The sequence below is a fragment of the Aquarana catesbeiana genome, linkage group LG06 (genome assembly GCF_042186555.1).
Source record: "Aquarana catesbeiana isolate 2022-GZ linkage group LG06, ASM4218655v1, whole genome shotgun sequence".
Taxonomy (NCBI): domain Eukaryota; kingdom Metazoa; phylum Chordata; class Amphibia; order Anura; family Ranidae; genus Aquarana; species Aquarana catesbeiana.
The window spans coordinates 73,856,316-74,000,494 of record NC_133329.1 but is presented as its reverse complement, the minus strand read 5'-3'; the positions used below and the strand labels follow the sequence as shown (position 1 = coordinate 74,000,494).

The 144,179-nt window shown below is 42.1% G+C and overlaps 1 protein-coding gene across 2 annotated transcripts; it reads right to left on the bottom strand.

Annotated features, from left to right (window-relative positions):
• Nucleotides 1-56,622: 56,622 nt before the first annotated feature.
• On the bottom strand, nucleotides 56,623-129,908 carry LOC141148601 (tyrosine-protein phosphatase non-receptor type substrate 1-like). Of its 2 annotated transcripts, XR_012245235.1 has the most exons (9): nucleotides 129,627-129,908; nucleotides 124,332-124,664; nucleotides 111,404-111,703; nucleotides 109,284-109,568; nucleotides 108,907-108,993; nucleotides 95,987-96,355; nucleotides 87,679-88,011; nucleotides 69,778-69,874; nucleotides 56,623-63,477 (listed from the first exon to the last, which is right to left on the bottom strand). XR_012245235.1 is itself a non-coding variant. In XM_073636199.1 (8 exons), exons 1-8 carry the CDS (start codon nucleotides 129,670-129,672, stop codon nucleotides 63,395-63,397), a joined length of 1,836 nt encoding a protein of 611 aa, XP_073492300.1. In that variant the 5' UTR covers nucleotides 129,673-129,907; the 3' UTR covers nucleotides 56,623-63,394. The 2 variants fall into 2 exon arrangements, 1 of the variants encoding a protein (XP_073492300.1); XM_073636199.1 differs by lacking the exon at nucleotides 69,778-69,874 and having other exon boundaries at nucleotides 129,627-129,907.
• Between the last annotated feature and the right edge of the window lie 14,271 nt (nucleotides 129,909-144,179).

Genomic DNA, 144,179 nt, shown 5'->3' with positions numbered 1-144,179 from the left:
ACTACGTCTACGGGCCTTCCTTTATCTAGATGGCAACTCACCTCCTCATAGTTAGTCAATAGATTGGTTTGGCAAGAATGATTCTTCATGAATCCATGCTGATTACTGCTAATGATACCATTTCATTTGAATTTTTGATATACATAGTTGGATTTAATTGAGTGATTAACTTTATAGGGGCCGCTTGACAAAGTTTGAATAACATTTTTTACAGTTGTATATTGACCAGTGGTGTTGGAAAGCATATACTTTTAGGCTCCATTCACATTTGTATGACTTGTTATGCGAATTTGGACACATAAAGTTGCATGACAAGTTGCAGCTCATTGTTTCCAATGGCACCCGTTTGGATCTGTGTGACTTAAAGTCACAGCGACTTTAAAAAGGTGCCTGCACTACTTTGATGGAAATTAGTGCCAGAGAGGATAAAGTCGTAAAAAAAGTCACACTTAAAGTCACATCAAAGTTGTACTGAAAATCCTGCAACTTGGGATCCGTACAAGTGTGAATAGAGCCTTAAAGTGTTTGTTAAGCCAATACAATATACAGTGCCTTGAAAAAGTATTCATACCCCTTGAAATTTTCCACATTTTGTCATGTTACAACCAATAACGTAAATGTATTTTATTGGGATTTTATGTGATAGACCAACACAAAGTGGCACATAATTGTGAAGTGGAAGGAAAATGATAAATTAATTTCACATTTTTTTACAAATAAATACGTGAAAAGTGTGGCGTGCATTTTGTATTCAGCTCCCCTGAGTCAGTACTTTGTAGAACCACCTTTCACTGCAATTACAGCTGCATGTCTTTTTGGGGATAAGTTCAGTGCTCGCAACCTTTCTTCATAACTAATACCCTCCAGTCCCTTTATTAGCTTTGTTGCTATTCTCTGTACTCACTCCATTTCCAGTACATCCTTCCTGAGGACTGGTGCCCAGAACTGGACAGCATACTCCAGGTGAGGCCGGAACAGAGTCTTTTACTGCAATTACAGCTGCATGTCTTTTTGGGGATGTCTCTACCAGCTTTGCACATCTAGAGAAAGAAATTTTTGCCCATTCTTCTTTGCAAAATAGTTCAAGCTCTGTCAGATTGGATGGAGAGTGTCTGTGAACAGCAATTTTCAAGTCTTGCCTCAGATTCTCAATTGGATTTAGGTCTGGACTTTGACTGGGCCATTCTAACACATGAATATGCTTTGATCTAAACCATTCCATTGTAGCTCTGGCTGTATGTTTAATGGTCATTGTCCTGCTGGAAAGTGAACCCCCGCCCCAGTCTCAAGTCTTCTGCAAACTCTAATGCCCTGTACACACGATAGGATTTTCCGATGGAAAATGTGTGATAGGACCTTGTTGTCGGAATTTCCGACCGTGTGTAGGTTCCATCACACATTTTCCATAGGAATTTCACAAAGTTTGAGAGCTTGCTATAAAATTTTCTGACAACAAAATCCGTTGTCGGAAATTCCGATCGTGTGTACACAAATCCGACGCACAAAGTGCCACGCATGCTCAGAATAAATTAAGAAAAGAAAGCTATTGGCTACTGCCCTGTTTATAGTCCCGACGTACGTGTTTTACGTCACCGCGTTCAGAACGATCGGATTTTCCGACAACTTTGTGTGACCGTGTGTATGCAAGACAAGTTTGAGCCAACATCCGTCGGAAAAAATCCATGGATTTTGTTGTCGGAATGTCCGATCAATGTCCGACTGTGTGTACGGGGCATTACAAGTTTTCTTCTAAGATTGCCCTATATTTGGCTCCAGCCATCTTCCCATCAACTCTGACCAGCTTCCCTGTCGCTGCTGAAGAAAAGCATCCTCACAGCATGATGCTGCTACCACCATTTTTCATGGTGGGGATGGTGTGTTCAGGGTGATGTGCAGTGTTAGTTTTCCGCCACATATAGTGTTTTGCTTTTAGGCCAAAAAGTTACATTTTGGTCTCATCTGACCAGAGCACCTTCTTCCACATGTTTGCTGTGTCCCCCACATGGCTTCTCACAAACTGCAAACTGGACATCTTATGGCTTTCTTTCAACAGTGGCTTTCTTCTTGCCATAAAGACTAGATTTGTGGAGTGCACGACTAATAGTTGTCCTGTGGACAGATTCTCCCACCTGAGCTGTGGATCTCTGCAGCTCTTCCAGAGTTACCATGGGCCTCTTGGCTGCTTCTCTGATTAAAGCTCTCCTTGCCTGGCCTGTCAGTTTAGGTGGACGGCCATGTCTTGGTAGGTTTGCAGTTGTGCCATACTCTTTCCATTTTCGAATGATGGATTGAACAGTGCTCTATGAGATGTTCAAAGCTTGGGATATTTTTTTTTAACCAAACCCTGCTTTAAACTTTTCCACAACTTTATCCCTGAACTGCCTGGTGTGTTCCTTGGCCTTCATGATGCTGTTTGTTCACTAAGGTTCTCTAACAAACCTCTGAGGGCTTTGAGGAACAGCTATATTGATACTGAGATTAAATTACACATAGATTGACTCTATTAATTAATTAGATGACTTCTGAAGGCAATTGGTTCGACTGGATTTTAGTTAGGGGTATCAGAGTAAAGGGGGCTGGATACAAATGCACGCCACACTTTTCAGATATTTATTTGTAAAAAATTTGGAAAACCATTTATCATTTTCCTTCCACTTCACAATTATGTGCCACTTTGTGTTGGTCTACCACATAAAATTCCCTTAAAATACATTTACGTTTTTGGTTGTAACATGACAAAATGTGGAAAATTTCAAGGGGTATGCATACTTTTTCAAGGCACTGTAAATATTCAGTCCCCTCTGTAAAATAACATTATGTGCCCCAGTGTCTGCTTTATATAACCTTATATCAGAGTGTCTCCTGACGCTCGCGTGACTCCTCGGAGCGAGCCGAGGAGTCACGTGAGCACCAGCAGACGCTCTGATATAAGGTACAGATCGGCATCTTTTTTATATAACACAGACACTGGGGCACATAATGTTATTTTTCAGAGGGGATTGTATATTTATATTGTAGTTATGATAGCAGCAGGAGGGAAGGGCTGGGGAGTGGACAGAGCTGACAGGCAGGGAGGGGAAGTGGGAGAGCAGAGTGCAGGGCTGTGGATGACGGAGGCACATAAACTGACCATGGTGTCAGGGCTCAGCACCCATGATAAACCGTGGTCAGTTTACAGGGGGAGGGCAGAACCAGGCAGGATCAGCCAGGTTTTTTAGGTGTTAGAAGGGGCCAAACTACACAGCACAAGCGCTGTGCTGTTATTTATGCTTTAAGGGAACAGGGTCTGTTTTTTTAAATTTTTTTTTATTGTAACAAACTCTTTAAGGTGTTAAGCCCTAACATTTACCTCTGCACTTACTTTGTCTGCTGCTTCTTCTTTAAAAGCTTGCCCTTCTTACATAAGCTGGCCCAAAGATCCTTGGCCCATGTTTTCTGTTTTTGGATGGCTCTGTTGCCTTGCATGGCCCCTATGGAGCCACCCTTTTGTGCGTGCTCCAGGAATTCAAGTCGATGTAGGGATGCTGCACTAGCAGCCAGAGAGGACAGGATATGGCACCCATGTAGAGTGGCACTTGTGATTACAGGCATTGTAGTCTCTAAGGATGGGGATCAGGAGATTTTCTGTGCAGTATGAGTACATGCTTCCCGACTGAAAGTTTGGGGAAGTGGCACAGTGCAAGCTTGAGGCTGGTGGGTCTAAGCACGCAAAGTTGTATGTTTTTCTAGACTTTCTGGAAGCAAACATTTTATTCCCTATGCTCAAATGGCCGATACAGCTGTAATTAGGATAAACCAGTGAGGCTTTAGTACTACTTAAGTAAATTAGTAGATTTGTTGATTTGATATGATTGCTTTACCGTTTAGCAGCTGCTTGACAAAGTGTGAATACAGTTTGTGCAATTAAAAATTGATCAGTGATGTTAGCAAGGATATACTTTAAAGGAAGTTTAAATTTCATTTTCCTGCAGAACAAGTAGCTTCCACATTCTATTTTGGTGACCCAGACCTCCCCGGTGTCATGTGATGCATTATGTAAGAGGGGTAAGAAGCTCTGGGCTATATTAATTATAGGAAGTTAATTATGGTTCATAACTCATCACTCCCACAACTCTCAGGGATATCGCTTTTAAACTCTGCACATTGGAAGGATAATGCTGGGAAAATATAACCAATTACAGCTATTGCGCTTATAGCTTGGTATATGGGACAAGTGATAGGAATATATTGCACAAAATGACATGCACTCGCATTTTTAGTTCTGCGAAGCAACACATTGGACCATAATACAAATTTCAGTGTTGTCACAAGTGTTACTCTGATATAGAATGTTTGTGTGTGCTGGGAACCTGTGAATGTTATATGTCAGTGGTCTGGGAGGCCAGTTTTACCGATCCCAGTAATGCAAGTAACAGCTGCGGACACGGGGGACTCCAGTTACCTCCTCGCCCTTTCTACTTTGGCAGAGTCAGCACAGAGGGAGGAGGAGGTGCTGAAAGAAGGAGAGAATGGGATAAGGAAGAAAGGAATGATGAGTACAAAGGAGAGAAAAGGAGGAAAGTGAGGAGCTTTGAGTATAAAGACAAGGGAAAATAAGGACATATATAAATATAGGAGCTGAGGAGTGTTGTACAGGTAGATGTTCATCCTATTGGTGGTGTCCTTCTGTTGGATTTATGTGCAATTGAAATTAACAGTACATCCCTAAATAATTTTTTTTTAAGGTGCAAGAGACTGGTATATTGACTGGGTTCAGGCTCTTGTTACGTAGGATAGTAAAGAACTTCAGCCGAACAATGATAGAAAAATGTTTTACCTGCCAAAGCAATTGTCGTACAATGATAGAAAAATGTTTTACCCGCCAAAGCAATTGTAGTTAGTAACTCTCAACTCCCATACCCCAGCCGTACTGGATAGTCAAGTTGGCGACACAGTGTTGCTGCTAGATTAATTAGCTGCTGTCTGAGTTGGCCCTAGTGTGTATGTGAAACAGGGACCCCAGATTTTAAGCTCCTAGGGGGCAGAGACTGGTGTGAATATGCAGTATGCACAGTATATTCAATGTACAAAATATTGTGTAAAATTGTCAACGCTATATAAATACCTGCAATACATACACTAAACAGACAAAATAAACTAGACTTGAAAAGTTCCCAGTGCATATAGCCAAACACATGTTGCTATACAGGACTCTTCATGGTTGACCACATTGACTCAGTTTCTTAGGCCCCTTTTTACACTTGTACAACTTGTCCTACGATTTGGGACTGTAAAGTCGCATGACAAGTCGTTCCCCATGATTTCCAATGACTACCATTCATATTAGTACCACTTCAAATCGTGCCGACTTCAAAGTAGTCCCTGCACTACTTTGGTCCAACTTTGATCCTACTTCAGCCCATTGAATATCGCTGAAGTCGGATCAAAGTCGGATCGCTGTATTAATTGATCCGACTTTGGAATGCGATTTGTGCTCTGATGATCTTGAAGGGGAACTCCACGCCAAATTAAAAAAAAACGGCATGGGTTCCCCCTCCAAGAGCATACCAGGCCCTTCAGGCTGGTATTGATTTTACGTGGAATCCCCACGCCGCAAAAAACGGCTTGGGGGTCCCCCCCAAATCCATACTAGACCCTTATCCGAGCACACAGCCTGGTAGGTCAGGAAAGGGGTTGGGGACGAGCGAGCGCCCCCCCTCTCCTGAACCGTACCAGGCCACATGCCCTAAACATGGGTGGGGTGGATGCTTTGAGGCAGGGTGGGCCCTGTGCCCCCCCACTCCAAAGAAACTTGTCCACATGTTGATGAGGGCAGGTGCCTCTTCCCGACAACCCTGGCCGTTGATTGTCGGGGTCTGCGGGCAGGGAGCTTATCGGAATCCAGTAGCCCCCTTTAACAAGGGGGCTCCTAGATCCTGGCCCCCCACCCTATGTGAATGAGTATGGGGTACATTGCTGGGTCTTCTCTGCTGTCTTCTCCCTCGGTTCTCCTTCCAATGTTGACTCAACGCTCTCTCCCACTCTAATGCTGGGTGCGCGGTGTGCCACTGCTTATATTGGCATGGGTGAGGGTCACCGGAGGCCCGCCCCTTATAACGTCACTGCCCATCATGCCCCAGGCAGTGACATCATGAGGGGCAGGGTCTTGCGGATGACGTCACACGGTGACCCCGCCCCATGCCAATATAAGTAGTGGCACACCGCGAACCCAGCATTAGAGCGGGAGAGAGCGTTGAGTCAACATCGGAAGAAGAACAGAGGGAGAAGACAGTGGAGAAGACTCAGCAAAAGAGCGAGAAAATAGCGGAGAAGACCCAGCAGAGGGAGAAGAACCAGGGAGAGTTAGAAGACATCAGCGGAGAGCGGAGAAGACCCAGAAAGGGGAGAAGAACCAGCAGAGGCAGAAGACATTAGCTGAGGAGGCAGAAGACGTCGCCAGAAGAGCTGGAGAAGAAGTCGGAAGAGACCCGGAGCTGCCTAAAAAATTACTTTAAAAACCTCTGTACTGTGTTTTATTTTTGACACTTTTTTTTAAGTGAATGGGTAGGGGTACAATCTACCCCATACTCATTCACGTAGGGTGGGGGGCCTGGGATCTGGGAGCCTCCTTGTTAAGAGGGGCTTTCGGATTCTGATAAGCTCCCCGCCCGCAGACCCCGACAACCAACGGCCAGGGTTGTCGGGAAGAGGCCCTTGTCCTCATCAACATGGGGACAAGGTACTTTGGTGTGGGGGGGGCGAAGGGCCCCCCTGCCTCAAAGCACCCACCCCCCATGTTGAGGGCATGCGGCCTGGTACGGTTCAGAAGGAGGGCTCTTCCCCGTCCCCTTTTCTGACCTGCCGAGCTGTGTGCTCGGATAAGGGTCTGGTATGGATTTTGGTTCCCCTTAAAATCCATGCAAGACCGAGGGGCCTGGTATGCTCTTGGAGGGGGAACCAATGCTGTTATTTTTTACATTGCGTGTGGAGTTCCCCCTAAAGATTCATACCAGACACAGTGCCTGGTATTGTCGATGATCAAAGTCGGATCCCTGTTCATTGAAGTCGGACTTCGAATCGCAGGGCAAAGTCGGATCCACAGTCGTACGACTGTTTTTTCAAAATCGTGGCCGCGAAACTGCCCGACCTTGAAGTCGCACAAGTGTGAAAGGGGCCTTATACTTACTGATGGACTTTTCATGGGTTCCTGGTTGAACCCCTTATCCTTTAACCTCCCTTGCAGTATTCCTGAGTTTGGCTCTGGGTTAATTTTCATTACTATTGATGGTAACCCCGAGCCACACTCAGGATTGCATTGCAGAATCCTGGTCTAGGTAACTTACCTTGTCCCCAGGATCCTGCGATGTCCCCCGCTGTGTCCTCCGCCCGATGCTCGGTGTTCCGGGCTCTGTTCCCTGCAAGCGCCGCAACGCATTGGGCCGGAGCCCGGCGGCAAATTCAGAAAGTACAAAAAAACATAACACATACAGTACACTGTAATCTGTAAGATTACATTACTGTATCAAATCATTTCACCTCCCTTTTGTCCCTAGTGCTTTGTCCAGTGCCCTGCCTGTACTTTTATATTATATATACTGTTCTTTTTGCCTGGAAACTTGAGAATTTCCATGGCATCCAAAAAGTGTCCCTTTATGTCAAAAGCAGTTTTAGACCAGCTAGAAAACAGCGATAGTAAATTAGAACACTTGCAGAATTGAGCGATAGTGAATAGTAGGGAATTTCATTTTATTATTATTATATTATTATTTGTTATAATTATTCTTAGTTATTTATTATATTATAATTTATGGTTTTGTGTTTCAAACTTTTCATACCCGGGATGTCTATGGACTCTTGTTTGGACAGATTTAAGTGTGTTATTACTAAGAATTACAGGCCTACAATACAAAACAGTGTACAGCTTTGAGATTCAAAAATCTGACATAATCATACCGCAAGGGAGGTTAAATATGTTATCATTGCCATCTTGTTGTTGACTGAATATGATGACAGTGCCATTACGCATTCGTTCTTATAACATTATAATGTCTTTTTATTATTATTTAAAAACTGAATAAAAAGATTTAAACAGAAAAGTTCCCAACGTTTTGTTGATCCTCTTATATCACTGCAAGCATCCCGAAGTCTGTTCAACTAAACACCAAGCTCTCAGTGTTTTAATAAAAAAAAAAAATAAATAAAACACGGTAGTCTTTGGCTTATAGAGTCCATGTGACTTGAACTACATACGTATAAAATGTATGTATGACCCAAACCTTTTTTTGAGGGGGAGGGGGCTGGTTCAGCAGGGATGGCTGAATTTCTTAGAAACATTTCTCAATCAGTGGCTGATCAGTAAATTTGACAGCGGAGAGTACCCACTGTCAGAATACAGTGTCTCAGCATCAGGGCCGTCTTTAATTTTGATTGGGCCCTGGGCAAACATTTTCTTGGGGCCCCCCCTCCATTCTGAGACATACAAAAAATAGCAGGTAGACTCAAAATCAGTTTACTGCAGCAGATCACGCAGCGATTGCAATTGTTTGCCAGAGGTTACAGCCTATCATTGCTCAATGGCTGGTTTCTAGAGGTTACAACACATAATTTCTGCTTGCCGATTGGTTGTTAGAGGTAATGTACATTATTAGCGCTCACTAATTGGTTGCTAGGGGTTACAGCACATCATTAGCACTTACTGATTGGTTGCTAGAGATTAAAGCAGATCACTACTGTTTGCTGATTGGTTGCTAGAGGTTCATGCACATCATTACCTCTCACTGAGCAGTGGAGCAATCCCAAATAATTGAGCAAGTAAAGGGGCACAATAATACATATACTACAGGAGAGGTTCAGAGACTGCAAACATACTGCAGGAGCCAATCAGAGACTGCGGACATACTGCAGGAGATTACCAGAGACTGCGGACATACTGCAGGAGACAATCAGAGACTGTGTACATACTGCAGGAGACAATCAGAGACTGCGGACATACTGCAGGAGACAATCAGAGACTGCGGACATACTGCAGGAGACAATCAGAGACTGCGGACATACTGCAGGAGACAATCAGAGACTGCGGAAATACTGCAGGAGACAATCAGAAACTGCGGACATACTGCAGGAGACAATCAGAAACTGTGGACATACTGCAGGAGACACTCAGAGACTGCGGACATACTGCAGGAGACAATCAGAGGCTGCGGACATACTGCAGGAGACAATCAGAGGCTGCGGACATACTGCAGGAGACAATCAGAGACTGCGGACATACTGCAGGAGACAATCAGAGACTGCGGACATACTGCAGGAGACAGTCAGAGACTGCAGACATACTGCAGGAGACAATCAGAGACTGCGGACATACTGCAGGAGATTACCAGAGACTGTGGACATACTGCAGGAGACAATCAGAGGCTGCGGACATACTGCAGGAGACAATCAGAGGCTGCGGACATACTGCAGGAGACAATCAGAGACTGCGGACATACTGCAGGAGACAATGAGAGACTGCGGACATACTGCAGCAGACAATCAGAGGCTGCGGACATACTGCAGGAGACAATCAGAGGCTGCGGACATACTGCAGGAGACAATCAGAGACTGCGGACATACTGCAGGAGATTACCAGAGACTGCGGACATACTGCAGGAGACAATCAGAGACTGCGGACATACTGCAGGAGATTACCAGAGACTGCGGACATACTGCAGGAGACAATCAGAGACTGCGGACATACTGCAGGAGACAATCAGAGACTGCGGACATACTGCAGGAGACAATCAGTGACTGCGGACATACTGCAGGAGACAATCAGAGACTGCGGAAATACTGCAGGTGACAATCAGAGACTGCGGACATACTGCAGGAGATTACCAGAGACTGCATACATTATACAGGGGATGGTCAGAGAACTTTCAGCAATGCACAGCTTTACAGTTAAATAACACAGCTCAGGGTTTAAACAGTCAGGCATTTTATGGTTGTAAGGACATACCTGGCCAGCCAAACTTACTACATACATTCAGGACTGTGGGCGGGGCTTCCACTCTCTGCTCTCACTAAAGCAGCTGGGAGCTCCACTGATGCTTTGTTGGGGGGCCTACATCACCCGTGAATTGTCGCCCCGATGACAGCTTTGCAGAGCGCACAGAGGACATGGGATGATGTATTCCGCGCTAGCCAGCTAAGAGGGGCGGGGCCGGGAGCTCCACTGACGCTCTGACCCCGCCCACGTGCAGCCTGTGTACTGGGGATAGAGCGCCTGTAAGTGAGAGCCAGTGATCAGAGTGGGAGTGTCATTGGAGCTCCCGGCCCCGCCCCCGGACCTCTGTATTCACCAGCCAGTATAGAGGGGGCGGGGCCGGAAGCTCCACTGACACTCCCACTCCGATCACTGGCTCTCACTACAGAAGCTCTTTTCCCAGTACACAGGCTGCACGTGGGCGGGGTCAGAGCGTCAGTGGAGCTCCCGGCCCCGCCCCCTCTCAGCTGGCTAGCGAGGAATACATCCTCCCGTGTCCTCTGTGCGCTCTGCAAAGCTGTCATCGGGGCCCCAATTCACCGCTAGCGCGGGCCCCCCAACAAAGATTGGGCCCAGGGCAAGTGCCCCGTTTGCCCTGCGCTAAAGACGGCCCTGCTCAGCATGGAGGATTCCTCTATCCACCATGATTGTGTGGATGGAGGAATCTGTTCTCTTTTTCTTTCAGCCCGTGTGTAAGTCCAGCATAACACTAAAATCCCTGTATCTATAGACATCCACGATCTAACACTAAACTGTTTATCCCTGTAAAGAAGAAATCAGTATACATACCTTTTTTCAAGCTGATCTGGTCCGGTCTCCAATGGCGGAAGCTCTGCAGAGGACACAGCCGACAACGACTGTGAAATAAATGGGGAGTGATGTCACCCATAGACTTATTATGGGGCTTCCGTTGTTGGCTGCCATCTCTGCACTCCATAGCGAAGCCGCAGCTGACAGCTCAACATGAAATCCTGTCGGTTCAGCTTCAAAAAAGGGTATGTATACTGATTTCATATTTACAGGGTTAGATAGGTTAGTGTTAGATCGTGGATGTCCGTAGATGCAGGGATTTTAGTGTTAGGGTGGATCAATCTCTGGCAAGCCTTATGTCGCGTACACACGATCGGACATTCCGACAACAAATGTTCGATGGGAGCTTGTTGTCGGAAATTCCAACTGCGTGTAAGCTCCATCGGACATTTTTTGTCAGAATTTCCAACAACAAAAATTTGAGAGCTGGTTCTCAAATTTTCCGACAAAATCCGTTGTCGGAAATTCTGATCGTGTGTACACAAATCCGATGCACAAAATTCCACGCATGCTCGGATTCAAGCAGAAGAGCCGCACTGGCTATTGAACTAAATTTTTCTCGGCTCGTCGTACGTGTTGTATGTCATTGCGTTCTTGACGTTGGGAATTTCCGACAACATTTGTGTGACCGTGTGTATGCAAGACAAGTTTGGGCCAACAGCCGTCGGAAATAAATCCAGGATTTTGTTGTCGGAATGTCCGATCGTGTGTACGCGGCATTACTGTACTGAAGAGACAACAGAAAGCAAGAGGAAATTTCAATGAAATGAGGGGATAGCCCCTGTTAAATAGTAGTTACTGAAACAGGTGTTCCCATTGGAAAATATACTATAGCCCCGCCTCAGTCTGGTGGCAACTGTATGGGATCTATGTATAAAGATTTTCACACAATGGTCACATAGCTTTCACCCAAGATTCACATATTTTTCTAAATAAATTCAATTTCCCATTCGATTTTAAATTTAATTTCCCATCACTTTCTGTCTCTGTGACAAAAGTCACCAGGGAGAACCAAGAGGGTGCATTTACCTAGCAGGTACACAAACATTAGCCTGTGTTTTAGAAACTCTGTTTCTGTCTATTTTTAGTTTCTATATTGCACCCATTCCCTATTTGATATACATTATAATAACAGAAATAATATTAAATAGTTATTTATTATAAACAAACAAAATAATCCAATAAAAAAAACTGTAAACAGTATTGGACCAACTGGCTGTATCTGTGTCTTAGAAAACTTAAAAACATAAAAAACTTAAAAACATAAGTTCTAACTCTTCTCTACACTGTGCAAAACAAAGGCTATAGCCTACCCCAAACTGTCAGACTATCTCCAAATCTATCCACTTTAGGCGATCCCTGAAAACTTTTCTTTTCAAAGAAGCCTATCCTGCCTCCACATAACAACTGTACTTTCATTTTCTTCATTGGATCATCTCCCACAGTTTTTTACCTTTTTGTATCACTTTACCCTCCCTCCTAGATTGTAAGCTCTAACGAGAAGGACAATCTGATTCCTCCTGTATTGAATTGAAGTGCAATTGTACTGTCTGTTCTAACATTGTAAAGCTCTGCGCAAACTATTGGCGTTATATAAACCCTGTATAATAATAATACATAAACATTATGGCAATGCCATGTAAGTGAGCATGCTGCAGTGATAAACGTTTTATTTTATATATATACTAATGATATTTGAATGGGCTTTAGTTGCACTCCCATGAATAGTAAAAATGGCTCAATGTCATGTTCCCGAAAAAAAAAAGCTAAAATTAACTGTAGGCTGTGCTAAATATTTGCCAATAATTTGTCCTTATAACCCCCTACTGCTATCCAGATCTTTTGCTGGGCATCCCCTTATTTTCTTTCCCATTCTGTTTTTAGCTTTATAAAGGCTATTCATATCCGTGAGAATTAATGCCACAGTAATTATGCCTGAGTAATAATTGGCTTGAGAAATAGTAGGCTGATAGTAGTTTGGCGAAGGCAGTAACAGTTTTACTGTTCGTTCATATGCTGAAATGCCCACCGGCTGGTGTCCTTTGTATGGTGAGATGCACTTACTTGAGGTGAGGCGCAGTGGGGAAAAAATCGCAGCATGTCTGCAGTTTACACAATGCACCACAACTCACCAAAATGCAGCATTGTGGAGTGAACAGGGCACATATGAAACAATAGTTTTCTTTGTGCACTTGCAGGTCTCTTTTTACCAGGAGGAACTATACAGAATAGATGTTGGACAAAGTATTAAGCTTTAGGGTTAGAACTTCAGTGTTTGACTCCACATGAAATATTTACCCTCATATATGTGACACCAATTGATAGAATTGAGTATGGGTGTCACTAGGACAGAAAGGTGAAGATAGCAATAAAAACCTTGCAGAGTTCAGATCTTTCTCACCAAACACAAGTTTAGCAAATTCACCACAGTTTAGCAAATTCAGCACAACAGAAGACTATTTGCTTTTCAGCCCCAAGACAAATCACTGCATACAGCCTTAAAGGGATGGTAATCAAAGTGCATCATCGTACAGAGTGGGCCTTGCCGTTAGCCGGTTGAAGCTTACAAGTTAGATGTCAGATACTTTACAATTGCCTCCTAGGGGTACCCCTTCAGAAAAATATACATATACTGATACTAGTTAGATTTTGCTTAGTACTACTGTGATCTAGATTTTCTGCCATATTATAGCCCAGTATTCACATCAGTTAGTTTATTGAGGAGGCGGGTTCTTGCTGTGCTGGGATCAGAACTGGGGAGACCTGTGCTGGGGTGCAGAGCCCAGAGGCAAGATGCTGAGGACTGGAGTGCTGGAAACAAATCAATGAGGACCAGATTTCCTGTGGACTGAGCCATCAAGGATTGGGTCCCTAAAGACTGCAGCCTTACAATTGTCCAGGACTTCACTGCTTACCAGGATTGGTGAGCGGTTGCAACTGTGCTTATTTCACCACTTTTTTAGTAAATTCAGTACAACAGAAGACTGCCTATTAGCAGCATCAAGACAAATGACCACATACAGCCTTAAAGAGATGGTAATCAAAGTGCATCATCGTACAGATTGGGCCCTGCCATTAGCCGGCTAAAGCTTACAAGTTAGATGCCAGGGATACCCCTTCAGGAAAATATGCATATACTAATACTAGTTAGATTTTTCTTTTTCTGTGAACAAGATTTACTGCCATATTATAGCTCAACATTCACATCAGTTCGTTTATTGTATTAAAACGGACACATTACCTGTTACATACCTGTTTATTGCTTTTGTGCATTGCCATTTATTTGCCTTACAATATTAAAGTTGTAGTAGTAGTAGTAGTATACTAGTACTTAAGCTCATACAGGTGTTCGCAGTATTACATTGTATAACTAATACAAACAGGGCCATGGATAAATCCATGGAAAAAAAACAAGCTTAACTTACCACCAGCCCGCAGACAACCAAATAACCTGTCTAGCAGTATGCGTTAAAATCAGGGGTGAGCATAGTCTGCATACATTTGCAAATGCATGCGCAAGCCGCAGAGCCTCGTCAAGGCACCCCGGTATCTGTGGTACCTAACACTAACTTACGAGTGTCCCCACAATGGAGGCACATGCATTCTAATGGATAGGTGAGAGCAGGTGGACTGAAGGGGAGCCACCCCTTCTTAAAGGTGCAGGGGCACACTGAACACCCAGAATGTAGCACAATAGCAGCAAAGGTGTCAGTGCGTTGCCTGACCAAAAAGTTGTATAACTAGGTGTGTCAGACGGGACAAAGTGGTTTTGAGTCATGGAAGAACAGAGAAACCGTCATGCCAAGCTGCTTCTCTGGAGATAAGTGCTACATATACATAATATCAGATTGTTTGCTCTTGCTGTTTCTGCTTCCAATCGTTAGCTGAATCATGGTCTTATTGGTGAATATGGTATGCCCTTTTCCATCTTTAGAAAGCAAGCTGATGGGGAAAAATTGAGTGTTTAATCAAAGTACATTGTGATTAATGAGTAATATGTTGTCCAAAATTAAGGACATCTCATAGAATATGCATAGCGGAATCTTATTTTAGCTTGATATAGGTACATTCCTCAGTGGTCTCATTTTGCAGTTGTGCAGTCTGCCAATTTGCATTGCTATAAAGATCAATGATGGCAGCTTTAAAAATTGCACCATGTTGATACATAAGCAGTTTGATTGGCCCAGCAAGTGACTGGAAAATATTCAGATAGCTTGGGGAGGAATGCTGACCTTCCTGCCCTGCGGTGGTGAAAGGGTTTGGTCACAAGGAATATTATACCTCCTTAGCAATGTTAATTGATCATTTTTCTCGACTGATTGAGTTACACAGCATTTCAGACCTGATTCTCTCTGTAAAGAAATAACATTGTTGAACAGACAGCAATAAGGGGCTGATGACAGGTGACCGGTAACCCTTTGCTTGCTCCATTTTCATTCATAACTGCACGGTGAGCGCATAGACTTTGAAAATACATAACCCTGACTGTCCGTCTACTGTAGGTAGAGAGATGACTGCCGTATTAAGAGGGAGGCATTACTGTGTCATGTCAGTATGATAGGAAATCCATCTAACAGAGCTCACCTATACATCGGATTTCATATCTGAAACGCTGGATATGTCTGACAGCACCGGCAGGTGTTTACCAATGATGCGTGTGCTTCAGATTCATTTTTATACATTCTTTATGAGTTATGCCAATAGTGTTTTTTTTTTTCCACAGCTTGCATGGATGTTTAATACTTCTGTCATCGCTTTCTTAAGCAAGGCATGGATTTAAAATGACCAAGAATCTAGATTTAGTTTACTTAGGCCTACAAGCAGTAGTCATGATAATACTCCTGCCGATAAAGGTGATCCCTTCATAAACAACAAAGTATATTACATTTACTGTTTCTCGTATTGATTTAGATTTTTTTCAAAGTTTTCACTCTCTCAGTAGTTGAAAAGTTGAGCTTCCTGTATGTGATCCTTGTAATTCTGTCAGGCAGTACATCACTGACAGACAATACATTTAGGTCTAGGACCTCTTTGAAATTTCTTTGCAGACTTCACTGGAGCTTAAAAAAATTTACATACTAGGGCTCAACAATAAAGGAACAGCAGGACACCAATGAGATCTCCTCCTGTCAGAAGGATCCTGATTGGTTTACGGTGCTGCCAGTGCCTTCCATCTTCTCTCAGTACGAGTTCTGCTGTGCAGAAGATTTGAGAGACTGTGGTACTTTTTCTAGCTATATATAACAAAAAAAATTACATAAAAAATAATAAATAGTAATCTGACTTTCTGTATTTGTATATGAAATATACAGTATGGGGTTGATTGATTAACTAAAAGCAAATAAGTGTGCACTGCAAGTGCATTTGCTCCAGAGCTTAGTAAATGAGCTAACGCTTCACTTTGCAAAGAATACTCAATCACATGCAAGAAAAATAAAAAAACAGCATTTTTTCTTGAATATGATTGGATGATAGAAATCAGCAGCGCTTCCCCTCATTTCAGAGCTTCCCTCAGATCTAGAACAAATGCACTTGAAGTACACTTGGGGGGTTATTTACGAAAGGCAAATCCACTTTGCACTACAAGTAACTTGGAAGTGCAGTCGCTGTAAATCTGAGGGGAAGATCTGAACTGAGGGGAAGCTCTGCTGATTTTATCATCCAATCATGTGCAAGCTAAAATGCTGTTTTTTATTTACCTTGCATGTCCCCCTCAGATCTACAGCGACTGCAGTGCACTTGCAGTGCAAAGTGGATTTGCCTTTTGTAAATAACCCCCTTGTAGTGCACAGTATATGTGCCTTTAGTAAATCAACCTCCCCGTGTTGATTACTTTTTTTTTTTTGTAACCCAACAATATGCCTGAATCTTGATTATTGCTTATTGTTTTAAAATTAAGCCAATTATTACAAGTTTTATTAATGAGGATAAAGCACACAGGCGCTACTCTAAGTGCAGTATAACAGTAAATTTAATACACAAGATGGATATACATTCTCAGAAGAGTAGGGTAAAAACAGGCAATTTTGGCATAGATTGCCTAGCGTCAGCAGCAGCGGCACCAGTGCTTATAAGCCCTCATCCAACATGGCCCTGTTAGGCCTGAAGAAGGAGCGCATGCTCCGTAAACGCGCCGCCTATTGGTTCATCACAAATCCGGAAGTGACGTCATCCCTTGGCTCCCTTTGTGTTCCAGATCCAGGAAGCGTCGGTGACAACCGGCGCAACCCGCTCTGAGTCACCAGCCAGCAGCTCCATGGATGCACCCCATTCTCTGAAGCTAGGCAATCTATGCCAAAAATGCCTGTCTTTACCCTACTCTTGTGAGTATGTATATCCGTCTTGTGCATTAAATTTACTGTTATACTGCACTTAGAATGGCGCCTGTGTGCTTTATCCTCAGCTGTTCCAAGATTTGCTTCTCATCTTCCACTGAGCTGCCTTCAAGATGTTATCATACAGACTATATGGATTTTTTATCAGTCATTTTTAAAAATTTCTCTTAATCATCCCCCATTTCCTGTGTCCTTATCAGACTGGTAGACTAACACTGAGTCTGGTGCAAGCGACAACTTTTCTCTATGTTTATCTTTGTTTTTTTAAGAAAGGATTAATTAACTACTTGCCAGCCACTGCACACAGATGTACGTTGGTAGAATGGCACAGGCAGGCAAACGGATGTACAGGTACGTCCCTTTAAATTTTCCGCCTTTGCCCGCGGGTCCTGGGAACTTGATGTTTGCGATTGTGGTGTGGAGAGGTAGAATGGGGAGAGGCCTATGTAAACAAGGCATTTCCCCATTCTGCCTTGTGTCATAACAGAGATCTACTGCTCCCTGTCATCGGGAGCAGTGATCGCTGTCATGTCCTAGGTATCCCCTACCCCCCCACATTAGACTCACTCTCTAGGACACACTTAACCCCTTGATCGTCCCCTAGTGTTTAACCCCTTCCCTGCCAGTTTCATTTACACAAGTAATCAGTGCATTTTTATAGCACCGATCGCTGTATAAATGACACTGGTCCCAAAATAGTGTCAAAATAATATAAATGCCATAAAACTATCCCCTATTTTGTAGACGCTATAACTTTTGCGCAAACCAATCAATATACGCTTATTGCGATTTTTTTTTTACCAAAAATATGTAGAAAAATACATATCGGTCTAAACTGAGGAAAAAATTTGTTTTTTTATATATTTTTGGGGGATATTTATTATAACAAAAAGTAAAAAATATTGCTTTTTTTCAAAATTGTTGATCTTTTTTTGTTTATAGCGCAAAAAATAAAAACGGCAGAGGTGATCAAATACCACCAAAAGAAAGCTCTATTTGTGGGAAAAAAAGACGTTAATTTTGTTTGGGTACAGCGTCGCGCGACCGCGCAATTGTCAGTTAAAGCGACGCAGTGCCGAATCGCAAAAAGTGCTGCTCTGATCGGGAAGGGGGTAAAATCTTCCAGGGCTGAAGTGGTTAATAAGGATGAAATATAAACCACTGTGATTGATTCAGGACAGCCGAGGTGGAAAAATCCCTTCTATTTTATAGGTGTTCGTTAGAAGCAGAGGGGAATACAGCCATCATCACATCTGTATGCTACAACGTCTAACATCTAAAGATACACATTGATGCCTGTTATTTACTGGTCTAAGGTGAGAGTTTAGAGAGCCTGTTTGGGCTGACAGTAGTTTTATGAAGAAGAACATCATTATCATCAACATCTGTATCTCTTTATCCATATTATCCCAGCGGTGGATATCCACTTCCTATGAACTTTTTATTACCATATTTATTCACTTGAACTATTCTTGCTGTTTGCATTTTTGCACACTTATTGCACTAATTTTGCAACTTTGCACATTTACTGTAGCTCCCTTCTTTTATGCACTATTGGGATTTATTTATATATTTTTTGTGCATTTTGTCTGATCGATTTATTTTTATTTCTTTAAGTTGGATTTTAGGTTCTTTGTGTTGCACACCCACATATTATTTTCTATTCTATGTGATTTTTTGAGTTTTTATGATAGATTTTATGCGCAAAATCTTTTTACTTTCATTTCATTTTTTGAGTGCAATGTGTACACTTGTCGATTTTGCTGCAGTCTTTAAAGATATCACCATAATTATCACTCACTACAAGTTTTTATGATATTATGTTATTTATTTGAATATTTTTGTGATTGTCATCACATTCACTTTTTATCTCATTATACGCGCGAAGGATCACATTATTTATATTTTAAGTTAACAAGACTTATGCCGCATACACCCGATCGGAAATGCCACCCTCACTCCGATGACAGCTTTTTGTTGGAAAATGCGACTGTGTGTATGCTCCATCAGTCTTTTGCTGGCGGAATACCAGCCAGCAAAAGATTGAGAGCATATGCTCTATTTTTCGGACGGGAAAAGTTCCTATCTGAAAATGCGATCGTCTGTATGCAATTCAAACGCGCAAAAAACGACGCATGCTCGGAAACAATTCGACGCATGCTCGGAAGCATTGAACTTAATTTTCTCGGCTCGTCGTAGTGTTGTACGTCACCGCGTTCTTGACGGTCGAAAGTTCAGAGAGCTTTTGTGTGACCGTGTGTATGCAAGGCAAGCTTGAGCGTAATTCTGTCACACTCCGATCGTGTGTACGCGACATTGCAATTGAACACTGCCACAAATTTGTGGCAAGTTGTCCTTGTTATCTGGGGATTTGCTCTTTATAACACAACATACAATTTGTAAATGTTTTTGTTTTAACAATTGATATTATTTTAATAAATTTTAACAATCCTATTAAATTAGTTGGAGGTGAAATTTGTAAACAGTTATTTTCAAAATACTGATATTCAGTTGCTGTATGTTGTAGCGTGATCTACAATAACAATTCTTCCTGCACAACATTAGGGAATAAAAAATACGTTTGCGAAGTTACATATATCATTTGTTTTTATGTGTAATACTTAGTACATTACTGAATACAAGAACAGAGGGGCTCAATTAATGCATAGGGGGATTAAAAGGAATCATCTTCAATTCCTGGGAGTACCTTCGCCATAAATATGGGTGAGATAAAAACAAGCCACGTCCCTACAAAAAGTATTTTTCAACAGAGCAGGTGGCAGATTTTCCAGTGAGTGAGATTTTATTCTCCGCAGACAGGTGGCAAAATTCTGAGGATGCCACTCGTCCACAAAGGCCACTTATAGACTTGGAAGTATGAAGCCAAAAATAAGTCTTACACAAACTCAAAGGAGCAAAAATTCCAACAACTACAAAGAAAGACATGAATTCTACATGCATGATACAAGGCCTCTCAGCATTTGATGACAGTGTCCTAACGCCAACAGGAGTACAGCATGGAGACACGATCAGTGCCCAAGTGTTGTCGTATTATTCACATTCTTCTGTACCTTTGTATATTTTGTAAGACTACGTTGCATCCCCATCGACTGGGAACTCACATATTACAAAAGGTACAGTACACTAACAAGCAAATAATGTAAATCGATTGCCTAAATCTGCAGGTAAGTGCAAGATGGGTTAACTCTCCCCAGTAACTTCTGTGATTTATTTTTGGATTGCGGACACTGGGCAGAGGTCTGTGAGTTTATTTCAGACTTTTGCAGGCGCTTTGGGCTCTTGACCTGATTCACTGTAATGCTTATAAACCCAGGGCCATGGGAGCGATTAACGTAATATGATGCCACGCATGTCCCAAATATAACCAGATGGATCAGGCTTATTAGACAACACTCTCTACACACTTACACTTCCTGCAGCCACAGTCCATGCAGGGAGGAAAAATACTGAACAAGCCGTGTTCCCCTTCCTGTAAGCCATGTCTGCTATATAAACCCTCAACAGGACATATATTATCCATAAGTTCAGGGGAAGCCACAGAAACCTTTTAATGCCTCTTATTAGTTTAATTAAAAATTATACCAAACAAGACCCCTAAGTGAACTGAACACCATAACGTGGACATTGCTAAAATATTAATATTGTGACAAACACACGCTTACCACTTCAACAATACCTATGTATACTAAAGTGCAAATATGGTGAATTTAAATACAGCAAACAAATAAACAGGTGGCTGAAAACATGTAACGTGTGTTCCCACAAAGTACCGGTGAATAAAATTAGTTATGTGTGTGTCCCATTCAGACATAAATATGTTGCGCCAACCTCCCTGAGGGTGTAGTGTCCACCTGCACTCTTCTAATAAATATATATATATATATATATATATATATATATATATATATATATATATATATATATATATATATAAACACACCAAATGTAACAATACTCCTCAACTCAATTACCATAAAACATTAAGTGCACAAGATAAATTCTGTAAATACCTGTAAATATATCAAACTACATACATAGTGTAGTTCAGATCAATGTGTTATGACTATGTTATATATAACAGTCTATGATTGAGGTTTTCTACAAAAATTTCCTTGCACCTTGTGATACTTTTTACTTTCACTCTTCTCATCGTGATTCCCACCACCACTCTATTTATGTTTTCACCTTAGCCCATAGACTTTAAGCGGACCTTAAGTCATTTTTTCAACTTTACATCTATTAAATCTTCTGCCCTTGTTGTTTTAACTTTGGATAGTAAAACATTTTTTTTTCTGCCAGTAAATACCTTATACAGCCCACTTCCCCTTTCTTGTCTGTTCATTAGCTTACCTAGGCTTATGATAGCATGCACAGCTCTCTCACTCACTCTCACGAGAGTTTGCCAGGAAGGGAGGGGGGATGAGTCATAAGAGGGCCAATGAGAGCTGCAGGCTCTTATGCAATACCAAAAATAATTTTATTAAAGGTAAAAACGGTAATAGTTATACTCACATAAAAATGTGGTATATAACCATTCAAGGCAACAGCAGTAGCGAACGGTTCCTCTTAGGTCAATAGTGGGAACCAAAGATGCCGGAGGACCAGACAGTATTGCAGGGTGGCTAACACGTTTCAAGGGAGTACCCTCTTCCTCAGAGTCTAAAGTGCACTTTTGCCCCTCTGGGGGGGGGGGGGGGGTGTACATTTTAAAACTTGTGAGTTTTTTTTTATTGTAGGAAAGATTTAAAGTACAGTTGTAGTTCTGATGCTTCAAGCACTTTTACCCCCTTCCTACCCAGGCCAATTTTCTAAATAAATGAAAAAAGACTGAAAAGGCTGGGAAAAAAATACGCTTGTCTTTGTTTCTGTTTTAAAGATTTGCAAATAAATAATTGTTTGTCATAAGTTTCGGCCAAAATGTATTCTGCTACATTTCTTTAGTGAAAATAAATAACCCAAATCATTGTATATTATTTAGTCTGTAGGAAAGTAAAGCCTCGTACACACGATCCGATTGTTGGCAGGGGATTGTCTGTTGATAGACTGTTGTCCTAAAATCAGAACGTTAGTTCGCTCCTTCGGACAATTGTTGCCCAACTTTCGGCCAACAAATGTTGGATGGCAGGCTAGTAATTTTTCGGCGGACAACGGTCTGTTGTCTGATTTTCGTATCGTCTGTACACAAGTCCGTCACACAAAAGTCGAAAGTACAAACACGCATGCTCGGAATCAATGCTCACCCAACATGAAATTAGCAGAAGGGGCCCAAGGGTGGCGCTTAAGAGCTGAAATTCCTCGTTGTACATCACTACGTTCGTGTTTGTTGGCTGACAATTGTGTACCCTTAGTATGCAAGACAAGTTCTTGGCACAAGCCCTTTGGACAAAAATCAGACGCTCGGTTGGCCAACAATCTGTGATCGTATGTACGAGGCTTTAGAGTCCAAAAACGATGGTATATATCTGAAAGTCTATCAATCCTGATGTACTGACACCCTATCATATTTCTTGAGGCCCAAGATGGTCAGGATATCCCCCAATTGACCCCTTTTTGGAAAGTAGACAGTCCAAGGTACAGTATCTCACAAAAGTGAGTACACCCCTCACATTTTTGTAAATATTTTATTATATCTTTTCATGTGACAACACTGAAGTAATGACAATTCGCTACAATGTAAAGTAGTGAGTGTTCTGCTTGTATAACAGTGTAAATTTGCTGTCTCCTCAAAATAACTCAACACACAGCCATTAATGTCTAAATCGCTGGCAACAAAGGTGAGTACACCCCTAAGTGAAAATGTCCACATTGGGCCCAAAGTGTCAATATTTTTTGGCCGCCATTATTTTCCAGCACTGACTTAACCCTCTTGGGCATGGAGTTCACCAGAGCTTCACAGGTTGCTACTGGATTCCTCTTCCACTCCTCCATGATGACATCATGAAGGTTAGAGACCTTGCACTCCTCCACCTTCCTTTTGAGGATGCCCCACAGATGCTCAATAGGGTTTAGGTCTGGAGACATGCTTGGCCAGTCCATCACCTTTACCCTCAGCTTCTTTAGCAAGGCAGTGGTCGTCTTGGAGGTGTATTTGGGGTCGTTATCATGTTGGAATACTACCCTGCCGAAAGGAGGGGATCATGCTCTGCTTCAGTATGTCACAGTACATGTTGCCATTCATGGTTCCCTCAATGAACTGTAGCTCCCCAGTGCCAGCAGCACTCATGCAGCCCCAAACTATGACATTCCCACCACCATGCTTAACTGAAGGAAGACACACTTGCCTTTGCACTCCTCACCTGGTTGCCGCCGCACACTCTTGACACCATCTAAACCAAATACGTTTGTCTTGGTCTCTTTAGACAACAGGACATGGTTCCAGTAATCCATGTCCTTAGTCTGCTTGTCTTCAGCAAACTGTTTGCGGGCTTTCTTGTGCATCATCTTTAGAAGAGTCTTCCTTCTGGGACGACAGCAATGCAGACCAATTTGATGCAGTGTGCGGCGTATGGTCTGAGCACTGACAGGCTGACCCCCCTACCTCTTCATCCTCTGCAGCAATGCTTCCAGCACTCATACATCTATTTCCCAAAGACAACCTCTGGATATTGGTTGACCATGGCGAGGCCTGTTCTGAGTGGAACCTGTCCTGGTCAACGGCTGTATGGTCTTGTCCACTGTGCTGCAGCTCAGTTTCAGGGTCTTGGCAATCTTCTTATAGCCTAGGCCATCTTTATGTAGAGCAACAATTCATTTTTTCAGATACTAAGAGAGTTCTTTGCCATGAGGTGCCATGTTGAACTTCCAGTGACCAGTATGAGAGAGTGAGAGCGATAACACCAAATTTAACACACCTTCTCCCCATTCACACCTGAGACCTTGTAACACTAACGAGTCACATGACATCGGGGAGAGAAAATGGCTAATTGGGCCCAACTTGGACATTTTCAATTAGGGGTGTACTCACTTTTGTTGCCAGCAGTTTAGACATTAATGGCTGTGTGTTGAGTTATTTTGAGGGGACAGCAAATTTACACTGTTATACAAGTTGTACACTCACTACTTTATATTGTAGCAAAGTGTAATTTCTTCAGTGTTGTCACATGAAAAGATAGAAAATATTTACAAAATGTGAGGGGTGTACTCACTTTTGTGAGATACTATATTTAGTAAGAGGCATGGCGAGTTTTTTGAAGTTGTAATTTCTTGTAATAATTTTTGGAAAATGAAGAAATTCAAAAAATGTTTTCACATAGTGTCACCATTGCAGTACAGTGTTATCGTATAACTGGTGTGGCAGTGATCAGGCATACTGTTTTTTTTGTTAAATTTTTTACAATTTTCTTTTTAACACCTTGTGACCAGAACAATATAATTAATATAGTAACATTGTACTACTCCGGGGAAGTGATCAGGCTGTTTTTTTACACATTATGATTGCTTATAGCAATTAATTTCACTGCTATAAGCAAGCATTTTACTGAATTAAATCGATCCATTCAGTTTGTTTTGTTGTGATTAGCTGTGATTCGCCACAGCTAATCACAGGGTACAGATGGGCTATAATTGGCCCCGTCTGTACCATGTGATCACTGTGACCAATCACAGCTAACAACACAATTGTAACAATGTATGGCATGAAAGAAAGTCATTCGTTGGTTACAACTGTCATGTGATCTGCTGTGATTGGTTACAGTGATCACGTGGTACCGGCAAAACGGACCGGTACACTGATCATTCATCGGCTGTCTGGTATACACAGCCACTCACGAGGCTCATTCCGGGATGACGTTATATGACGTCCACCCAGAATGACAAAAGTCGTTCGGCCGTCAAATAGCAATAGGCTGGGCGGGAACTGGTTAACGTTTTCTTCCATTCACTGTTATCTTCCTACCATCCCCACTTGTTAAGGCTCCTTTCATACTTAGCGATTCTGCCCACGATTCCAAATCGGGCGGTGATTTCTGCACAACACACGCTTGGATAGCGGAAAAATTGCGGCAAACCGTGTCTTTCAAAATCCCGTGAAGCTTGTTGTCAGAAAAGGAGTGAATGGGCTGGCCCTATGCGAAAGGCAAAAATTGCGTGCAAATCGCTCCACAAAATCGTTCCCTCTACACAATAATGTGGATGGGGCCTTAACCATTTCACCCCCGAAGGATTTACCCCCTTCCTGACCAAGCTCTTTTTTGCGATACAGCACTGCGTCGCTTTAACTGACAATTGCGCGGTCGTGCAACGGTGTACCCAAACAAAATTGGCGTCCTTTTTTTCCCACAAATAGAGCTTTCTTTTTGGTGGTATTTGATCACGTCTACGGTTTTTATTTTTTACGCTATAAACAAAAAAAAGAGCGACAATTTTGTTAAAAAAAGCAACATTTTTTTACTTTTTGCTATAATAAATATCTCCAAAAAATATATAAAAAAACACATTTCTTCCACAGTTTAGGCCACTATGTATTCTTCTTCATATTTTTGGTAAAAAACAATCGCAGTAAGCGTATATTGATTGGATCACGCAAAAGTTATCGCGTCTACACAATAGGGGATAGATTTATAGCACTTTAATTATATATATTTTTTTTTATTAGTAATGGTGGCGATCTGCGTTTTTTTATCGTGACTATGACCTTGCCGCGGACAGATCAGACACTTTTGAGACTATTTTGGGACCATTGGCATTTATACAGCCATCAGTGCTATAAAAATGCACTGATTACTGTGTAAAATGTCACTGGCAGGGAAGGGGTTAAACACTAGGGGGCGATCAAGGGGTTAACTCTGTTCCCTCAGTGTGTTCTAACTGTAGGGGGGGGTGGGCTCATTAGAACATGACAGAGATCACTGCTCCCGATCACTGGGAGCAGTAGATCCCTGTCATGTTGCTAGGCATAACAGGGAAATGCCTTGTTTACATAGGCATCTCCCCGTTCTGCCTTTCCGTGCCACGATCGCGAGACGCCGGCGGACATCGAGCTCGCAGGACCCGCAGGCATGCTCTTGTGGCGGGCGTGCGCCTGCTAGCTGCGGATGACGCAGTGACGTACGGGTACGTCGTTTTGCACCCCCCGTGACACTTTGCCGACGTATATCGGTGTGAGCTGGTTGGCAAGTGGTTAAAGTGATTGTAAAGGTTCGTGTTTTTTTTGTTTTTTTTAAAACAAACATGTCATACTTACCTGCTCCTGGCTCCTCTTCTTTGGTGAGTGCCCCGTTGTAAAGCCGATTTCCATGGGGGCACCAGTGCAGGAGCGCTTCAGAGTCCTGCTGCTGCGTCCATTAACACAGACAGCAGGACTTGGCCTCACCCCTGACTCCCCTGTCACTGGATTTGATTGACAATGGCTCCTGCTGCTATCAATCTATTCAATGAGGACCCGAGACAGCGGCTGAAGCTGCTGGGCTCCTGCTCATTGCTGGAGCGATCGGGTTCAGGTAAGAAAAAGGGGGGCTCTGGGAGGCAGCTGCAGCACAAAAGGTTTTTCACCTTAATGCATAGAATGCATTAAGGTGAAAAACCATGACACTTTACAATTCCTTTAAAGCTGAACTTTGGCCAGGCAGCTAAATAGGCAGCTAAAATATGGTGTATAATAAATATAAGGGACAGGAAATGATGGGGAATATTTCCAGTGCAGACACAGACAGCAATTCAAACTTGACAATGGTTTTAACCCTTCTTGTATCTATTCAAAAAAAAAAAATAGATTTGGGCAGTGGTTAGGATTTACATCTTGTAACTATAATATACTGATCTCAGTGATATATGGGTAATATAATATAGAATTATGTGAAGGGATGGCTGCTACTCTACAGCAGAAATATATGCCACTTGAGGCTAGCAGTTTTCACGTGTTCAGGTGTAAGTTGGACAGTGCAGGACTGACAAAAGTCCATAAAGAATTATTCAGTATTTTACAACCCATCAGGTTAAAGTTTCACTCTAAGCAAACATTGAAAAATTACTTTTGAGCCCAGTTATCTATTCCCCTGACGATTCATTTCAACTGAAGCCTTGCCATTAGATTTTATGCATTTTTTAACTGTAGAAGCCTCCAAAAGCCCTGAGACTGCTGCAGAGTACACACGATCGGAATTTCTGACGGGAAATGTTGGATGTGAGCTTGTTGGCGGTAAATCCGACTGTTTGTATGCTTCATCGGACAATTGTCTGACTTTCCACCAACAAATGTTGGCTAGCATGTTCTCAAATTTTCCGCCAACAAATGGAAAATTAACATTCGTGACGTGGCAAATTATGAAATCTCCAAATGCAGTGCACAATTCTCTTCTTCTTTAATGGGATAATAATGAAGCTGCTTTGCTGGTGATACTGATGGAGTTATTGCAAACAAAATTTCAAAGGCTTTTTTTTTTCTAGTGATATCAAGGATAATATTATTATGCTTTTTTTTTATTTTTTGGGGGCAAGTTACCACAACACCCTTATCCCGTAGTTTTTAAGATCAAAGATACAACTATGTTGTCCCTTGTTAACACATTATTCTCCTCAATTTTTTTTTGTGTATTAAAAAAAAAAAAAATTAGACATGCTATCTGCCAATAGAACTTAACCAAAAAGTGCATTCTATGCATCCAAAAATATAGAAAATATACCAAATCAAATCATTATTCAACCAAAAAATAATGCAATAACCAAAGCAATAACTCCAAGGCCAATAATAAATAACACATTATCTCCTCCGATTCCGCAACATGTCTGGTTGACGTACGGCCATTCAGAAACGAACTGAAACGCGCAAACTAAAAAGCACAAAATGAAAAGCGCTAAATAAAAAGCGCGAAAAGAAAAGCACGAATCAACACTCAACAAACTTCAACTAACACGAAATTAGCAGAAGGAGCCTAAAGGGTGGCGCTAAAGAGCTGAGAAAACACGTAGTACGTCTAGTACGTCACTACGTTCGTAATTGTTGGCCAACATTTGTGTGAACGCATGTATACAATACAAGTTTGAGCCAACGCCCTTCGGACAAAATTTCACAGTTTTGTTGGCCAACAATCCGATCGTGTGTACGAGGCTTTAGGAGAGACGTTAGCAGCCCCAGCAGACTCTTTTCCCCTGGCTGCTACATAAGAGGCCAAGTAGGAAAGCAGGGAGAAGTAGCTTGGCCAGCACAGACAGTTGTTAGACACTAATCAAATATTGGGGCACTAAATCAATAGCTTCTGATAAAAAATCCACAAAACTGAATGTGCATAAAACTAAAATTCTCAATTCATAAAGTGAAAAGGTGGAAATAGATAAAAATTCATGATTCATATGTAATCTCCAACATGATGAAATCATATAATCACATATCCAGTGTAATAAAATCCTTACAAACCATATGAAGCACAATAAATACAAACTAAAAATAAAATAAAAATCCCAATTCATAAAGTAAAACTTTCATGATTCATCTGCAATGTCCATCATAATGTAAAGTGTATAATCCCACATCCAAGTGCAAAAGTTCTTATCCAAATATAGGAATCATAAGAAGCTTGATAGGTGTCAATAATGCAAAAGAAGGGCCATCCAGTGCTGATCACTACTGTGCCATCACTCCATGCAAAAAATTAAAGCAGACCGTGGGGACCATAACAAAATGGGCTATAGCGCATTGGAATAACCAGGATATCCTCCAGTCACTAGCCATCCTTTTGCTACAAGCTCGCCCAGCAACAGAATATAAAGCAATGAAACAGCATCTCATAGTGCAATATATTAAAAAAATCAATGTCTTTAATAACAGGAGTATACTGACATATTCTGTATGACAAAATCGCATTGAACGTCATACAGAGCGGTTTTCAAAGCAGGCGGCCTCCTAACACCGATGTTCTGGCAAGCCAACAAGCTACGTAGGCCACAACCGACGCATACCTCAACAAGAGAACTGTGTACACCTTCAGGGGGTATTGGTTTATGTACAAATTTGGTATCACAGATTTGAGTGTAGGCTGCTTTTGTGTGTTATAATTCTCCCCAGCGCAGAATTATTCTTGTTTTTATAGTTGTATAGGAGGGAGGGGTGTGTGGTAGGCAATTGACTCTTCCTAGGTAAGTCAGATTTTAGAGCATGTTCAAAAGCACAATACAAGTGAATTAAAAAATAATTTATGGAAAGGAAAAAAAAATTCACATCATCATTTGAAATACTTAATTTTTTTGTTTTTACCTTCATGTTTTTAAGTTAGTTTATTTGCCATAATGTGCATAGGTTACCTAGTCTTATGTATCAAAAGCAAGTGCTCTCAGGCGTCTGCACATAACTCTGATCTGAGTATTAAGCTCCCTTGAAGCCACAAATCCCAGGTTGCTCTTACAAGCCAATCTTGACTTGCAGCAAATGTCAAGGGTTTGCTTGCTCTTCTTACCTCCTGCATCTCTGTATATGACATCAAGTCCATTTCCTTAACCACTTAACAACCGGCCCATAGCCGAATGACGGCTGCAGGGCGGTTGCTTAACTCTGGGAGGACGTCATATGACGTCCTCTCAGAATTCCCCTCTCGCGCGCCCCCTGGGGCGCGCACCCGAACACATCCGTGACCGCCGGGTCCTCAGGACCCGGCGCATCACCGATCCCGGTAAATGGCCGCTGATCGCGGCTATTTACCATGTGATCGCGCCGTCAAATGACGGCGCGATCACATGTAAACAGACCGGCGGCGTCTGATGACGCCGGTTCCTCTCCTCCCCTCCTGTGTACCGATCGGTACACTGTGGAGGAGAGGGGGATGGATGGATGGCTGCAGCGCTGTGGGCTGGTTGTGTAGTGCCCACAGCGCTGCATAGAGACATCCAACCATCCATCCATCCATGCTCAGCCATCCCCACTACTCTGCAATACTCTGCTATGCCCCACCTTACTCTGCAATACCCCAATATTACTCTGCAATACCCCCACATTACTCTGCAATACCCCCACATTGCTCTGCAATACCCCCACATTACTCTGCAATACCCCACAATACTCTGCAATACCCCACAATACTCTGCAATACCCCACAGTACTCTGCAATACCCCGCAATACTCTGCAATACTCTGCAATACCCCGCAATACTCTGCAATACCCCGCAGTACTCTGCAATACCCCGCAGTACTCTGCAATACTCTGCAATACCCCGCAATACTCTGCAATACCCCGCAATACCTTGCAGTACTCTGCAATACTCTGCAATACCCCGCAGTACTCTGCAATACCCCGCAGTACTCTGCAATACCCCGCAGTACTCTGCAATACTCTGCAATACCCCGCAATACTCTGCAATACCCTGCAATACTCTGCAATACCCCGCAATACCTTGCAGTACTCTGCAATACTCTGCAATACCCCGCAGTACTCTGCAATACCCCGCAGTACTCTGCAATACCCCGCAATACTCTGCAATACCCCGCAATACTCTGCAATACCCCGCAATACCTTGCAGTACTCTGCAATACTCTGCAATACCCCGCAGTACTCTGCAATACCCCGCAGTACTCTGCAATACCCCGCAGTACACTGCAATACCCCGCAATACTCTGCAATACCCCGCAGTACACTGCAATACCCCGCAATACTCCGCAATACTCCGCAATACCCCGCAATACTCTGCAATACCCCGCAATACTCCGCAATACCCCGCAATACTCTGCAATCCCCTGCAGTACTCTGCAATACCCCGTCGTACTCTGCAATACCCCCCATACTCTGCAATACCCCGCCATACCCAGCCATACCCTGCCATGCTGAGCCACGCTCGGCTGTACTCGCCCTCTGTATGTGGCCAGGCTGTGGAAGTCTCACACATGTGGTATCGCCGTACTCAGGAGGAGCAGGAGAATCTATTTCGGGGTGTCATTTTTGGTATGTACATGCTATGTGGTAGAAATATTGTATAAATGGACAACTTTGTGTTAAAAAAAAAAAAATACGTTTTAACCACTTCCCGCCCGCCGACTGTCATACAACGTCCTTGACTTTGTGCGGGGATATCTGAATAAAGCCTGCAGCTACAGGCATCATTCAGATATCAGCTTTTTCAGCCGGCGATTCCCTACACCATAAGAACAATCATAGCGGCTGTTCCACTGCTTGATCGTTCTTACGGGAGGCGAGAGGGGATGTCCCCCCTCCCGCCGCACTCCGCTGCTTCTACCGACTCACCGCTACGATCGAAGCCAGGATCGTTTTTTTTTTTTTTTTTTTTTTATTTCAGGCTTCCCAGCCTAGAGGTGAGATGTGGGGTCTTATTGACCCCATATCTCATTGTAAAGAGGACCTGTCATGCCATATTCCAATTACAAGGGATGTTTACATTCCTTGTAATAGGAATAAAAGTGGTCAAAATTTTTTTTTTGTAAAAAAGCATCAAACAAAAATAAATAAAGTAAAATGAACAATAAAAAAAAAAAAAAAATTTAAAGCGCCCCTGTCCCTGTGTGCTTGCATGCAGAAGCGAACGCATATGTAAGTCCCGCCCACATATGAAAACGGTGTTCAAACCACACATGTGAGGTATCACTGCGATCGGTAGAGCGAGCGCAAAAATTTTGGCCCTAGACCTCTTCTGTAACTCAAAACATGTAACCAGTAAAAAATTTTAAAGCGTCGCCTATGGGGATTTTTGAGTAGCAAAGTTTGGCGCCATTCCACAAGCGTGTGCAATTTTGAAAGGTGACATGTTGGGTATCTATTTACTCGGCGTAACTTCATCTTTCATATTATGCAAAAACATTGGGCTAAATTTACTGTTTTGGTTTTTGTAAAGCACAAAACAGTTTTTTTTTCCAAAAAAAAGCGTTAAAAAAATTGCTGCGCAAATACCGTGTGAGATAAAAAGTTGCAACGACCGCCATTGTATTCTCTAGGATCTTTGCTAAAAAAAACATTATATAATGTTTTGGGGTTCTATGTAATTTTCTAGCTAATAAATGATGATTTTTACATGTAGGAGAGAAATGTCAGAATTGGCCTGGGCACTCCAGAATGCCTGAAGGTGCTCCCCTGCATGTTGGGCCTCTGTATGTGGCCACGCTGTGTAAAAGTCTCACACATGTGGTATCGTCGTACTCGGGAGTAATAGCAGAATGTGTTTTGGGGTGTAATTTGTGGTATGCATATGTGGAGTGTAAGAAATAACCTGCTAATATGACAATTTTGTGAAAAAAAAAAAAGTAAAAAAAAAAAAACTTGATTTGCAAAGAATTGTGGGAAAAAATGACAACTTCAAAAAACTCACCATGCATCTTTCTAAATACCTTGGAATGTCTTCTTTCCAAAAAGGGTTCATTTGGGGGTATTTGTACTTTTCTGGCATGTTAGGGTCTCAAGAAATTAGATAGGCCGTCAGTACTTCAGGTGTGATCAATTTTCAGATATTCGCACCATAGCTTGTGGACGCTATAACTTTCACAAAGACCAAATAATATCCACCGATTTGGGTTATTTTTACCAAAGATATGTAGCGGTATAAATTTTGGCCAAAATATATGAAGAAAAATTACTAATTTGCAAAATTTTATAACAGAAATGAAGAAAAATTTATTTTTTTACAGAATTTTCGGTCTTTTTTCTTTTATAGCGCAAAAAATAAAGAACCCAGTGGTGATTAAATACCACCAAAATAAAGCTCTATTTGTGTGAAAAAAAGGACAAAAATTTCATATGGGTACAGTGTTGCATGACTGAGTAGTTGTCATTCAAAATGTGAGAGCACCAAAAGCTGAAAATTGGTCTGGTTAGGAAGGGGGTTTAAGTGCCCAGTGGTCAAGTGGTTAAACAACAGATAGAGAATTATGGGGAAGGGCCGACCAGCCCCTGACTATCGCTTAGAAAGTTCAGATTTGCAATGAACCCTTTTACCGCCGAGTCCATGCGTTGAACGGACTGGACAGTGGGGGGTCTTACAGCAGCCAGCAGGAGTGAGTGCATGTCTGACAAGCCGACTGCCTGTCAGATAGAATCAATCCAGCAGCTGGGCAACTACCCGTTCGCTTCTAAATCCTCCGGTAACGGACACATCTCCACCAGCCATGTATTCCTGGCTCCTTTTGCCTACCGTCAGGCCCAGGACTGGTATGGTGGGTGGCGTCGGTGGAGGGGAAGGGAGCCAAGTAGACAAGGGTCTGCTCTCCTTCTTATTGCTGACCTGTATGACATAATTTCTGGGTCCCCCTTTCACTTTCCCAAGCCATACTGGCTGGGGAAGAATTGAATGCATGTGATCTGCACTGCTTTAGATTCACTGGAGGGCAGGTGAGCCTTTTGGACCCTGGATGTCTCATTAAAGAGAACCTGTCAACAAAAAAATCATCATATAGGGGACTTTTTCTCCCCTATGTTATGAAAAAAAAAGGTTTAGAAAAAAAAAAAAAAATTTTCAAATTGTAAGAAATGTAAGTTACATCCATAAAATCCACCCCCCCCCCCCAATTTTTTTTTGAGACCCCCACATACACGCACATACGAGCAGAAGTGCCTATGCATCAAATCATCAATCGCAATACACATCATCACTGCACAGGCCACAGTGAGAACAATCATTTTAGTACCAGAGGTCCTCCATGGCTCTAAACTGATGACCTGTGAGGGACTTTTAAAGCGTTGCCTATGAAAAATATAGGGTACTAAAGTTTGTTTCCATTTCACGGACGCACACAATTTTAAGGTTTGACATGTTGGACACAACCTCATCTTTTATATGTTACAAAAGAATTGGGTAATAATTTATTGTATTTGTGTGCCCTCAAAAAAACGTTAGGGTATTTTGTACTTTGTGCACAAACTTTGCTTTTCCTAGAGCTTTGCAGTAAAATGATGTAACATAAAAAATGGGATCTACCAACATTTTATTTGTATCTGCATTCAGAAAATATTTGATGTTTTTAAGTGGGAGGGGGGGTTATGCAAATTTTGCAATTTTTAAAACACATGCAAAACGGCTCTGGCAGCAAAAGTGTTAAAAGAACCATTGTATTGTTGGTTCCCAGGGGGGCTGAAGATGATGTTCAGGGGTTTATACAGGCACCTAAAGGGAATGTCTTTGGATGCATGGCCAGCTTAGCTTCTTCCACTTGATGACAGGTAAAATAAAACACTGATGTTAGTTTATATAATATTCACTGCATATATTAATTATAAGTAAAGGAATCAAGGTAGGCTTGCCTGCATAGATTCGCTTTCTGCTTTCGACAGCTATTGGTTCTGCACATTCAAGGAGAAGATCAACTTGCCTGGCAGTGAGAATAGGAGGTGAATGCACAGAAGGATTTTAAATGTAAAAACCTTATTTACAGGGCATTTGAAGTGCACTAGACGGGCCTGACTTTGAGGGCGTGGAGCTAGTGCCGCCCGTCCTCCATAGGCAGCAATGCGTGAATCACTGATAAAAGAATTGTTTGGCCCTCTCCAAGCAGCCTATGTGCAAAATAGAACGAGGCAGTTGTAACATACACCATTCTATAAATAAAAAGAATGTTACTTACTTTATACATATGTTCTTAGGTTATGCATTATGTACAACTGCATAGCTTTTAAAAGTATATGCAAGTACACAGAGACTGTTGCATGTCTGTAAATATTCCTCACTTTCCCAGTATCATTCTATTGCATTAGATTCCTTTTCATTGTGCAATCCTCTGACTCCATAGGGGTGTTACTTAAAACATGCCAAAATAAACAGTACACGGTCCTCTTTTACCTATACAGTTTCTAAATAGCATTCCACCAAGAGATAGTAAAATTTATTATAGACAGCTGCTGGCATCCCCAGTGGCATCAACAACCCAGACATTCTTCTATCTTTTTTCTACTAGAATAATTTACAGGTGGCAATAAACTATACAGTTTTGTGTTATTATTATATATTTCTTCTTGTAAACAATCAAATACAGGAAATAGATTGTCTCCTGCCCAAATAGAATTGTTGAAATCTTACTCCAGACAGCCATAAAAAAATTGTATTGCACCCCCCCACCCCAAGCCCTCTCATATAGCAAAGGTTTAAAAATATGTGTAGCCTGGGGGAGAGTTAAATAAATACTTATCTTATTCCTCACTTCTCTAGTAGCCTGTGCAGTTCTCCACTTTCACAATGGGGGGGGGGGGGGGGTCCTCACGTACAATATGGAGCCATTGGTTCTGCATTGTACATGATCATGTTCGCATGGCGTGGCTGCATGACTGCTGATGAGGACCAGAACTGGATGTAAGACTGCCAGAAGGATGAATTTCGGTGTTTCTTTGCTTTAAACCTCCCCAACACTAAATCTTGCATACTGCCTATTTTATGACTGAACTTCAGCTATTCATTACTGTAGTATGACGCCCCTGAAGACGCATGTTGATGACGAAACGTTGGGCGATGATAGAGACTGGCGATGCAGGACGTGGTGGGACGGTGACACGGCGGCCATCTTTGTGGTTAGAAGCGCTGGACGCTTCACACTGCTGTATACCTTCTTACTAAATGTGAGTGGTTTTTATCTTTGCAATAAATCATCCTTGTTTATGGAGATTGCGCAATGAGCGTTTTCTTTTTATTCCCTACGTACCACGATCTTAAGGTGCATATACATACTGGAGTATACTTGGTTTAATATCCAGATACCAAAAGGAGATCTACAGCGTTCCATTTAGTTCAGAGGGGAATATGTTGGTGCTACTCCATTAGAAGATAGAAGATACTGTAGTATGCCACAGAAAATATTTTTTTTTCTATTAATGGATGCTGGTTGGATGCTGGTTCTCCAGCATACAGACAGCTATACACAGAGACTGAAAGTCGGTCAGTACCTGTTGAATCAACCTGATTTTTGGCACTTACCTGTCCTGGACTCCAGCGATGTCGGCACCCCAGCCAATGTTTCCATCGGCTGTCTGATGCGCAAAGCGCGCTGCACTCTCTTACTGGCCCGGCAGCAGAGGGGGCCAGACATCTGACGTATCTCACCGCGGGGAGGTCCGACAGAAGTGGGGACAGGGTTCCTATCAAAAACAGGTACCCGCCCCCCCCCCCCAAATGTGGCACCGGAGGGGGGAGAAATCAGATAAGCGGAAGTTCCACTTTTGGGTGGAATTCCGCTTTAAGTGTCCACTTGCTCTGCCTGCAGGCCACTTAAAAAGTTACTGTATGAGGCAAAAAAAGTAAGGAAAGTAAATTGTCATTTTTTTAAATTGTGAAAAACACTTTTTTTTAATCTTGTGTATATTGGAGTTGATTTATTGCCTTGAATTGGCAAAACACAGATTTACTTTAACCGCTTGTTGACCAGCCGCCACATTTATACTGCGGCAGGTCGGCTCTCCTACACGAGCCGCTAAGAGCCTGAGATGGCCGCTCCCCGCCCCTCCACAGCTCAGCGCTCCAGTAAGCGTGGAAAAGCAGAGCTGCTGATTGACAGGATCTGTGAGAACCGAGCCATTGGCGATGTTCGATCGCTCGCTTCTCAGTGCAGAGGCGCCGGGGGACAGATGCAGCATCGGACCGATGCTGCATCCACCTAGGTAGGTATAAATGTGCAAAAACAAAAAATATTCTTCTCTTTTAAATAGCTTGTATTAATAAACTTTTTCATATTCTTGATTAACTGTGTCTATATTGGTGCTTTTAAAGTCCCTTCCCTATTCTGTCCTTTGCGGCTCAGGAGTGAGCAAGCAGGAGTGCCCCCAGAGCAAGCAGCTTGTTATTGGGGCACTTGGTGGGGGGAGTAGCCATGAGTACCAGCTGGGGACCCAAGAAGAGGAAGGCCGGGGCTGCTCTGTGGAAAACAACTGCAACAGAGCAGGTAAGTATAACATGTTTGTTATGTTAGCCACTAACCGACCAGCCACCGTCATTATACTGCGGCAGGTCGGCACAATCCCGCAAACCGTCATAGCTGTATGTCGTCCCTTTAAGCGGGATAGCAGGCGGGGGTGCCGATGCTCGTGACTCGCGGTCATAATGACCGCCGGCCACTAGCAATCATGGGCACGAGAGGCAGAACAGGGACCTGTGTGTGTAAACGAGTTCTGTGAGAAGAGAGAGAGATTGTGAGTTCCTACGAGCTGGGAACCACAATCTCTCATCTCCTATAGTCAGTCCCATCCCCCACAGTTAGAACACACAAACACAAAAATGTATCAAAAGATTTGTCTGCCATAATATCGCAGTCTCGATAAAAATCGCTGATCGCCAACATTACTAGTAAAAAAAAAATAAAATAATAAAAATGCCATAAATCTATCCCCTATTTTGCATACGCTATAACTATTGCGCAAACCAATCAATATACTTTTTTTATGATTTTTTATTACCAAAAATATGTGGAAGAATACATATCGACCTAAACAGGAAAAAAATAGCTTCTTTTTTAAAAGAAATTGGGACTATTTATTACAGCAAAAAGTACAAAATATTGTGTTTTTTCCAAAATTTTCGCTCTTTTTTGTTTTTAGCGCAAAAAAAAAAAACACAGAGGTGATCAAATACCACCAAAAGAAAGCTCTATTTGCGGGAAAAAAAAAAGGACGTCAATTTTGTTTGGGTGCAACGTCACTTTTGTCAGTTAAAGCGGCGCAGTGCCGTATCGCAAAAAAATGGCCTGGTCATTGAGCAGCCAATTCTTCCGGAGCTGAAGTTGTTAATATAAAATAAAAAATAACCTATACAAACACTTTAATGAACAAGGTGAAGACGTATTCACCTTCAATATCCAATTATATGCAAAGGAAATAAATAAAAAAAACAGGTTCCCTTTTTTTCCACAAAGCTAAGTGAACACTCTTTACTTTAGTGTGTTATTCTAAAATGAATCTCAGTATTTTTAATTTTATTTAATTTTTAATTTAATGATCTATTGTTCAGTAACTATGTAATAAGAAGGGCAGGCAGGGCGTTATAATATTTGCTGCCTTTGTACAAAATCAACTTTCTGTAACCCTTCCTATTGTGTCATTTTTTTTCTTTAATAATCCTGTAACTCTTTTTAACTCTTCTTTTTTTTTTTTTTGCTACTATTGATATCATATTTGCATATAGATTTTCATAGCGGCATGTAGCCCCTTTCATTTCATAGTACATCCCTTTCTCCCTGTAACACTTATTAGCAGCTCCTTCCAAAGGCTCATGGTGTTGCCTTCATTGCTTCCAGAGTACAAGTGATGAGATAACAAGGTGGCATTTATCTCGATGATCAGGGGACATCAGAGTTAGCAGCAGTTTGTCTTTGTACAGAGCCCTGTTCTATGAGCAGAGTGTGAAGGCAGCATGTTGTAGTGACACCAGGCCTGTCCTCCCCCTCTTGTGTTGCCCCTGACCCCTTCCCTGTGAATGATTCTGAGACAGATGGAGCTGTCTCAGCACCAGCCTCCTGTCTCAAGGAGCCGCTGTCAATCACAGCCCTCTGTCTTTTACCAAATTTGGCGAGATGTCCCCTGCTCCTTGGGCTCAAAATAAATGTTCAGCGGAGAGGAGTGGAGAAGTGACGGGGAGGGCAGAGAGAGGAGGATGAGGGAGGAGAGTGCTGAGGGTGAGCAGCAGTTGCTTCTGAATCCTGATGAAGGATTAAAACTCTCTGATTGAGACCTTCAGAACGTCACCCCTGTATTAACCCTTACCGGGACAGATTAACCCGTCATGCGGTTCAGCGCCGAGTCTGCACATGTACAGCATGTCAAACAGCGTGTATGTGTCTTATATAAGTTAGTTACACCTTAGAGATTTCTCTCACTGCGTCACAAGTAAAAATAAGTTTTTTTTGCAGTCATTGATCTTTCTTTGTTAAAAACAAAAACTCAATCTTTTTTTTTATTTAAAAGTAGACTGTGCTACCCTATTAGCTAACGCCTAACATCTGTATCCAGTGCAAAATATTTCAGTATCTTGACTGATGTAAGATTATAAGGCAGACAACAGCTGAGAATGAATGGGCCCTGGCTAAAATTGGCCATTATAATATAGGTGTCAAGTAATTGTTTTACTAGAGATTTCTGCTGCTCTATATATAATCACTTCATGAAACTCCTCCCAGTGCAATTGTAGCCCCTCCCAAAAAAAAATGATGTTACATCAGGTTAGGATGACTTGGAGCTTCTCATCTATTGTGGAACTGCAAGACTCAGCATACCCCATCAAACCTTACAGTGTTGGCACTGGAGTGCTGGAGTTTTCCCCAAAAAAGAATTACACAACCCTATAGATACTGTAGATTGATAGATCGATCAATCAATAGATAGATAGAGAGAGAGAGAGAGAGAGAGAGAGAGAGAGATAGATAGATAGATAGATAGATAGATAGATAGATAGATAGATAGATAGATAGATAGATAGATAGATCCTATTACGGAATTATATGGTGGATTATTAAATCTGCCTAAAGTTAGATAGATAGATAGAGAGAGAGAGAGAGAGAGAGAGAGAGAGAGAGATAAATAGATAGAGCCTATTACGGAATTAAATGGTGGATTGTTAAATCTGCCTAAAGTTTAGCGTTAATGTGATTTGGTAGCAATAAGTACTTACCTTTTTTGCTCCTTATAAAATTCCAGCTAAATAAATTGATAGGTAGGTAGATAGATTGATTTAATAATTCAGTGCATAGTATCAAGTAGTTATTCCGCATATAAAAATGTCAGCACTCTCCTAATAATAATAGATTGCCTTTAGCCAGCAGCTGTCACCCCCGTCTATGGTCCAAATGTATTACTTTACAGCGGCAGCACCCCATGTTGTGTTAGCTGATATGCATTTTTAAACACTATATAGCTTTTATTTTTAGCAGTCATCATAGAGGAGGGAACAGGATCAGATCCTTGTTGGTGGATAATATAGCTGCATAGGACACTGAAAACAAAAAAACGCTTTTTAAAGTTGTATTGTTTCCATTACACAATACAGAGAACAGATGTGACGAGTGGTATTTTGATTCCTTACTATGACATCTTTAGTTCTAGGGAGTGACCAAAAAAATGAACAATCTGAGCAAGAAGTACATTTAAAAATATGCTGTAAATTAAAAATAATACTGTAATAAAAAAGAATAACTTGGCTTAAAATAATATGGTTTTAACAGCGCGATTGGGGGTGACATAAAGTGACAATGTATTAATAAAAGATTAATAAAAGACATGGTGCAATGCACTAATTAGACAATGTAATATTTTTCTTGAGTCCATCAGTACATGGTTAACCACTGCAGACTTTTTAAATATTTGTTATCAAGTTTCAGAGCTCCTGTCCCAATGCATAACTTTAAATAAAATGCATCAAAATCACTGCTGATTAGCTTACAGTAGCAGCACCAATATAAAAAAATAAAAGTGTTTTCTACGTTGTTTTTAGTCTACATTGTTTTTAGTTTGCTTTCTGGAGCCTTTATCTCACGTTACATGTGATGTGGGTAAGATTTTGAACTTTAACATTTTTAGCACTCTCAGTCTATACACTTGTTGTGGCTGACACATATAGGCTGCTGATATATGGTGTAGGTGATCGGAGATTGGGTAATACAGTCAAGGTCATAGCGAGGTCAGACCTGCATGCTGGGATTCCCTGCCTTGTATACATGGTGGGGGAAGCTGCCAGATCATACTACATGAAATCATTTGCTGGAGCAGTTATGTCATGAATGTGTGAGCAGGGTAACCTGAGCCCGCTAAGATGAACTGATCTTTTTCTGGGTGAAGTGGTCGTTGTTACATTGCAAACTCTACCAACAGGGGTAGACAGCTAAAGTCCTATTTATAAAAAGTTGAAATCGATACATATTGCCATTTTCCATGAGAAGTATAATTTCCAACAGCTGCCCGGGGCAATACTTAGTTTAGTTTTAGCCACATTTTGAAAAAAGGTAAAAATAACCCAATGTAACCCGTTTATTCAACAACTTTTAAGAACATACCTGCCGTCTCCTTTTTTTAAATTTTATATGCTGAGGAATCCTTTATTTAGTACTGTGAGTGATGTAGGGGTGATGTAGAAGAAACTTTCAGCTAAGATTGCTGTTTTTGTAGCATATTACCAATTTTTCAGTGTGTTTTTCGGCTTTCCTCCTACATGTTACCATTTTTCTACACTTCAGTTTGACATTGCATTATTGCATTGCATTATTTTATGTTAAATCTCTAACATTGAAACTAGTGAAACCTTAAAGCCCAGCTCGAGCATCATAATTTCCATAGATTAAAAGGGTGTAGAATATGTTTGCCTCTGCTGAGTAGTTCTGTAATGTCATTACTCTTCGAAAAGCATTAGACTGGGAGGGGATATGTTCAGTAAATAACACAAAACTGAAATGAAAATGCTTTAAATCAATGTATGCTAGACCACAAAATATATTCCCATGGGCAATAAATCTAAAAGGATAAAAATAAAACCCATGCAGCTTATGTCCAAAGTTAAAAAAATATAAATAAAAATAATAGAGCATTTAAGAAATTATAAAAATGAAGGAACATTATCATCATTTAAAAGTTGCAAAGAATATAACAGAATATGTAAATAGGTAATGGAGGACGCAAAAAATTCAAAACGTGTAACAGAGAGTAGGACAAACCCCCAAAAGTTCTTCAAATATATTAAAAGATAAGTTTACCTTTGTTAAAGATAAAATAATAAATGCATATCTTGCAGGTAAAAAATGTATAATTATTTATTTAATTAAATTTTTTTACTAGAAGCCTGGAAAGCATTGCACCTCCGATCAGCAGATTGCGGACTCCTGCAGACTGTCTGTGTAAGCTTTCTGCTTGTACCTCGTACGAGAAAGCAGTTAAAGAGGAAGTAAACCCTGATGGGGTTTACTTCCTCTTTATTCCCCTGCAACGTAAAAGCGTAATGGGCAAGTATGCATCACATACTAACCCATTATGTGGCACTTAACTGCATACGAAGCCCGGGATGTCTGCAATGCCCCCGCTGGTGGAAGCATCCATCTTTGCCCCTCTTCCTTCTGGGGCAGCGGACTCCGGCTCTGTGACTGGCCGGAGCCACGTGACGTCATGGCACATGCTGGGAAAGAAATGGCCCTGAGGGCCATTTCTTCACTCCCAAACCCCTGATGACCTCATTGGCACACTACAAGGTAAATATCTCCTAAACGGTGCCCGTTTAGGAGCTATTTTCAGTACATATAGGTAAGCCTTATTATAGGCTTAAAATGTCTCAGGGGGTTTTACAACCACTTTAAACACTGACAGAAAGAGACAATGAAATACCTAGAGTGCTCAACAGAGCCCTGGTACAGTAGTTCACTGAGAACTACAAGCCAGCAGCCACAAAGGCTGTCGGTAGTGATAGTTCTCCCATTCACAGAACTCTGGAAGCAAGTCCGAGGAAGAGATCCCTGGCTCGCAGTGACCAGAGGCAGCGGATCTGGGAGCTGTTGCAGGAGTAGGAATGTTACACGTTCCACCCTAAAAATGTGTGGAACATGTTCCCAAAGGTGAACTTGTCAGGTCTGAGCAATAAGGATTTGATTACAAATATATATTTGTATGACAATTCAAAACCGTATATTGATATTAATTATTTATTTTTACTTTGTATCCCAAAAGCAGTTTTTGTTTTTGTTGTTGCTCCTCCTGTCACTGTTTCCCTACAGACAGCCTGGGAAAGAGCTGGGTCATGTGACAGCTGTATATTGATTAGGGAAAAAAGTATTTATTTTTATGAGTACCATTTCAGTCTTTGCAGATGGCACCAAACTACAGTGGATATAAAAAGTCTACACACGCCTGTTAAAATTTCATGTTTCTGTGATGTAACAAAATGAGACAAAGATAAATCATTTCAGAACTTTTTCCACCTTTAATGTGACCTATAAACTGTATAACTCAGTTGGACAACAAACTGAAATCTTTTAGGGGGAGAAGTAAAACTAAAAAACTAAACTAATATGGTTGAATAAGTGTGCACACCCTTAAACTAATACTTTGTTGAAGTACCTTTTGATTTTATTACAGCACTCAGTCTTTTTGGGTATGAGTCTATCAGCATGGCACATCTTGACTTGGTAATATTTGCCCACTCTTCTTTGCAAAAACACTCCAAATCTGTCAGATTGCAAGGGAATCTCCTGTGCACAGCCCTCTTCCGATCACCCCACAGATTTTCAATCAGATTTAGGTCTGGGCTCTGGCTGGGCCATTCCAAAACTTTCATCTTCTTCTGGTGAAGCCATTCCTTTGTTGGTTTGGATGTATGCTTTGGGTCGTTGTCATGCTGAAAGATGAAGTCCCTCTTCATGTTCAGTTTTCCAGCAGAAGCCTGAAGGTTTCATGCCAATATTGACTGATATTTGAAACTGTTTATAATTCCCTCTACCTTGGCTAAGGCCCCTGTTCCAGCTGAAGAAAAACAGCCCCAAAGCATGATGCTGCCACCACCATGCTTCACGGTGGGTATGGTGTTCTTTTGGTGATGTGCAGTGTTGTTTTTGCCCCAAACATATCTTTTGGAACTATGGCCAAAAAAGTTAAATCTTGGTTTCATCAGACACAGACACATTTTCCCACATGCTTTTGGGAGACTTCAGGTGTGTTTTTGCAAAATTTAGCCGGGCTTGGATGTTTTTCTTTGTACGAAAGGGCTTCCGTCTTGCCAATCTACACCATAGCTCAGACATATGAAGAAAACAGCAGATTGTTGTCACATGCACCATACAGCTAGTACTTGCCAGATATTGCTGCATCTCCTTTAATGTTGCTGTAGGCCTCTTGGCAGCCCCCCTGACCAGTTTTGTTCTCGTCTTTTCATCAATTTTGGAGAGACGTCCAGTTCTTGGTAATGTCACTGTTGTGCCATATTTTCTCCACTTGAAGATGACTGTCTTCACTGTGTTCCATGATATATCTAATGGCTTGGAAATTCTTTTGTACCCTTCTCCTGACTGATACCTTTTAACAATGAGATCCCTCTGATGCTTTTGGAAGCTCTCTGCGGACCATGACTTTTGCTGTAGGATGCGACTAAGAAAATGTCAGGAAAGACCTACTAGAACAGCTGAACTGTATTTGGGGTTAATCAGAGGCACTTTAAATGATTTTAACTGATTCCTATTTAACATGTGATTGCTTGATTCTGAACACAGCTACATCCCCAGTTAGAGCCCTTGCACACTGGGGCGGTTTGCAGGCGCTATTGCGCTAATAATAGCGCCTGCAAACCGCCCCGAAAGTGCCGCTTCTGTCATCCCAGTGTGCAAGCCCCGAGGGCTTGCACACTGGAGCGATGCGCTGGCAGGACGGTAAAAAAAGTCCTGCCAGCAGCATCTTCAGAGCGGTGAAGGAGCGGTGTGTATACTGCTCCTTTACCGCTCCTGCCCATTGAAATCAATGGGACGGCGCGGCTATACCGCCGGCAAAGCGCCTCTGCAGAGGCGCTTTGCGGTGGTATTTAACCCTTTCTCGGCCGCTAGCGGGGGGTAAAACCGCCCTGCTAGCGGCCGCATACCGACGGTAAAACGCCGCTAATAATAGCGGCGTTTTACCGCCGACGCCGCCCCCGCCCCAGTGTGCAAGGGCTCTTACTGTATAAGAGGGTGTGCACACGTATGCAACCACATTATTTTTTTATTTTTTTCTCCCCTCTAAAAGATTTCAGTTTTTTTTCTCAACCAAGTTGTACAGTTTATTGGTCACATTAAAGGTGGAAAACGTTCTAAAAAAATGTATCCTTGTCTCATTTTTTTTACATCACAGAAACCTAATATTTTAACAAAGGTGTTTAGACTTTTTATATCCACTGTATGTAGTAGAATGATGTCCTTACAGGATGTCTCTAACTTACAAGCCAACGTCAATGCACTATTTACAGGTAATTGAGCAACTATGTGGCAAATCAGGTTTAATATTGATAAATGTAAAGTTATGCACTTGGGGAAACATACGTGCATCATACATTCTAGGAAGGCAACAGCTGGATGAATCAGTGGTAGGGGAGGATTTGGGTGTTTTGGTAGATCATAGACTTAATAGCATTTAATGTCAAGCTGAAGCTTCTAAAGCAAGCTAAAAACTTTCTTGTGTAAAAGAGAAACAGATTTCAGAGAGAGAGATCATTTTTCCCCTGTACAAATCATTAGTAAGACTTCACCTGGAATAAGCAGTTGAGTTTTGGGCAATGGTTCACTAAAAGGATATCAGAAAGCTGAAGAAAGTGGAGGAAGGGCAACCAAACTGTTAAGAGGCATGGAGGAGCTCAGCTATGAGGAAAAAATATAGGAAATGAATTTATTTTTTATTGAGAAGAGGAGAGTAAGGGGGGATATATCATACTGTATAACTACAAAGGGAAGGCAGCGCCGAGCGGCCATCTTGCTGCTCACCGCATGTTGCCACCTACTGTCCGACAGACCTGTCGGCAATCCCACATCACTGCATGGCCAGTTAACCCTTCCCTAGCTATTCAAAACCTAAAAATATTTTTTTGGCCTGAGTTACTCTTAAAACATTTACCTGTTCCAACTTACATACAAATTCAACTTAACCACTTCCCACCCGGCCACTGCACATAAACGGCCGGGTGGGCGCTCTCTCCTTCTGAGTGGACGTTCAGGAACGTCCCTCAGAAGGAGTGGGATCGCGCGCCCGTGCCTGCGCAGCGGGGCGATCCCGATGCGCTCTTGTCACCCGGACACGGTGCATCTCCGATCGGCAGGAGGGCTCTGCGATTGGCCCTCCTGATCACATGACGGCCGTGTTGAATCACAGCCGTCATGTGATGTAAACACAGAGCCGGTTGCTAGGCAATCGGCTCTCCTCTCCTCACACGGAAGTTGTCAGTGAGGAGAGGAGAGCGGATCGCTGCAGCCGGCTGGTGATCAGTGAGTATGAGATGTTTTTTACAGCTTTTTACTCACTGATCACCAGTTTGGTGACCCCACACAATGTAAAAACACAAAACAAACACTAAGTAAACACACAATGTCCCCAAAACACATGTCCCCAAAACACATGTCCCCACATAGTAAAAACACATGTCCCCCACATATGTCCCAGTAAAATCACATGTCCCAGTGATTATCTGCACACATGTCACCTGCGCACATCTGTACATGATCATTTGCGCACATGTGTCCGTGATCACACGAACCAAATATTATACACTTAACGGGATTTTTTTTACCACAAACGTGAGGCAGAATACAATTTGGCTTAAATTTATGACAAAATTTGATTTTATTGGATTTGTTTTAAAATAGAATGAAGAAAATATAGTTTTTTTTCCCAAATTTCCGCTCTTTTTTCGCTTATATCGCAAAAAATAAAAAACGGAGTCGTGAATAAATACCACCAAAAGAAAGTTCTATTTGTGTGAACAAAATTATAAAAATTTAATTTGGGTACAGCGTAGCATGACCGTGCAATTGTCATTGAAAATGTGAGAGCGCTGAAAGCTGAAAATTGGTCTGGGAAGGAGGGGGGCGAAAGTGCCCAGTATTGAGGTGGTTAAAACCAAACTGGCAGAACTTGTTCGTAACCCGGAGACTGCCTGTAGTGAACATGGTGTGGATTTATTCACTTTCAGGTCATTACAGAGGACAAGGGGGCTCTCTTTTTGCCTGGAGGAAAAGAGATCCTCCAGACAAGGAAAATCTTTTTCCCAGTAAGAGCTGTGAAAATGTCCAATGAACTTCCTCAAGAACTAGTTATGGCCACCTCAGTAGATTGTTTTAGAAAAGAGATGGTTCCAGACCTGAAAGCACAAAATATAACTGGATACTGAAATTCATCATAGGTAATAACAGCAGGGGTAGTTGATCCAGGGAATAGCCTTTGCTATCAGCAAGAATTTTTTACATTACATCACACCTAGCTTCACATTCTGGTCAGTCGGGCTCAATTTATTGAATGGCTCAGTATGGCCAAGCACTTAACAAAGTCTTTACTATGGTATTAAAATGAACCAAGCTCCTCTTGGTCAGGAGATCTGAGAAGCAAGGTGCAAAATGTATGCATAAGTCCCAGGTATGGTGTAACTCATTTATGCAAACTTTGAGTGTACCTTAATTCTTTGGACTGCAATTCTTCCATCCCATACAGATCTGGGATAAACCTATCAAGTAAAATGCCATAATACTTATAAGCATGAATAATTTCTTCAGAACATTTTAGTTCAGAACGCATACATGCATGAATGTGTATTTGTATCAATGACACTTTTATTTACATGCATTAACAAGAAAAAAAGTTATTTTTAGATGTCCGTGTGCATGAGCTGTTACTCAAGTTAACTTTAGACCCAATAAAATCCGATTGCTCAGCCCAAGTGCCAAACACATGATCTGTCAAACTTCACCATTCACATTTGTTCCTGATTTGAAAACGAATCTGTTCACTGATCAAAATAAGTAGCTGGAATTCTACCCAAGGAGGCCCTACAAAGGCAACGTGTTTGATGTTCATTACGTACTATTTACATACTGCTCTACCTTGGAACATACAGTATCCCACAAAAGGGAGTACACCCTCACATTTTTGTAAATTTTTTTATTATATCCTTTCATGTGACAACACTGAAAAAATGACACTTTGCTACAATGTAAAGTAGTGAGTGTACAGCTTGTATACCAGTGTAAATTTGCTGTCCCCTCAAAATAACTCAACACACAGCCATTAATATCTAAACTGCTGGCAACAAAAGTGAGTGCACCCCTAAGTGAAAATGTCCAAATTGGGCCCATTTTCCCTCCCCGGTGTCATGTGACTCATTAGTGTTACAAGGTCTCAGGTGTGAATGGGGAGAAGGTGTGTTAAATTTGGTGTTATCGCTCTCACTCTCTCATACTGGTCACTGGAAGTTCAACATGGCATCTCATGGCCATAAAACTCTCTGAGGATCTGAAAAAAGAATTGTTGCTCTACTTAAAGATGGCCTAGGCTGTAAGAAGATTGCCAAGACCCTGAAACTGAGCTGGAGCATGGTGGCCAAGACCATACAGCGGTTTAATAGGACAGGTCCCACTCAGGACAGGCCTCGCTATGGTCGACCAAAGAAGTTGAGTGCACGTGCTCAGCGTCATATCCAGAGGTTGTCTTTGGGAAATAGATGTATGAGTTCTGCAGAGCATTGCTGCAGAGGTTGAAGGGGTGGGGGGTCAGCCTGTCAGTGCTCAGGCCATACGCCGCACACTGCATCAAATTGGTCTGCATGGCTGTAGTCCCAGAAGGAAGACTCTTCTAAAGATGATGCACAAGAAAGCCTGCAAACAGTTTGCTGAAGACAAGCAGACTAAGGGCATGGATTACTGAAACCATGTCCTGTGGTCTGATGAGACCAAGATAAACTTATTTGGTTCAGATGGCGTCAAGCGAGGTGACGGCAACCAGGTGAGGAGTACAAAGACGAGTGTGTCTTATCTACAGTCAAGCGTGATGGTGGAAGTGTCATGGTCTAGAGCTGCATAAGTGCTGCCAGCACTGGGGAGCTACAGTTCATTGAGGGAACCATGAATGCCAACATGTACTGACATACTGAAGCAGAGCATGATCCCCTCCCTTCGGAGACTGGGCCACAGGGCAGTATTCCAACATGATAATGACTAAACACACTTTCAAGACAACCACTGCCTTACTAAAGAAGCTGAAGGTTAAGGTGATGGACTGGCCAAGCATGTCTCCAGACCTTAACCCTATTGAACATCTTTGGGGCATCCTCAAATGGAAGGTGAAAGAGCGCAAGGTCTCTAATATCCACCAGCTCCGTGATGTCGTCATGGAGGAGTGGAAGAGGACTCCAGTGGCAACCTGTGAAGCTCTGGTGAACTCCATGTCCAAGAGGGTTAAGGCAGTGCTGGAAAATAATGGTGGCCACACAAAATATTGACACTTTGGGCCCAATTTGGACATTTTCACTTAGGGGTGTACTGACTTTTGTTACCTGCGGCTTAGACATTAATGGCTGTGTGTTGAGTTATTTTGAGGGGACAGCAAATTTACACTGTTATACAAGCTGTACACTCACTACTTTACATTGTAGCAAAGTGTCATTTCTTCAGTGTCACATGAAAAGATGTAATAAAATATTTGCAAAAATGTGAGGGGTGTACTCACTTTTGTGAGATACTGTATATAGGTTGTTTCACTTTATGTTCAGACTAATAACTCCTCTGTCACATAAAACAAATACCAATTCTTTCACGACACTATATACAGTAGTAAGGTGCAAAAGAACATTTAGTGTGAACAGATCATTTCCCATTACTTTTTTTTCTCCTTTGCACCTGTTTTAGGTGAATTGCATTGAATGCCTGGATTAAAAATTGTATCTGTTAATGCTCAAAAACAAATCAAACTATGCCATTTTGTGACCATCGTTGGTATTCAGTGTTAAAGTACAGTCAAAGCTCGTTTGGCGGTACTGCTTCTGTGGATCACAGGAGTGCAGTTCCGTTATGCACTCCTGTGACCTGTTTTCAACAGACTGAAGCTGTTGGCTGACGTCACAGAGCCGGTCCAGGCGGGAGAATGATCGTGACAATATGGTGAGGATGGTGAGGATTGGTGAATAACCTTGACAATATGGTGAGGATTCGCCCATAACCTTGGACCGGCACCTGGCTCAGCCTCTCAGCATTCACCAGCCCTCTGCTCACGGAGCTCTGAGAACCGAGCGATCAGCGGTCTCGGTTCTCAGTCTTAGAGCTGGTGGGGGACAGATGTAGCATTGGACCAATGCTGAATCTACCTAGGCAAGTATGATTCTTAAAAAAAAAGAAAATCGTGAACTTCTCTTTTAAGATACAAGTTTTTACATTAATGATGCTGTTTCCTTCTTTCTCAAGTTCCTGTTGGCAGGGGGTTAATTAGCTTGCTGTCTTGATTTATTAATGTGTTTTTATATTTGATTTGCTGTATTATTGAAGCATTGAAAGAAAACAGAATTTTTCAAAAGGCCAGTAATGCAGCCCCTGTATTTCTCATAGGTGTACTTTAAAGCTAAACTCCAGGGAAATGAACCCTTGAAGTAAGGCCCTTTTGCACTGCAAGGTTTTAATGTTCGTTTTTGCTTTGTATAACAGTAAAAAACACATTTACTTAGCGTATCCCTTGATTCCACAGGCTCTTCCTCCCATTACAACCAGTCTTTCCTAGCCTCTTCTCTTCGTTGCTCCAGCCAGTTTCTATGGGTATGATGTCACCACATACCATGCAGGACCCTCTGGTGCCCCGAGGGCCTGCCCACACGCTGGAGCGTCTGAGAGAATAGGAGATACCAGATGCCAGGTAGATGAGGAAGGTAAGTAAAAGTGTTTTTTTATTAGTAGCCTAGGAAAACAACAAACATTTAACTCTTGCAGTGCAGAGGGAGCCCCACTTCAAAGGTAGTTTTTTCATATACCTGTAGCTTAGCTTTAACTATCCATGTAGTTTATTTGCCATAGGTAACCTCTATGATGGAAATGTGGTGTTGGTGTTTTAAACGTAGAATCACCTGGTGATGCTCTTTATAGACAGCTGACTTTGGAACTGTTAACACTTCAGATAACAGTCACTGAATGTCATGATGCTGACAAAGCTTTTCTATGCCATGAAATGTGCTGACTAGTTGCCAATAAATGATTTCCCCTGGTCATGCCATTCTTATTGATGATCTCTGTTCCCTCTGTAGGCATTTAATGTGTCAGTGCTTGAACAACCAGTTCAGCCAAAAAGCCTTGCTAGAAATTGAAGGCTGTCTGTAATCGTATTTATTTATTTATTACAGGTACTTATATAGCCTCATCAATTTATTTCATGCTTTACATGTATACGGTATTGTACATTCCAATCAGTCCCTGCCTTCAAGATGCTTACAATCTAAGGTCCCTAACTCACAGTCATACATACACATACTAGGGCCAATTTTAGACAGGATTCAATTAACCTACCAGCATGTCTTCGAAGTGTGGAAAGAAACCAGAGTACCTGGAGGAAATCCACACAGACACAGGGAGAACATGGAAACTCCAGGCAGGTAGTGTTGTAGTTACCTTTGCCACTGAACCACAGATTATTACAAATTAATTTAAATGTCACCTTTTTTGAAATAAGCTGCATGCACATTTTCCCAAATGTGTAAGTTTGCCTTTATCCCCCTTGAAGCTTGCATGCCTAGTTCCCAACTTTACTGACTAAACCAGGGCTAGATCAAGGGGAAGGGGTGGGGGCAGGAGGGGCCACTGCCCCAGGAACACCGTTTACCTGCCTGACTGACTGGAGTGATGGTAGTGTCATGTCTGTTAGGCAGAGCAGAGGCCCCGATAGCTGCTTGAGGCAGAATTCTGTCCTCTCCTCCTTCCAGTAGCAGCCAAATGTGGGCAGAATTTAGCAGGGAGAGGAGGATGCCCACTAAGAAAAGACCTCCCTCTCGGTACAGGTACCTGCTGGGAAAATAATGTGGATGGATATACCTGTTTACTATTGTCATGCAATATATCATGTGAGCAGAGATGGGGAAGAAGGAGACGCTGCTTTCATTCTCAGGGGTAAGTAGTGCTGAGGAGGGGGTGTGTGAGAAATGTGACCACACAGATGGTGGGGGGGAGCAACTCAGCCCCCAGAGCTGCCCTCTCTCCTGAAAGCCTCAAAAAGCCAGATAACCAACCTACCTCCCTCTGAGCCCTTCAGCTCCCCTCCCCACATGGAGCCACCAAGGACCTCTTAGGCCTGATTCACACCTATGCATTTTTGTGCTTTTTGCATTTTGCAGATTTGCCCTACATGGAATCCTATGGAACACATTCTGTAGTGCAAATCTGCAAAATGCAAAAAGCACTAAAAATGCATAGGTGTGAATCAGGCCTTAGTGCAGTGCACTCCACAGAGTTCTTGACAGAGACTGCAGCACTGAAATGGAGTGAAGCTGAAGACATGGTCGATTATAATAACTCTTCTAAAGTGAGGAAAGTATCAGAGTGCCTTTTCTTTATACCTGTTAGGTTCAGTGACTCAGACAGCATAGAAGCCACAGCATCAGCATGACAGATAGGGAACTAGCATCCTTAAATGATGAGATTAGCAAAGGAAGCGTTCTAATCTTTTGTCATAGTACTTTTTTTTTTTTGAAGAAAGAATTTTCAGACTTAAAAGAGATGTATGGGGTTTTTTTTTTAATGCAACATTGGTCCGATGCTGCATTTGTCCCCCGGTTCCCCTAACACTGAGAACCGAGCGATCTAACATCGCTCGGTTCTCACAGCTCCCTGTCAGTCAGCAGCTCTCTGCTCTTCCACCCCCCCCCCCCCTTCGCTCACTGGAGCGCTGGGCTGTGGAGGGGGCGAGAGCAGCTGGCTCAGGCTCTCAGCTGCTCGCTGAGAGCCTGAGCCCAGTGCCAGTCCAGGCACGTGGGCGGATCCTGACTCCATTGTCACAATCTTGCCTGAACCTGGACAGGCTTTGTGACGGCAGCCGACAGTGGGCTTCAGCTGTACTTCTCCTTTAAGATGTCCATACACGGTTAGAATTTTGTTAGTTTTCTAATGGTTAATAGGGACAAATCAACAACTGTTTTTGACCATAGTGATAAGAAAAATTTAAGGTGAAGGATGGAAAGGGTTTCTTGTTTATTATTTTAACCACTTTCTAGCTGGGCACTTATACCCCTTTTCTGCCCAGGCCAATTTTCAGCTTTTAGCTCTATAGCACTTTGAATGACAATTGTACGGTCATGCAACACTGTACCCATATGACATTTTTATCATTTCTTGAGACAGATAGAGCTTTTTTTGGTAGTATTTAATCACCACTGGGTTTTTATTTATTTGCTAAACAAACAAAACTTTTTTTTTTGTTAATTTCTGTCATAAAATAAGTTATTTTTCTCCTTCACTGATGTGCGCTGAAGAGGCTGCACTGATGGGCACTGATATGCGGCATTGATGGGCACCGATGAGCACTGATATGCAGCACTGATGGGCACTGATGAGCAGCACTGATGGGAACGGATTGGCACTGATGGAGCTGCACTCATAATCAGGGCACTGACGATCAGACCCCTGATTGTGTACATGTCTCCTGTCAGGATAACCGGCAACTCTGTTTACACTGTGATCAGCTGTGATTGAACACAAATGATCAAGTGATAAAGTGGAGGTTTTTTTTTGGGACTTTCAATGAAGCCATGGCCTGGTAGGGTCATATATTTCCATCCCTGGGGACTTAAAATGAAGCCATGGCCTGGTAAGGTCATGTATTTCCATCCCTGTTGAAGTCAAAAATAAGGAGGAGAGCAAGAGAGTGGGACTTTACATGAAGCACGTGGTTGCAATAGAGTAAATTGGTAAACATATAGTAAATTTATTGATTATTATATAGTATATACATACATATAGTGCTGGTATCAATTATAAACAATGAGCATGGTAATAACAATAAACATGGTAGTGACATTGGTATCTCATGATATAACCACAATAATATTCAAAAGTTCACCAATAGCAAGATTGTATAAAAACCATAAATTGCAAAATAGTGCCTGCAAGACCTATGGCCTCACTAGTCCTGTAAAGGTGGGTATTGCATAATGACTTAAAGTTCTGGTATTACTAGAAACACGGCGTCTGGTAGCTCTACGCATTTTTCGTGGCTTTTGAGCCACTCGTCAGGAGCAAACGCATGATGTATCTAAAATAGAATTATTATATATGAATAGTCTGATATATATATATATATATATATAAACATGAACAGGGGTAGGGTAAAGAAGACCCCACACCCGGTGCATGCTTACTTACTGTAGTTCATGTATTGGTGGTATTGTGCCAGGCACCGCAAGCCATCTGAGGGCAACACCAACCGGGAGCTGTGGCGGACAACTCGGCGGGGATGACCCACACAGGCATCAACTAGGGCAGGCATGGAACTACGAGGCACTCCTGTGAAGGAAGTGAAAATATGAAGTGAATCTGGGAAGTCTCTTAAGAGATATGAGTGAGGGTGAGAAAGTGGGCAGGGGACCTGTGCTAGTAAAATGGAAATAGTGTGCACTCTCTTGCTCTCCTTATTTTTGACAGATGATGATGTGATAAAGGGCCGCTGTGATTGGCCCTTTACCTTGATCTGTGACCGGCTGTGTCCAAAGGACACAGTGATCACAGAGCGCCCTGGATGCACGCCCCAGGGGGCGCGCAAGGTGCGTAGTTCCGGGAGAACGTCAATGGGCACCCTCCTGGAACAACAGAGCTGAGCTGTAGCCATCTCCCTGCTATAACGCTGTAAAGGAATTGGTTAAGGAACAACATTTTAACTGGTAATGTGGACTTCAGTTAGGAAAACTCATACATTTTTTAATGCGCATGTGTTAGGAAAAAATCGCATCCGGAATAAGAGCGCACGTGTCTGTGTAACTTATCCATTGCAACCCCATGGGCTGATCAGCATGCAGTGGGGGGTGGGGGTTTATCAAAACTGAAAGAGACAGAATCTGGAGCAGTTCTGTGTGGTAACCAATCAGTTTCTATCTTCAGCTTGTTCTGCTAAGCTTTGGAAATGAAAGACAGAAGCAGACTGGTTTCAATGAACAGCTGCTCCCAATTCTGGCTGGTTCAGTTTTGATAAATTCTCGATGTATATATGAATATAACTCTAAATCAATTTTCTAAATTTAAATAAACTTTTACTTTGCAATATTTTTTCCTTGATTTCATAAGCAATAAAGAAAAACTATTTATTACATCTGGGAATCCGTTCAAGTAGCAGGTCTGAACAAAATTTTTGAGGGCCTTCCAATTGAATTAGTTGGCGATGAAATCATTGAATGCTGCAATTTATTATTTTTCAGAATTTCATAAAAAAAAGATTGAACGGAAATTTTAACTATGTGGCCAGCTTTAGATTAGGTATATAAGAAAGAAGCTGAATACATATTTGAGCATTTTGCACAGAGAACCTGAAAAGTGTATTATCTTTCCCATGTACCAACAGCAGTAAAGCAACCAGAATACACAAAAAATTCCTCTATCAGATCAATAATCAAAAATGCATCATGGATAAAAGTTGTTCTCAGAAACTGATCTGCAAGTCAACAAATATTCCAAACTGATTCAGCTGATAGGCCAATATTTCACCCTGGTTTGGGTTTTTCGAATAAAAAAAGTTCTGTTGAATCCCAGTATATTTGCATACATATAATTGCTTGGGGTATCTTTTTTTAACACTCACTAACCTATTTAAAAAATGAATGCCAAAGGATAACTGAAGAGATGTAGGGAAATGGCATGTGCTATTCTTTACCTTTGTTATCCAAGTGTGAGTATTTATCTCCTCTCTTCTACTTTTTAAAGTCTGAATTGACATAGGAAATACTGCAAAGAAAATAGGCCAAAATCAGCTGTTCAGACGTTGGACTGGGAAACTGCATTGTGCTGACCTCTAGTGGTACAAGTGTGTCCCTGTGAAAATGATGTCAATCCAACACTCAGGCCTCATCCACATGGGTGCTGTGGCCCATACAGCGTCAATGGGCCTTTTGTTTATGTGACTGGAACTAATTTGACAGGGGTGCAGAGGAAGGTGAGCGGCCCCCAACTGAAGACAGTGTGTGCATTCACCCCTTCTCACATGCCATGGCATCCCTAGAAACAGTTCGGAACATCCAGGGGTTGGGAAGGATCAGCAATCACGTGTAAGCTGGTCCCGCTGGCTCCTAATCTGTAGCCTGGACCGAGAGCTGTCTGCTCAATCTTTGTGTTGAGAGCACGCATTGAGCGCATTCTCAGCACGTAAACGACAATGCATATCGCGGCCTGTGGACGTTAAAGCCGTTGGGTGTTTGTAAAGGGGTTAAGGAGCGCTCATCCTTCCCTGCACACTTGCCTAGGTAGGATGAGCTGTTGTGTCCATACAGTCCCTGCGTCCCCATAGAGTAACATAGGCTGCAGCTGCATAAACAAATAGCTCATTCATGCTGTATGAGCCACAGGGGTTGATTTACTAAAGGCAAATAAACTGTGCACTTTGCAAAGTGCAGTTTCACTCTGCAAGAGCAGTTGCTCCAGTGCTTAGTAAATGAGCAGAAGCACTTCTGACTTCCATCATCCAATAATGTGTAAGCAAAAATTGTGTTTTTTTATTTTTCTTGCATGTGATTGGGTATTTTTTGCAAAGTGAAGCTTCACCTCATTTATTAAGCTCTAGAGCAACTACACTTGTAGAGCACAACTGCACTTTGCAAAATGTACAGTCTATTTGCCTTTAGTAAATCAACCCCACAGTGTTAGTGAGAAAGAGACCTTAAAGTGTATCTAAAAACGTTTTCAGTGTTTGATATAGTAGGGAAGAGTTAGAAATGCTGTCTGTTTTTTTATTGCTGCCTGTCTCCCCTCTGGGGAGATTCTCTCTTTCTATTTGTCCTAGTCATCTTTGTCACTGAGATAAAAGAAATGATGGGAAATCCAAAAATTTGAACAGGAATAGAGGAGAAATCAACCAATTAAAACACTTGTTTGGGTGACAAGTGTATAAAAGGGGATTTTCAAGTCAAGGCAGCATTGTTTTGCTGGGAAAAAAGTCAATATTCAGTATACGAGGTCTGTCTATTAAATAAGGAGACTGTGATCCCACCTAGTAAACAAAGCAGTCAGAACCGGTTATAACTGCATGCGTGGTGACCTTGAACTTGTTTGAACCTGCATGACAAGCAGCAACACTCTGACGTTCAGTTGATTGTGAGTCGCCATTTAGTTTGGTTGCGTTTTCTGCATTGTGCTGAAAAAATTCTAAGTTTGAAAGTTAAACAACGTGTCAATTTGACATTTTTAGTAAAATTGCACAAAAAACCAACAGAATGTTTCTCAAATGCTTACCACAGCTTATGGTAATGACTGCCTGTCTGGGTGGCACAAAAGATTCAGAGAGGGACGTGAGAATGAATTCCCAAAAGTTAAATCTGTGCTTAAAGGGGCACGTTTTGAGTCAGTTGATGCTGTAAAGAAGAAAACGGCGGATGTGTTAAAACAGCTGACAGAAATTGATTTTCTCCATGCCTTTGACCAGTGGAAAACAAGATTGCAGCAATGTATTAGTGCAAATGGGGAATATATTGAAGGGGACAAGCATTAAATTTGTAATACATGTAAATGAAGGTGAGTTATTTAATCAGTCTCGTTATTTAATAGACACACCTCGTATACGATGAGAGTGGCGGAGAATCAGCAGAGTTCTGTAGGAGAGCTCAGGCAGGCCTGACAACACTGCATAGGACTTCAGTGTAGCAAATGCAGCATTGTTAACCAACAACAGAAGTTGGAAGCTCAGTGAATTTCTGACAGGTTCCATTTTCAAAGGAATAAACATAGGGAAAAGTGCATGTATTGCATTTGTTTTTGTTTGTTTTTTTATTTCTCCTTTGACATAACATTTATCAACAAACAAACAAACAGGATTGGGCTTTAGATTAACCCTCCTGGCGGTAATCTTGAGTGTTGCTCAGGGTTAAATTTCAGTACCATTAGCGGTAACCCCGAGCCACACTCGGGATTGCATTGCAGAATCCTGGTCCAGGTAACTTACCTTGTCACCAGGATCCTGTGATGTCCCCCCGCTGTGTCCCCCGCCAGATCATCCGCTTGATGCTCTGTGTGCTGGGCTCCGTTCCCTGCAAGTGTCGCGATGCATGGGGGCGGAGCCCGGTGGCAAATTCAAAAAGTACAAAATTCATAACACATACAGTACACTGTAATCTGTAAGATTACATTACTGTATCAAATCATTTCACCTCCCTTTTGTCTCTAGTGCTTTGTCCAGTGCCCTGCATGCAGTTTTATATTATATATACAGTTCTTTCTGCCTGGAAACTTGAGATTGTCCATAGCAACCAAAAAGTGTCTCTTTACGTCAAAAGTGGTTTTAGACCAGCTAGAAAACAGTGATAGTAAATTAGAATCACTTGCAGAATCGAGCGATAGTGAATCGTGGGAAATTAATTTTATTATTATTATATTATTATTTTTTATAATTATTTATAGTTATTTGCTATATTATAAGTTATGATTTCGTGTGTCAAACTTTATCATACCCGGGATGTCTACTAGGAGTTTGGACAGATTTAAGTGTGTTATTACTAAAAATTACAGGCCTAAAATATAAAACGCCAAATTTCTATGCAAAACAGTGTACCGCTTTGAGATTCAAAAATCTGACATAATCATACCGCCAGGGAGGTTATGGCCTCTTGCACACGGAAGTAAAAAATGGTGAGGTTTTTACTGATCTGAAAGGAGATGCATTGTTATCTATGGGACATTACAAACAGCCGAGTGAAAACCAGTAATGCAGCATGGCCAGCTCAGTAGATTGCTTTAAGAAAGGCCTGAATTCTTTCCTAAATGCACACAATATAACTGGGTACTATTATTTATAAGTAAAGTTGATCTATGTAAAATCTCATTGCCTCTTGGGGGTCAGGAAGGAAATTTTTCCCCTGCTGTAGCAAATTGGATCATGTTTTGCTGGGGTTTTTCGCCTTCCTCTGAATCAACTGTGGGTATAGAATTGTGTATATGGGATTGTTTGATATTATTTTTTATTTATTTATTTATTTTTATGGTTGAACTAGATGGACTTTTTGAACTAGAATGTCTTTTTTCAACCTGACTAACTATGCAGCTTTGTAACTATGCAGCATTGAGTACAGAGCAGTAAAACAAAAATAGAACATTTTTCATTTGAGTGGAGTGATTTACTCACATACGTGTGTTTACTCATCTATAAGCATGGTTACTCAAGTATAAATGAGCATATTACAATACTGGCAATGAAGAAGATTTTACTTGTTTACACTCATCTATACGCTTTACATACGGTTATTGGCCCCTTGCACATGGGTCACAAGTTCCTGAGTAAACATCAGTAAGTTATGATGCCCAAGAGCAAGGGGCCTAAAAGAGAAGTATGGGTTTAAAAAAGAAAAAAACAGAAACACTTATACTCACCTAGGTGGATGTAGCATTGTTCTGATGCTGCATCTGTTCCCTGCAGCTTCTGAGTCTTAGTGATCGCTCAGTTGTCAGTCGTCAGTGAGCAGAGAGGCGGTAACTATCAGTCACCGGCTCTCTGCTCTGCCCCCCCAGAGCTCACTGGAGTGCTGAGCTGTGCAAGGCGTGGGTCACGGAGAGGCGGGTCCAGGCATCTGTGTGGATCCCAACTCTAAAGTCGGGATCAAGCCAGCGCCTGGACCAGCTGAGTGACTGTCAGAACTAACTGCACTCCTGTGATGCCCAGAAGTATAGCCAAAATAGCTTTGGCTATACTTCTCCTTTAGGCTGGGTTCACACTGGAGAACACAGCGGCTCCCAGCAGGAGTCCGGTGCATCTCCATTCACTGCTTCAGGACCGATTTCAGCCTGAATTTTGGGCTTAATTCGGACCTAAAACTGACCGAAAAGACGCACAGGACTCCTGTGCAATTTGTACTGGAGCCGCTGCGGAGATGTGTGAACTGGCTCCATAGAGAGCCAGTCACAATCTCCTGCTATGCGAATTGGATGCGGGAAAACCCACATCCAATTCGCAATAGTGAGAACCCAACCTTAATTTAACAGTATCCAAAAGAACTGAGTTTAATTAGAGTTGCTAGGAAGTATATATGCTGTCCTATAACAGACACGTTCTAATTATAAAAATTTTAAAGCTACCAAAGAAACGATTGGCCATGCATGGAAATCTCAATCTCATAATTTCAAGGAGGTAAAGGCTTAGATTTAGGATACATTGGTTAGCTAAAAATGTGCTTCTATCCTGGTGGACACAATTTTCTTTCAATCAGGCAACCATGTCTTGAATATTCCCCTCTTTCACAACACACCTCTCACCTCATGCAACTTTGAACACAGGGGAAGGCCCTTTTTACCAAGCATAATTTTTTTGTGTCCCCTCTAAGCGACTTCCGTGACTCCTCTTTCTTCTTTTCTCACCCTTTTTTTCCCCCCCTCCCTCTTTTATTTTCTTCTTCTGCTCTTACTTACCTTCTGTCCATTCCTTCATCCATATTGGGGATTTTTCTTTTCTCAACACTTAGCTTTTGCCAATATTCTGTAATTTCCTTGCTCCTTCCCTCATTTTTTTTCTTCCTTTGCAATCCTCTGCATTATTCTCCATTCGTAGGGCACTTACACATGTCATACTAGAGGGAACCTTTCCCCCTTTCCTCTTATTCTTTATTATATACAGCAGTGGTTCTCAACCTCAGTCCTCAAGTACCCACAACAGGCCATGTTTTAAGGTTTTCCTTTGCTTTGTACAGCTGCTCTAACCGCTTACCGACCAGTGCACGATGATATACGTTGGCACAATGGCACGGCTGCACAAATGGATGGAAACCTGTATGTCCCCTTTAACCTCCCTGGCGGTATGATTATTTCTGATTTTAGGTGCTGAAAGCGGTACAATTATTTTGCATGGAAATTTGGTGTTTTATATTGTAGGTCTGTAATTCTTAACAATAACACACTTAAATCTGTCCAAACAAGAGTCTAGTAGATATCCCGGGTATGATAAAGTTTGAAACACAAAAACATAAATTAAAATATAATAAATAAAAATAAATAATTAAAAAAATAAATAATAACAATAAAATACATTTCCCCACGATTCACTATCGCTCAATTCTGCAAGTGTTCTAATTTACTATCGCTGTTTTCTAGCTGGTCTAAAGCCACTTTTGATGTAAAGGGACACTTTTTGGTTGCTATGGACAATCTCCAGTTTCCAGGCAGAAAGAACAGTATATATAACATAAAACTGCATGCAGGGCATAGGACAAAGCACTGGGGACAAAAGGGATGTGAAATAATTTCATACAGTACTGTAATCTGCATGCAGGGCATAGGACAAAGCACTGGGGATAAAAGGGATGTGAAATAATTTCATACAGTACTGTAATCTGTCAGTACTGTAATCTGTAAGATTACAGTACTGTATGTGTTATGATTTTTACAATTTTTTGAATTTGCCGCCAGGCTCCGCCCCCGTGCGTCGCGACGCTCGCAGGGAACGGAGCCTGGCACGGAGAGGCTTCGGAGGAGGACGGAGCCCGCAGACAAGGTAAGTAAAGCCACACCAGGATCCTGCGATGTAATCCCGAGTGTGGCTTGGGGTTACCGCTAATGGTCCTGAATTTTAACCCCAAGCCACACTCGGGAAAACCGCCAGGGAGGCTACGATGCGGCATTGTGGGCGCGCGCATGACAGTGATCACTGACATGACAGTAATCACTGTCATGTCAGTGGTAGCCCATCCCCCCACAGTTAGAATCACTCCCTAGGACACACTTATCCCCTTGATCGCCCCCTAGTGTTTAACCCCTTCCCTGCCAGTGTCATTTATACAGTAATCAGTGCATTTTTATAGCAGTGATAGCTGTATAAATGACAATGGTCCCAAAATAGTGTCAAAAGTGTCCGATGTGTCTGCCATAATGTCGCAGTCACGATAAAAATTGCAGATCGCCGCCATTACTAAGAAGAACACAAATCAGCCTAAACTGAGGAAAAAATAAATAGGCGAAACCAGGAAGTGACAGAAACATACGAGCTCAGCGCTCGTGGAGCACTATCTGTATTTTTTAACCAAAAGTGAGTGTATCTACGTTTTTACTCTGATAAATTGTCTTATTTTAAACGGGATTATGCTATTTGGATTTCTCTTCCATTTTTTCACCCCCCCCATACTGAGTTAGCGAAAGACATACTACAATCCATCTCTGGAACCATCAAAGAGGGACCCTCTGTCTGTGGATTGCTGCATTTGATTTATTCATGCTGTAACCTTACAGCAGTAAGTAGTCAAAATGGCGCTGTAGGTATATATACAGCTCCGTAGTGATGACACATCCATTCGGCCAATCCCCAGAAGACGTCTGTTCGTGATGAAACGCGTAGGGTGGAGCCTCGGACGGTGACGTCATCACACCAGTCTTCCACGACGGTGGTGAGACTAACGCTTTGTTGTGTTGTTTATTCTGAGGAAAAAAAATGTTTTTTATATAATTTTGGGGGATATTAATTATGGCAAAAAGTAAAAAATATTGCGTTTTTTTCAAAATTGTTGCTCTTTTTTTGTTTATAGCGCAAAGAATAAAAACCGCAGAGGTGATCAAATACCACCAAAATAAAGCTCTATTTGTGGGGAAAAAAGGACATCAATTTTGTTTGGGTGCAACGTCGCACAACTGCGCAATTGTCAGCTAAAGCGACGCAGTTCCGTTTTGCAAAAAGTGCTCTGGTCAGGAAGGTGGTAAAATCTTCCAGGGCTGAAGCGGTTTAATGAATATCAATATTGTTAAGAGCTATTTTATCTAAGGGAAGTTCCCAAAACATGGCCCGTTGGGGGTACTCGAGGACTGAGGTTGAGAACCACTGATATACAGTACACAGATATAAACAGGCTCATGAGATAATGTAATGCGACCAACAACAAAAATAACAAATGTCCTTTTATGTACATTATATGCACTTTTCTGTAATGACTTTAGATCCCGGCTACTTCTAAGTTTGCTCATAATAGTGATGCACTTCTCAGATGTAAACCTGAGGTCATGTCTGGATAATTTTCTCTACGTGTTCATATACACTTTGTACAAAGTGTGGTATTTTATGCTTCATACTGAGCATTGAGCCACTTATGTATGGAACCATCTTCATTTATCAATCAAATCCTTGGTACCAGAAGTATATGTACTGTATCTTTACCATGGCAACAGCTTAGCTACATTTAAATTAAATCTCATTTGGTGAGGCTAGAGGTTTAGCGAGCTTTATTGAGCATATTCACACATTTTGTTTAACCGAAGTTCCATAGACACTTTAAATACCCACAATAGCCAGAGTATTGGCACGGACTGTATTGCAGAAGAACAAGACCAAAATATCTTTCACATTACAAATGGAGACTATACAGAGTCAAAGTCAGCTCCCCTCAGGTTGTCTGTGCAAGATTTCTGCAAGATTTTGTATGAATTCTCCAACGTGTGTGCATTTAATATTATTATATTGTGACAGGAAAGTCAGTAACTTCATATCGATGATTGTATTTGGTAACACAGAAAGACGCAACGGTGACAGATTCCACTCAGCCCACCAATTGTGCTTTTGTATGTGTCCCTTAGGCTTTTCAGTTTGAAACCAGCTGGGCCCAAGGATATCCAAAGTGCTGAGAAACAGATTATTTATATTGTGTTGCCACCTCTTGGAGCTCTGGGCTGAGGACCAGAAGTAGATGAGAAAGTGGTGAAGTGCTTGATTGAACTGGAAGCCAAAGGAGCCACAAATCACTCTCACATCTCGGAGGTCACAGACTCATCAAATGCCCGAAAACCCCAGTCCCGGTAAGTCCGGCTCCAGCTAGTCTTCTTTGGTTCTGAAAAGAAAAAAGGGAATGACAAAAATAAAAAATAAAATAAAACCATCTACAGGCAACATTTTAATCACAGTATGGGTCTCTAAAAGGTAAGTAAGTAGAATTATTTAGTTTTGTCTGTTTAAAAACAGCCAGTGTCACCTTAATTATTCCTTCCTTCATGGGTGGCCCAATATCAGCAAGCAATGCAACCAAGTTGTGCATGTTGGTAATAATTGTCTAACAAAGCTCTTTGCATTTGTCAGTAGTGTTTATTTTTTCACAGAGGACTTGTTTGGCTGCCTCAACTTTAGTAGAAAAGTTGGATCTTTTTTCAGGAAAATTTGACCATTTTAAAGGGTTACCATCTCCTGCTCCCATAAAATCCCATTAGTTAATTTTTTTTCCCAACAGTTTCTAGTCTGCAGAGCTTTTATCAGTAGGAACCAGTATTTTGGTTTGGTGGATAAGTATTCATGTTGATTACCGCATGCATCGATTGTGAAAAAATGGCCCTTTGATTGACATGTGTCATGTTCACAGACTGCTAATGCCATTTTTTCTCCCTCATCTGTTTTTCTGTGGGATGAGGATGTGATGAGCATTAAAACAGCCTTATAAATCTTTGCAGACGAAGCAGACCTGTGTATATGTAAAGAGAACCAGTCATGAAACAAATAGGGGGGGCTGACATTCGTCTTAAAATGCTAGTTGATTGGCTGTCATGTTGATTCTCTGGCCCTAAAATGGTTGTAAAGCGAGAAGGTTTTTTTTTTTTTATCTTGATGCATTTTATGCATTAGGATAAATAAACTTCTGTGTGTAGCAGCCCCCCCTCAGCCCCCTTAATACTTACCTGAGCCCCATCCCTATCCAGCCATGTGCACGAGTGCCTTCAGCCATCCAGAACTTTCCCTCTTGATTGCCTTAGACACAGTCAATCAAAGTCAGTTAGCCAATGAGGAGAGAGAGTGGGCGGGGCCGAACTACGGCTCCATGTCTGAATGGACACACGGAGCTGCGGCTCGGCTCAGGGGCTCCCATAGCAAACCGCTTGCTGCGGGGGGCACCTGACATGAGGGAGGGGCCAGGAGCACCAAAGAAGGACCCGAGAAGAGGAGGATCCGAGCTGCTCTGTGCAAAACCACTGCACAGAGCAGGTAAGTATAACATGCTTGTTATTTTTAAAGAAAAAAAAAAACGAGACTTTAGTATCACTTTAATATTTTCTGATCCAGAAGAAGTATGTGGGTTCTGTGGGAGCTGAAAAGCCTGGCATACTCTCTTATGTAAACAAGGGCTAAATTGCAATAGTTATAACCATTGGCCTCTTCTGCCTCCCATGCCTCACTATTTGCCCATCCCTGTAATGGAAGGCTTCGCTGACCAGTAGTGAGGAGGAGGGGAGGCCAAGATAACATGGCATGTTTGCATGCTGATTCTGATATGTTTATCAGCAAAAGCTTCAAAGCAACTGCTCAGAGCTGATAGAGATGATTATGAAACTAGAACACAGGAAAACGGACCTCCTGTCTATTACAACCCACTTATTTCCATGTTTAATTTCCCTTCTCAGCTGACAGCTGTTCCTGTTTTATGTGCACCAGTGTTAAAATGAGCAACAGAAATGGAATATAAATGAGAAACTAAGATGAATGGATCATTTCGATTTGCATTTTGTCATATCTGAACTCATTGAATAACCTCTGGTTTTATTATAGGGCATAACTGTGGCAACCGGTTCTGGGGCCATGAGGTTGGAGGGCCTAGTCATGGTTTACTGGAGCCATGAATTGAGTAATTGAGCTATATAGCCTGGGGTAATTTTTATGCAAATGAGAACCAAGCTGTTATGCAATAGCCCATCCTCTCCTACCTTCAGTGCCTAATTTTGGCTCATCATTGTAATGGAAGAATTTGCAACCAGTAGTGAAGAGCAGTAGTCAGGCTGGCCAAGAGAGATGTCATGATCAGCATATCTCCATTATTTACATATTCTGAAAAGCCAGCGAAAGCACTTTTAAAACAAGCCCTCAATCACCTCTCTATCTATAGGCATTTTAGTGCAATTTGCCTTTAAAATGCACAACAGCAGATAGAGAGGTCACTGGTGGTTTGTTGTAAAGATCTTTTACAGCTTGTTAAAGTGTAACTAAACTCACAACAGCAAAATCAGTCAAAATCTGTATATGCAGTAAAGCATGCTGGTTATACTCACTGTAAGGGGTTAATCCTCTGTGTAAAAAGGATGTTTGATCCTGTCGTCTCTGATCCTCCCCTTCCTCCACTGTCTCCAAACAATCTCCTGATAGAACAGAGCCTTGGGGGCAAGCTGCACATGCTCAGTTTGGTGTGTATTGCTAGAGAGGTTTTTTTTTTCTTGGGTGGGTGCATGTGATCAGCGCAGGGCCAATCAGCACTGTCCAGACAGAGGGTTGGGGGTCCTGCAGCCTCATAGTCAGGGGAGAATGAAAACTCCCCCTACAAGCTTTAACCAGACACTGACAGAAGTCACAAGACTGCTATATACTGCTGATGAGAAAAGGTATTTAGCAGTTTATATTTACTAAAATAATTGCGTTTCCATGTTCTGTGTACTGTGGCAGACCAGATATAGTGAATTCAGGCTCCTGGGTTTAGTAACACCTTAAGAATATGTAAATGAATATCCATGGCCTAGGCACAGGTGCACACTAAGAATGATTAACAGCTGTACAAAATGGTTTTTACCTTAATGCATTCTCTGCATTGTGATAAAAAATGCCCCACTACCTGTCCTACCCCCCTTTCCCTAAATTGCCTAAAGCGGAGTTCCAGTCATTTGTTTGTTTATTAAAAGTCAGCAGCTACAAAAACTGTATCTGCTGACTTTTAATAAACACACACTCACCTGTCCCACGATGCAGCGGTGCCCTCACCTCTGCCGTGTTCTCTCCGTGTCCTCCCTTGGCAGCACCGGCATCTCTAGTATGGGCACCCAGCTGTGACAACTTGCGGCTTCACAGCTGGGTGCGCATGCGCGAGCGACTCTGCGCTCTGTGACTGGTCCCGAAGTCTTCTAGGACCTGTCATGTGACCCAGAAAACTTCAGGAAGGAGAACTTCCACTTCCGATCACCTAAGGCGACCGGAACGTAAGTGGGAGCAGGTACCTGTCAAAATCGGGTACCTGCTCCCCACTTCCTCCCCAAAAGCTCCGGTTCACAAATAGGAGCCGGGGAGGAGACCTTAAATTGGAAGTTCGCTTTCACAAGAGAAACTGAGGCAAGCGGACCCTTAGGCTCTTGCTTCTGTCAAACTCCTGTGAGAAGGAAGCAGGGGAATGGCTTAATGGCATTGTGTGAATTGTGGATGCACACAGCCTGGCTTGGGAACGTGCATGCACGGGCACCTCCTTACCACCCAGTTTGCTACAGGAGGCACCAGGAGGAGGAAGAAGCTGAAAGGGCTGGCAGGGGACTGCCAGAAGAGGAGAAAATTGACCTTTCTGAGCAATATCGTTGCACAAAGCAGGAAAATATTATCCCTTTTTTATTAAAAAAAAAAAAAATCATAGCTTTTAGCATCACTAGCCCACACAGGCATAGATTTCTCTCATTTAGCCCATGGGCTAAATGGAAGATATCTAGTAGATTTCTCCACCCCTGCTGTTTAGGAATCCCTGCTGCTGGCTGTTGTATTTAGACAGCCACAGGAGCCACAGCTGATTGAACACCCAAACAGTGACTGCATCTGATAGGAAGCAATCGCTGTTGGGCTGCCAGTTTTTCTTATGGAAAGTTTTTCTTTAGGCTTTATGAGAATAAAATTAAAATGACTAAAAGGTCAATGCAAGCTTATAACAGTACATTTAAAAGAATTATCCTAAATAACACTTTGCATCGGTGGGATAACAGCAGTGATAATTACAGTGGTGTAAATGCAGAGAAGGGGGGGGAGGGTGTACTGGTGGTGAAGGCAATGACTGTTCATGTCACTGCAGACACCTCTTTTATGTGTGTTTACATGAAGTACACAGTCTCATTACAGCTGAAGAGGCAGCAACTCATGTTCAATTGCAGGATAATTATAGAGGCACTTGTTTACTCTAAAACCTTGTGAGGTCATCTGCTACTGGCACTTACTATTGGCAAATGGATGTTTGGGGAACCCACACTCCATAAATGCTATGAAGTTTTTCCAAGAATGAATAGAGCACATGTTTATTGGATGAATGACTGCCCATTGCCCTGGGGGAAAGGTCTTCGTTTGTGCCAATTTCTTTTCAATTACACACACAGGATCATCTCCACTCAATAAAGGATCGGTACAGTTATCCTTTAAATATCCCCCCCCCCCAAGTCTCACACTTACCTGTCCCTACTTCTATGAGATCTTCACTGGGTGCTGAACAGTGTCTTCTCTAAATGTCTTCTCACTGGGCTCTGCTTTTTCAGTGCATAGGGGGAAGAATCTCCATTTATTCCTATTCATCCCAAAAGTAGATAGTCTTTCCAAAGGGATGAATGGAGATATACTGAAGAAGCAGATATTAGTACCAGTTATCTTTAAATGCCCCCCTCCCCTTACCAAGTCTTAGGCCCCTTTCACACTCCAGCTGCGATCCGCTTGTTCACCGGGGGATCTGTCCATAAAGAAAGGGCTCCCTGAAGCCGCTCATTGGTGTTGTCCCAATACTGAGTGTATGAATGGCAACCTCAGCCTGGACTCCAAGGTTACGCCCCCCCCAACATGTTTCGTTCTGCCCCTTGGGCATGACTGAGCTCTGAGGGGTGGAGTAAAACACGTTGGAGGTGTGGCCTGGTCGGAGTCCAGGCTGAGGTTGCCATTCATACACGCAGTATAGGGTCAACATGGATGTGTGGCTTCAGGGAGTCCTGTCTTTACTGCCAGTGATTGTAGGAGCTGGGATGAGCTCCCTCCTGTGCCGGCACTCCCAGTGGCGGATGCTTGAGATCCATACCCCATTTCAGTGAGTTGAGCGGCACACAAAGCAGTCGCAGGGGATCTGTCCGCTTAAGCAGAGTGGACACAGCCCGCTCTCCTCTATGGGCGGTCACATACAAACAAACTGGCTGTCCATTTACTCCGACTGCCATCCGATCCTACCAGATGGAGGGGAATGGATTCTGTTTGTTTTTGCAGAATCGGATTGGAGGTAGCTGGGTGTAAACATACACAAGTCCATTTACATTTGGCTAACAATGGATAATGGAGGGTCCGGTCGGGTCTATCTAAAAAAATGGACAGGCGGACCCGACCTGACCGCTTGTGTAAAAGGGGCCTTACAAGTTGCCTGCCCCATTCCTTGAATATCCTCACTGAATAGTACACAGACTCTTCTCCAAAAGTCTGCTAGAAGGTTTCTCTGCTTCTTTGATGTATATGTGGAAGAATCTCCATTTCCTATGGAAAGACTGTATATTGTTCGTCCTAATGATGGCCAGTCCTTCTATAGGAACGAATAGAAATGCACAAAAAAAAGTAGTGGAGCCTAAATAGGAGACTTCCTAAAATTATCGTATACGCTATGAGAAAATCAGGTGAACGTTTTCGTACAAAGAATTTTTGTACGATTTTCGTATAGTGTGTACACAACTTTCGACAGCCGATTCCGAATCTTCGTACGAAAATTCCCGAAGGGACAAACTCCAACATTTTTCTCGTACGGAAACAGAACGAACAATTTTTGTTTAACGAGTACCGTTTTCATACGAATTCCGTACAATAAAAAATCTGAAAAGAAAGACTGCGCATGATCAGAAACAATAAACAACAAAAAAGCCTTTGTCGTAGGAGAATATTCGTAAGAATTTTCGTAAGAATTTTCTTTCATCGGTTCCAATTTGCTGTGAAACATCGAGAAAAAAATCGGACGTTCGCCCTATTTTCTTATAGTGTGTACCCCACTTTAGAGGAAACTGTGCCATTCAATGGGCTACATAGAGAAGATCTCGGAGGAGTGGGAACAGGTACATATAAACACGAGTAATGGGGGGGGGGGTTGCTGGAGGTATATAAAGGATAGGTTTGCTGGAAGTACGGTTATCCTGTATGGTTTAGTATCTAATGAGACTGGTACAGTTTATAATGCTATAAATACAAAGCATCAGAATAAAACATGTTATTGAAAATACATGCTTATGCAACCATGCTGGCAAGGAGCAAATAAAAGAAGAAGCAGGGTGTAGCGAGAGGATGGTCAGAAATTGGAGATGGTGAAATGAAGAATGAACTGAAATCGAAATGAAGAAGTTCTAAAAAAGAAAGCAGAAAGCGGAGTGTGGTGAGCAATGCTAGGTGTTGTATCTTCCTGTCTCACCAACATTCCTCTATGATGCTGTACGCTGAAATGCGCCTCATATAGGAGTGTCTTTTCCTTCAAGCAACCAGCAAACCAGCTTCTACCCTTCCTGTTGCTTGAGGAGGATTAAACATGTAAGGAAAACACTGATTAGTTGCTGGGAAAGAAAAACACTTTTTTTTCAGTCACACACTTCACACACATACCTCCCAACATTTTGAGATGGGAATGAAGGACACCTACTAACAAACATATGTAGACATAGGACACGCCCCCTGCCACACCCCCTTAAAGGAGAATTAACCAAAAAAAAGGTTAATTAAATCCACAAGGACTTTTTTTACCACTACTATTCCTTTATATTGGCTTTTAAAATGTACAAATGCAGCAATTTAGAATTTGGATGAAAGGTTTAGCACTGGGAAACACTTTTTGAAAGATAAAAGTGCATTTTATATACAACTATATAGATCAGACCAAAATGAGGGACAAATGAGGTGGAAAGAGGGACAGAGGGACATTGCTCCAAATCAGGGACAGTCCCTCGGAATCAGGGACAGTTGGGAGCTATGCACACATGAGGACTAATGTGATTTTAATAAAAGGCTGAATTTCATTCCATTTTCCTTAAAATCCCATTTATATCTTGAAAAAAAGCCATATGTTGGCTTGACTTGTAAAAAATCGAATACCAATTAGTCATATGGATCTTATGTGTGCATGTATGCATTCTTCTTCACGTGTTTTGTGTCTTCCTGAACATATCTTGAAAAATAATTGCTGTCTATTGTGGATGCAACGCCAATACTTATGGTTGCGCTGTGGATATTCTGTTTTTGGAATTTCCCGATTTGCATCTGTTTACTTCTGCACATTGACACCCATATTTACCATACAGTACAGACCTTTATGTGACAGACTCCTTTACACACACATCCCGCAAAGTTACACTCCCATGTACTATGGTTATGCAGTTCTTAACTATGGAACAGATCCAGATTCGTGTTATTTTTGTCCTTATTTTTTTTAATGATTCTGCGCACCTAGTGGTCTTACTACTGAATCAATCGTTAAAGCGGAACTGAACCAATTGATTTAACAGTTTCAAAAAACAGTTACAAGTGCCGGGAATGCAACTGTCACATTGGTTGTGCTCTCAACCATACTGTAAAATCATCAAATAGTGGAGTCTTAACTGATCATATTTGCAGCACCATGGCAGTTGAAGATCAAACAGAGAGTGATAGTAAACGATCACCTTGTAAAACAACCCACTCAGTTTGAAATAGAAATGAAAGGCAAAACATCTGTGTATAGATTAAAAAAATAAAAAATAAGTGATCACATTCCCTCTGTTCTCAGCTGCATAAGAGTTGGGGGGAGGAGAAGCATCAGCACACTGAGCTTGCCAGTGAATGACTGTGCAGCATAGGTGTGTCAGGACAAGTCTGATCATTGGAGGGGAGCACACTGAGTTCCCAGCATAGCTAGAGAACTAACTACAGTGTGCTCTTCTGCTTAGTGTGGTCAGTTTTTATTAGGAAAGCAGAGGGACTGACAGAAACACCGGGGATTTCACACAGAGGTAACAATACAAAGAGAACAGGATACTTTTTCATACAAGTACATGGTACAGCAGCCACATATCAGGAATTTGAAATGTTGGGGTAACAAACACTTTAATATGGCAGCTTCCATTGATGGGAGGGTTTAGTTCCGCTTTAATGAGTATGCATATTACCACAATATGTATGTAGCCAGAGTATATTTTTTTATACAATTTATTTATAAATGGTTTTGTAATTCACTTTGTAGATTTGGGAGTCTTTTTTTTTAGAAAACATTCATTGCATGCATTTTGGAATTATTCATGCAAACTGAGCAAAACATTACATACGTTTTCTAAGAGAATAATTCCTGTATCGCCATCTCCATCTAGTGGCCAAAGTGCGCTATAGTTTTCTCACTGGGGTATTTTTTTTTTTATTTTATGGTTGAACTGGATGGACTTGTGTCTTTTTTCAACCTGACTAACTATGTAACTATACTGCATTTTGGCCACTAGATGGAGCCGATGATACAGGAATGAATCTCTTAGAAACTTATGGTGACATTTTGTTCAGTTTGCATGAATGCTTCTGACATTAGTGCAGTGAGTGTCTTTAAATAGACCCCTTAGTGTTGTTTTTTTTTGGCTCACCTGATTTAGGGGTATATTTATAAAGCAATAAATGAGGCGTTCACTACACATTCAGTGCGGGTGCATGTGATTTAAATTAGAGTGCTTGATTTACTTGCAGTGAATGTTTGATGAATATCACATTTAATACTTTACTAGATATGCCCCTTAGTATCTACTTTGCATTTGAGCAGTCAATAAAGGATTGCTCATTCTGATAGCTCTGGTAACATGACATGAGAAGTTTGGGATGCTGATCCTGGCTGGCTGTCCAAGATGTTGATCAGTAAATGCTGTAAGGCCATCAGTCAGAGCTGATGAGAATGACTATGGAACCAAAACACTGAAAAATGGAGGTAAGCAGTCTTATATTTCACACAGCAACAGACAGTTAGCCCATTTTACAGTGCCTTGAAAAAGTATTCATACCCCTTAAAAATTGTCCATCTCATGTTACATCCAAAAACGTAAATGTATTTTAGTGGGATTTTATGTGATAGACCAACACAAAGTGGCACATAATTGTGAAGTGGAAGGAAAATGATAAATGGTTTTCAAAATTGTTTACAAATAAATATGTGTAAAGTGTGGCGTGCATTTGTATTCAGCCCTCTTTACTCTAATACCCCTAACTAAAATCAAGTGGAACTGATTGCCTTCAGAAGTCACCTGATTAGTCCACCTGTGTGTAATTTAATCTCAGTATAAATACATTTTTTAAATATATTTTCTATGAATCCCTCAGAGGTTTGTTAGAGAACCTTAGTGAACAAACAGCATCATGAAGGCCAAGGAACACACCAGACAGGTCAGAGATAAAGTTGTGGAGAAGTTTAAAGCAGGGTTAGGTTATAAAAAAATATCCCAAACTTTGAACAATTTACGAAGCACTGTTCAATACATCATCCGAATATGGAAAGAGTATGGCACAACTGCAAACCTACCAAGACGTGTCCGTCCACCTAAACTGACAGGCCGGGCAAGGAGAGCATTAATCAGAGGAGCAGCCAAGAAGTCCATGGTAACTCTGGAGGAGCTGCAAAGATCCACAGCTCAGGTGGGAGAAACTGCCCACAGGACAACTATTAGTTGTGCACTCCACAAATCTGGCCTTTATGGAAGAGTGGTAAGAAAGCCATCATTGAAAGAAAGCCATAAGAAGTCCTGTTTGCAGTTTGCGAGAAGCCATGTGGGGGACACAGAAAACATGTGGAAGAAAGTGCTCTGGTCAGATGAGACCAAAATTGAAATTTTCGGCCTAAAAGCAAAACGCTATGTGTGGCGGAAAACCAACACTGCACGTCAGACTTGCAGCTGTAATTGCAGAAAAAGGTGGTTCTACAAAGTATTGACTTGGGGTCTGAATACAAATGCACCCCACACTTTTCACATATTTATTTGTAAAAAAAAAAAATGAAAACCATTTATAATTTTCCTTCCACTTCACAATTATGTGCCACTTTGTGTTGGTCTATCACATAAAATCCTATTAAAATCCATTCACGTTTTTGGTTGTAACATGTGGAAAATTTCAAGGGGTATGAATACTTTTTCAAAGCATTGTATGTGCTGCAATTGTACATGAGCAGAATCATGTATATAATTGGGGATTTGGATTAATACATAAAGATTTGTTTTAACTTGTCATATCTGGACCTGTTAGATAATTTCTGCTTGTATAATAGGACATAACTTTGCCATTACTGTAGGACCCCGGTACCCAACCTGTGCCCTGGGGGCCACATGCGGCCCTTTGGCACTTTTTGCACAGCCTTGGGGCTCCTGCAGACACTACTCTGTGTTTTCCTTTTGCTCTGTTTTTGCAGTCATATCAGTAGTCTTATGTAATATGTCTCCAGTCTATGACTGTCTCCTGGAGCATGTCCCCAGTTTCCAACTCCCAAAGCATGTTCATGGTCTCTGACAGTCTCCTAGTCCATGTCTGCAGTCTGACCATCTCTTGTATCATATCTGGAGTCTGACGATCTCTTGTATCATGTCTGCAGTCTGACCATCTCTCCTATCTTGTCTGCAGTCTGACCATCTCTTGTATCATGTCTGCAGTCTTAACATCTCTTGTATCATGTCTGCAACCTGACCACCTCTTGTATCATGTCTGCAGTCTAACCATCTCTTGTATCATGTCTGCAGTCTGACCATCTCTTGTATCATGTCTGCAGTCTGACCATCTCTTGTATCATGTCTGCAGTCTGACCATCTCTTGTATCATGTCTGCAGTCTGACCATCTCTTCTATCTTATCTGCAGTCTGACCATCTCTTCTATCTTATCTGCAGTCTGACCATCTCTTGTATCCTATCTGCAGTCTGACCATCTCTTATATCATGTCTGCAGTCTGACCATCTCTTGTATCATGTCTGCATTCTGACCATCTCTTATATCCTGCCTGCAGTCTGACCATCTCTTGTATCCTCTCTGCAGTCTGACCATCTCTGGTATCATGTCTGCAGTCTGACCATCTCTTGTATCATGTCTGCAGTCTGACCATCTCTTGTATCATGTCTGCAGTCTCTGACCTTTTCGTGTATGATTCCCATAGTCTTTGACTATATCCTGCTTTGCGTCTGCTGTTTCTGACACTGAATATATACTTAATTTTATGTGCAGCCCTTTCACAATGTCAAGGGCTGCACTTGAAGACCCCCATATCAAGAAAGTTGACCACCAGTGTTGTAGGAAGTGGTTTGGGCGGAAGGAGATATTGAATCCTGGGCTCATAAGATCAGGGTTCCCACCATCACTGTCTTTCCCAATTATTCATCAGTTATGTGCTCGGATTATATTTAATATTCCCTTCGCCCTATTCCCTTCTCATTTTTTATTTTAGACCTTTAAAAATTATACCCAAGTTTATTGCAAATACCGAACCAACAGTTGAAAATAATAATAAAAGTTTACCAGGAGATACAAGGGGGCGTGGCTGACTTTTGCTCTGGGCCTGTGGATTTTAGTTACAGTTTTACTTAAATGTATTCTTTTACCAATACAAAGAAGAAAAAGTTCTGAGCCGCATATCACTACAAAAATCCTTGTGTGCTTAGTAAAAACAGTCTCACTCTGGACTTCAACCAAGTCATCCCCAACGCGTTTCACCCCACCCGTTGGGCTGCAGGAGCTTTCTACTGTGTATTGGTATCTACGGAGCTGGGACGAGCTCCATCATCGCCTGCACTCCCAGCGGTCTACTTTGAAGAGAACCCATTGGAGTCCCAAGCAGCACCCCACAGTTTAATATTGGTTCACAGTAAATGTATTCTGTGTTTCTATATACTGTATTTGTATTTTGAATGCGTGTTATTGGCAGGATACACCTACATTCTTAGTAAAGATATTTATTTAATGCACACGGACACATAATATGTAGATATATGAATGAACACAAATAATGGATGCAATGATTTTAATGACGTTGGCTCATGCATACATTTACAGTAATCAAACATCATGACATGATTCTTGCATATGTTTGTTAACAAATAGCACCAGCACATAATTTATATTTTACAGACTATTGTATAAGGACGCAGTATCACCATTACACTTACCAAAGACATGCTCATGTAAGAGAAGCTGCACATGCATTTTTTTTGGACAGTTGCAGAAAACTACAATTAAATTGCAGCACACAGGAATATTTTTTTAAAAAATCCATTGCATGAAAACTCATCAGTGAGAACAGCAAACAGCAGTACAGGCTCTTCAAGTACTTTGGAAAAAGGTGGTTTTAACAAGGCCTAGCAATTACTGAGGCACCATATATCTACATTACAATTTCAGATGGAGGTAGAATGTTTTATAATCCTGGCATTAAATATAGCATAACATGTACATAAAAACAGTACATTAGATAATAAATACCCTAATAAAAAAAGAAACCCTGTAATACCATTTATGGCCACCAAGTGGCAGTGATAGTAATTGCTGGATTCTTATAGAAAACCAGAAAACACTGAGCTTGCATTTAACATATAGGCAGTGAGGTATAATAATATAAAATATTTTCCTGTGTAAAATGTAGATATTACCTTCTACTATTACCTTCTCTATATTGCATTTTCCTATAGGGACTCTGTTTCTAAAATGAATACATAAAAAATGTGCCCTCTTCAAAGAAAGACTTAGAGACTTTGACAGGGTTCACACTGATGCGGTATGGGAACCACAGTGATTCCTATGCTTTCCCTGCACCACATCAGAATCGCAGGCAGTTCACACTGCGCTCTGCGAACCACTGCAGGTGTTAATATGAAGTTAAGGACACCCCCAAATCGGTTCGCAGAACACAGTGTGAACTGTGGAATCGGATTGCATCAGTCTGAACACCCACGCGATCCTATTCCAGTGCGGACAAAAAAAAGGGTCCTGCACATTTTTGGTGTGGGTCCAGTGCAAATTGAGCCATACATAATGTATGGCTCAATTCGCACTGTACTGAATTCGCATGTCATTTGTACAGGAATCCGGTGCGATTCCTGTACAAATTACATGCAGTGTGGTAGACCGCATCAGTGTGAACCCAGCCTTAGATACTCACCTCCGCTGCTACTTGCATCTCTGCAGAAATTAAGAGAAATTGACTTCAGAAACCGAGAGAGTGTTGATCTCCCCTGGTCCTCTTTTAGTAACAGAGCCTCTTTAAACTTTAGTCTTAGTCTTTTATACTTATGCGGGGGGGGGTCGTCCGCATACATATAAAAAGATGTATGCTTTATTGAGGTATTGGACTAATTTACTAAAGAAGTTGAGAATTCCTAACTAAAAACTATTTACACCAAGCCACAAGCAAAGCTTAAAGTGGTTGCAAACACTTACATATACCAATGAAGTGACTGGCCTCCGGTGATAAACAGAAATAAAACAAATCCTCCTACATAAGTTGTACCTGTTTATTTGTAGCCATTTGTCCTGTACATTCTTGTAAAACTCTTGGTGTCAGGAAAACTTGTCAGAAGTGACTCATGCTGAAAACAGAGAAACTAGACAGCAGAGAGAAATCACACTAATGGCCTGTACGCACGATTCTAAAATCGTACGAAAAGACCTCTTTTGAAGCGATCGTAGGATAATACGATCATTAGTACAGCGCTTTCGAGAGCCGATTACAACAGTTCATCCGATATTATCCGATGAGACAAGCACAAAAATTATTCTCGTATGATACCAGACTGTACGATTTTCGTTTAATCAGTACAGTTGTCGTTTGAAAATACAATACAAATACACTACAACACATGACATCACTTCCGATTTTTTAATTCTGCCATACGAGAATCTCCTTAACTTTAGAAAACCCTTCATGTTCGACTAGCATGCAAAAAAAATGGACGATTTTCAGGTCGCGTGTATGGGGCTTTGGGCAAGTAAAAACAAAATCTGTGCTTTGTTCAGATTCCATGTCTGAGGTTTACACCACTTTAAATTGGAACTAAACCGATTTAAAAGTTTCAAAAACAGTTACAGTCCAGGCATGCTGGAAATGCTAACTGTCACATTTGCTCCCTACCAAACTGTCAAACCATCAAATAACTGGTGTCATAACTAATCACAGCAGCATCATGGCCGTTGCAGATCAAACAGAGGCTAAGATAGGATAGCAGCTTCTTTGGCTGAAAAGGATAGGATGATATATTTCCACTTTAAAATCTCTCAGTTGCCTATCTGTTGAGCCCCCCCCCCCCCCCCCCCCCCAACCATCTTATTCATACTGACTCTAGAACCATTGGCCACACACATTAGGCAGAATTTGAATATCAAGGGCATAGAAATAGCAAGCTCTGTCCATAAGCTTACCTTGTTTGACAATGATGTCCTAGAGTAACTTGACCACCCCTTATAATATCACTGCCAACCCTTTTCCAAACACTTGGCAAATTCTTCATAATGTCAGAGCTTGGGGTAGATCCAAACAACTCCCAAGTAATATAAATTACCTAACGTGTCCACACTAAATAAATTCTACAACATATCCATTTACAGGGACTTGTACTCTGAAATTCTTGGGGATCACCCTCATCCAAACATATAAATCCCTAAAACTGGCCAACATACCCGCACTATTAAAGGAGAAGAACAAACTCGTAAATACCAGGCACCATTAACATATTTTGTGGATTGGTAAAAATTATGCTATAAAATTGACATATGTAAACTGCTGTGTATTTTTCAAATTCTTTGGATCCCTGTTTGAAGGAACATAGTACTCTGTTCAAAAGCACTCTGTACAAGGCAAAACTTTACACAATATCTAGTGTAAGTCCAGACCTAGACTTAACCAAATCATTTTATAGGGCTCTCAACTTTCAGGAGATCTTGCTGTCCCAAAACATCACTCCTATTATACAACCACCAACATAGCTCCCTTAAGACTTTTACATTCTCCTTGGGAACTTCCCTTCTATTTGACCTTAGACCTAACTGAATGATACACGTTTCTTTATAGCTACCTTACTCTGGCTGGCTGTGTCGAAATATGCCCGCTAAAGTGCAACCCTGTCCTAGACCACTCTTAATCGGTGTAGGAAACCATTGAATAATCAGAGAAACTGTCTTACCCTCATTTATGTTTTCTGTGCAAAATACATTGACTCTTATTTCTCCCAGGATTTGAGAACCCAGTCCAATTCAGCTGAAGCAGTCACAAATTCAACAATATCAACTTTCTATTGACAATCACTAGAGTAAAATATTTTGAACAATTATGTGACGCTCATGTAACTGAGATTATTTGCACTATCTTTAAATACAACACTACATCTACATCTTCTCTTTACCACATGCAAACAACGTTGTTGAAATGACCTATAACCTGTGTTACTCATATCTTTATATATTACAAAGCCTAGTAGCCTACCAAACTAAATGGAAACCTGAATTGATATTGGTAGCCAAAACACATTCCTACATTCATGGAACTTTAAAGGTGCCTAATGACGCCATACATATAAAGTATCATACTGTTAAAATTAAATTATTTATTGTAAAATTATTCAAACATATGGCGTATTTCACCCAACAATGTCTTTGTTGCGTACGTAAACAGTAGATTTTCCCATCAATACAACCATGTGATACAAAAGAATTATCCAAGTGTTTCACAGTATATCCCTATTAATCCACCCTCCTTAATGTAATTTGACTCCTTGATGTACAGGCAGATGTGATCAGGGGGGTAAAACAATATGTCACGATGTGTCTGTCATGTGGGACTCCAAACTCACTTCTTCAGGTTCTGCAAAACTTTTCATGAATAAACATCGGAACTTGGGATCAGGGATCTGGGGACCACCAACCTCACCTAGCCTCCCCCTGGGAGGAGGAGCAAGAAATATGGACTGTCACCGAAAAAAAAAAATTTCCTTTCACAAACTTATGAGGGGGAAAAAAAACTAAATTTGGTATCAATATAACAGCCTTCCTCTATGGTTCCCCTATTGCCCTACCAACTCTCGGAATGGGAACAACCTCACCAGCTGCAAAATACCTGTCACAAATGAAGCATCCGCATGGGACTGAATCTCCTTCCCTCCATTGTATTACATGGTTGTATTGATGGAAAAATCTACTATTTGTATACATATGCAACCAAAACTTTGTTAGGCGAAACACGCCATAGGTTTTAATGATTTTACAATAGTTTAATTTTAACAGTATGATATACAGTGCATATTCAGTGCATTTCTAAGAATTCAGACCCTTTACTCAGTACGTTGTTGAAGCACCTTTGGCTGCAATTACAGCCTCGAGTGTTTTTGGGAATGACACGACAAGCTTTGCACACATTCTTTGCAAATCCTCTCAAGCCTGGTCAGTTTGGATGGGGACTGTCAGTGGACAGCCATTTTCAGGTCTCTCCACAGATGTTCAATAGGGTTCAAGTCGGGGCTATGGTTTGGCCACTCTAGGACATTCACAGAGTTGTCCCTAAACCACTCCTGGCTTAGGTTTGCCCTCATGTTCGGAAGACGAACCTTTGGCCCAGTCTGAGGTCTTAAGAATAGGTTTTCATTGAGGATATCTCTGTACTTTGCTTCATTCAGCTTTCCCTCAACCCTGACCGGTCTCCTGCTGCTGAAAAACACCCCCACAGCATGATGCTGCCACCACCATGCTTCACTGTTGGGCAGATTATGAGCGGTGCCTGGTTTCCTCCAGACATAACGTTTAGAATTGAGGACAAACAGTTAAATCTTGGTTTCATCAAACCAGAGAATCTTGTTCCTCACAGTATGAGAGTTCTGCAGGTGATTTTTTGCAAACTTCAAGCAGGCTTTCATTTTGCACTGAGAAGAGGCTTCCGTCTAGCCATAAAACCCAGATTGGTGGCCCAGTCAAGGTGTGGAAACAGCTCAGCATTGATCAAGAGAAATAGAAGGCACCTGAGCTAAATTTCAAGTGTTGTTGCAAAAGGTCTGACTACTTATGCCAATGTGATATTTCAGTTTTTCCTTTTTCATAGATTTACAAATCTTGCTAAAATTCTGTTTTCCTTTTGTCATTATGGGGTCCTGAGTGGAGATTAACCACTTGAAGACCAGGCCTTTTCTGGCACGTTTTGTTTACAAGTTTAAATCAGTATTTTTTGCTATAAAATTACTTATAATCCCCAAACATTATTGGATATATTTTTAGCAGAGAGCCTAGGAAATAAAATGCCGAACAACTAATTTTTTTATACCACATGGCATTTGTGCAGCGGTTTTTCAAACGCAATTTTTGTTGGAAAAAAATACACTTAAAAAAAACGATTTTTTTTTGTATAAAAACTCCCCAATTTTATGTAAAATATGAAAGATTATGTTACGCCGAGTAAATAGATACCTAACATGTCATGCTTTAAAATTGCGCACGCTCGTGGAATGGCGACAAACTACGGTACCTAAAACTCTCCATAGGTGACATTTTCCATTTTTTTTACAGGTTACTTGTTTAGAGTTACAGAGGAGGTCTAGTGCTAGAATTATTGCTCTCACTCTAACGTTAGTGGCGACCTTACTTGTGTGGTGCGAACACCTTACATATGCGTACACGACTTACGTGTGCATTCGCTTTTGCACGCGATCACAGAGGGATGGGGGCGCTTTAAAAAAAAAATGTTATTATTATTTATTTTGTTTTTAGTACAAAGAAACATCAAGTGGCGCTGGTCTGTAATCCTTTCTATAATCCCTCTGGTTTGTACTAATAATTAAAAAAATAATAATAATGCTAATTTGTAAGGGAAACTGTGAACCTAGCATCATGCCAAATAGCAAGTGATAATAATCTTTATAACAATATATATTTCAATGATAAGATAAATCTCTATGGAGCAATAAAATCATAATCCTATGTGCACAAATTATTTAGACATAAAGTGCAAATGCTGCAAAAACATAAAGTGCAAAATTCTGCAAAACAGTGCAAATTGCTGCAAAAAGTGCAAGTCCAGCGTTATAAATAAAGAAAGAAAGTGCAAAATCCAACATACATGTCCAGTCAGAAGAAAATCCACATTTGATATGGAAAAAGGAGTCCCACAAAACCAATCCAACAGAATACCGAAAAGATCTTCTTAAAGTGTTGTTTAAATCACTATAGGTGACACCCGGTGTGATCCGTCACCATCCACACTATACTAACTCACCAGAGTTAATGGCTGGTCAGATTATAAACCAGCTAATGCGCTTCACAATGGATCCGAGGAGTTAATCTCCACGGTACTGGCTCCCAGTATGGTCTCTTGCATTCAAAACCTCTCATGCAAGTCTTGGCCACACATAAAAAGTAAGACAAAGACACAGAAGATTGGGAAGAAATGTGGGAGTGTCCCTTTTCACAGCTAGTATCAGCAAGAGATAAATTAGTGCAATTTAAAATAGTACATAAGGTGTATTACACGCCCGCGTGCCTACACAAAATCTATCCATCTATTCCTGCCTCTTGCTGGAGATGCAACTCATCCTCAGCAGACTTCATTCACATTTTCTGGAGCTGTCCTCAGATTGAAATTTTTTGGGTTCGGGGTAACCAATTTTATTTTGACTGCCACCACTGTTCCTGTGCCATTGTCTGTAGAGGTATGTCTGCTGGGGCTTGTGGAACCACTGGCCCCACGCCGGGCAATCAGAACCCTGCTAGGATTATTACTTTACTATGCCCGTAAGTTGGTAGTATTCAGATGGAGGGCCTCATCCACACCCTCATTAAATTTTTGGAAGAAGTTAGTGAACGCGGCTCTGCCACTGCACAAGGCTACCTACCTGTCACGCGGTTGTGCCAAAAAATTCCACAAAATATGGGATATTTGGACAGATTCCCTGTCCACTAATGCAGACTCGATGGATGATTAGTAACGTTCTACTAAGTACCGAGAAGTGACATCTCTGATCTCGTAACATCCCTGGGTTGCTCGATCAATAGTTATGGGGAGTGGGGGGGGGATGCAAATATGTAACTGTAATGTACACTTTATTTTACAAGTAACTAAAGTAAGCTTTGTAGGGTATATGTAGAATTGGAGGATTGCATTGGATTTTCTACACAGGTGGTTGAGTGTTCAGTGGTTTAGGTAGTTTTTTTATACATCTATATATATGGGTTTTTTTCTCTTTTTCTTTTTCTCCTCTTAGTTTTGTAGTTGTAGTGACCGAGCCTGGGTATGCCCAATAGGCTCTGTATTGTTTTGTATTTACCTTGAAATTACAATAAAAATAACTTAAAAAAAAAAAGTAAGACAAAGGGAGAAAGGCTTCCATAGCGTGATAACGTTTAAAACTGGCTTTATTTAAAACAGAGTAAATCCACTCACATGTAAAGAGTGTCTCCTCGACACTAAAGTATTATCGCCATTGTTTGTATTGCTGATCGCCTCCGGCTGCTAAACACAAGCCGCAGGTGTGATATAGTGATGTCAGCATCCTTGCCCCACCCTGCGCCTTTCGTCATGCGACGTCCTCACGGAGAAAAAGGATGTCTGATGCCACTGCACCATCTTTATAGTGGGAATCCACCCCAAAAAAACTGCACATTATATTTAAAACATCAAATACATAAAAACATAACAACTCTTTATCTGAGCATGCTAGTCTGCATTGCAACGACCCCTCCTCCTTCCCATCTGTATTGTAACGTAAAAAACACATCTCCTATCCGCAAGCATATATGCATACATCATCCCGCTGGTATTTAAATGGGAAGTGTGTACACTTTATAAAGAACTACTCTAGACCACTTACAAGTAAATCACTAACATAAACGATCATAAAGTGCATCCACCATGTCAGTATACACATTGACTGGGGACCTACAGTATTTCACTTATCCCCTTCGGAGTATAACCGATTACAAATTAATCAAAAAACAAATTTGAATCAATATCTATATTTAACCCGTATGCACCTAGGATTGGCATTTTATTGCTCCATAGAGATCATTGATATATATTGTTATATAGATTATTATCACTTATATTTTTGGCATGATGCTAGGTTCACAGTTTCACTAACAAATTAGTATTATATTTTTTTGAATTTTATCAATTATTAGTACAAGCCAGATGGATTGGATTACAGACCAGTGTCACTTGCTGTTTCTTTGTACTAGTGTTTTTGGTGTATGACCGAATTATTAGTGGCAGCTGTTTGTTACATTCCTTTCTCTTGCATTTTCCGAAAATATCCTGGGCGCTGTATTCCTTTTTTTTACAATTATTTTATTTTTACACTGTCTCTTTATTTTTTTTAAATCACTTTTATTTCTATTACAAGGAATGTAAACATCCCTTGTAACAGAAATAAGGATGACAGGTCTTCTTTATGGAGATATCTGGGGTCAAAAATACCCCAAATCTCTCCTTTACCTTTAAAATCAAAAGATCAACAAAAAATAAATAAAAATCTTTTCTTTTGAAAAAAAAATGTTTACTTCCTCCCTAGACCGGAAGTGACATCATGACGTTGCTCTGGTCCTCCAAGACCATAGAGGCGATCAGAGACAATCTGGTCTCTATTCGCCTCTGTGACCAGCCGGACGCACCATCGGATCAATTCTGGCGCGAGTCGGTAAAAACGGTAAGCCCGAGAAATTGCAGTGAGCGGCGGGAGTGTGGGGGGGGGGGAGTCCCCTCCTGCCGCTTCCGAAAGGGATCCAGCGGTATATGAGCCTCTCCGACCTCTTTCATGAGAAAGCCAGCAGGCAGCTGAAAAATAAATACCGGGGTTATGGCTTCAGACATAACCTAGTAAACTACTTGCAAACTGCATCATACAATATATATATATATATATATATATATATATATATATATATACACGTATTGTGATCGGCAAGTGGTTAATGAGAAAAAAACTGATTTTAAACAACTGTAGTATCAGGCTGCAACATAGCAAAATTGAAAAAAACGAAGGGAGTCCGGATATTTTATGAATGCATTGCATGCATTGCCTCAGGAGGAACCTTTAAAGTTCCATGATTGTGGGCATGTGTGTTGGCCATTAGTATTTCTAGGGATGATGGTGCCTTTCATGCAATCCTGGCAATATACACAATATGTACGGTTCTTCTGAATTGAGACTGACTTTACAGTCAGAGGGCTGGATAGAGATTTGGACAGCAACTGCCAAAAGCTCCAGAAATGTCGTAGCCTTGGAAAATTCTTACAAGTAGATGGAATTACACGCCAGCCAGCTTAGCTAAATATATTCCAGCTTATCCATTGACATGCTTTAGGGGCTGACCTGACCCTAGCATAATTGCGCATATTTGATGGTTTTGTCCCCGGTTAAAGAGGAACTGCAGTCTGCACACATAATGTGTAACATCTTTGCCATTCTGAAGCTTCCCTCCAACCACTTTGCATATTATTTTATATATATACTGTGATCTGTACTTGCCAAATATGCTGCAGAAATCTCCCTCCTCTGAGTCTGACTGCATCCATTTTAACTGTGGGCAGCTGAAGCTGCTGCCTGTTCACTTCCTGGATTTACACAGAGGCACACCTCCAGCTCTGCAGCTCTCTTTGGCCCCCTTATGACTTATCCCCCCTCCCTTCCTGGAAAACTCTCAGGAGAGTGGGAGAGAGAGCACTGTGCATGATATCATAAGCCTAGGCTAAGGACCAGACAAGAAGTGGGCTGTATAAGGGATTTACTGGCAGAAAAAAAAATGTTTTACTATCCAAAGTTAAAACAACAAGGGCAGAAGATTTTATAGATGGAAAGATAAAAAACTGTGGATAAGAGTATGTAACCTGCTTACTTCTTATTACAAATCTATGCAAGAGCACATGGGAGGCACTTCTCAACAAACACATTCAGCAAATCTTCCTTGTTGAAAAAACTCCTATCACACACCTTTACTACCACCAAAAGCCTAAAAGACCCCTTACTTGCATTTCAACCAAGTTAAAAGATGAATAATGGTACATTGGTTAAAAAGAAATGAATGGCTATCTTAAAATAATTTGCAGCAAAGATTTTAAAAAGTTTGGCAGACTTGGATAACATACTCGCAACTTATCTATCCCAGCATTAAAGTGGTTCTAAAGGCTGAAGGTTTTTTACCTTTATGCATTTTATGCATGAAGGTAAAAAACCTGTGTGCAGTGACTCCAGCCCCCCCAATCCTTACCTAAGCTCCCTCTGATCTAGCGATGTTCACGATAGCCTCGGCTGTCCCGGGTCTCTTCCTCCTCATTGGCTGAGACAGCAGCGGGAGTCAATGAGGAGAGAGCAGGGTCGAGCCAAGGGTCTGTGTGTCTTATGTGTCTTGGGAGCGAGCACGCAGCGGTGCCCCCACAGCAAGTGTCTTTCTCTCAGGGCACTGCTCAAGGGGGGGGGGGGGCCAGGAACGCCAGTGGGGGACCCGAAAAGGAGAGGATTGGAGCTGCTCTGTGCAAAACCACTGCACAGAGTAGGTGAGTATAACATGTTTGTTATTTAAAAAACAAAAACAAAGCCTTAAAGGGGTTGTAAACCCTCAAGGTTTTTCTCCTTAATACATTGTATGCATTAAGGTGAAAAACCTCCTGTAGTGCAGCAGCCCCCCAGAGCCCCCCTTTTACTTACCTAAATCCGGTCTTTCCAGCTCTAGCCGGTGTCTCGGGTCCTAATTGGATAGATTGATAGCAGCTCAGCCATTGGCTCCCGCTTCTGTCAATAAAATCCAATGACGCGTGGAGCCGGGGGGGGGGCCAAGTCCTGCTGTCTCTGTCAATAGACGCTGCAGCAGGACACGGAAGCGCGCCCACACGAGTCCCCTGAGAGAGAGCATCTCTCCAACAAGGCACTCGAGAAGAGGAGGAGCAAGGAGCGCAGCTGAGGGACCCCAGAAGAGGAGGATCGGAGCCACTCTGTGCAACTGCACAGAGGAGGTATCCTTTAAGGCTCGGTTCACACTGGGGCATCTTTAAAGTCGCCTGAGTTTTAAGCCACCCTGCACAACGCGACTTCAGTGTAGCTTTGCAAATGACTTCTTTAATAGAAGTCAATGCAAGCTGCTCTGAAGTCGCCCCAAAGTAGTGCAGGAACCTTTTTCTAAGTCAAGCGACTTGAGTCACTTCCTATTAGAAGGTTTCCATTGCACTGCATGGAGCGGACTTGTCAGGCGACTAAGTCGCTTGACTAGTTGCCTCAGTGTGGATCGAGCCTGATATCACTTTAACACTCTGAACCCCATCCTTTTCCTCTACTACCACCTTACTCACATCTCGTCTACTATTCACTTACCTTCTACCGTATCTCACAATTTAATTCACAGAGAACCACTAGCAGCATTCTCTGAGAGACATTGCACTTATTATATCACTGCCCTGCTGTACTCCAGGGCCCAACCAATGCCCCTGCCTACACTGTTATAGTCTAAGGCCCCTTTCACATGGGGGGAACTCTGCCAGGAATCTGTCCGTGTCTGTGAAAGAAAACCAGAAAAGCAAAAGAAAAATATCTGCTTTCCTGCTTAGATAGTCCAACTGAGCAGGAATTTGCTTTCACATGATTGGGCAGGCATGTACTGGCCATTGGGACTACAGGGAGTTTCCCGGTGGGCCGATGGCTCAGTGGGCCGATTTCAGTGACAGTGGACCGCTGCCTCCCTCCAGTCCTCTGTCCCCCCGCAGTGCTCACCTCCTCTCCCTGGCTAGTTATGCAGCGCGCCTGAATACAGACATGATGCTCAGGAGTCAACACTTAGAAGCTCATCATACGATCTGGAAGGAGGGCGGCCTCACTTTCCTGCCTAATTTTGTTCCATTGGGGGGGTGGGCGCCAAACTGATTCTTTGCCCCAGGTGAAATAATGTCTAGCTTCCCCACTGGTACTGCCTATAAGAGAAATAATGTAGAACGGCTAATAGCTAGTGGGGGGGGGGCTTGGGTGGCAAGCCGGCATGGGAGAGACCTGTCAAAGTGGGCCAGTCTGGGTGAAGTCCAGGGCCAAATTTTTGTCCCAGTCCAGCCCTGTGATTGGGTAATTGAAATGAATATTCAGGCCATTTTTTTCATAGAAGATTCTCTGTTTCTATAGTAAATTAGCCTCATTCATGATTGAATAACTATTTAATATTTTCTTATTTGGACAAATTCACAATTAGAATATAAGGTAAAATGGTTAAGGCTTTAAGCTGGCCTTTTCTTTTTACTTGTTTACTTGTATTTTAATACCATTCATTGTATGATGTCTAGCAGCCCTCCATATCCATCTTGGCCTTCCATGTAAGTGCTTGAGGAATATTTAGAGTATTTACCAGCTACTTTCAGAGGCTGTGAGCTGCGCTCTCCGAGGATCCTCCCTTCATTATCAGTGATGGAACACGTAAATATGGCTCCGGAATCCTCACAGGTTGGACAGAAAGTGAGGAAGGAGCAGATCTGCCCAGCTGAAATATTCTCAGTAACCTGGTAATTGGTATCTTGGTCCTTTTCGATGCCTGTTCGCTCTTCATTGAAACTCTTCTCCCAAGTGACCCTGATGTCTCGGGGAACATTTCCCTTCATTGTACAGCTAAGAGTTAACTTCTCTCCTTCATTACAAGCTTCTGGAATGCAGACTTTAGATACTGAGTAGAACCCGTAATTATCTAAAAAGATACAAAAAAAAAGAGCTTAGAAGTTAGGAGCACAGTAGAATGTTTTCTTTTAGCACTTGTTCTTTTTCAGATTTTCATTAACCACTTCAGCCCCGGAAGGATTTACCCCCTTCCTGACCAGAGCACTTTTTACAATTCGGCACTGCGTCGCTTTAACTGCTAATTGCGCGGTCATGCAATGCATGAAATGTATTCGGCCACATGTCTTTGGTAAAAAAAATGTCAATAAGCGTATATTTATTGGTTTGCGCAAAAGTTATAGCGTCTACAAACTAGGGTACATTTTCTGTAATTTACACAGCTTTTAGTTTATGACTGCCTATGTCATTTCTTGAGGTGCTAAAATGGCAGGGCAGTACAAACCCCCCCCAAATGACCCCATTTTGGAAAGTAGACACCCCAAGGAAATTGCTGAGAGGCATGTTGAACCCATTGAATATTTATTTTTTTTGTCCCAAGTGATTGAATAATGACAAAAAAAAAAAAAAATTTACAAAAAGTTGTCACTAAATGATATATTGCTCACACAGGCCATGGGCATATGTGGAATTGCACCCCAAAATACATTCAGCTGCTTCTCCTGAGTACGGGGATACCACATGTGTGGGACTTTTTGGGAGCCTAGCCGCGTACGGGACCCCGAAAACCAAGCACCGCCTTCAGGATTTCTAAGGGCATAAATTTTTGATTTCACGCCTCACTACCTATCACAGTTTTGAAGGCCATAAAATGCCAAGATGGCACAAAACGCCCCCAAATGACCCCATTTTGGAAAGTAGACACCCCAAGCTATTTGCTGAGAGGCATGGTGAGTATTTTGCAGCTCTCATTTGTTTTTGAAAATGAAGAAAGACCAGAAAAAAAAAATTTTTTTTTCTTTTTTCAATTTTCAAAACTTTGTGACAAAAAGTGAGGTCTGCAAAATACTCACTATACCTCTCAGCAAATAGCTTGGGGTGTCTACTTTCCAAAATGGGGTCATTTGGGGGAGGTTTTGTGCCACCTGGGCATTCCATGGCCTCCGAAACTGTGATAGGCAGTGAAGAGTGAAATCAAAAATTTACGCCCTTAGAAAGCCTGAAGGCGGTGATTGGTTTTCGGGGTCCCGTGCGCGGCTAGGCTCCCAAAAAGTCCCACACATGTGGTATCCCCGTACTCAGGAGAAGCAGCAGAATGTATTTTGGGGTGTAATTTCACATATTCCCATGGCATGTTTGAGCAATATATCATTTAGTGACAACTTTGTGCAAAAAAAAAAAAAAAAATTTTGTCTCTTTCCCGCAACTTGTGTCACAATATAAAATATTCCATGGACTCGACATGACTCTCAGCAAATAGCTTGGGGTGTCTACTTTCCAAAATGGGGTCATTTGGGGGGGTTTTGAACTGTCCTGGCATTTTATGCACAACATTTAGAAGCTTATGTCACACATCACCCACTCTTCTAACCACTTGAAGACAAAGCCCTTTCTGACACTTTTTGATTACGTGAAAAAATTATTTTTTTTTGCAAGAAAATTACTTTGAACCCCCAAACATTATATATTTTTTTAAAGCAAATGCCCTACAGATTAAAATGGTGAGTGTTTCATTTTTTTTTTCACACGGTATTTGCGCAGCGATTTTTCAAACGCATTTTTTGTGGAAAAAACACACTTTTTTAAATTTTAATGCACTAAAACACACTATATTGCCCAAATGTTTGATAGAATAAAAAAGATGATCTTAAGCCGAGTACATGGACACCAAACATGACATGCTTTAAAATTGCGCACAAACGTGCAGTGGCAACAAAATTAATACATTTTTAAAAGCCTTTAAAAGCTTTTACAGGTTACCACTTTAGATTTACAGAGGAGGTCTACTGCTAAAAATACTGCCCTCGATCTGGCCTTCGCGGTGATACCTCACATGCATGGTGCAATTGCTGTTTAAATTTGACGCCAGACCGACGCTTGCGTTCGCCTTAGCGCGAGAGCAGGGGGGACAGGGGTGCTTTTTTTTTTTTTTTTCTTTATTATTTTTTTGCTTTTTTATCTTATTTTTAAACTGTTCCTTTCATATTTTTTTTTTAATCATTTTTATTGTTATCTCAGGGAATGTAAATATCCCCTATGATAGCAATAGGTAGTGACAGGTACTCTTTTTTGAAAAAATTGGGGTCTATTAGACCCTAGATCTCTCCTCTGCCCTCAAAGCATCTGACCACACCAAGATCGGTGTGATAAAATGCTTCCCCAATTTCCCAATGGCGCTGTTTACATCCGGCGAAATCTAAGTCATAAAATGCTCGTAGCTTCCGGTTTCTTAGGCCATAGAGATGTTTGAAGCCACTCTGGTCTCTGATCAGCTCTATGGTCAGCTGGCTGAATCACCGGCTGCTTTCTCAGGTTCCCTGTTGAGACAGGAGAGCCAGAGAAAAACACGGAAGACGGTGAGGGGGGGGGCATTCCCTCCCACTGCTTGTAAAAGCAGTCTAGAGGCTAATTAGCTGCTAGGATTGCTTTTACATGAAAGCCGACCGCTTGCTGAAAAGAATGATACCAAGATGATACCTAAACCTGCAGGCAACATTCTGGTATAACCACTCAAAGTCGTGAATGGCGTACCTGAAGACAAAAAAATGGTTAACAATAAAGCACAGTAAACGGTAAAGTTAAAAAATTGCATACCTGAAAAGCAAACATGATAAAACATAACAACAATAAAACATTGCAGAATAGAATACAGTAAAAAAGAGCAGAACAATAGAGAGAGAATAGAGAGAGAGAACAATAAAACAACAACTATTTTTTTTTATTTTTGTTTGTGGTTTTTTTGCAAACTTGTAACTTTTATAACTGTAACCGGTTCCAGGTTCGGGTCTCTCAAAATGCAATGGCATCTTGGAAGACCCTGTGAAAGTGTGCCTAGTCTGTGGAATGCTGTACCCTACGCTAATACTCAACTAGTGAATGGTAGCGTTCAAAACATTCACCAATGCAAAGACCAGGATTGTCAGGACAGGAGGGACAATAATAGTGGGTGTCACGCCTATATCCACGCTTGCTGCAGACACAACATCTATTTTGGGGGGGTTTGTTGGGTAGGGGTACTCGGGAGGACATAAAAATGCCTCTCATGCAGCCGACTGCATTTGGTTGGGGATGTGAATGGGGGGTAAGTACGGGCGCTGCAGAAGCGGTGGGTTCCCAATTAGGATTGGCGAATGCAGCAGGAAGGGCACTATGGGCACGACGGGCCTGTGTTTGTCTTTTTGGTGGCAGCGGGACACTACTTGTGCTTGCCACCTCACCAGCTTGAACTGCACTTATGGGACTCGCCACGTCACCAAGTGTTACTGCAGTGCTGGTTTGACTACGACCGGGGTGTACTAGGCCACTGGTGCTTGCCAGTTCACCAAAACGCTACCAAAAAAACTTTTAGCGATCGCAGGGATCAGGCCTGACTCTGCGAACGCTGCAGTTATGCGTTTAGTGTTTTGTAAGTGACAGTGATCGATCGATACTGCACTTGGGTGGGCTGGGCTGGGCCGGGCGGAGGGGCAAAACGCAGATGCTAGCAGGTATCTGGGCTGATCCCGCTAACACTGCGTTTTTGGGAACCCTAAACTGCTGGTGACGCTAGTATAGATCTGATCGGATCAGATATTGATCAGTTCAGATACTATACCACTAAGGGAGGTGTACGGTGCGTGCGTGGGTGTTAGCGGTACTGGCGCCAATCTGACGCTGCCTGGGGCTGGTGCTTGCCAGTTCACCAAAACGCTACCAAAAAAACTGTTAGCGATCGCAGGGATCAGGCCTGACTCTGCGAACGCTGCAGTTATGCGTTTAGTGTTTTGTAAGTGTCAGTGATCGATCGATACTGCACTTGGGTGGGCTGGGCTAGGCTGGGCGGAGGGGCAAAACGCAGGTGCTAGCGGGTATCTGGGCTGATCCCGCTAACACTGCGTTTTTGGGAACTCTAAACTGCTGGGGACGCCAGTATAGATCTGATCGGATCAGATATTGATGCGATCAGATACTATACCACTAAGGGAGGCGTATGCTGCGTGCGTGGGTGTTAGCGGTACTGGCGCTAATCTGACGCTGCCTGGGGCGACGCATATCACCACCGGGCGATCAGGGGGCTAAACCTTTATTCGGTAATAAACGGCGGGTGCCCTGACACTATAAAAAATAAACAAACTAACCAGCGTCACCCGTAACAGTTATACGGTGATCAGTGGTGAAAGGGTTAACTAGGGGGCAATCAAGGGGTTAAAACATTTATTAGGTAGTATATGGGGGTCCCCGACGCTATAAAACGCTGACGGCGAACCTAAATATTTACCTCCCTAACTACCGTCACCAGCGACACTAATACAGTGATCAGAAAAATGATCGCTTAGCGACACTGGTGACAGGGGGTGATCAAGGGGTTAAAACTTTATTAGGGGAGGTTAGGGGGTACCCTAGACCTACAGGGGGGTAATACTAACTGTCCTACCACTGCTAACTGTCACAAACTGACACTATGCAGTAATCAGGAAAAAAAAAAAAAAAAAAACCTGCTTGGTGTCAGTTTGTGACGGGGGGGGGGGGGGGCGATCGGGGGTGTTTAGTGTGCCTGGCATGTTCTACTGTGTGTGTTTGTGTTGTGCACTTACTTACATGTCTTCTCCCCTCGGCGCTGGAACGGAAACTGCCGAGCCGAGGAGAGATGACATCACATCCTCTGCCTCTGTGTACTATACAGAGGCAGGGGATGTTTCTCATTGGCTGGGAGCGATCGCGAGGGGGGGGCCACGATCGGATGGCCTCCCCCTCATCTCTCAATGCTCCCAGCCAAATGCCGACCGCAGCTGGCACCGGGGGGGGGTCCGATCGGACCCCCCACCCGCGGGAAGGCAATCACGTACTAGGTACGTGATTTTGCCTGCCCGTGCCGCTCTGCTCACGTATATAGGCGTGAGGCGGTCGGCAAGTGGTTAATAAATGTTTCCTGCATAACAAAAGGGTATGCCAGCTGCAACATTTTTCTCTTTCACAATATTTTTATTGAAAAGAGACAAACTCACAGAACAGTGAACAGACATCAAGGCCTATGGCGGAAAGTGATTTGAGAATGATAACATATACCACAGACAAGTAGGCCTCTTCTGCGGTATAGCTAGTAAACTACAAACAAAGAGGAAAGGTAACCAGATGAAAATGCCTCTGTACCTTTACAGTCTGTAGAATAATAGCACACCATGTAGCTCTCAATGACCAAAGTCTAGATAGTACGCTAAGCAAGCAGTATTTCAGGAATCATCATGTAACAAATAATATTCAATACCTGAGACTGACCTATGTTCGCATATAAAAATAAAGTCCTCTCAAGTACAAAAAAAAAAGAAAGAAAGAAAGAAAAAAAAAAAAAATATATATATATATATATATTAGTTATATTAGTTGAAATTCGTTATTTTTTATTCGGACATTCGGATGCATAAATTGCACATGTCTAATATATATATATATATATATATATATACACTGAGCAAAATTATAAACACAACACTTTTGTGTTTGCCCCTATTTATCATGAGCTGAACTCAAAGAGCCACGACTTTTTCTATGTACACAAAAGGCCTATTTCTCTGAAATATTGTTCACAAATCTGTCTTAATCTGTGTTAGGCCCCTTTCAAACTGGGGCGGGGGCGGTGTCGGCGGTAAAACGCTGCTATTGTTAGCGACGCTTTACCGTCAGTATTCGGCCGCTAGCACGGCGGTTTTACCTTCCGCTAGCAGCCGAGAAAGGGTTAAAAACCACCGCAAAGCGCCTCTGCAGAGGCGCTTTGCCGGCGGTATTGCCGAGGTGTCCCATTGATTTCAATGGGCAGGAGCGGTGTATACACACCGCTTCTTCACCGCTCCAAAGATGCTGCTAGCAGGACTTTTTTTACCGTCCTGCCAGCGCACCGCTCCAATGTGAAAGCCCTCGGGGCTTTCACATTGGAGACAAAGCAGCGGCACTTTCAGGTCGGTTTGCAGGTGCTATTTTTATCGAAATAGCGCCTGCAAAGCGCCCCAGTGTGAAAGGGGCCTAAATGAGCACTTCTCCTTTGCTGAAATAATCCATCCACCTCACAGGTGTGGCATTCCCAGATGCTGATTAGACAGCATGATTATTGCACAGGTGTGCGGTTTTATCACACAGCACAATGCCACAGATGTCGCAAGTTTTGAGGGAGCGTGCAATTGGCATGCTGACTCTAGGAATGTCCACCAGAGCTGTTGCCCTTGAATTGAATGTTCATTTCTCTACCACAAGCCTTCTCCAAAGGTGTTTCAGAGAATTTGGCAGTACATCCAACCGGCCTCACAACAGCAGAGTTCAGCTCATGATAAATAGAGACTATCCCATAAGCCCCCTGATGTGCAAGGGGGCTTTTCCCCCACCAAAAGGCCAGACAGCTATAACTTCAAAAAAAGGAGTCGAAAAATTGACCACAAAAATGTGGCCAGAGAGCAATTAACAGAATCTGTGAACTTGCATCTGGCAGTAAATAACCAAAAATAAGAAATAAAAAAAAAAAACCAGAAGAAAGAAAGGAGGAGTCATGAAGAAGAAAGTAAGCCCCGCCCCAGGGAATCCAAAGCCATCTCCGGTGGGCTCGGCAGAATTTCCTATATGTCCAAAAAGCGGGAAGGCTGGCTCGTCGGTGGAAACTGGTCCAACCAGGGTTGCCAAATCGCCAGCTGCAACATTTTTCTAGTTCTAGGACAGATAGGGAAAGCGTTGGAACCTCAATTGGGGTTTTATAACTGTCTATACACCATTCTATTGAGAGCAAGATTTTGAATGGAGTTCTATCGAACCATTTAATTTCCAGAGGATGTTTGCTTTTCAGTACTGCATCCTTTTATTCACCAAGGACTTTCTTGTTCTGTAAGGTAGCTGCCTAAATTAGAGCTTTCTTTTTGTGGCAAATTTTAAAGTTAAAAGTCTGCAGCTACACATACTGTACCTGCTGACTTTTAAAATGAGGACACTTTCCTGTCCTGGAATCCAGCGATGTCGGCGCTCCAGTTTTCATCGGCTGTCAGGTGCTTCCCCAGACATTGTCGGTAAGGGAACCCGGCAGTGAAGCCTTTTGGCTTCACTGCCGGGTCCCTACTGCGCAAGCACGAAGCGGGCTGCGCTATCTTACAGAAGTGGGGACAGGGTACCTGTCAAAAACAGGTACCTGCTCCCTGCTCCCCCCTGAAAGATGCCAAATGTGGTACCGGAGGGGGGGAGGGGATCATATAAGCAGACGTTCAACTTTTGGGTGGAACTCCCCTTTAATCCTATGTGCGGTCATTTTCCTATATTTAACAAATAATGAAATAAATGAAAGAAAAATACTAGTTATGAAATAAAATAGTAATTTACTGTAGCATAGTAATAAAACAGTACTCTTGCAAAATACCCCACAACTAACTTTAAAAGAGACATTGTCACCTTGGCCATTAAAGGGAAAGCAACAGTGGGTAGGTGAGTACTACCCCCGACCACCATATATTCACCCCGCACCTCTTTAATAAATTTAATTTGAATCTGCACTGATAGTTTGAATATCTATACACATATAATAAATGTTGGCAAAACCATTTACATCATTTTTATGTAATGATGTAAAAGCTGAAGATTCTTTATTAGATTAGATTTTAAAAAAAGTGATTTGGGGCTTACATTGATAGGCAAATGGCGCACATTACCAGGCAAATTTAACTTATATTTCAGATCAGTTTGAGATGATTCACAGATGCATATGGCCTGACATTGACTTCCTTAATACCTGCAGTTAAATTCTTCCTAAAATGCATCAAGCAGCTTTGCATTTACATTGACTTGTTAGGAGAGAAAACCAGTCCTGAAGTTTATGCATACAGGCCCTGATAGCTCACAAGGCCATTTCCAGACTCCAGGTCACAGTTATGATCTCTGCTTACCCAACACAGTTCCATAGTATTTCTTCTCCTTCAGTACCTTCCCTCCTCTCATGAAGCGGCAGATAAATTCCGCCTGGTCATGCTTTTCCTTGTGCACCTTGAAGCAGAGGATGGAGCACAGAGAGTGGCGAATTCCACCAACAAACTTTTTCTTTACAACATTCCAGCATGTGTATGAATCCTGTTCTTGTAGTTCTCTGTAATTGCCTGCTGTGTAGAGGGAGCCTTTCTCCTTCACTTCAGTTTCCTTGTCACCTCGCCGGATGAACCATACTGCAGTTATGGACCTGGGGTATCGCCCTGAGATATGGCATTTTAGGACTGCAATGCTCCCATCAGTCCAGTCCTTGCACCCTGAAATGTCTGTCACTAGAATAGCAGAGAGACAAGATATATTAAGCAATGATTGATAATCATTTAATTCCTTAACTGGCAGAGAATTTATAATTATTGTTCATTTAAACAAGCTTCCTCTTTAGCTTATTACCACATCCAAACACAAGCTCATTATTTCCCAATGCTGTTTACAGGTCACTTAATACTTAGATACAGTGGAAGTATGACTAACAGCCTACATTAAAGACATCATAAGGTGGCCTCTTTGGACCTGATCCATACAAGTCATGTTACAGAAAATGCAAAAAAATATATATATAAAGGGCGCAAAGGAATCAGTACAAAAATCAAATGTCAAATTAATAATATACACTGTGTAGCTAATTAATAAAGTGCACAATAAAATAAAGTCCATATCAGAAATGTCCATAATAATCATATGTGAACAAATCTTCTTGTGTATGCTCCAACACTGTGAAAAATAAAGTGCAAACGTGCTTCAATAAACTTGCTTAACCACTTCAGCCCCGGAAGAATTAACCCCCTTCCTGACCAGAGCGTTTTTTGCAATTCGCCACTGCGGCGCTTTAACTGACAATTGCGTAGTCGTGCGACGTTGTACCCAAACAAAATTGACGTCCTTTTTTTACCACAAAAAGAGCTTTCTTTTGGTGGTATTTGATCACCTCTGCGGTTTTTATTCTTTTCCCTATAAACAAAAAAAGAGCGACAATTTTGAAAAAAACACAATATTTTGTACTTTTTGCTATAATAAATGTCCCCATTTTTTTTTAAAAAGCAAATTTTTTCTCAGTTTAGGCTGATATGTATTCTACATATTTTTGGTAAAAAAAAAAAAAAAAAAATTGCAATAAGCGTATATTGATTGGTTTGTGCAAAAGTTATAGCGTCTACAAAATAGGGGATATATTTATAGCATTTTTATTATTATTATTTTTTCCCGGCGATCTGCGATTTTTATAGTGACTGCGACATTATGGCGGACACATCGGACAATTTTGATACCTTTTTGGAACCACTTTTGGAACCAGATCGCCTCGGACAGCGATCAATGCGATTAAAAATGCATTGATTACTGTAAAAATGTCACTGGCAGTGAAGGGGTTAACACTAGGGGCGGTGAAGGGGTTAACTATACAGCGATCAGTGCGATTAAAAATGCATTCATTACTGTAAAAATGTCACTGGCAGTGAAGGGGTTAACACTAGGGGGCGGTGAAGGTGTTAACTATGTTCCCTGGGAGGTGATTCTAACTGAAGGGGGAGGGGACTGACTGGAGGAAGTGACGGATCGTGGTTCCTAGCTAATAGGAACACAGCGATCTGTCACTCCTGTCAGAACAGAACAGGGAAGTGTGTGTTTACACACACTCGTCCCTGTTCTGTCTCTCCTGGTCACGATCGCTCGTAGCCGGCGGTCATCGCGACCATCGGCCACGAGCATTGGCAACCCAGCTGTGCAGCGGGCGCACACCTCCACAGGGGAGCCAACCTGCTGCAGTATAACTGCGGCGGCTGGTCCGGAAGCGCTTAAAGTGCTTCACCCAAAGCGATAAAAAAATGCGCTCACCAGATCGCCTCGGCCACACAGTGACCTCAAAGCATGAATAATGGGAAGGACTCCTTCATTCAATGCTGTAACTCCTTTGTAGATCCCATTCCAATCAAGCAATCATATATGGAGGAAGCTGGATCCCAATCCACTTTGCAGGAATACAAATGTAGGTGTCTTCACCTTATAACATCTCTCCACTGCATATATCAACTTGCATCCACTGCATATATCAACTTGCATCAAGTAGGTCTGTAAAATAGCTCCCCAACAAAGAGCCACAGAAGGCAGAATATAGTGTAATACCACTTTATGTTTTATTGCTTAAAAAGAGCACTTACATAGTCCAGCATGAAATCACAAACAATCCGCTCAGGAGGAAGCAGAAACCGGTCCGACACCGGTATAAACCTCGAAATGTGCGTAGTGCATCTCAGCTGTGCAAGCAATAGTATAGGGCTCCTATGGTTGCATGTTACAGAAAATAACTTGCAGCTATTCTAAGAAAAGAGGTTGTGTTGTCCTCAATTGGGAAACGGGAGTGTATAATAAGTACTTCTGTCTAATGGCAAAGGATTTTCAAAATTGTTAAGTGAGTCATCAGCCCGTCACTGTTGGAGCGGTCTGATAATAACAAGTCATATAGAAGACAGTTGGCTATAGTTATTTTGTATGTTGGCCCACGATCTTAGAGGAGAAAAGCTGTACTTTTTGCCTAATTGGTATGATTACATCACAGCTCCAGAAGTTAGAGGATAAAAGGTATGGAACTTAGTAGGGATGATATCCGATCGGGTGAAATGTATTATTGCCGTCTCCCTGAGAGACTTAGTACATTTATGAAGATTTTCTAACATAGTGTCCCAGTCTTGGGAGAATCAGCTTCCCATTCATGCATCTGTGGCAATTTATCAGGAGCAGAAATGTTTAGTAGATGACAGTGTAATGAGGCAATTAAACCTTTACAGCGTGGTGAATTTTTGCATATTTGTACAAAAATCGTAGTGGGCCAGGTAGATGTATGTTTATTATGAGAAAAAAATCTATAATATGAAGAAAGTGGAAATGTCCTTGAGGAAGGGCATTTTTGGTCCTTTGAAAATGCGAAAAGGGAATAAATTTTATCCCAAATTGAAAGGATGAAAGGGTCAGTAAAGAATTTGAAATCCACCACTGTAAAGGCAAAGGGTTGGGAAAGGTGGATGGTAAAGTGGGATTGCCTAAAAATGAGACACCTGAGGGTCCATCCGAAAGCAAAACGTATTTGCCTTTATAAAGTGACCATAATTTGTAAGACTGAGCCACCGAAAAATTCAGAGTAAGCAGGTTTTTATACAGTGTGGATTTAGACCATAATAGGCCCATTAGGTAGTAGGGTTGTATAAAGGTTGATTCAAACCTGATCCATGGTATTTAGAATTAGGGATAGTTCACTGAGCTAGTTGAGTTAACCTGGCAGAAAGATAATAAAGCCACAGATGTGGGAAGCCACGTCCTCCTGATGACTGGGAGTAGTAAAAAAACAATATGTTCAGAAAACAGTTTTTTTAATTAGACCAAATAAATTTGTTTCTCACCACTTGGAATGTGTCTAAAAATAATTTCTGAGATTAGTATGGGGAGGGCCCAAATAAGATAAAGGATCTTCGAGAGAATATTACTCTTAATTGCTACAATTTTACCTAAAAAGGAGATCTTATAAGAGGCCCAAAGTTTAGGCATATTACATAATTTCGTAATAAGCAGGGGATCATTTTATTGAAATATGGTATGGATATTAGGAGTTAACGTGATCCCCAGGTGGGGGATCGAGTCCATAGACCATGAATAATGAAAAGAAGAGCGGAGAGATTCGCACTGGGAGGGGGGAATACCAACAGGCATGTCCGTTGATTTAGACAAATTGACACGGAGATCCGAAAGAGAGAAGAAATTATTGAGGATCGAAAGAAAGAAAGAGATATATGAGGCTGGGTCAGAAAAAGGACCACATCGTCCGCATACATACATACTTTGTACGTATGTGGGTCTTGCTGATAGCCTTGAATATCTAGGGATGTAATGTAATAGCTGTGGCTAGGTGTTCCTTGGCCAATGCAAAAAGTAAAGGGGAGAGGAGAGGGCACCCCTATCGGGTCCCCCACTCCAGTGCGAAAAAGTCTGAGTTGCATCCCGGAAGCTTAATTCTGGTTTTGGCAGGTAATATAGAACCTTAAAACCATGTAGGAATTCTGCACAAAAACTGTATTATGGTAATAGCGTAGACAGGTATTGCCAGGAGACACTGTCAAATGCCTTATGGATATCAAAGCTAAGTAATAGAAATTGTTGGGAATGTAGATTAGCATCTTGAATGATATTGGTGACTAGATGCAGGGCCGGGACAAGGGTTGGGCAGGAGGGGGCGGATGCCCTGGGCACTGTGGTATAATTTGAGGTGGGGGGGGTGGCACCACAAGGAGATTTGGTGGGGGGGGGGGAGATTTGTGGTAAGAAGGGGATAAGAATTATTCTAGGAAGGCACATTTGCGGAGGTGTGCTAGGAGTGGTGATTTGGGGGGGGGGATTTGGGTTGGGAAGGGGGATGAGAGAAGAGAATTAATGCCGGGAAGGTGGATTTGGGGGGTTTGTGCTATAAAGGTAATATGGTAGAGGGGAAATATTTTTTTTTGGGGGGGGGGGGAATTTGTTTTAGTAGGGATAATTGGAGGGTGCTAGCAGGGGAAATTTATGGGAGGATGGAGGTAATTTGTGCTGGAGGGGGGATTTTGAGGGGGGGGGGTTTGTGCTTGGAGGGGAGATATGAAAGGTAGAGGATTTGTGCTAGGAGGGGGAAGATTTTTTCTTTGGGGGGAGGGGAGATTTGTGCTAGGGGCATATTGAGAGAGACAGGATTTGAGCTGGGTGCTTAAGGGGTGAGCATGCAGATTAGTGCTTGATTTTTTTGAAGGGGGAGGATTTTCGCTGACACATAGGGGTTGATTTACTAAAGGCAAATAGACTGTGCACTTTGCAAGTGTAGTTGCTCCAGAGATTAGTAAATGAGGTAAAGCTTCACTATACAAAGAATACCCAATCACATGAAAGGAAAATAAAAAAACAGCATCTTTGCTTGCACATATTTGGATGATGGAAGTCAGCAGAGCTTCCCCTCATTTACTAAGCTCTGAAGCAACTTCACTTGCGGAGTGCACAGTCTATTTGTCTCTGGTAAATTAACCCCTGATTCTCATGCTCATACATCTTGGAGAGGGGGGTGGGGGGTTATTTGGCATGTTCTCCCTGCGCTCTAGATGACCTTCTCACACTGACTAGATGGATATTATCCATTAGGGATAAAGCCTGAGCCTGACTGCACTGAAGAAAATGGGGAGATGACTGATGCTAATCTATCTGCCAATAATCTACAAAAAATCTTTAGAACATATTTATCACTGAAATAGGGCGAAGGTTAGCGGGAGGGAATGATCTTTATTGGATTTAGGGATAAGTGACATGTTCACCAATAACCTTTCTACTGGGACCTACTCGGGACCCTTCGGGGTAAGACCACGCTATATCAAGATACCTCTTAACTCGACTCAAGTGGTTACCATCAAGAATGTACTAAAATAAAGTGGGGACCTAGTATAGGTGCACATTTTTTGTAATATAAAGTGGTGAATCCATCTGGTCCTGGCGTGGTAGAAGATTTCAGAGATTTAATGAATTTAGAAATTTCCTCAGTAGTACAAGGGGCGATCCGAGTGGCCAGTTGAGAAGCATTGAGAGAAGGTAGAGGGATTGTATTTAACCACGATAATGCTGAAGGAGATACAGACTGATTAGGGGGGATAATAAGATTTTGTAGAAGTTTTTTCAAAAGGTACTAATACATCCTTAGGGAGGGAAACCAGTAGCATTTTGTAGCCCATAAACATGAGTTTATAGGTTTAGAGCTGGTACTGGCTAGCTCAGTAGATTGTTTTTAAAAAGGCCTGGATTCTTTCCTAGATACGCATAATATAACTGGATACTAATATTTATAGGTAAAGTTGATCCAGGGAACATCTTGGGAGATAAGAAAGGAATTGTTTCCCCTGCTGGAGCAAATTGGATCATGCTTTTTTGTTTTTTTTTGCCTTCCTCTGGATCAACTGTGGCTACAGGGATGTGTATATAGTAAGTCCCCTGCATAGGAACATTCAACTTGCAAACTTTCAAAGATGCGAAGATGTGTCTGCTTGTTCAATCCTGTAACGCTGGGTACACACACTCAATTTTTTTCTCATTCAACCCAGCGAAAACTGACAGATCGCAATACTAACACAAGCAATGTTAGTGCAGCGATCTCCCCCGCTGTGCCTTTGTGTTCTGATAGGGGGACTGATCAGCTTTTGTCTGCAAGCACTGATCTTTGTTAGACTTATGAACGATCGATCGGAACGGAACTCGTTCGTAAGTAGGCTCCTTCACACCAGCTGACCGATCGGGTCTGCCTGTCCATTATTTAGCCAGGACCCAATCGGACCATCCTCTGTTCTCTATGGAGCAGCAGATGTCAGTGGACATGTGTCTGTTGACACCCACCGGCATCTGATCCGGTCTGCTAAAAACAAACTAATGGGGATACGTCCAGCGGATCGAATTGAATAACAGTCGGATGGAAACGGACGCTATAGCGAACAGCAGGCTGTGTCTGTGCTTGCTCTGCATAGTGGAGCGGACACAGACCTGTCATCCGCCTGCTCAGTGGGGATCAGCAGAGAGATCCCCCCTAAGCAGGCGGATCCGCTTGATGGATTCTGCTCTGTCTGAATAGGGCCTTACTGTATAGAATTGTATACAGCATATACAGTATCTCACAAAAGTGAGTACACCCCTCACATTTTTGTAAATATTTTATTATACCTTTTCATGTGACAACACTGAAGAAATGACACTTTGCTACAATGTAAAGTAGTGAGTGTACAGCTTGTATAACAGTGTAAATTTGCTGCCCCCTCAAAATAACTCAACACACAGCCATTAATGTCTAAACTGCTAAAGTGAGTACGCCCCTAAGTGAAAATGTCCAAATTGGGCCCAATTAGCCATTTTCCCTCCCCAGTGTCATGTGACTCATTAGTGTTACAAGGTTGCAGGTGTGAATGGGGAGCAGGTGTGTTAAATTTGGTGTTATTGCTCTCACTCTCTCATACTGGTCACTGCAAGTTTAACATGGCACCTCATGGCAAAGAACTCTTTGAGGATCTGAAAAAAAGAATTGTTGCTCTACATAAAGATGGCCTAGCCTATAAGAAGATTGCCAAGACCCTGAAACTGAGCTGCAGCACGGTGGGCAAGACCATACAGTGGTTTAACAGGACAGGCCTCGCCATGGTTGACCAAAGAAGTTTAGTGCACATGTCATTTCTTCAGTGTTGTCACATGAAAAGATATAATAAAATATTTACAAAAATGTGAGGGGTGTACTCACCTTTGTGAGATACTGTATATATATATATATATATATATATATATATATATATATATATATATATATATATATTTTTTTTTTTTTAACTCTTCTGTTGGTTGGAACACACATGCAAGATAATGGCACAACAACCCAATAATGCAAACAGGGCCAGCAAGAGCTCTCTGTTTCCACTCATTGTGCCTGACCTTCCGTCTCCACCCTGCAACATGAGTTCTTCCATGTGAAGTCGGCAACCAGGTGAGGATGAATAAAATGTCTCTTTATTTCATCCAAGGAGTACATGTGTTTCAAACAGAACCAAAACCACAGTTGGGCCACAAGGTTAAAATCTCCCCCTAAAAAACATATGTGGAGATTGAATCTCGAAGAAAGTAGAGAATAATGAGGCTTGTGTTTCGTTTGGAGCATATATGCCATTGTGATTTCACTGCCAGCTATTGTGCCCTTGATGATCAGAGATCTTCAACATCTCACTAAATATGTTGTACCATAAATGGGATTGGGTTGTGAATCAGAATTACTCCCCCCCCCCCCCTCTTTTTTTGATGAATAGAGGGTAAAGAAGGATTAAGTAACTGCTTTATGTAAAAACGTGGGGTGACTGGATGTAGAAAAATGTGTCTATTGTAATAGGAGAATCTTGGCTCCTAATAATTTATATTGTGTGAAGGCATTCTTCCATTTAAGTGGGCAATTATATCCCTGTAGATTGTGTGATATAATTCTTAATCCCACCTTCTACAGAGGAAATAAACAGTGTTCTAATATTGGTTAGAAAGCAGGATAGACTCGAGGGGGTGGGGGGTAGCGAAAGATCCACAACTCCATATGCATGCTTCTGTGATAAACATTGCATGCTTAGATACAATACAGAGACTTAAGTACCTAACAAATTGCACCATCCTAGCAATATTTTGACTAGGAAAACAAGTTAAACAGGTTGAACAAGAAAGGGAACCCATTAGTACTATCCAAAAATGTGGGTCAAGGACTTGTGGCCCTTTCACACGGGCTTTCCGATCAGGTCCGCCTGTCAGTTTTTCAGGCGGACCTGGTTGGACACTCCATTCACCCCTATGGGGCAGCGAATGTCAGTGGTGACATGTCCGCTGACACCCGCTGTTATCCGATCCTATCCGTCAAATCCAGATGGATGGAGACCCTATTTTCCATCCGTTGATCGGATTGGATGAAAACGGACAGGCGGTCCTTTTTCATTCGATCTCCCCATAGAGGAGAGCGGGACTCTGACAGGTCTGTCTCAGCACAGTGAGCCGAGACGGACCTGTCATCCGCCTGCTCAGCGGGGATCAGCAGATTGTTTCCCTGCTGAGCAAGCGGAGTCCGTCAAACGAACAAGCCCTGAAGTCCAGACAACAAAAAAAAATCTGTAGGACTAAAAAGTCCATAACTCAATGCAACACATCCAGGCAGCATGTAGTTGAAAAATGCACGAAAGGTGCGCCAGGCAGTGCTTAAGAAGGTATCCAACTAGAATAAGTCCATCTTAGCATGCTTCATAATGAATCCTGAATCTATCCCTCCAAGGAGGGTGGCCCTCAGAAATGGTGGTCACAATGTAAGTGGTGCCATTATGTGGAATGATTAATTTAAATGAAAAAGTGATTTCCTTCAGTTTGCAATGATGATCTAAGGTCTCAGGAGAGATCTCAGGGAAAATTTGCCGCTCTTAAGATATCTTCTTTAATCAGAAAGTCTTTCATACATAAGACAATTGGCTCTAGGTGGTTTGCCTGGGGGTGGTTTGGGGCGCAATGCCTGATGAATATGGCCACAAGTAAATGCACGTGGGTCCTGGTCGGGCAGCAAAGATTTAAAGAGTCATAACATGGCAGGCATGAGATATTTGGTCGTTTTTGGGACACCTGAATTCTAAAGTTGTTATGCCTGTAGCAGTTGTCTAAGTCCTCAAAATGTTACTGTAAATGGCTAAAAGCAGCCGCTAGACTCTCACGCTCTCTGCTTAACTCATTGTAAGCAAGGCTAAGCTCATCATGTTTAGTTTCAAATATGTCAGTCCGGGTACTAGTGCTGTGATTTCTTGTGAGAGAATGAGAGTAATCTTTGAAAGTTCTGATTGAAACTTAGCTGCAAGTTTGTTATTCATGGCTTCTATGCTGTGTTCCAAATCCCCATTAGTGAGTTGTGTTGAATACTCACAGTCCTGCTGAGCTGTAGTTGGAATCGTTGCTGAATAAGGAGAAGGAGCTGAAGAGGGAGGATGGGTGCCATCTTGAGCCATGCAGAACTTCTCACGCCCATGGAGGAGATAAGTGGTAAGGGACTTCTGGGCATCTTCACATTCTCGTTTCTGTGGTGTAGGCATCCACAGAGTGTTCTGCGAGGGGGGGGGGGGTATAGCAGTTGCAGCCAAAGATGAGCAGTGAAAGCCCCTCTATGCAGGCAAACTGTCCCGGAGAGCAGCTGCCGCCCGGAGTCATGCCATGCATGTGCCTCCAGGTTCCCAATTTTGATAATTGTAATATTTATTCTGGCTTCCCATGTGGACAGAACACCTATCATTATGGAAGTAGATTTTCTGCATGGCTGGAACATTTTATTTATGAGCAGACCTGATCTTTCCCCCTTCCCCAAATCATCATCAGACAAATATCACACAGACTCCCATTGCTTGTAGAGCCCTTCACTACTGCTGCAACAACCCAATGGTAGTAGTTAAAATATAAACAATGAACAGATACTTATGAACTGTGTATTACATGTAGAGACAATGGAAGCTTTACCTATTTTACATGGAGTTATCATATCACTAGAGACTAGTAAAAGATTACCCCAGGTATGTAATTGGGTTCTGTTTGTAAGCCACCTCTAATTTAGAGGAATTTTTGAACCCTTCTAGCCTTTTTACTGGTGCACTGTGGCTTACTGCTGCCTAAAACATTCGCTGACCAACCAGAGGTGACCAAGTGACTGATGCCACGCTGTCCATCTTACAGGTTTTATTGGCTCCAAGGAAGAGCGGAATAAGGTTTACAGAACAAACAGCGGCAAGAATCCCTCCTGTCATATAGAAAAATAATTTCAGCCCCTATAATGGGCCAAGGGTATACCTTTAGGTTGAGACCAGTAATTCATTAATGTGTGTGCTTGAGTCCAGCAATTGACTGACAAAGCTTTCTGAAGGTGTTCTCTGTTGTTAGTCACATTCCCATCATCAAAAGTAGGACAATTTTCCATTCCCTGGGACTGGATTCTGAAGCTGATGAGGTCTCCCCTGGCAGCAGGCCTGAGATGCCAAAAAAGCTCCTCACTGTGGACCTCCTCTCGAGGAAAAGCCTGGGTCCTTGGACTGACGTTCTCTCCAGGCACAGCCTAGGAGGCAAAGGGTTCTCGAGTATTTATCACCTTCCCCAACCCCCATCACTGGCAATAATCCTCCTAGGGATTGGCCAGAGTAGAAATAATAACCCATAATATTGTTTCTTCTTGCTCTATCTGCTGGAGACCACTCCCCAGTAGCAGGCAGAAGCAAATAATATTCTGAGTTTAGGAAAAACCCAACAAACACAAAAAACAATAAAAATTAGAGCTCAAACTGGGTACAAGCCTAGCTGCCCACTTTATTCAGACTAGTGGCACTCCAACTATGGCAGGACCACTATCTACAAACTATACTGATACAGTGTATATATTTAGGGACCATAGTTATGTGCAGTGGCAGAATATAACTAAGATGTTTGTTTATAATACAAGTGTTAGAAATAGATTATAGTTTGGATAATTTTGCTGGGCTGGGTTGTTGAGGAACTTTTTATATAGTTCTTCTACTGTAAACAGTGTTTTACTAGTTACTATTTGCTTTTCTCATACTCATCTGCATCAGACAATGCATTTAAGATTGCTTCCTAGGCTTTCATACACAGATTCAAAGACTCATTTGCATAATAACAGCAGATCCAACACGAAAGGTTTAACTTCTTGTCTCCCAAGCCTGTTCTGACATTTTTCACATATACTGTTTACTGTATGTAAAAAATCAGCATTTTTTTTACTAGATATATACTTAGAGCCCCCAATCATTATATATTTTCTGAAAGCAAAGGCCCTGTTGGTCGTTGCAATTTTTTTATCTCAAACTATTTTTACACTTTGGTTTTTCAAATGCAAACACAATATAATATGCTATTAAAATATAAAATATAAAAGATCTTATGCTAAGTAAATAGATACCTAACATGTCATGCTTTAAATTTGCGCACACCTGTGGAATGGTGACAAACTACGGTACTTAAAAACCCTCATATGAGACGCTTTAAAAGCCTTTACAGGTTACCAGTTTAGAGTTACACAAGAAGTCTGGTGCTAGAATTATTGCACTCGCCCTGACCTTTACAGTGATACCTCACATGTGTGCTGCAATCACTGTTTACATTTGTGTGTTCACATTTATGTGTGAGCACAGGGAGGGTGGGGTCACTTTACAATTTTTTTTTTATTAGTATTTATTTTATTTACATGTATTTTATACTATGTCTCTTTAAAAAAAAAATTGATGTGCTTTATTGCTATCACAAACTATGAACAACATTCCTTGTGATAAGTGGGGCAGTGACAGGTATTCTTTACTGAGAGATCTGGGGTCTGTTAGGACCCAGGTCTTTCCTCTGCCCTCAAAAGCATCTGATCAGAAGTTTTGAATACTTTAAAGTGCAGAGGAGTGGTTTAGGGTCTTTTAGACCCCAGATCTCTTCATAAAGAGAACCTGTCACTGCTCATTACTGTCACGAGGGATGTTTACAATTGATCAGAATTTTTTTTTTAAAAGGACAGTGTAAAATAAAGAAAGAAAAAACGAAATAAGGAAAAAGAAAATATAGATAATAATTTTAAGCGCCCCCCCGCCCCCGCGTACTCGTGCGCCAAAGAAAAGGCATACGTTGGTCCTGCCCGCAAATGTAAACAGTGTTTAAATCACACATGTGAGGTATCACCGCGATCATTAGAGTGAGAGCAATAATTCTAGCAAAAGACCTCCTCTGCAACTCTAAACAGGTAACCATTTAAAAATAATCATCGCCTATGGAGATTTTTAAGTACCGTAGTTTGTCGCCATTCCAAGATTGCGTGCTCAATTTTTAAAGCGTGACATGTTAGGTATCCATTTACTCGGCGTTACATCATCTTTCACATCATACAAAACATCGGGCTAACTTTACTATTTCGTTTTTTTAAATTCAGTGAAGTGTATTTTTTTTTTTTTAAATTGCTTTGAAAGACCGCTGCGCAAATACCGTGTGACTATAAAATATTGCAACAAGCACCATTTTATTCTCTAGGGTCTGTGCTAAAAAATTATATATAATGTTTGGGGGTTTTAAGTAATTTTCTAACAAAAAATACAGATTTTAACTTGTAAGCATCAAGTGTCAGAAATAGGCCTGGTCCTTAAGTGGTTAAAGTAAGTCTGAACGTGCTTCATACTTTGGGTCAGAAGCTTTTGCTATATAGCTATAGATTGCTTATTGAAATGGATTTATGTGTTTGGAATATTTTTTTTGTCAAACTTACCGTATTTGCAGAAAATCTGAAATAGGACTGCCAGTAGAAGGCCACTAATAGCTGCAATCCATAATCCTATAGGTACATAAGCATCAACTGCAAAAGAAAAGTCAATGTCAGAATTTTATACGCATATTTCATTATCCATTATACACATGCAGTGTAGCAGTGTAAGTGTATTTTTACTGCTTTATTCTAATGCTGTATCTGTTTTTAAATAACATCCTTGCTTTTGGATATTGTTTACTGACAAATTACTTAATTTACCTAATGTATCTTTCTTCACGTTCAATTGTTGTTTTTAATTTTATGACGGTTATATCCAGACCACTTTTATTTTTATATACTAAGAAAGGCTTATTTTGTAGCATAGGCAGCATACTTACCTAGGAATCTGAGTCTCTCTGTTGTACCTCCTGGCACTGTAGGGTGATAAACGGTACAGGTGTAATCAACGTTGTCATCGCTGTAACTAACGTTGGACCGATAAGTGGCCTCTAGCGAGTAGGTGCCGTTCCCATTCAGCCACTTATTTAACTTGTATCCAAGGGGCTGTCCATCTCTTTTCATTGCAAGGCTCAGATCATCAGGGTAAAAGCCTGACACCAGGCATACCAAGGAGGAATTCCTTTGACCTTTGCTGGAGAGGTAGAATGTGACTTGCGGACGGGCTGTAAGGTAATGAAATAGAAGTCATCAGAAATCTTCAAATATTGCTAAGGATTTTAAATAATTGCTCTTCATGGCTGCCTAGCTTTATCTAATCTGTTAAGTAAAAATGGATTGCTGGGTATTAAAAGAGAAGTCCAGCCTGAGCTCATTTGGCTGGGCTTCTCCTCTGGCTCACAGGAGTGCAATTCGTTTTGCACTCCTTTGACCCATGTTCAGCAGAGAGCGGCCTGAAGTCCGCTCTCTGCTGACGTCACCAGGATCAGTCCAGGCACCGCGTCATCCCGACTCAGGGAGTCTGGATCTGCCAGGTGCCTGGACTGATAACCATCTCAGCCTCTTAGCGAGCCGCTGAGACAGCCGCTCCCCGTCCCTCCACAGCTCAGCGCTCCATTGAGCGAGGAGGAGCAGAGCAGCAGAGCTGCTAATTGACAAGAGCTGAGAGAATCCAGCCAAGTTCGATCGCTCGGTTCTCAATGCAGAGACGCCAGGGGACAGATGCTGCACCCACCTAGGCAAGTATGAATCTTAAAAAAAACAAATAACATACTTCTCTTTTAATATTTGACATTTTCAATTTAAACCAGCAAGTAGAGCCAATGGTTTCATTTTGCATGTTTTCAAGTTCCCCCATACTCCCTATTGAAAACAAAATAAACAAAATAAACAGCACAAAGCCCCTAACTTTTACTTTGTAGCACACAAGTTAGGAGCACTTTAGATCTCTGGCAGATCAACAGGTATTTTTCTGTTATTGCTGCATTTTTAAAAGGGGATAAATGTTTATGTATTGCAAATCAATACTGAATACTTGTTTTTTTTTTATTTCTCCTCAACATATATTTAAAATGTTAATTTGTAAAATATATAAAAACATAAATTAACCACTTGACCTCCGGAAGATTTTACCCCCTTTGTCCCTTGGGCATTTTTTGCTATTCAGCACTGTGCTACTTTAACTGCCAATTGTGCGGTCATGCAACACTGTACACAAATTAAATTGACATCATTTTTTTCATACAAACAGAGCTCTCTTTTAGTGGTATTTGATCACCACTGAGTTTTTTATTTTCATATTATATAAACAAAAAAAAAGGGAAACAAAGCATATTTTCTACTTTCTGTTATAAAACATATCCAATAAGAAAAAAATGTTATTTCTTCATGAAGTTAGGCCAAAATGTATTCTGCTACATGTCTTCGGTAAAAAAAATCCCAATGAATGTATAATAATTGGCATGTGCAAACGTTATAGCATCTGCAAGCGAATATATATATATATATATATATATATATATATATATATATATATACACCAGCATTTAGGCAGCTATGCCGCTATACTAGTAATGGTTGTGATCAGCGACTGGGAGGGTCACTAACTAACTCTGACATCAATAGTGACACAGTGGGGGTTATTTGCAAAGTGCACTTGAAATTGCACTGAAAGTGCACTTAGAAGTGCAGTTGCTGTAGATCCGAGGGGGACATGCAAGGAAAATAAAAAACAGCATTTTAGCTTACATATGATTGGATGATAAAATCAGCAGAGTTTCCCCTCATTTCAGATCTACCCCTCAGATTTACAGCGACTGCACTTCCAAGTGCACTTTCAGTGCAATTTCAAGTGCACTTTGCACTTGTAGTTTGCACTTGTAGTGCAAAGTGGATTTGCCTTTTGTGAATAACCCCCACTGTCACTGTACTAATGCCACTGGCTGGTAAGAGGTTCACATCTAGGGGCAGTTGGCAGGTGGTTAAAAAATCTATTTGGGACAACAGGAAAAAAAAAAAGCCAGTATTAACAAAAGTTTTTAATGTGGAATTTGAGACTTACCCCCAAAAGTAAGTTGGAATGTTTTCTTCAGTGGGTAAGGGACATTTTCTTGCTTAATTTGGCAAGCAAAGCGAGCGCTGTCGTCCCCCAGGACAGGAGTAAAGCAGAAGGAGTTTTGCACCCTAAACCCGTCACTATCTGAGCCTTCTACCACCAGTGGGATGGAGGTGCTGAGGACTTTTCCATTTCTCACCCACTCAAACGTCACATCAGGAGATGAGAGGTTACTAGCTGAACAACTTAGCTCGTTGGACTGGTTCAGAATTACTGTTGTTCCTTCAACTTTGATGTAGCGATAATCTGATGAGACAAAAACATCTTGGTGATTAGTTGGCATTTACACACCATGTAACTTGACCATAAAACAAGTATTTGTCAGTAAGCCCCCGTTTACATTGGTCCGGCTTTTCATATAATTTTACAGTTCCAAATCGCATGACAAGTCGCACCCCATTACCGGTAATGAAACATATTGCCTCGACTCATGTCACAGCGATTATGGAAAAGGTTCCTGCACTACTTTTTAACGATTTCATTGCGACTTGCATAGACTTTTGTTAAATGAAGTCACAAGCCGTAATGAAATCGGCAGTGCAAATCGCATCGATGTGCGGCTTTGAAATTGCGTTGAAGTAGCGCAATTTCAAAGCCGCACTGGTGTGAACCAGGGCTAATGCATGTGGCTGTTCTGAAGAGTCGATCTAAAGTAAAACATTGAGTACCTGCTGCTCTCCCTTGCTTTTGCCATTTACAAAAAAAAAAAAAAAACATCTAGACCCAGTAAATACTTCTTTCCTGATGAGGGGTCTCTCTGGGTCTGCCCAGTCGCTGTCCCTGTTGATATTTCCACCTCTTAGCTACATCCGCTGCATCCATGGATAGACTCTGTGTGAGGCAGAGGCAATGACTGGCTACCACTGCATACTCAGGCAGAGGTACCAATTAGGACAGGTTATAGGAGACATTAGTGGGCTTCAGTTTAGTGTCTTTACTGCACACAGAACCTAGCCTTGGCCTTAATGGCAAATGTGCCAGTGAGGGCAGAATTCAGGACATATATAAATTGAGGTTTGCACTGGAAGAAACCAAAACATTAAAAGTCAGCAGCTACAAATACAGTAGTTGCTGACTTTTAATATTAGCACACTTATCTGTCCAGGTATCCCGCAATGTCAGCACCCCAGCCGATTTTTGAATCGGCTGTGAAAATGTAGTATTTCTACCTACCTCTTCCATCAGTTTACCTACTTGACTACATGGCACTTTCACCCCCTTCCTGCCCAGGCCAATTTTCAGCTTTCAGCACTTTGAAGGACAATTGCGCAGTCATGCTACACTGTACCCATATACCGTGTTTCCCCGAAAGTAAGAACTACCCTGAAAATAAGACCTACCCTGGTTTTCCAGGAGGGCTGCAATATAAGCCCTACCGCGAAAATAAGCCCTAGTTTAAAGTGGTTGTAAACGGCTAGAATCCTTTCTATTACAGCACTACACAATGCAAACTGAGTGTCTCTAATTTAATCTGTATTCAAACACCCTCGGTACAGCGCCGAGCAGCGTCTTTTGGTGGTATTTAATCACCACTGTTTTTTTTTATTTTTTTGCTAAGCAAACGCAAAAAAAGACCAACACATTTTGAAAACAGTTTTACTAGTGGGTACTGATAGGTGGCACTGATGGGGCTGCACTGATGATCAGTGCCCTGATTATCTGTGTACATGTCCCCTGTGACACTGGCCGGTGACCAGCTCTGCTTTTCTCAGTGACAATGCGTGAGGAAAGTACTGCCGATAATCGGCAAGTATGTTTGCAATGTGATCAGCTGTGATAGACAGCTGATCACATGGTAAGGGACCACTGTGATTGGCCCTTTACACAAATTTGTGATTGGGTGTGTCCAAAGGGGGGCGTGGTCTTTCGGCTATAGCACCAGTCGGAAGTGGTTAAGGAGCCTGACAGCACTGTTTACATACACCTGCATAGTGAATGCTTCTCTTGTCGCATGTTGTACCCATGGAAAATTTTCAGCTGAACAAAGATCAGGGTTAAATGTGATCTTTAAGTGCTTTTTCACAAAAGGGGTTGTTGTTTTCTAAAAAACTGCTTTTAGGTCATGTAATCAATTTAGATTCTAATATGTTTTAGCAGAGCTTTTCTGTCATCTCAAACACATTACAAAGTTCCGGATAACTGTGTTTAATTAGTTAAAGCAGTATTAAACCTAAAACAAACATTTACTATTATGTTTTCACAGCACAAACTCCCCAGCAGAATGTACCAATTTACAGGCATGAGACAAACCACTTAACATTACCAGGGGAGATTACAGTGATGTTTCTATTTATTCATGCAAAACCTTTATCCCAAAAGGAAATAAAACTGCAGTAACTGATAATAAAGTGTTAGCTGGAGTTTGGCTTCAGTTATTGTATTCAAATCTGCTAGTTCATTTAACACTCCCATAACCCCAGACTGACAATGCTGCTGTCTTCTGTGCCTCCTGTTCTCATTCCTCCAAAGTTGTGTCTCGCTAATACAGGAGTGTTACTGGCCAGATCACTAGGTGAAAACAGAGTGGAAAAAGCCAAAAAAAAAGAATACTAATGCATCCACCGCATCTAATGATTGGTAAGCTGCAATATTTAAAATTTTTGGTTTTGGGTTTAATATGGCTTTAATAGCATAGTTCATCTCACAATGTGGTTGTGTGTTGAGACTGGAGGAAATTAAATTGTCCTGTTTCTGTGGCAGCCAATTACATTCCAGCTGTTTTTGTTCTGGAGCAGGTGACACGTTAACACCTGATAGACTGCAGTAGGCAACTTACAGTATCTCACAAAAGTGAGTACACCCTTCACATTTTTGTAAATATTTTATTCTATTTTTTCATGTGACAACACTGAAGAAATTACACTTTGCCACAATGTAAAGTAGTGAGTGTACAGCTTGTATAACAGTGTAAATGTGCTGTCCCCTCAAAATAACTCAACACACAGCCATTAATAAAACAAGAAAAGCCGCTCCAGGTAAGTGAGTCTCTGGCTAATCCCCACACACACTAGTCAGGTGCTAGCCCAGCTCACATGCTGTGTAACATAAAGAAATTATTCCGGACGGCTGCACTTCCAAAAATCCTTTTATTGAAGCTTCATATGACAAGTGGTTGACAGATGGAGCAGGGGACAAAGAGGTAGACGTGTTTTGCACAAATGTTAGCGCTTAGTCATTACCTATTGGAACTGGTCACCACAATCACCTATATACTGCTCTAATGTATCATTAGGTTACAGTTAAAAATTAGTACTCAGCTGGTGTTAAAAAGAAAACCCGGCTAGAACACATGGTACTTACACTCAAATTACACAGCCATTAATGTATAAACCGCTGGTAACAAAAGTGAATACACAATACACAGGTTAAAATGTCCAAATTGGGCCCAATTAGCCATTTCCCCGCCCCAGTGTCATGTGACTCGTTAGTGTTACAAGGTCTCATGGGGAGCAGGTGTGTTAAATTTGGTGTTATCGCTCTCACTCTCTCATACCGGTCACTGGAAGTTCAACATGACACCTCATGGCAAAGAATTCTCTGAGGATCTGAAAAAAAAGAATTGTTGCTCTACATAAAGATGGCCTAGGCTATAGGAAAATTGCCAAGACCCTGAAACGGTGGCCAAGACCATACAGTGGTTTAACAGGACAGGTTCCACTCAGAACAGGCCTTGTCACGGTCGACCAAAGAAGTTGAGGTCACGTGCTCAGCGTCATATCCAGAGGTTATCTTTGGGAAATAGACGTATGAGTGCTGCCAGCATTGCTGCAGAGGTTGAAGGGGTGGGGGGTCAGCCTGTCAGTGCTCAGACGCTCAGACCATACGCCGCACACTGCATCAAATTGGTCTGCATGGCTGTAGTCCCAGAAGGAAGCCTCTTTTTTTTTTTTTTTTTTTTTTTTTTTTATTTAAGGAATGCGGATTATACAGAAATGCAATGAATCAATCATGTCAATCAGCTTTGTCTATAATTAGGCTATAACAATAGCTCATCAATTAAGTCGATGTACAATACTGGGGTATCAATCAAGCTTACATTACAACGCAATAGTTCAACAGAATATCTGTGTTCAGAAGACTCTGCAACAGACATATTTTGCAATTCAACCAGGACAGTATAGGAAACTTCCTAACTGGCAAAAAGCATAACTTTAAAAGAACTGTGTAAAGCATTCCGTAAGATCATTAGGGAAAAAGGGGGGCCCCCTGGAACGTAGAGCAGGCTCATCCCCCTTGGTCAGATACCAAGCTATTATACTTTAGTGGGCTGATCCAAAACATCATACTTCTTGTGAGTTGTGGATCTCTATCCTGGTTTCCCAGGAGTGGTGCCAGTATGTTCCCGCAGTCCGGGGGGATTTTTTCATTTTTAGGAAAAAAGAGTGGGTGACACCAGTGATGTCAATGGGGGAACGGCTATGAAAGGAAGAAAGGGGGAGCAGAAGTAGGGAAGTAGGTGGGAAGGGGAGTGATTATGGAGTTCCGGCAGGGCCGACGACCCAGAGCCCCAAATTATCCTTGAATAGGATATTTAAATGTAGGTCTTATATTCGTCCGAGAAGCGGAACAGGTCCCAGTGTGTCCAGCGGGTATTGTGTTCCTCCTCTTTTTCCCCTAGGGCAGCTGTAAGATGCTCCATCTGCTGAATATCGTGAACCCTAGCAAACCACTGTGCCACTGTTGGTGGGGATTGCTGCTTCCATGCACTGGGGATACACGCCCTGGCTGCATTTAAGAGGTGCTTCAGTAGGGATTTGCGGTATCGCTTACTAGATATGGGGGTCAGGTTAAGAGTATTGCTGCCGGGTTATCCTGGAGCGCCACATCAGTAAGCTTGTAAATGATCTCCAGTACTTGTCTCCAGAAGGGGGTCAGAACTGGACATTCCCAGAAGATATGGAGTATTGTGCCAGTCTGTGCACCACATCTCCAGCACAGAGGACTGTGTCCTGGGAATATGGACGCTAAAACAGTTGGAGTCCTATACCAAAGCTTCAAGATTTTGTATGTGATTTCTTGGTATTTGCTATACAAGGAGGACTTATGTGCAAAAAGGAGTATTCGATTCTTTTGGTCCTCAGTGAACATAATGTTAAGATCTCTTTCCCACTTCTTCAGGTACGGAGGATCACTTCGAGATGTATGGGCAAGTAAAATGTTATAAGAATAAGAAAGGAATTTCCGTATTGGCTCATCTCCCAGGCACAAGTCTTCAAAAGACTAAGGCTTTCTGCGGAAACCGCTGATTTCCAGGAGGGATCTGAGGAAATGGGAGAGTTGCAGGATCCTCCATCTACCCAGGATGGAAGTATTACAGCTAGGATATATGCCTGAGGGGTCACTCCAATCAGAGGGTCCTAGGAAAGAGGAGGCTCTGACTAGGCTCTGCTCTGGGTAGCGTCGGAAGGATCTTTCAGAGATACCCGGTAAAAAGTCCGGGTGACCAATTATGGACGTTAAAGGGGAGGGAAAACTGGGCGTCTCCGCTATCCTAAAGTATCTGGGCAGTTCCTTCAGGGTGGGTTCAATTAGTGGGTGGGAAAAAGACAGTCCAGAAAAACAGGTCTCACTCCATAGTAGGCCCGAAAGGGGAAACGGCACCGCTTCCTGTTCCAGGCAGACCCATAACTTATGGTGAGAGTGTCTGCACCAGTCTACCACTCTATTCATGTGGACTGCCAGATAATATAAGGCTGGGTCAGGGAGGCCGACCCCTCCTCTGAGCTTTGGCCGCTGTAGTAGGGATCTCCTGAGTCGCAAGGGCTTGCCTTGCCATACGTAATTGATGAAGATCGTATGTAGTTTACGAAAAAAGTTCTGTGGAATCCCAACCAGCAGAGCTTGTAAAAGATAAAGCAGCCTCGGCATAATATGCATCTTCAAGACATTACATCTGCCAAACCAAGAGACTGCTAGGTTCTTCCACCTGTCTAGATCTGAGGAGAAAGTACACAGGAGGGGCTGAAAATTGAGTTGGTAAATGAGGTGTAAATCATAAGGAACTTTTGTGCCTAAGTATTGGATAGCCTGAGGGGAAAATTGCCGCTAAGTCGAGTCTGAGCATTAGGAGTGAGAGATACATTAAGCGCTTCTGATTTTTGCAAGTTAATTTTGAAATTCCAAAGATCACCGTACTGGCGTATTGCCGATAAGAGTATTGGGAGAGAAGTATGCAGTTCTGAAATGTAGAACAGCAGGTCGTCCGCATAAGCTGCAATTTTATGGTGGTATGTGCTCATTTCAAGTCCTCTGATGTCAGGGTTGAGCCTGTGTTGCAAAAGGGGTTCTAATGAAATTATAAAAAGGAACGGGGAGAGTGGGCGCCCCTGTCTCGTGCCTTTACTTATTTTAAAGGGGTTGGAAGTCACTCCGTTTACTCTGACCGATGCTGTGGGGAAGGAGTAGATGGCGGAAATCCAGGACAAAATGGAGGTCGGCATTCCAAGGCGTCACAGGGTGGCTAGGAGGAAAGTCCAGTTCACCCTGTCAAATGCCTTTTCAGTGTCTGTGGACAACAGGATGAACGGGGTATTAAGGCGTTTGGCCCTTGCCACCACATCTATCGTCCTTAAAGTGTTGTCCCGTGTCTCTCTGTTCCCGATAAAACCGACCTGGTCCAAGGGTATTATGCGTTGGAGGACATGCCCTAGTCGCTCGGCCAAAATTTTTGTGAACAACTTCAAGTCACAGTTAAGTAGGGAGATCGGCCTGTAACTTGCGCAAAGGAGCGGGTCTTTCTACGGCTTAGGGATGACAGAGATGCTGGATTGTAGGTCCGAAGGCATGGCATGATTATCTAGTATTGCATTGAAGGCGGTGAAAAAATTAGTTGCTAACTGTGCTTGGAAAGTTTTATAATAGGTAGTTGTAAAGCTGTCAGGGCCCAGTGATTTCCCCCCTGGAGGAAGCCTCTTCTAAAGATGATGCACAAGAAAGCCTGCAAACAGTTTGCTGAAGACAAGCAGACTAAGGGCATGGATAACTGTAACCATGTCCTGTGGTCTGATAAGACCAAGATAAACTAATTAGGTTCAGATGGTGTCAAGCGTGTGTGGCGGCAACCAGGTGAGGAGTACAAAGACAAGTGTGTCTTGCCTACAGTCAAGCATGGTGGTGGGAGTGTCATGGTCTGGGGGCTGCATGAGTGCTGCCGGCACTGGGGAGCTACAGTTCATTGAGGGAACCATGAATGCCAAAATGTACTGTGACATACTGAAGCAGAGCATGATCCCCTCCCTTTGGAGACTGGGCCGCAGGGCAGTATTTCAACATGATAACGACCCCACACACACCTCCAAGATGACCACTGTCTTGCTAAAGTAGCTGAGGGTAAAGGTGATGGACTGGCCAAGCATGTCTCCAGACCTAAACCCTATTGAGCATCTGTGGGGCATCCTCAAACGGAAGGTGGAGGAGCGCAAGGTCTCTAACATCCACCAGCTCCGTGATGTCATCATGGAGAAGTGGAAGAGGACTCCGGTGGCAACCTGTGAAGCTCTGGTGAACTCCATGCCCAAGAGGGTTAAGGCAGTGCTGGAAAATAATGGTGGCCACACACAATATTGACACTTTGGGCCCAATTTGGACATTTTCACTTAAGGGTGTACTCACTTTTGTTGCCAGCGGTTTAGACATTAATGTTGATTTATTTTGAGGGGGACAGCAAATTTACACTGTTATACAAGCTGTACACTCACTACTTTACATTGTAGCAAAGTGTTTAGTGTTTCTTTAGTGTTAGTATAATAAAATATTTACAAAAATGTGAGGGGTGTACTCACTTTTGTGAGATACTGTATAATCACAATTACACTTACCTATGTTATATTCTTGTGATAAAATGCAGTTAGCTTTAAACTATTTGTTACCCCAGCATTTCATCCTATTCTCATTGTATTGCTTACTTTATGTGAAGTCCCTGGTGTTCCTTCCAGTCTCTCTGTCCTCAGTCCTATTAAAAACTGACCACACTAGGCAGAAGAACTAACTCTTCCAATGATCAGATTTGTCCTGACGCGCCTCCCTCTGCACAGATGGAAGCCTGGTGTGATGTTGTTTCTCCTCCCCCCAGCTCTTATGCAGCTAAGAACAGAGAAAATGTCATAAAAAAAGGAAAAAAGGGTATTTATATTTTTTTCTATATCTATACACCAATGTTTTGCCCTTGATTTAAGTTTTAAACTGAATGGGTTGTTTTACAAGGTGATCGTTTACAATCAAAAACAGTAGACACTCGTCTCCTAATCTGGCTGAAAAGGACCTTGTGTTTAAAGGCTACCAGTACCTTGTCTGTTCACCATTGCTCGCCCACAAAAAAATCAGATGCTGGGGGGGGTATGGACGGGTAGTTTATGGCTGACTTCCCAAACTTTGCTCCATAGCCTGAACACGAGGGGTTGCACAATGAGATCTTTTATTTTTAGAGAACTGCTGGCTGCCATAAATACCTGAGATTAGCCAAATTGTACCACTGTTTAACTGCTTGCTGCCCGCCCCACCATCAAATGATGGTGGGACGGTGCATTTCTCGTTCAGCGCTGCTAGGACACGGCGCGACCCCGATCTCTGTAAAGAGCCGCGTCCGTGTTTGTTTAACCATGTGATCGGCTGTGTCCAATCACAGCCGGTCACATGTAAACCCGGAGATGCAGGTAATTGGCTCTCCTCGCCTCACATTGACAGAGTGTGGCGAGGAGAGCCAATCAGCGGCATCTCCATGCAGGGGGACATATAGGAATGTAATCAGGGCACTGATCATCAGTGCCCTGATTACAATATAGAATTACAGTGTCACCAATCAGTGCCCACCAATGCCAGCAATCAGTGCCCACCAGTGGCAGCAATCAGTGCCGCCCATTAGCGATGCCAGTCAGTGCTGCCAATCAGTGCCTCCTATAAGTGCTGCCCATCAGTGCCCATCACTGCTGTCGATCAATGCCCATCAGTACGGGCCCATCAGTGCCACCTATCAATGCCCATCAGTACCGCCTATCCATGCTGCCTATCAGTACCCACCAGTGCTGCCTATCAGTGCCCACCAGTGCCGCCTATCAGTGCCACCTAACAGTGCCCATCAGTGCCGCCTATCAATGCTCATCAGTGCCACATATCAGTGCTCATAAGTGCGGCATATTAGTGCCTCCTCATCAGTGCCAATAAATCAGTGCCCATAAGTGCCGCCTGATCAGTGCCCATAAGTGCCACCTCATCAATGCCCACCAGTTCAGCCTATCAGTGCCGCCTTATCAGCACACATCAGTGAAGGCGAAAAATTACTTAGTTACAAAATTTCCTGACAGAAAAAAAGTAAAAAAACATTTTTTTTTCAAAATTTTTGGTCTTTTTTTTTTTTTTTTTGTAAAAAATAAAAAACCCAGCAGTGATTAAATACCACCAAAAGAAAGCTCTATTTGTGTGAAGAAAATAATAAAAAATTTGTTTGGGTACATTGTAGCACGACCGCCCAATTGTCATTTGAAGTGCGACAGCGCTGAAAGCTGAAAAACGGCCTGGCCTGGAAGGGGGTGTAAGTGTCCGGTAGGCAAGTGGTTAAAGTTGAAAATGGATTTACAGCACAGCATGAGCTGTACAAACCATGTACAAGTTCTTATTCTGGGTCCAGCACTATAGCCCTACCTCCTATTCTTGTGGTTGAGAGGTCTCAGGTGTACTGACTATATAGAGTCTAAGCTACTCTGTTTCATGTGGGGATGGGTGGCAGAGTGCGCTAATCAGTAGATCCAGTCTTATTACTTTCACCTTATCAAACACCACATGAGCACTCTTCTACAAAGCTTTGTCCCTGCTTTAGCCACACAATACACACAATGGCTGCTGATGGCTGAGTCTCTCTACTACATTTCATACACCACTGGTTTTCAAAAGAGGGTCACAGCATTGTCTTGGAAACCTCCCCTTTAGCCCCATTTAGGCGAGGCAAAGGATTTCAGATATGGAATTCTTTCACTACCCACACACAAAATGTGTGCTGCTTAAAGGATAAGTTCACCTTTATTTAAGGTTGAACATGTAACATGATCCAGTTCCTCTCTCTTCTCCCTTCCCTGTGACGATGGGCGGGGAATCTTCTCCCAGCACCCGCTGTCAGAAAATGAAAACCGCGTGTCCGTGTGGAGCTCCTCCCACACGTCCATGTCATTCATTCACAGAGTTCTGCTCCCACTGAGCCGGCGGATCGAGGCGGACTCCGTGGAAGCGGAGTCCGCCTCGTGTGAATGAGGGCTTATTTAAAAGCGGAAATGAAGTTCCGCTGTAATAAACTGCGAGCAGTCAGGCTTTTATTGCAATGTCTCTTCTTTTATACCATAAACCCAGAAAAAAACTGTGCTTGGTGTAAAATACAGATCGAGACTGGTGCTTCCACTATATCTGAATACAAAATAAGCAAAAACTAAAAAAACAAAACAAAAATGGTGTTCTGTCCCTCTAAAACAAATATACTATAATTTAACATAAAGTGCTGAGTTAATATACTAATATATAAGTACCTCAAGATACCATGTTTTAATTAACGTAATCCAACCTAATATACTGTTTTTAAAGTGGCAACATGCAAATAAATTCATACTGCAAAATCTATAAATATGTAAGCATCTAATATACTGTACCAATGAAGTAAACGCTTTCACCAAAATTCATAAAGAGCATTAAGACCAAATTAACCTTTTAAGGCTCATTTACACTTGCTTTGGCTTCAACACACATTAAAGCGCCTACCGCTTCAACATGCTATTATGATGTGTTTTTGATGCTTCGGTGGTGCTTCGATGAAGCTTTGGTGATGCTCTTTTGAAGCTTTGTTGAAGCTTGACAGATGTCCTGTGTGTGTGTGGATATCTCATACCTGCAATTTCTCCAAAAACAAAGCGAAGCTAAAGCTGAATTTAAGCCTCTCAAAAGCCGCAGGTGCTTCAAGCGAGTTTTGTTTGGAGTCGTATGGAGGCTTTGAAGACGCTTTGAAGCACCACTAAAGCGACATGGGGTATAATTTTCGAAGCAAAGCTGAAGCAAAGCAAAGCAAGGTGTAAACAGGACTGTAAAGTAATACTTTTATTTAGTGACAGGAGCTTTGACTGGCATTCAAAGAGCTTTAACAAAGCCTGTCTGAAGCCTTGTTTTGAAGCAAGTGTAAACTAGCCCTTAGACTCTGTTTCCACTACTGCGAGTTGTTATGCGACTTAACACATGTAAACACACCACCCCCATGAGTGTATACTAACTATCATCACCCTGTACATTTTCTTTGTTTCTGATTTTGTCTCTATTCTGTATGGAATGATTTTTTGATTTTTTTTTATATCGTATGCTATAGACGCTCTCACGTCTTTTTTTAAAGTATATCAATAAAATATATTTTTTTATTTGAACGGGTTTGGTGGTCTGTCAAAGTCCCAATCCAAGGGGGATTCTTTTTTCTATGATTTATCACGTAAGAGATGGGACCACCACACTCCATATTTGTTATGATGGAAGCCCCCCCTCCTGTCCAACACATGTAAAGTCGTCGCATGACAAGTCAAAATCCATGTATTTCAATGGTCCCCGTTCTAATTGGTGCGACTCAAGTTGCAGCGACTCCAAAAAACATTTTTGTACTACTTTGTTCCAACTTCAGTGCTTCTTGTTCTCCCATGGTTCTCACCAGTCGCATAACATCGCATCAAAAATCACATTGCAAAGTCACAGTGTAAATCACGCGACTTTGAGGTCGCAATAATGGAAACTTAGCCTAATGCCCCATACACACGGTCGGATTTTCCGACAGAAAATGTGTGATAGGACCTTGTTGTCGAAAAGTTTGAGAGCAGGATATAAAATTTTCCGACAACAAAATTCGTTGTCGGAAATTCCGATCGTGTGTACACAAATCCGACGGACAAAGTGCCACGCATGCTCAGAATAAATAAAGAGATGAAAGCTATTGGCCACTGCCCCGTTTATAGTTCCGACTTACATGTTTTACGTCACCGCATTCAGAATGATCGGATTTTCCGACAACTTTGTGTGACCGTGTGTATGCAAGACAAGTTTGAGCCAACATCCGTCGGAAAAAATCCTAGGATTTTGTTGTCGGAATGTCCGAACAAAGTCCGACCGTGTGTACAGGGCATTAGAGATAGTGCAAACAAGTGTGCTGTCTATGCATGATGCAATGGAAAAAAATCCTTCCACTTTGACTCCACGGATCCTGTATTATCAAAACCGCGCCTCTGAGTGAGAGTCCACCACTGTCAGAAAAACAGAAGGTGCACCTCCACATCATAAGAGGCTACCATTGCATGGTTCTTCACTAATCCACAGGGTAAGGGGTCTGCATGGAATGGATCCTGTATAGACAGCGATAAGGTTCACCTCTTTCCAGGAGTACGGCTCCCAGGAAAGTGCCAGTGTACTTATAAAATGAAAAAACAAAAAAACATTGTCCAGTATCTACTGCAACATAATTGTATTATATGGTGTGGTACTTACAAACATAATGTGATACAGGCATTTATAATGGCAACACCCGCCTGGTGGCGGCATGCGCAATGACGTCACGAAATAGACTCTTCCCCTTGTCTTTTCTGCAATAAAGTGCCCCTACCTGCCTGCCTGCTCATTGTCTTCTTCAGTGCTGTAAACTGAGCTGCGCATCTCAGCTTACAGCACTGGACCAATCTCTGTGTGCTGGGATGATTGGCTACTGCGAATGCGTAGGAGTGACGTCACACCGCAACGGCCAATGAAGATAGATAAAAACCGACACACAGAAGATGCCAGGAACAATCAAGGGAGAATTGGAAAGGTAAGTTCAACTCCTTTAGTTCCACTTTAAGAAGAATCATTAATAAACACAGACACAATTCGCACTTACCTTTAACTATTAAGTTTAAACTCTGTGTAGCTTGTTCAGATGCTAGTCGGATGCTACAGGAATACCAGCCAGCGTCCTCATGGGTGACGTTGGGGAGAGACAGTGAGGCATCTCCCTGTGCCAGGTGCTCCTCTGTTATCTGTGCCCCGGGTCTGAACGCTGTGATTTGATCCACGTACGACAGCACTTTTTTCCCCTCATTCTTCCATACCACATGTACCTGCGCCGGGTCCACCGGGGTAACACCCAAGGTAAACTTACACTGCAAGACGGCAGTGGATCCCACTTCAGCCGAAACCGGAGATGGAGAGGTTGTGACTTGCAGCTGAGCAACTGAGAGACAGAGACAATTACCACGTTGTCATTTTTGTCATGTGTAACACATACATCATCGGGTTTATTTACAGATTCTGAGAGTTTACACTTCATTTACTGTATATATTATTCCATTGCCAGTCTACAATCCCGCTACAATTAAATTCTGTAGGCTGTTTTATCCTAGAGAGTGCGAAGAATGGTGTGCTTTTATAGCACATCATTTGATAACAGTTCTTGTTTATTACAGGTATTTATATAGCACCATTAATTTACACAACACATCAGCCTCTGCTTTCAAGGAGGTTACAATTTATGGTCCCGATCTCACATGTATACATACACATTCTAGGGCCAATTTGGAAAGGAACCAGTTAAACCACCAGCAGGGAGTGTGGAGGAAATCCACTCAAGCACAGGGACACCATGCACACTGCAAACTCCATACAGATAGTGACTTAAAGCAGAGTTTTTTAACCACTTTAGCCCCGGAAGATTTGGCTGCTGAATGACCAGGCCATTTTTAGCGGTTCGCTTTAACTGACATTTGCGCGGTCGTGCCACGCTGCACCCAAACAAAATTGACGTCCTTTTTTTCCCACAAATAGTGCTTTCTATTGGTGGTATTTGATCACCTCTGTGGTGTTTATTTTTTGTGCTATAAACAAAAAAAAGGGACATTTTGAAAAAAGCACAATATTTTTACTTTTTGCTATAATAAATATCCCCCTTTATTTTTTTTAAAAACAGCTATTTATTTCTCAGTTTAGGCCGATATGTATTCTTCTACATATTTTTGGTAAAAAAATCATAATAAGCGTATATTGATTGGTTTGCGCAAAATTTATAGTGTCTACAAAATAGGGAATAGATTTATAGCATTTTTATTCTTTTTACTAGTAATGGCGGCGATCTGCGATTTTTATCAGGACTGCGACATTATGGCAGACATATCGGACACTTTTGACACATTTTTGGGACCATTGGCATTTATACAGCGATCAGTGCTATAAAAAAAAAGAACTGATAACTGTTAAAATGTCACTGGCAGGGAAGGGGTTAACACTAGGGAGCGATCAAGGGGTTAACTGTGTTCCCTGTGTGTTTTTCTAACTGTAGGGGGAGGGGACTGACCTAGAGGAAGTGACGGATCGTGGTTCATAGCTATTAGGAACTCACGATCTGTCTCTTCTCACGGAACAGAACAGGGATTTGTGTGTTTACACACATACACATGTCCCTGTTCTGCCTCTTGTGCCTCCGATCGCTCGTGGCCGACGGTCATCTCGACCTTCGGCCACGAGCATCGGCACCCCCCGAGTGCAGCGGGCGCGCGGGCTTGCCTGCTATCCTGCTTAGAGGAGCCGATGTACAGCTACGACAGCTCGCGGGATCGTGCTGACCTGCCGCAGTATAATGGCGGCGGCCGGTCGGCAAGCGGTTAAACTCAGCCAGCAGTTCAGCCCTCCTCCTCCTTCCCCCGCAGCCAGCCCAATTAGAGAGCGCGCTTCGCTCATGCGCAATAGGGAACCGGCTGTGAAGGCATACGGCTTCACTGATGGCGGCAGCAGCACCCGATTAAAAATCCAGCTCAGGTGAAGACACCGCTGGATTCCTGGACAGGGAAGTGTCCTAATATTAAAAGCCAGCAGCTACAGTATTTGTAGCTGCTGACTTTTATTTTTTTCTGCAGAACCCACTGCTGTGATGCAGAAGTGCTAACCACTACGTTTCTTATGCAACATAAAAGGTGACAGTGACCCTGCAGCCACCAGTTTGTGTCAGCAGCACAGGAAATTTGAGTAATGGTCACACCATACAAGAGCATGATGTAACTCCTGTGCATGTGCAGCTCAATGGCCATTCTTAGAGCAGGTAAGTTTATTTCATTACAGATGATGCATAGCACATGTCTCTTCTGCAATAAAGAACCCGCCTGCTCACAATTTATTTATTTTTTTAAATTTAGTTCTGCTTTAATATGCAAAAAATATTTTTGATGCCAGGTCCACTTTAAATGTTTTTAGTGCCACATTATCTCTGTAAGTAGGTGTTTGAAACTAAGTATTTACAAAAGAATGATGCTTTCATTGCTTTGGTTTTGATGACCTTACGGCCACATGAATTGCTTCTCCTTTTGGGGCTCCCTAAAGGAGTGACACTTGATGTTCCTATATATCAGGAATCTTCAAACTACGGCCCTCCAGCTGTTGCGGAACTACACATCCCATGAGGCATTGTAATACTGTGACATTTACAGGCATGACTAGGCATGATGGGAATTCTAGTTCCTGAACAACTGGAGGGCCGAAGTTTGAAGACCCCTGCTATATATTATATACACTATATTACCAAAAGTATGGGTACGCCTGCCTTTACACGCACATGAACTTTAATGACACCCCAGTCTTAGTCCGTAGGGTTCAATATTGAGTTGGCCCGCCCTTTGCAGCTATAACAGCTTCAACTTTTCTGGGAAGGCTGCCCACAAGTTTTAGGAGTGTGTCAATGGGAATGTTTGACCATTCTTCCAAAAGCACATTTGTGAGGTCAGGCACTGATGTTGGACGAGAAGGCCTGGCTCACAGTCTCCGCTCTAATTCATCCCAAAGGTGTTCTGTCGGGTTGAGGTCAGGACAGTCAAGTTCCTCCACCCCAAACTCGCTCATCCATGTCTTTATGGACCTTGCTTTGTGCACTGGTGCGCAGTCATGTTGGAAAAGAAAGAGGCCATCCCCAAACTTCCCACAAAGTTGGGAGCATGAAATTGTCCAAAATGTCTTGGTATGCTGACACCTTAAGAGTTCCCTTTACTGGAACTAAGGGGCCAAGCCCAATCCCTGAAAAGCAACCCCACACACTAATCCCCCTTCTACATAATGATATGGATCAGGGCACAAAGCAAGGTCCATAAAGACATAAGCGAGTTTGGGGTGGAAGAACTTGACTGGCCTGCACAGAGTCCTGACCTCAACCCCATAGAACACCTTTGGGATGAATTAGAGCGGAGACTGCAAGCCAGGCCTTCTTGTCCACATCAGTGCCTGACCTCACAAATGCACTTCTGGAAGAATGGTCAAACATTCCCATAGACACACTGCACTGGGAGGAATGTGGAGGCTGCTATTGCTGAGCAAAGGCTGAAAATACTAGTTGCCTGGCTGCCTGAGTCACAGACCAGGAACAGGAGTGTAGTCGGTGAGTTCAGAGCATCTCACACACACACACACAGTCTGTTCATTGGTCTTCATTAGTGACATATTTAACATAGGGGATTATTTACACAGCCCTGGTGTTTGCTGAAATTGCTATAAACTTTAGAGAGAAGCTTTTGAGTTTTCCTCTCTTTCTCAGGTCTGAAGCAATACCAAAGGAAAACTCATTATTAAGGCCCCTTTCACACGGGCTGTACTGCTCAGTGGGGATCAGCGAAGAGATCCCCCGCTGAGCAAACGAATTCCGCATAGCAGAGGCACCCGTCTGAAAGGGGCCTTAGACTTGTCTTTTAAGTGTTAGGTTAATACAATAAAAAGGTATCATTGCATACCGCATTACTCTCGTATTTTGTAATCCTATTTATATATACTTCTTTAGTTTTTTAAGTGGTATGATTTAGTGGTGAAAATTTTGAGTGCCCCTCCATTTTTGACTGTGGTATCTTATGTGCCGCCCCCTATATATTGTTCCTAGAGTTGCCACTGAAAAGCTATAAAGAAAGGTAACAGTGTAATGTGATTTTTCCTTTATATTCCCTTATAATTTAACACATTCTTTGAGTTGTCAATAATGAGATGAGAGATGGGCCGCTGATTTCTTAGAGGATCTGTGATACAGAAATGTGAGAGGGATTCTTCCCAAATGAAACCAGCTGGAATTGCCCTTAAGAAGCCCACACTGCAGAATAAGGCTGCAGCTGTAAACACATGGCACTCGTAAACACTGTACCTGTAAACACACTGCACATGTAAACACATGGCACTTGCAGGGGCGGACTGACCATTGAGTGACTCGGGCACTGCCCAAGGGCCCTGGGTCACTAGGGGGCGCCATCAGGGTTGCCAGCCTCAGTAAAACCAGGGACAGTATATATAAATCTGTGGGTTTTTTTTACATCTGTCTGTGTATACTGTGTGTACATGTATGTGTATACTGTGTGATTGTATACTGTGTGTGTGTATACTATGTGGCCCCATAATCTCTGATTGCCTGGGGGCCCCATAATCTCCTATTGCCCGGGGGCCCCATGAGTTTTCAGTCCGCCTCTGGGCACTTGTAAACACACTGCACTTGTAAACACATGGCACTTGTAAACACACTGTACTTGTAAACACACTGCACTTGTAAACACACTGTACCTGTAAACACACTACACTTGTAAACACACTGTACTTGTGAACAGACTGCACTTGTAAATACACTGTGCTTGTAACCACAATGCACTTGTAAACACACTGTGCTTGTAAACACACTGCACTTGTAAACACACTGTGCCTGTAAACACAATGCACTTGTAAACACACTGTACTTGTAAACATACTGCACTTGTAAACACATGGCACTTGTAAACACACTGTACCTGTAAACACACTGCACTTGTAAACACACTGTACTAGAAAGACATCTGGCTGCATAGCTACAGGTCCACACACCCAGATGTCTATCGCATAGGGAAAGGTATGTCCAGGATTACAGGGGACTACTCAGTGTTATTGTGTATAGTAACACGACACAGTGCGTAATACCTCAGACAATGGCACCGGAGACATTGCTACATCACACTGCATGACCATCAAGATGAATGTCTGCAGAGAGTGATGCAACTGATCTTCCAGTCCTCTGTTATCTCACTGAGAAACCAGCCAGCATGCAAATAACACAACATCACAAGGACACGCACGCTGCTGCTGTTGCAATCTGCAGCTGCCCCTTTCCAGAGCAATGATCGCATCCCTTTTTTAGTGTCATCATTATCATACTCACAGACAGTTGTCACCAGCAGTGGCAGGATCGGGAGCAGAGAGGACATTGTAACAGCACAATATAGAGGGGCCCTGGGCCTCCCAGATCTACTACACAATATTGTCAGTCACATCACACCCAGTTACATAGCATGTCTCCTCCTACTGGGGCTGGCATACTACATATGCAAGATGTGGATGGTAAGAGAACACAAACCCCCTGCCCACGGACACTGCAGCTTCAGCGAGGAGGGGAAGGATTTCTGCAGTCACTCAGCAGGTTACTGCAGCACATCTCTGTAATTCACAGATTCCTCCAGTCGTCATCAGATGTCTGCTCAATTTTTACTGGTAGAGGAATCTGAGAATTTTATATAGTGTTTGTGTGCATATATATATATATATATACATACACTGGAGATCAAAATGAGAGAACAGTTTATGAACACTAGATTTATCAGAAATAATGTAATCTTCATTTCTCAATTTGATGGAATTTTTGTTGTGGAAAACACAATGATCAAAATTAAAGAAAAGCAATGACTGTAGCATGGAGACAAATTACAACTAAATTTTCTGAAAGTAACAATCAACAATTAGTAGGAAGTGTACAGGCCCTTGCTTTAAATGACTTCAGCGCATCTGCGGCCACAGAACATCACTAGTCTCTCACACTGCTCTGGTGTGATTTTGTTCCACTCTTCTTCCAGTCTCTTCCACAGTTCAGTGACTGTATTGGATTTTCCAGAGGTTTCCTATTGGGTTTAGATCAGGACTCTGGGCTGGCCATTTCATTATTTCAATGTTTTCAGCTACAAGGAACTGCTTTAACCGTTTTGTTGTGTGACAGGGGGGCATTGTGGTGCATTAAAATTGCTGTCTGATTGGGTGATGAACGCAGGGAAGGAACAGCATGTTGTCGAAGAAGGATCTAATAAACACTTGCATTCACTCTGCCATGTAGCTGTAAAAGAGGCCCAACTCCTGCTGCAGAAAACATCCCCCAAATCATGACGCTTCCCCCTCCACCTTTCACTGACTTTTTTACACACTTTGGGTTCATTCTTTCCCCAGTTTGACTACAAACATAATGTTTCCCATCGGACCAAAATAAATTAAGCTTGCTTTCATCTTTGGACCAGTTCTCCTCTGCCCACACAACATGCTCCTCAGCAAAGGTTAGTGTAGCTGTTTGATTCTTTCTGCTAATGAGAGGTTTGGCCACTGCAAAGTGGGCTTTCAGTTCAAATTCTCCTAAACAGCGAGACACTACAAGTGCACTTGGAGGTGCAGTCGCTGTAGATCTGAGGGAAAAATCTGAAATAAGGGGAAGCGCTGCTGATTTTATCATCCAATCATGTGCAAGCTAAAATGCTTTTTTTTATTTTCCTTGCATGTTCCCCTCAGATCTACAGCGACTGCACTTCTAAGTTCACTTGTACTGCAAAGTGGATTTACCTTTAGTAAATAAACCCCATTGCATGACGAGACAGATCCTTACTCTGATCAGCGCTGAACTGGCGAGCAATCGCTGCTGCAGTGTTGAACCAATTGACCATTGAGATTCTCCGCATTATCCTGTCCTCACTTGCATTTGTCTTTCGTGGACGACCAGCCTTCTTGGGAGACTTGAATGAGTTAGTGACGTTGTAAAGATGCAATATTCTAGAAATCACATATTTGGAACAACAAACTTCTCTTGCTATGGCTGAAAGGGCCTTCATCTGGACAACCTGCTGCCGGAGGGTTTCAGTCACTCTAGAAAGGCTCACCATCTTGCAAAGTCAGTGAAAACTGGAAAGTTAAGGTCCTTTCACATGGGCAGTCCGCCCGACGCACCATGCTTTGCTCAACTGGAGATCGCTCCGCTGATCCCCACTGTGCTGGTGGATGACAGGTATGTCTCCGCTCACTGTGCAGAAACAGACCTGTCAGAGCCCCGCTCTTCTCTATGGGGAGATTGGATGAAAACAGATTGCCTGTCCGTTTTCATCCGATCCGCCAGACAGATGGAAAATAGGGTCACCATTCGTCTGGATTTCACGGATCGGATCGGATAGCAGCGGGTGTCAGCGGACATGTCACCGCTGACATCCGCCACTCCATAGGAGTGAATGGAGGGTCTGATCAGGTCCGCCTGAAAAACTGACAGACGGACCTGATCAGAAAGCCTGTGTGAAAGGGGCCTTAGGCTGCCAGTTAAGTAGGGTTTTTACAGATAATTAAATAAAGTGTTCTCTAATTTTGATCTTGATGTTCTTTTTCAAATCTAATTTTTTTATTTTATTTTGTGCTTCAAAACATATGTAACTCATGAAATATACTTAACAAAACTGTTCTTTTACTCCTGTTTAGATCATTTCAAATAGGACTAAGCAGTGACCTTGAAATTAACCTCCCTGGCGGTATGATTATTTCGGATTTTAGGTGCTGAAGCGGTACAATTATTTTGCATGGAAATTTGGCGTTTTATATTGTAGGTCTGTAATTCTTAACAATAACATACTTAAATCTGTCCAAACAAGAGTCTAGTAGATATCCCGGGTATGATAAAGTTTGAAACACAAAAACATAAATTATAATATAATAAATAAAAATAAATAATCAAAAAAAATAAAAATAAATAGTAATAAAATAAATTTCCCCACGATTCACTATCGCTCAATTCTGCAAGTGTTCTAATTTACTATCGCTGTTTTCTAGCTGGTCTAAAGCCACTTTTGACATAAAGGGACACTTTTTGGTTGCTATGGACAATCTCCAGTTTCCAGGCAGAAAGAACAGTATATATCACATAAAACTGCATGCAGGGCATGGGCCAAAGCACTGGGAACAAAAGGGATGTGAAATCATTTCATACAGTACTGTAATCTGTAAGATTACAGTACTGTATGTGTTATGATTTTTACTTTTTTTTAAATTTGCGGCCAAGCTCCGCCCCCGTGCGTCACGACGCTCGCAGGGAATGGAGCCTGGCAAGGAGAGGCTTCGGAGGAGGACACAGCCCGCGGACACTGCGGGGGACATTGCAGGATCGTGGGGACAAGGTAAGTAAAGCCACACCAGGATCCTGCGATGTAATCCCGAGTGTGGCTCAGGGTTACAGCTAATGGTCCTGAATTTTAACCCCGAGCCACACTCGGGAAAACCGCCAGGGAGGCTACGGAAATTGTAGGCTGTTCTCTAATTTTGATCTCCAGTGTATATACAGTGCCTTGACAAAGTATTCATACCCCTTGAAATGTTCCACGTTTTGTTATCGGGATTTTATGTGATAGACGAACACAAAGTGGCACATAAATGTGAAGTGGAAGGAAAATGATAAATGGTTTTCAAAATTTTTTACAAATAAATATATCAAAAGTGTGGCGTGCATTTGTATTCAGCCCTCTTTCGCTGCAATTACAGCTGCAAGTCTTTTTGGGGATGTCTCTACCAGCTTTGCACATCTAGAGAGGGACATTTTTGCCCATTCCATTCCTCTTTGCAAAATAGCTCAAGCTCTGTCAGATTGGATGGGGAGCGTCTATGAACAGCAATTTTAAAGTCTTTCCACAGATTCTAAATTGGATTTAGGTCTGGACTTTGATTGGGCCATTCTAACACATGAATATGCTTTGATCTAAACCATTCCATTGTAGCTCTGGCTGTATGTTTAGGGTCGTTGTCCTGCTGTAAGGTGAACCTCCCTCCCAGTCTCAGGTCTTTTGCAGACTCTAACAGGTTTTCTTCTAGGATTGTCCTTATTTGGCTCCATCCATCTTCCCATCAACTCTGACCAGCTTCCCTGTCCCTGCTGAAGAAAAGCATGCCCACAATATGATGCTGCCACCACCATGTTTCACAGTGGGGGTGGTGTGTTCAGGGTGATGCGCATTGTTAGTTTTCCGCCTGCATAGCGTTTTGCTTTTAGGCTATAAAGTTCAATTTTGGTCTCATCTGACCAGAGCACCTTCTTCCACGTGTTTGCTGTGTCCCCCACATGACTTCTCACAAACTGAAAACAGTACTTAATGGATTTCTTTCATTAATGGCTTTCTTCTTGCCATCCTTCCATAAAGACCAGATTTGTGGAGTGCACGACTAATAGTTGTCCTGTGGACAGATTCTCCCACCTGAGCTGTGGATCTCTGCAGCTCCTCCAGAGTTACCATGGGACTCTTGGCTGCTTCTCTGATGAATGCTCTCCTTGCCCGGCCTGTCAGTTTAGGTGGATGGCCATGTCTTGGTAGGTTTGCAGTTGTGCCATACACTTTCCATTTTTCGGATGATGGATTGAACAGTGCTCCATGAGATGTTCAAAGCTTGGAATATTTTTTTATAACCTAACCCTGCTTTCATCATCTCCACAACTTTATCCCTGATCTGTCTGGTGTGTTACTTGGCTTTTATGATGCTGCTTGTTCACTAAGGTTCTCTAACAAAAAGTCTGAGGGCTTCACAGAACAGCTGTATTAATACTGAGATTAAATTAGACACAGGTGGACTCTATTTACTAATTTGGTGACTTCTGAAGGCAATTGGTTCCACTAGATTTTAGTTAGGGGTATCAGAGTAAAGGGGGCTGAATACAAATGCACGCCACACTTTTCACATATTTATTTGTAAAATAATTTTGAAAACCATTTATCATTTTCCTTCTACTTCACAATAATGTGCCACTTTGTGTTGGTCTATCACATAAAATCCCAATAAAATACATTTACGGTTTTGGATGTAACATGAGATAATGTGGACAATTTTTAAGGGGTATGAATACTTTTTCAAGGCACTGTGTGTATATATATATATATATATATATATATATATATATATATATATATATATATATATATCTACACTGAGAGAAATTTTAAATGCAACACTTTTGTGTTTGCCCCTATTTATCATGAGATCATGAGTGGAATGCAAAGATCTACGACTTTTCTTTGTACATTCTCTCAAATATTGTTCACAAATCTGTCTAAGCCCTGGTTCACATTGACGCTACTTTGAAATTGCACTACTTCACTTGAAGTAGTGCGATTTCAAAGTAGCAAGGTCAGCACAATTTCAGCTGCTACTTGATAGTCATCTGTGTGGCTTCATGCACTGATGTCTATTGAAGTCGCCCCTGAAATCTGCAAAAGTAGTGCAGGAACTATTTTTGCAAGTCGGTGTGGCGGGGCAAAATAGTTGTCGCACCGATTGGAACAGTGCCATTGCCTCCAATAGGATGCGACTTGTCATGCGATTTGATCTCTCAAATCGCATGACAAATTTCTCCAATGTGAACATAGGCCAAATCTGTGTTAGTGAGCACTTCTCCTTTGCAGAGGTAATCCATCCACCTCACAGGTGGGGCATATCAAGATGCTGATTATTGCACAAGTGGGCCTTAGGCTTGCAACAATAAAAGGAAACTCTAAAATGTGCAGTTTTACTGTTTTGGAGCCTGGAGGCTCCAAAAACCAGTCACTATCTGGTATGACCACCATTTGCCTCACGCAGTGCAGAACATCTCCTTCGCATAGAGTTGATCAGGTTGTTGATTGTGGCCTGTGGAACGTTGGTCCATTCCTCTTCAATGGCTGTGCCAAGTTGATGGATATTGGCAGGAAATGGAACACGCTGTCATATATGCCGATCCAGAACATCCCAAACATGCTCAATGGGTGACATGTCCAGTGAGTATGCTGGCCATGCAAGAACTGGGATGTTTTCAGCTTTTACAGATCCTTGCAACATGGGGCCGTGCATTATCATTCTGCAACATGAGGTGATGGTCGTAGATGAATGACACAACAATGGGCCTCGGAATCTCGCCACAGTATCTCTGTGCATTCAAAATGCCATCAATAAAATGCACCTGTGTTCACCTGTGTGCCCATATCATAACCGCACCGCCACGGTGGGCCACTCGATCCACAACGTTGACATCAGCAAACCACTCACCCACACAACGCCATACACACTGTCTGCCATCTGCCCTGTACAGTGAAAACCGGGATTCGTCCGTGAAGAGAACACCTCTCCAAAGTGCCAGACACCATTGAATGTGAGCATTTGCCCACTCAAGTTGGTTAAGATGACAAACTGCAGTCAGGTCGAAACCCCGATGAGGACGACGAGCATGCACATGAGCTTCCCTGAGACGGTTTCTGACAGTTTGTGCAGAAATTCTTTGGTTATGCAAATCGATTGTTGCAGAAGCTGTCCAGGTGGCTGGTTTCAGATGATCTTGGAGGTGAAAATGCTGGATGTGGAGGTCCTGGGCTGATGTGGTTACACGGGGTCTGCGGTTGTGAGGCTGGTTCGATGTACTGCCAAATTCTCTGAAACGCCTTTGGAGACGGCTTATGGTAGAGACATGAACATTCAAATTCAAGGGCAACAGCTCTGGTGGACATTCCTGCAGTCAGCATGCCAATAGCACACTCTTTTAAAACTTGCGACATCTGTGGCATTGTGCTGTGTGATAAAACCACATTTTAGAGTGGCCTTTTATTGTGGCCAGCCTAAGGCACACCTGTGCAATAATCATGCTGTCTAATCAGCATCTTAATATGCCACACCTGTGAGGTGGATGGATTATCTTGGCAAGGGAGAAGTGCTCACTAACACAGATTTAGACAGATTTGTGAACAATATTTGATAGAAATAGGCCTTTTGTATACATTAAAAAAGTCGTAGGGGGGGCGTGGCTAGCCGGCGGACGCGATGGACGCATGGTAGACTAGCTCCGCACTATCCTGGGCCATAACGGGAGAATACAGCGACCAAAAGCCCCATCCAACTCCACAAGATACCGGGTATAAACCGGCAACTTTACCGGATGCCTTCCCGCAAAAGAAAAGGAACGACAAGACCAGGGAAGATGACTGATTTCCTCATACAGCCGCGCCGTCTCCCTGCCCAAGATGGCGCCGGCAGACACGCAGACGATATGCGAGGCCTCAGCTCCGGCACACAGAGAAGCCAGCATGGGAGACAGGGAACCCACCACACATCCACTAACCCTCCTAAGGGACAAGGTCAGTACCCACCACCCCCATCTGCATCATCTAGCCCTGCAAAAAGCAAGTTTAAATCGTCCTCAGCTTCTGCAGAGACAGCGGACATAAGTGGCTTTGAGTCCTCCCTTGATGACACAAGGGAACTACAGGACTCCATTATTGACTTTCCCACACAAAACCAGCCAGTTATGGACACAACGCTCAAAGACATGCTGGTGTCCCTGCGTTCCACACTACATGCTGACATGCTAGCATTCACACAGCAATTCAAAACAGAGGTGGCAGCAGTAGACTCCAGAGTAACTCACATAGAGTCAAAGATGGGAGAGTTTACATCTACCTTCAATGACCTAGTAGATGCACATAATGAAAGGGACGATGAAATCCACGCCATTAAAACAAAATTAGCAGATTTGGAAGACAGATCAAGACGTAACAATGTCAAAATCCGGGGGATACCCGAACTGATCAAGCCCCCAGACCTAAAAGAATACTTTACAAATATAATGAAAGCCGCGCTCCCAGAAGCGCCCCTGGAGGATCTGATTATCGATCGGATTCACCGCCTTCCAAGACCCAGAAATATCCCGGATCATCTCCCCAGAGATACAATAGTGAGAATTCACTTTTATCATATAAAAGATCAGTTTATGATGATAGTCAGAAGAAGAGAAAACCTTCCACAAGAGCTACAGGGTCTCTCCTTCTATGCTGACCTGTCTGCATTCACCATGCAACAGCGAAGACAGCTTGTAACTATAACTAAACCACTAAACAACCATCACATCCAGTACAGATGGCTGTACCCAGCAAAGCTTCTAATCACAAAAGAAGGCAAATCACAAGTGATTACAAACATTAAAGAAGGAATCAGTCTCCTGAGAGAGTGGCAACTCATTGACCCAAGCAACAACGGGTATGACAAACCACACTCACCATCATCTACCCGAGCCAGTTCTGACACAGAAACGGGCTGAAATCCAAAGAAATTATCAACGAAGAACCCCAATTGGCCCAGGAACAGCCACTTAGCCATAGTAGCTTTACCCCCCGAATTAAAAACGGAATAATATCCGTACAGATTCCCTACGGGATCGCTCTTTTTATTGCTTGGATCGGTTACTCTATCCTACTTGCACTTTTTTTTTTCTCTTCTCTCTCTCTTTTTGTTTTTTTTTTTATTATTATCTTATCTACAGGAGCAGACGAAGGGACACATTGAACAGATATACCAGGACTCCAGGACCCCTTGCCGCGTCTTCTCCACCACGAGGATAACAAGTAACATCAAATCAACCCACCGTCTTCCTACATCATTCACTCCAATAAAAGGTACGACGCACAAAAACAGCAGAATGTCTTTTACTATTACATCGTTAAACGTTAAAGGTTTAAATAGCCCTCATAAACGACAGATGGCATGGAAGGAAGCGACAAGGTTAAAAAGTGACATCATTTGCTTTCAAGAGACACACTTTATGGCAGATAAACCCCCAACATTCAGTAATCGCAGATTTCCCCAAGTTTTCACAGCAAATGGCCCAAAGAAAAAAGGAGGAGTAGCAATCGCCATAGGAGACAATATCTCATTCTCAGAAATCACAACTCATCTGGACACTTCAGGCAGGTATATAATACTAGTATGCGAAATCTTTGCAGTAAAGTACACTCTGGTTAACATATACCTGCCAAACAACAACCAATTGCGATTCCTTAAAAAAATATGGAAAAAAGTGGAATCCCTGAAACAGGGTCATACAATCTTATGCGGAGATTTCAATGCAGTACCTGACAAAACCATTGACTGTACAAACCCTAAACAAGTGACTTACCGAAGAACAACATTGGAAAAATTTATCCACACATCAGAACTATTCGACGCATGGAGATGCCAACACTCCTCAGAGAAAGACTTTACTTTTTTTTCTAATGTGCACAACACCTACTCGCGCATAGATCTATTTTTGGTAGACAAATTTTTACTGCAGAAAATTGTAAAATCAGACATTGATATTATATCCTGGTCCGATCATGCTCCAGTTTCCATTAGCGTGGGAGGGAGGAATGCCGAGACAGGAGCGAATAGATGGCGGAACGACATTTTCACTATGTCCAAACCAGAAAATCTTAAATCACTTAGAAGTTCACTAAAAGAATTTTTTGAAATTAACGCTCCTTCGGTGTCCGACCCTTTCACGCTGTGGAACACTCACAAAGTGGTCATGAGAGGACTTTTAATACAACAAAGCGCTAGGGCCAAGAGGCAGAGGGCGGCGAGGGTCGATGACCTGCTAAATAAAATAAAGTCTCTAGAATCATCCAACAAACAAAACTCTACCCAAAAGACAAGAGACTTACTATTCTATGCCAGACAAGAACTAAGAACCACCCTGGTTTCTCAGCAGGAGAACCGCCTTCGCACCTTAAAAGCACAAAACTACCGCTGCAGCAACAAGGCGGGGAAACTGCTGGCAAACCAATTAAAAGAAAAAATAGCAAAACAAAGAATTCCGCACATAGAAAACCCTAAATCAAAAAAAAAAGTCTTTAACCCCAAAGAAATTGCAGACGCTTTCTGTGACTACTATGAGGCATTATACAACCTCAAAGATGACCCTAACACACCCCAACCTTCAGACAATCTGATCTCAGAATTCCTGGAAGCCATAAACCTTCCAAAAGTCCCACAACCAGAACTTATTAAACTAAACTTACCCTTTACTACCCATGAAATTGAGAGAACAATTAAAAACATGCCTCATGGTAAGTCACCAGGACCAGACGGTTACTCATCTGAATATTACCAACTGTTTCAAACTGAATTATCCCCTTACCTAAAGCAGGTCTTTGATACCGCAATGTCCAATGCCTCGTTCCCAAAAGATATGTTAACTGCTACAATTATAACCCTACCAAAACCTGGTAAGGACTTCTCTGCTCCACAAAATTTCAGACCCATCTCTTTATTAAATATGGATGTGAAACTGTATGCCAAGATTATAGCCAATAGATTGTCATTGTTATTACCAGTCCTTGTCAACCAAGACCAAGTAGGCTTTGTATCAGGCAGGCAAACGAATGATGCTACTAGGAGAATGGTAAATATAATCCATCTTGCGGGGGAATCTCGAAGGCCTTCTCTGCTCCTTACTTTGGACGCGGAGAAGGCCTTTGATAGAGTTCACTGGAGATATCTGGCCAAGGTACTAGAGAAATTTGGTCTGATAGGCCCTATCCAGCAGGCAATTTTGGCCCTGTACTCATCCCCATCTGCATATGTTTTCACTGAAGGTCTGTTTTCCAGAAATTTTCAAATAACAAATGGGACAAGACAGGGGTGCCCACTGTCACCCTTAATCTTTGCATTGATTATGGAACCACTGGCAGAAACAATTAGAAATAACACAATGATCAGAGGCATCCCATCCCAAGATAATGAACACAAAATATCATTATTCGCAGACGATGTTATCTTAACTCTATCTGACCCGTACAGTTCATTGAAAGCAGCACACGCGACACTAACACAATTCAGCAAAGTAGCATATTATAAAGTGAATGCCTCTAAATCCAGCATTTTAGGAATTGCAATTGACAAAACCACTAAATCAACCATGCAAAAAGACTTTCCATACCCATGGTCCACAGATTCTATCTCCTACCTAGGATTACAACTAACAACACCCGTAGCCAAACTATTCCAACTCAACTACCAACCTTTATTGAATGACTTCAAAAAAGATATCCTTAAATATCAGAAACTTCACCTCTCATGGCACGGCCGCCTAGCAGCATATAAAATGCTACTTTTACCAAAACTAATGTACCTCTTCAGGGCCCTCCCAATACCTATCCCAAACCACTTCTTCAAGGCTATGCAAACACAAATGACAAACTTTATCTGGGAAGGCAAAAGAACTAGATTCCCAGCTCAAATGCAAGGGAAACACAAAGAGGTGGGTGGACTGGGAATCCCAAATTTAAAAGACTATCACGCTGCAGCAATCCTAGATCAACTGAGAAATTGGTTTAGCCAAAAAGAAACAAAACATTGGTGCCAACTAGAACAAAATTGGATTTACCCCAGATCCCTTCAATCACTTATACTAGCACACAACATACATCCAATAGTAGCTCAAATTAACCATCCCACTATACAGGCCACTTTACAGGCATGGTCTCATCTAAAAAAGTTCACCAATCCCAAAATAAATCACACGGAAATTCCTATCCCACTAGAAGCACTCTACTGGCTAATCCCGAATATCTCCTTGACACAATGGCACAAAGCAAACATTCTACTACTGGAAGACATAACATGTACAGGCAGTGTAGCTCCTTTCGGTGCATTGCAGGAAAGATTCAACCTAAACCCTTCAGAATTTTTGACACACCTACAGATAGTTTCATGGTTTGGGACATGGAAAGTATCTGACTCTCAAATCCCAACACAAGCATGGAAATATCTTCAATCCTCCAACCTTAAAGCAAAAGGCATATCCCAAATGTATGCCCTAATCCATGACAAAAGAACATTCACGAAATTCAACACACTAAATAGATGGGAGTCAGAGCTGGGCCAAAAGTTCACTGATAAACAATGGTCATTAGCATTCCAGTGCAATCGTAGATTCTCGAGGTGCTCCAACTATGAGGAACTGACGGCAAAATTAATAGCAAGATGGCATTACACGCCATACATGATGGCGAAATTCTCTAGTGAAAATTCTAACCTGTGTTGGAGAGGATGCGGGCAGGTGGGTACACTGATCCACATGCTCTGGTCATGCCAGCATATTAGAAGCTTTTGGTCAGAAATATTCAAATTAATAGCGAAAACCACGGGTGTTTTCACCACACCCTCAGCTGAGAAGGCAATTTTAAGTATAAACATGGTAGACTACCCAATAATAGTCAGATCAATAGCGATGCATATTCTATTTGCTGCCAGGTCCTTATTGGTGAGCAGATGGAAGTCCAATGAAATCCCAAGCGTAAGAGAACTGAAAACAAAAATCAATATTATTTCTGAATATGAAAAAATAATGGCAATCAAAGAAGGCACTCAAGCAAAATACACGTCCAATTGGAATATATGGAACACAATGTACCAAAACTATGTATAATCTGTTACCTGTAGTGGGACACCCAATTAAGATATCCTTTTCCTTTTTGTTTAGTTTGCTCTTCTTCTTCCTTTAATCTTAACCGTTTTTGTACTAATGGTGTTTTGTTTTAACACCATAGTCTTTACCTCAACGGGTCATCACAAAACAAGGAACAAGTTTAATTAAGTCTCACATTCTCATTAAAGATAAATTACTAACCCATGCTTTACAAAGATAGCATAACATAAAAATTCAGTCGTTAAACACATTGACAACAATTCATTTACTGGTATTTACAAGTAGCATTTTATGTGGACTTATACTCAATATGTTTATGTTATTTTTCTTTTTCTCTGTATCACTAATCAACGTCAGTTGAGGAAACTTGATGTATCTTCTTAATTTGTACTCATTTTAAACTTCAATAAAAATCATTCTTAAAAAAAAAAAAAAAAAAAAAAAAAAAAAAAAAAGTCGTAGATCTTTGAATTCAGCTCATGATAAATAGGGAAAAACACAAAAGTGTTGCGTTTATAATTTTTCTCAGTATATACATACAGTGGAACCTCAGATTTGAGTAACGCGGTTAACGAGCGTTTCACAATACGAGCAATTATTTTTTTTAAATCCCGTCTCGGTTTGCGAGTGTTGTCTCGCAAAACGAGCAGGATTCAAGCCTCTGCGGTGTGCAGTACCGCATTTGGCCAGAGGTGCGAGGGCGCTGGTGATACTCGGAGCCGTTCGGAAATACTCAAAAACACTCGGAAATACTCCATTCCTGAGTGTTTCTGAGCCTTTTCGAGTGCAGCCGAGTGGTCTCCGAGTCTCTCCGGCGCCCCCTGTGTGGCCTCTGGCCACATGCGGTATTGCATGCAATAGAAGTCAATGTGGAACAAATTATCTTTGTTTCCATTGACTTCTATGGGGAAACTCGCTTTGATATGCGAGTACTTTGGATTACAAGCATTCTCCTGGAACGGATTATGCTCGTAAGCCAAGGTACCACTGTGTATAGAGATAGATACATATATATATATACACACACACACGCATGTTATCATAGTCCCCAACTCTCCCCTATTTAGAAAAACTGTCCCTCTTTAAGAACCAAATCCCTGTGACCTTACTACCTCATATTTCTCCCTTTTTAAATAGACTTCTGAAAACATACCAGAAGCTGTTGTACTACACTAAACCTTTCACTCAATCTCTAAATTATTTCATATGTAATTTAGAAAAACACAGAGGAAAAAAAAAACATTTGTGGGTTTAAGATGATTGTAAAGTCAATTGTTTATTAAATAACATGATAAACTTACATGCTCTGTGCAAAAGAATTGCACAGAGAGGACCTGAACCTCCTCTTCTCAGGTCCCCCACCTGAGCTCCTTGCTCCTCCACTTTAGTGAATGTCCCCCATAGGAAGCTGCTTCAGATGGGGGCACTAACGCGGGCACAATCCTCAGCTGCATTGCTGGTGTTCATAGACATGCACAGTGCGATTCTGCCCCACCCCCCCACGTCACAGAATTTGATTGACAGCAGCAATGGCTCCCGCTGCCCTCAGTATGTTTTGTGAGAGCTAGGAGAGGGGAGAGCCGCTGCAAACGTGCACAGCTCTGGTTTGATTAACCGCTTGCCGACCGGCTCACGCACTTATACATCGGCAGAATGGCACAGCTGCGCAAAGCAACGTGCATATATACGTCGCTTTGAATTTCGCACCGTTCGTTCTGTTCATGCACCCCCGTGACCGCGCCCGAGGGACCCGCAGACTCGATGTCCGCCGGTGTCCCGCGATCGTGTCACGGATCTGCAGAATAGGGGGATGCCTGTGTAAACAAGGCATTTCCCTGTTTTGCCTTGTGACAAGACACTGATCGTCTGCTCCCTGTCATCGGGAGCAGTGAATTTCGTGTCACTGGTAGCTCAGCCCCCACACAGTTAGAATCACTCCCTAGGACACACTTAACCCCTTCCTCGCCCCCAGTAGTTAACCCCTTCCCTGCCAGTGTCATTTACACAGTAATCAGTGTATTTTTATAGCACTGATCGCTGTATAAATGACAATGGTCGCAAAATAGCGTCAAAGGTGTCCGATGTGTCCGCCATAATGTCACAGTCACGATAAAAAACGCTGATCGCTGCCATTACTAATAAAAAAAAAAATAATAATAAAAATGCCATAAAACTATTGCCTATTTTGTAGACGCTATAACTTTTGCGCAAACAATCAATATACGCTTATTGCGATTTTTTTTTTACCAAAAATATGTAGAAGAATACATATCGGCCTAAACTGAGGAAAAAATTTGTTTTTTTATATATTTTTTGGGGATATTTATTATAGCAAAAAGTAAAAAAATTGCGTTTTTTTCAGAATTGTCGCCCTTTTTTTGTTTATAGCGCAAAAAATAAAAACCGCAGAGGTGATCAAATACCACCAAAAGAAAGCTCTATTTGTGAGAAAAA

What these genes read in the sequence shown, in the direction of transcription:
- LOC141148601 (XM_073636199.1), bottom strand. Translation starts at nt 129,672, where the DNA reads ATGTCCTCTCTGCTCCCGATCCTGCCACTGCTGGTGACAACTGTCT. An exon ending in AGAGAGACTCAGATTCCTAG is followed by an intron (nt 108,994 to 109,283) that starts GTAAGTATGCTG and finishes TTTCTTTTGCAG; the next exon opens with TTGATGCTTATGTACCTATA. An exon ending in ATACTATGGAACTGTGTTGG is followed by an intron (nt 88,012 to 95,986) that starts GTAAGCAGAGAT and finishes GTATCTTTTTAG; the next exon opens with ATAATTACGGGTTCTACTCA.